The 117892-nt window shown below is 46.8% G+C and overlaps 3 protein-coding genes across 6 annotated transcripts; 1 reads left to right on the forward strand and 2 right to left on the reverse strand.

The window, feature by feature from the left end:
* The first annotated feature begins 15775 nt into the window (after window positions 1-15775).
* Window positions 15776-38948, forward strand: RAC1 (Rac family small GTPase 1). 2 transcript variants are annotated; one of them, XM_049638937.1, is made up of 7 exons: window positions 15776-16026; window positions 25835-25906; window positions 28579-28696; window positions 34943-34999; window positions 36407-36469; window positions 37207-37366; window positions 37620-38948. In XM_049638937.1, the coding sequence occupies exons 1-7, from the start codon at window positions 15992-15994 to the stop codon at window positions 37748-37750; spliced, it is 636 nt and encodes a 211-aa protein (XP_049494894.1). In that variant the 5' UTR covers window positions 15776-15991; the 3' UTR covers window positions 37751-38948. The 2 variants fall into 2 exon arrangements, with proteins under 2 accessions (XP_049494894.1, XP_049494895.1); XM_049638938.1 differs by lacking the exon at window positions 34943-34999 and having other exon boundaries at window positions 15780-16026.
* On the reverse strand, window positions 38556-77446 carry DAGLB (diacylglycerol lipase beta). Its single transcript, XM_049638930.1, has 16 exons — window positions 77191-77446; window positions 75311-75462; window positions 66899-67070; window positions 65419-65677; window positions 63653-63773; window positions 62945-63074; window positions 61350-61476; window positions 60495-60578; window positions 58968-59045; window positions 56284-56364; window positions 56066-56193; window positions 45166-45234; window positions 45011-45083; window positions 42885-43135; window positions 42604-42795; window positions 38556-39506 (listed from the first exon to the last, which is right to left on the reverse strand). Exons 1-16 carry the CDS (start codon window positions 77283-77285, stop codon window positions 39416-39418), a joined length of 2103 nt encoding a protein of 700 aa, XP_049494887.1. The 5' UTR covers window positions 77286-77446; the 3' UTR covers window positions 38556-39415.
* Window positions 77447-81858: 4412 nt separating this feature from the next.
* KDELR2 (KDEL endoplasmic reticulum protein retention receptor 2) lies at window positions 81859-99894 on the reverse strand. 3 transcript variants are annotated; one of them, XM_049638935.1, is made up of 5 exons: window positions 99685-99894; window positions 90066-90166; window positions 86392-86550; window positions 85065-85317; window positions 81859-83887 (listed from the first exon to the last, which is right to left on the reverse strand). In XM_049638935.1, exons 1-5 carry the CDS (start codon window positions 99773-99775, stop codon window positions 83853-83855), a joined length of 639 nt encoding a protein of 212 aa, XP_049494892.1. In that variant the 5' UTR covers window positions 99776-99894; the 3' UTR covers window positions 81859-83852. The 3 variants fall into 3 exon arrangements, with proteins under 3 accessions (XP_049494892.1, XP_049494891.1, XP_049494893.1); XM_049638934.1 differs by having other exon boundaries at window positions 83804-85317; XM_049638936.1 differs by lacking the exon at window positions 90066-90166 and adding an exon at window positions 89940-90019 and having other exon boundaries at window positions 83804-85317; window positions 99685-99759.
* Between the last annotated feature and the right edge of the window lie 17998 nt (window positions 99895-117892).

The raw sequence follows: 117892 nt of genomic DNA on the forward strand, positions 1-117892 counted from the left end.
CAGCTCAGGTCACGATCTTGCAGTTCATGGGATGGAGCCCTGCTTCAGGCTCCGTGCTGACAGCACAGAGCCTGCTTGGGACTCTGTCTCTTCATCTCTGCCCCTCACCCACTTGAGCTCTCTCTCTCTCTCTCAAATAAATACATTAATTAAAAAAATATAGCCAAACTCCTAAGAGAGCAGAATGGTGGCTGCCAAGAGATGGGGAAAAGGGGAGGTGTTAGAGTACAAAATGTCAGTTGCACAAGTTGAGTAATCCTAGAGATTTATGCACAGCATAGCCTCTATATTAACAATATTGACTGTATAATTAAACATTTGCCAAGAGCGCAAGTCTTATGTTTTCCTATAACAACGATAATAGCAAGTTAAGGAGGCGGGAGGTAAGTTTTGGAGGTGATACATGTTTATGGCATAGATTGTGGTAATTATTAATAGTTAAAAAAATATATATAGCTTTTTGTCAATCATGCTTCAATAAACTGGTTTTAAAAAAAAAGAGTTGTAGGGGTGCCTGGTTGGCTCTGTAGAGCATGCAACTTTTTTTTTTTTTTTTTTTGAGTGTGCAACTCTTGATCTTAGGGTTGTGAGTTTGAGCCCCATGTTGGATGTACAGATTACTTAAAAAAAAAAAAAAAAAAAAAAGAGTTGATGAGGACAAAGTCCAAGATGAGTGAGCAGGGTTTCCCTGCCTTCTCCTCATGGAAGCCAGGCACACCCCCCCAGCACTTTGACCTGTTCACTGACCGGAAGCTCCTCCAGTCTCATTATTTCAGGGTTTTCTTATGGGATCTCATTACGCAGGCACGATTAATTAAGTTACTGGCCACAAGATTGAACTCAATCTTCAGTCCTTTCTCTGGGGGTTCAGGGAAGCGGGGGTTTGGGGGGAGTGCTGAAGGGGCCAACCTTCCCATCACGTGATTGGTGTTTCTGGCCCTCAGTCCCCACCCTGGGGCTATCTAAAGGCCCAGCCATGAGTCACCTTATTAGCATACTCAGATATGGTTGAAAAGGTCTCCTTATGAGTAACAAAGGGCAATGCTATTGCTCAGGGAATTCCAATAGTTTTAAGAGCTCTACACCAAACACTGGGGACAGAGACCAAGTATATATATATTTTTTATAATTTCTTAAGTTTATTTATTTATTTTGTGTGTGAGAGAGAGAAAGTGCAGGAGGGACAGAGGGAGAGGGAGAATCCCAAGCAGGCTCCACACTTGTCAGTGCAGAGCCTGACGCGGGGTTTGAACTCACAAACTGTGAGATCGTGACCTGAGTCAAAACCAAGAGTCCAATGCTTAGCCAGCTGAGCCACCCAGGTGCCTCTAAGTATATTTATTATCGTATTGCACTTACTCGCTCAAGAATCTGGTGCTGGCCGTGGCTAGGTCCTCAGAAGAGGCTGGCAGTTGGAACACCTGTATGTGGCCTTTTCACGTGGCCTGAGCTTCCCTACACTATGATGATGGGGTTCCAAGAGCAAGCTTGCTGGCCATCCCAGACAGACCCCTGTTTCCACTTCTCCTTAGGCCGTGAGGGAAAGGAACATAGATCTCATTTCTCAGCTTCTCAGCGGGAGGAGTGTCAGTGTCACGGTGTAGGAGGGCGTAGAGGACAGGAGATCTTCTGGGGTCAACTTGGAGAATACAACGTGCTACAAATATGGAAACCCAACCAATACTTGGCCTTTCAGATCCATATCTTCATCCTACAGTCTTGTCTGCATCATCTCCTTGCCCTCACTTCTATCTTCCAAACGAAAAATGGTTTCCTTCTGCGGCAGGGCTCGTGGCCTTATTATATGGGAAGATCCTTGAGGACAGGGACCAGCTCTTAAAATTTGTAACCAAAGAATAAATACATGAAGTAGCTTAGTGTAGTGACTGAGAGAGCAGATCCTGACATTAGCTCAAAGTGCCATTTGTGGGGCGCGTGGCCGGCTCAGTCAGTAGAGTGTGTGACTTTTGATCTTGGGGTTGTGAGTTTGAGCCCCAGATTGGGAGTAGAGATTATTTAAAAATAGAATCTTAAAATAAAAAAAGTTTCAAAATACCATTTCCCAGAAACCTGATCTTGAGCAAGTTAACAAATGTCAATCTGCCTTAATTTCCTCATTTGCGAAATGGGTATTTTAGAACTACCTTACCCTTAGAGTTGTTTTGAGAATTAAATATAATACAAGAAAAACATAAACATAATACAAGAAAGGCATATACAGTGCTTGGTAGTTAGTATGTTAGTTGGGTTTTGTTCCTGTTATTAATTATTCATTACTATTGTTAATTATGACCATAACGCATCCCCCTCAACACCCATAATAATGTGATGGTTAATTTTATGTGTGAACTTGACCAGGCCATAGAGTGCCCAGTTAGCTGGTTAAACATTATCCTGGGTGTGTCTGCGAAGGTGTTTCCGGATGAGATTAACATTTGAAGCAGTAGATTGAGTAGGGCAGATGGCCTTCCCCAATGTGGAAGGCTTAAATAGAACAAGAGGTGGGGTTAGGCAGAATTTCCTGTTTTTAAACTGGGAAATTGGTCTTCTGCTTTCAGATTGGAACTTACACCATCAACTCTCTTGGTCCTCAGACCTTTAGCCTTGGCCTAGAACTACGGGCTCTCCCAGGTCCCCACCTTGTAGCAGATGGTAGGTCATTGTCAGCCTCCACAATCACATAGGCCAATTGCTCATGATAAATCTCCCTCCCACCTTTCCTCCCTTTCTGTCTTTCTCTTTCTCTCTCAACAAGAGAAACATACATATTTCTTCTGCTGGTTCTGTGTCTCTGAAAAAACGCCAACTAATACAATTAAGTGTTACTGCATTTTTATTTGTACCATTTATCAGTGTATCTGAAATTATATATTTAATAACAAATACAGGGGCCCCTGGCTGGCTCAGTCAGTGTGGCATGTGACTTTTTTTTTTTTTAATTATTTTTTTAAGTTTATTTATTTTGGGAGACAGAGTGGAGGAGGGGCAGAGAGAGGGAGAGAGAGAATCCCAGGCAGTCTCCGTGTTGTCAGCGAGCGCAGAGCCTAATGCGGGGCTCAAACCCATGAACCGTGAAATCGTGACCTGAGCAGAAACCAAGAGTTGGACGCTTAACCGACTGAGCCACCCAGGTGCCCCTTAAGAAAAGCTTTCAACTGTACGAAGAACTGAAAGGTGGTCCTCATAAAGGTGATGTAGTGGGAAAGATGATCAATAACATCCTCGTGAAAAAAAGCCAAACAGAAGGACCTTTAGACATTTGTGATAGTTTCTCCCAAGCAGGGGCCTCCATAGCAGTAGCATTATCATCCATTAAACCTGAATTGTCCTGTGCAGTAGACACGTGACTTTTCAGCTTTTGAAATTTACTTCAATTTAAAGATTTTTTTTAAATGTTTATTTTTGAGATACAGACAGTGTGAGCGGGCAAGAGGTAGAGAGAGGAGACACAGAATCAGAAGCAGGCTCCAGGCTCCGGGCTGTTAGCACAGAGCCCGACGTGGGACTTGAACTCACGAACTGTGAAATCATGACCCAAAGTCGAACACTTAACCGACTGAGCCACCCAGGCACCCCTGAAATATACTTCAATTTAAATGGAAAAACTGGGGCACTTGGCTGGCTCAGTCGGTAGAGCATGCTACTCTTGATCTCGGGGTCGTGAGTTCGACCCGCCCCATATGGCGGGTAGAGGTTCCTTAAAAAAATTAAAAACTAGTAAATAAATTTAAAAACTGATTCAGTTATTGGAAAACTTTTAAGTATGTCTACATTAACCTGAGTATCGGGATTCTACCTTTTGAACAGTAAATTTTACAAAATCTAAATACAGATCAAATATTTCTAACGAACACTAAAGCATCTGAATCTAAATATGATACAAGTGTAAAATACATCAGATTTCAAAAACTAGTACCAAAAAAGACTGTCAAATATCTTCACAATTTTGGGGGCACCTGGTTGGTTCAGTCAGTAAAGCATCCGACTCTTGATTTCAGCTTAAGTCATGATCTCACTGTTTATGAGTTCAAGTCCCACATCGGGCTCTGCAGTGACAATGCAGAGCCTGCTTGGAATCCTCTCTCTCCTCTCTCTCTGCCCCTCCCCCACTCACTCTCTGTCTCTCTCAAAATAAATAAACTTAAAAATTTTTAAATCGCCACAATTTTAATATCGATTACATATTGAAATAATATTTTAGTCCTGAGTCAAATAAAGCATGTGATTAAAATTAGTTGCATTATTCCAAACTCATCAAGTTGTGTACATTAAATATGTACAGCTTTCGTCTGTCAATCGCACCTCCATAAAGTGGCTTAAAAATTAGTTGCAGTGTGGGGCGCCTGGGTGGCTCAGTCAGTTAAGCGTCTGACTTCAGCTGAGGTCATGATCTCACGGTTCCAGAGATCAATCATTGGTTTCTGAGTTCGAGCCTCATGTTGGGCTCTGTGCTGACAGCTCAGAGCCTGGAGCCTGCTGTGGATTCTGTGTCTCCTCTCTTCGCCCCTCTCCCATTTGCACATGTGCTCTTTCTCTCTCTCTCTCTCAAAAATAAACATTTGGGGCATCTGGGTGGCTCAGTCGGTTGAGCGTCCAACTTCAGCTCAGGTCATGATCTCACAGTCGGTGAGTTCGAGCCCCACGTCGGGCTCTGTGCTGACAGCTCAGAGCCTGGACCCTGCTTCGGAATCTGTGTCTCCCCCTCTCTCTGCCCCTCCCCTGCTCGTGCTCTGTCTCTCTGTCTCAAAAAAAAAAAAAATTAAAAAAACATTTTTTAAAAAAGGAAAAAAATTAGTTGCAGGGCACATGGCTGACCCGGTGGAGCGTGCAACTCTTAGTCTCAGGGTTATGAGTTAGAGCCCCATGTTGGTCAGGGAGCCTACTTAAAAAAAAATCAAACTAAAAAAATTAGTGCTTTTGCCCTCCCCTCCCCGCTAGAGCCTAAGCACCTTCAGTTTTAAGAAGAGCTGCGTGCTCCCTCTGGTTCTGGAAACCCCGCTCATAGCCGGCAAAAATGGCCTTGGACCACAGCCTTCCAGACATAGTTGTCATTTCAGGAGTCCTGTTCCAACAGGCCTTCACAGGCTCTAAGGTGGCATAAACAGAAAGGCCTCCTTTTGCTCTTTTTAATGTGGCCACTAGAACATTCTTATGTAATTTGTGTTATATTTTTGTCGGCCATTTCTAGGGAGATAAGCTGGGGTGACACATCACACCTAGGAATCTTAGCAAACACAGGAGCAAGCAGCGACCAGCTTGGAGTCTGAAGGGGTGTGAGATAGTTTTTAAAAAATGTTTATTTATTGATTTTGAGAAACAGAGAGAGAAAGTGCAGGAGGGGCAGAGAGAGAGGAGAGAGGGAATCCTAAGCCTGACAGCACAGAGCCTGATGCAGGGCTCAATCTCACATTAATTTTAACATCTTTCCCATGCAAATTCTGGACAGGACTGTGCCCTTCAGGCCTCTACCTGTCCTGACTTCAAGGACAAAATGGATGAATCTACAATAAGTATGAGTAAGTGCCCTTGGGTCAGAGGCACAAGCCTGTTGCCATAGGCTGCGTGGTCACTCTCGAACTGCCCAGGCCTTCCTGGTCCAGGTGAGCCTCTGGAGCTTCCTCATTTTACCTGGGAGGATCCAGAGACAGTAAGAAGAGCAAAGAAGAGAGGGACAGTATCTTCTTTAAAGTTTCAACAGTACCTACGAAAAGAACTAAAATAGCAAAATATACATTAAGGGGGGAATGGTAGCATCAGTGAGCCAAATCTGCATGTATCACAGCAGAAATGTAATATTGACAGTTGATCAAGCGAGAAATAGTGGTATCAGTTTGTTCTTTGGAGATTCGGAGGAAATCACTGCAAGAAGACAAATAGAATTAAACATGGTTGCTCCTAACTGTACATTTAGTTTCATGCCTTCTTGTTTTGGTTTTTTATGTTTATTTATTTTTGACAAGCAGAGAGACAGAGCACGAGTGGGGGAGGGGCAAAGAGAGAGGGAGACACAGAATCCGAAGCAGGCACCAGGCTCCGAGCTGTCAGCACAAAGCCCGACACAGGGCTCAAACTCACAAACCGTGAGATCATGACCTGAGCCTAAGTCGGATGCTTAACGACTGACCCACCCAGGTGCTCCCATGCCTTCTTCTTTAATTTGTTGTATTTCACAATTTGGGGGGCAAAGCTTTTATTTTTAAGTAATCAATGTGGGGTTTGAACTTACAACCCTGAGATCAAGAGTTGCATGCTCTACCAACTGAACCAGCCAGGTACCCCGATTTCACAAATTTTTTTAAAAATGTTTACTTATTTATTTTGAGAGAGAGAGAGAGCAGGAGAGAGGCAGAGAAAGAGGGAGAGAATCTGAAGCAGTCTCCATTCTCAGCGAGGACCTGATGTGGGGCTCGATCTCACAACCATGAGATCATGATGTGAGCTGAAATCAAGAGTCGAACACTTAACCAATGGAACCACCCAGGCGCCCCTACGATTTTTTTTAAAGAAAGGGGTGGCCCCTTGGGGGCCGACTTGGGAGTGAGGAGACCCAAGGAGAGGCTGGGCCGGGGACCATGATCTTTAGTATAAGCTGGGCTGTACCAGTTGTTATTTTAACAATATGCATGCATGTCTTTATTTACAAAAAATTCCAATAACAAAGTAATGAGTTGGTACAGCTTATTTCTCCTCGTGTTTACAGTCTTTGCTGGACTTGTGGAACACAAAACTGAGAGCACAAGCTTCATGTCATTGTGCAGATGAGCAGAGAAGTTTGGTGACTTAGCAAATCCATAGCCCATTGGTGACAAAGCAGGGGCATTCCTGGGCTCCTACGCTAGAGTTCCTTCCCCTGCCACACTTCCGGCATAAGATGGAAGCGAGGCTAACATGATTAAGACAAGTTGTCTGTTGGAGCGCCTGGGTGGCTCAGTCGGTTGAGTGTCCGGCCTTTGGCTCAGGTCATGATCTCACGGTTTGTGGGTTCGAGCCCCATGTTGGACTTTGCACTGACAGCACAGAGCCTGCTTCAGATTATCTGTCTTCCCCCCTTCTCTCTGCCCCTCCCCTACTCTCTTTCTCTCTAAAATAAATAAACATTAAAAAAAAAGACACCCTTATTAGCAGAGATATGGAATTTATCTTTAGTTTAGTTTTTTTTTTTTTTTTTTTTTTAAGTAGGCACTACACCCAGCATGGAGCCCAACACAGGGCTTGAACTCAGGACCCTGAGATCAAGACCTGCCCTGAGATCAAGAGTGGAATGCTTAGGGGCGCCTGGGTGGCGCAGTCGGTTAAGCGTCCGACTTCAGCCAGGTCACGATCTCGCGGTCCGTGAGTTCGAGCCCCGCGTCAGGCTCTGGGCTGATGGCTCGGAGCCTGGAGCCTATTTCCGATTCTCTGTCTCCCTCTTTCTCTGCCCCTCCCCCGTTCATGCTCTGTCTCTCTCTGTCCCAAAAATAAATAAAAAACGTTAAAAAAAAAAAAAAAAAAAGAGTGGAATGCTTAATCACTGAGCCAGGCTCTCCAAGAGATAATGGATTTTAAACCAGACAGAGCTGTAGAAACAACCCTTGTTAGTTTTTTTCTATCTACTACCTTAGCTTAGAATTCCCTATTTACTAGGGAATTATTATAATTATTAATTCATTAACAATTGTCTCTGTCTAAAATGTATAAAAACTGTCTGCCCTGGTCATTTCATTTGGTCTTTATTTCAGTATTAGGCCTCCGTGCACATGCACATGTAATAAAACAATGTTTATTTTTTTTTTCTCCTGTTTACTTGTCTCATGTAAATTTAATTCTTTTTTTTTTAATTTTTTTAAACATTTTTTATTTATTTTTGAGACAGGGAGAGACAGAGCATGAACAGGGGAGGGTCAGAGAGAGGGAGACACAGAATCCGAAACAGGCTCCAGGCTCTGAGCTGTCAGCACAGAGCCCGACGCGGGGCTCGAACTCATGGACCGCGAGATCATGACCTGAGCCGAAGTCGGCCACTTAACTGACTGAGCCACCCAGGTGCCCCAATGTAAATTTAATTTTGAGTCAGCTGGAAGACCCTGAGGGGTAGAGGGAGAATTTTTTCCTTCCCTACTGAGCAGGGGAACAGAACATGTCCCTCATACTCCTTTCCCAGGTACCCAGGCCCCTCCCCAAAGTCAGCACTGTTCCCAGTTGCTGTGTCCTCCTGCAGAGAATGTCAATGCATCGATAAGCATGTATATATAATAATTTTTCTTATTTGGAAGGATCTGTGTTTTTGTCTGCAGTGTAGCCCAGGGCTATTAGAAGACTCTTGCACATTGTTAGTTCAAAGAGGGCCTGGTGGAAAGCCCACACACAAAAGTGGGCTATACCAACAGCTACCAGGGAAATGCACATTAGAGAGATCACTAGAAATCCACCAGAATGACTAAACTCTAAAAGACTGATTAGATAGGGGTGCGTGGGTGGCTCGGTCCGTTAAGCTTCTGACTTCAACTCATGATCTCACAGTTTGTGAGTTTGAGCCCTGTGTGTTGGGCCCTGTGCTGACAGCTCAGAGCCTGGAGTCTGCTTCGGAGTCTGTGTCTCCCTCTCTCTCTGCCCCTCCCCCCGCTTGCTCTCTCTCTCTCTCTCTCTCTGTCTCTCTCTCTCAAAAATAAATAAAGGTTAAAAATAAATAAATAAAAGACTGATTAGATGTAAAGACTGATAACACTATGTGTTCATGGGGATACAGCGTGATGGGAATGTGAAATGGAACCATGAGTTTGGAATAAAGTCTCAGTTTCTAATAAAATGAAACACATCTACTCTATTGACCTGGCAATTACACTTTTGGGTACTTACACTCAAACAAGTGAAAATGCATGTCTAAAAAGATCTGTACAAGAATGTTCTTCTCAGCTTTATTTTAAATGTTCTTCGCAGAGAGTGAGGGGGACGGAGGAGCTGAAGCAGGCTCCACACTGACAGCAATGAGCCTGATGCGGGGCTCGAACTTATGAACTGTGAGATCATGACCTGAGTGAAGTGGGATGCTTAACCAACTCAGCCACCCAGCTGCCGCAAGGTTTTCGGTCTTGATGGGGTTTTGCATTACAGCTGCGTAGATTTGTCAAAAGTCAGTGAATGGTAAACGTAAGGTTTGTGCATTTTATTGTATATAGTTTTACCTTAAAAAAAGATAATTACAGGGGCGCCTGGGTGGCGCAGTCGGTTAAGCATCCGACTTCAGCCAGGTCACGATCTCGCGGTCCGTGAGTTCGAGCCCCGCGTCAGGCTCTGGGCCGATGGCTCGGAGCCTGGAGCCTGTTTCCGATTCTGTGTCTCCCTCTCTCTCTGCCCCTCCCCCGTTCATGCTCGGTCTCTCTCTGTCCCAAAAAAAAAAAAAAAAAGATAATTACATGTGTGCTAAAGTGTTTAAAGTGAAAAGTATTGATTTCTCTAACTTCTTTTGAAATGCGGCCAAAAATTGATGAATTGATTGTTTTAAAGTTTATCCATTTATTTTGAGAGATAGAGAGAAAGCAGGGTGGGGGGCAGAGAGAGAGAGGAAGACAGAGAGAATCCCAAGCAGGCCCCGCACTGTCAGTGCAGAGCACAATGCTGGGCTCGAACTTGCCAACTGTGAGAACATCAGCTGAGCTGAAGTCAAGAGTCGAACACTTAACCAACTGAGCCACCCGGGCGCCTCTTGATGAATTGTTAAACGGATAAATAGATATCTGATAAAGCATAAATAGGAAAATGCTAATTGGAGAATTTAGATGGATATGTGGACATTCACTGTACATTCCTTTCAACTTTTCTGTGTCAAAATTTGTATAATAAAATGTAGGGGGAAAGCAAAGAGAAAAAGAGAAGTACAGGGGTAGTGTGACCATTCACATCAAGAACTACTTCTCTATTGTCTCCTCGTTACTTTTTCAGTGTTGTCACATCCTCGTTCTGTCACCAGAGCCCAGCTGGTCGACAACAGTGCTGGTTTGTCTTTCACTATCCCTGGCTGTCCACGCTGGGGGAAGTAGGAGGAAGTGGCCAGGCATACAGACAGCATGTGGTTTATGGCCACAAAATTTCCCCGCTCCCAAGTGGGCCGGTCATAAAACAGTCACCATCCCCAGGGTGGGGGTGGGGGCCCTTCTCCCCTCTGCTGTGTTGCATCTCTGGCTTCTGCGCTCCAGCTTCTTTTGGTTTATTTCCTCCTCGGGGAGGAACACATGTTCCAGAAGCTTCCTGGGATATGGTGTGTGGGAGATAAAACTTTTTTAAGAACTGACTTGTCTGAAAATGTTCTCATTTCACCCACCCACTTGATCGATAGTTTGGCCGTGAATAGAATTCTCAGTAAAAAATCATCTTTCTTCAGCATCTGGAAGGCATACTGCTCCATCAGGGCAACTGTTGGGAAATCTGAAGCCATTCTATTTCCTGTTTCCTTGTGTTTTCTCTTTGGAAACTTGTAGAATCTTATCTGTTCCCATTGTTCTCAAGTTTTCACAATGATGAACTCAAGGGCGGGTCTATTTTTTATTCACGGGGCTGGCACTTTCTGTCTCTGAACTCAAGTCTGGGAAATTTCCCTGAATATTTTCGTGGATATTTTCCTCCTTTGCTTTTTCTTTGTTCTTTGTTTTCTATTACAGGATATTATTAGGATGACAGTTGGACCTCATCAGCTAGTTCCCTAATGTTCTCACCGTTTCCTATTTTCTATCTCTCCATGTCTTCTGGGTCCTCTGAGAGATTTTCTCATCTTTCTGTTGTTTTTCCTGCTAGTTTTTTTTTTTTTGGGGGGGGGGGTTATTTTTCTAAAGTCTTTTTTTTTTTTTTTTTTTTTTTTTTTTTAATACCACTTCCGGGGCTCCTGGATGGCTCAGTTGGTTGAGTGTCCAACTTTGGCTCAGGTCATGATCTTGCAGCTGGTGGGTTTGAGCCCCATGTCGGGCTCTGTGCTGACAGCTCAGAGCCTGGAGCCTGCTTCAGATTCTGTGTCTCCCTCTCTCTCTGCCCCTCCCCTGCTTGTACTCTCTCTGTCAAAAATAAATAAACATTAAAAAAAAAAAAAGAACTTAAAAAAAATAAAAAAGATTCAGCCTAGGCTACTAGATCCCTTTGTTTTTGTTTTGTTTTCCCAGGCACTGTGCCTGGACTCCCTGCCTATCCCCCCCAACCCGCCCCAAACCACCCCCCAATCCAAATACTCTCAGTTTACGCTCTCTGGAGGGGAACCTCGTCTTTTGTAGGGGAGGAAGAGGGCAGCCACCTTGCCCAGTGGAAGATGGGAAGGGATGTAGATGGCCTGTTGCTGCGTATCAGCTTTTGTGCCATTTCCGTGCCCCGCTCTCCCTCTACCCCAGTTCTGTAGGTGCCTGCTGCTGTCAGTTCCCAGCTCTTTGGTGATCCTCTGGTGTTGATCTGGTGTCCCTTAGCTTTTCCCACTGCTAGTCTAGGAGACTAAATCAGTTACAAGCAGTCTGTCTCCTCATCCCAATCTGTTCTAAGATTATGTCTTTTTTTTAAATCCCTTTTCCGAAGTTCTAGTGGGGTTTTGGGTAGAAATTAAATTAGATACTTGTATTAACCCATCATGTTAATCTGGAAATGAATACTATATGTTCATTTGCTTACTAAGCATCTCTCCTACTAGGATGTAGGTTTCCTGATGCCAAGAATCTGTTTTGCTCATTTCACACTTCCAACACCTTGACAGTAACTGGAACAGGATAACTGATTGACCTTGAATGAAGGACCTCAGTAGGAGATATGATTGTGTTAACCTTAAACATAAAACTGCCAGGAGGGCACCTGGCTGGCTCAGTCAGTGGAGCATGTGACTCATGAGCTCAGGGTTGTGAGTTTAAGCCCCATGGTGGGTGTAGAAGTTACTTAAAAACAAAATCTTTAAAAAAATTTTTTTAAACATTTATTTTTGAGAGAGACAGAGCATGAGCAGGGGACGGGCAGAGAGATAGAGGGAGACATAAAATCTGAAGCAGGCTCCAGGCTCTGAGCTGTCAGCACAGGGTCTGATCCAGGGCTCCAACCCACTAACTGAGAGATCATGACCTGAGCCCAAGTCGGTCGCCCTACCGACTGAACCACCCAGGTGCCCCTAAAAACCATATCTTTAAAACACACACAATAAAACTGCCAGTCACTTTACCTGTAAAAATGAGTTTATTTGGGAATAGCAGAGAATTGCAATTGAGGACAAGGAGGCTACAGCAAAACCACAGGACAGTCTGATAAACAAAGGAGAGGAACATTATTTTATGGGGAAGGAGGAAGTTGGGAGGTTTTTGTTTTTTTTTTTTTGAGAGAGAGAGAGAGAGCACACACCTGCACTTGGGGGTGAGGCAAAGAGAAGGAAGGGTACAGAGGATCGAGGATCCAAAGCAGGCTCTGGGCTGACAACAGTTAGCCTGGAACTCAGGAACTGTGAGATCGTGACCTGAGCTAAAGTCGATGCTCAACCAACTGAGCCACCCAGGTTCTCCAGGGAGAGGTTGTTTTGAATAAAAGCCCACTGGAGAGAAGCAAGAGTTGCCAGTGATGACGATTTCCCATTGGCTGAGTGGCAGGGGTGGTTGATGTCTTATAGGAGATGCAATGTATGTGTCTCCCCATTGGGCCCTGTAATGAGTGGTTCTTTTCTGTTGAGACTCTTCTGTTAGGTGTCTCTAATTGACCATTTTTCCTATAATTGCCATTCAGTGCTGGGGTTCCCTCTGCCAGCCTCCCCTTCTAGCATCTTTTTTTTTTTAAGTCTTTAAAATGTTTATTTATTTTTGAGAAAAAAAGGGGGAACAGGGGAGGGGCAGAGAGAGAGGGAGACAGAGAATCTGAAGCAGGCTCTGCACTGACAACAGAGAGCCTGATGTAGGGCTCGAACTCACAAACTGGAAGATCATGACCTGAGCCAAAGTCAGACGTTCAACTGATTGAGCCACCCAGGTGTCACTAGTTTTAATTTTAATTTTTTTTTTTTTGGCCCATTTGTTGCCATGGAGAACATTACTCAAGGTCAAACGTGGAGAAGTTTTAAATTAAGTTTTATTATTTTTTTTTAAAGTTTATTAAATTCAGTTTTATTTATTTATTTATTTAGAGAGAATAAGCAGAGGAGGGGCAGAGAGAGACAGGGACAGAGGATCCAAAGCAGCTCTGAGCCAACAGACAGAAGAGAGCCTGATGCAGGGCTTGATCTCATCAACTGTGAGATCATGATCTGAGCTGAAGTCAGACGCTTAACCGACTGAGCCACCCAGGCGCCCCTTAAACTTTTAAATAAACTCAGTTTTGAATCAGTGTATTTTCATATGTGAGTTGTACGCTGATTTTGTTATTGTATAGACACAGTCAAACCTCTTGGACAGTGGACTCTCACTTTACCAATCTAGAGAAATCATGATCTGAATGTGGGCTGTGTTGCCTGTTGGCTCAGAAACACATGTATCAGAATCAAGTCCGTCCTCAAGGCAGCCTTTGATGACCTCTCTGGATTCCAGACCCCAACCAGCTCAAAGGCGTGGCTCCCTTGGAGTCACATGTGAGGATGGCTTCTAATGCCCAGGCCTTTGTTCTCACTATGGAAAATTCTTCTTATTCCATCAAGACCCACCAGAAATCCTACCCAGTGCCTCCTTTCCACTCTTATCTTTTTGATGAAAGCCCTTTTTATTAGTGTGAATACAGTTTTTGGTCCCTGATGTCAGCACTATGTTTATACTCCACTTAACAGGGAGAAGAGTGGGCCCGGTATCCTGGCAACTATGTTTCATTTACTATCAGTCCATTAGGCAAGTGCAGCCCTCCACTATTTGTTCAATTGAAGTAAATTATTGACCTGAGGCCCCACCCTTTTATTTGCTCCTGTATTTAGACTGCGTAGTTTACCTTGGTCGTAGATTCCCTGGATATTTTTGGGGCACCTGGGTGGTTCAGTCGGCTGAGCGTCCAACTTCAGCTCAGGCCATGATCTTGCAGTCTGTGAGCTCCAGCCCTGTGTCAGGCTCTGTGCTGACAGCTCAGAGCCTGGAGTCTGCTTCGGATTCTGTGTCTCCCTCTCCCCCTGCCCCTCCCCTACTCACGCTCTGTCTCTCTGTCAAAAACAAACATTTAAAAAAAAATTTTTTTTAAAGATTCCCTGGATATTTTTACCAGCAAAGAGGACACTGTTGCTCTAGTACCCTTAAAATTTTGACTCCTCTTTAAGGGAGAGCTTTAGGAACAGCGAAAAGGAGATGTCCTTTGCCCCAGGACCATGTTTGTTTTGAAATAACTGCAAGACAAAGATGCTTTAAAAAAAAGAAAAGAAAAAACCCATGTAGAGAAGGTCTGATTTCAGAACACTGTTACTTCAACAGAGTGAATTCTAGAAGAAGACCTCCAGGTAAAAATGTCATTGGAAATCAGCTCCCCTGGAGGGTCTGTTCTCAAACAGAGCTGATGGGAGGTGAACCAGTTACCACTTTGCAGGAGGGCAATGCAACAACAGGTATGGAAGTTTTTAAAACTCCATTTTGGGGCGTGTAGTCTAAAGAAATCAAACTGTGAAGATTCTGGCACAAACATGCCCAGCTCAGCACTGTTTCTCAAATAGGGACAATTCCACTGTCCAGTGATACGTGAATTGGTTAAGGGACATGTGCATAATGGGACTGAATAGCAACGGGCCATTGAAAATGTCCCAACGGTTCAGTGTTTCTACATTCTGTTTAAAACATGTTGTTACAGGGGTGCCTGGGTGGCTGGTCGGTTAAGCGGCCGACTTCGGCTCAGGTCATGATCTCGCAGTCCTTGGGTTTGAGCCCCGCGTCGGGCTCTGTGCTGACAGCTCAGAGCCTGGAGCCTGTTTCAGATTCTGTGTCTCCCTCTCTCTGACCCTCCCCCATTCATGCTCTGTCTCTCTCTGTCTCAAAAATAAATAAACGTTAAAAAATAAATAAATAAATAAATAAATAAACGTTAAAAAAAAAATTTAAAAAATAAATAAAACATGTCGTTACAGGTGCGCCCGGCTCTCTCAGCTGGAGGAGCGTACAACTCTTGATCATGGAATTTTGAGTTCGAGCTCCACCTTAGGTGTAGATTACATACATACATGCATACATACATACATACATACGTACAACATGCTGTTGCATACATAAGTAACCAAGAGGGACTCCTGGCTGGCTCAGTTGGTAGAGCAGGCGACTCTTGATCTCAGGGTCATGAGTTCAAGCCCCACGGTGGACATGGAGCCTGCAAAAGGAAGGAAGGAAGGGAGAACTGAAAGCAAATATCCCAAATATTGGCACCTTAATGGTCTGCCTACAGAACATTATCTCCAGAACTCGTACAAAGCATAGGGCATAGTAAACGCTCAACATGCTGGAAACAAAATGCATACGTGAGCGAACAAATTTCAACATATTTTTGACCTAATGAACAGGAGTTTTCTTTGAAGAATGGTAGTGTGGTATTTCCTTCTTTAGAGTTTCAGGTTCCGAATTTTCCGGAGGAACCTCCTCCTCTCCTAAGTTAAGGCTATCACAGAAGAAGGCTACACTTAGGCCACTCATCAGGCGGCACGAAGATGGCGGCCGGCCGGCCCCGCGCCCCGCCCCCGAACCGAGCGCGCTCGAATTGAGCCGAGCGCTCCCGAGCGTCTCCCGAGCATCCCCGAAGCCGGCAGGAAGCTCGGGAGGCGCGCGGGCAGGAGCGACCCCGCCCCGGAGCCTGGGAGCGGTGCGCCCGCGCGGGGGGGGTGGGGAGGGGAGACCGGATGTGAGTGGAGCGGCCATTTCCTGTTTCTCCGCAGTTTTCCCCAGCTTTGGGTGGTGGCCGCTGCTGGGCTCCGGGTTCCCGTTGGCGGAGGGCGAGGCGGCGTGGACAGCGGCCCCGGCACTCCGCGCCCCGCCGCCCGCAGCCGCGCGCCCGCCCGCCCGCCGCGCCCCGAGTGCGCCGCTTCTCGCCTCAGCGCCCGGCCGCCGCCGCGGCCCAGCGAGCGGCCCAGATGCAGGCCATCAAGTGTGTGGTGGTGGGAGACGGGTGAGTGCGCGGGCCGGGGCCGGGCGGGCTCGCCCGGGGTCGGAGCCGGCCTCTCTGCCGCGCGTGGCGTGGGTCGCGGGCCGCCACTCACTACCCCCGGGACCGGACGGCACGGGCCTGGTTCCGGCTCCCCCCCCCTTTTTTTTTTTTTTTTTTTTTTGGTGGGGGAGGGGGTCGCCGACCCGCGGCCGGAGGGAAAAGTGAACTCCACCCTCCCGCCTTCTGTCGGGCCCGCCGTTCTCCGGGTGGGACCCCCCAGCCGCGCCGCCACCCTCCCTCGTCCGCCTGGACACCGGTGGGCTTGGAGTTGCCTTTCTCAGAAAACGACCCTTTCTGGGCTTTTACATCAACCTCTCGAGCCCGGTTGAGAGCTTCCGTGTGTCCCGGCGGTCAAGTCGATAATACCGGACGAATGTTTGCCTGGGCGGGTTTGGTGGCCCTAAACTGATTTACCACGGGCTATCTTCCGCTTGCACTTGGCCACTTGTTAAGATTTTTTTTTTTTTTTTAGGTAATTATTTTTGCTCTTAACGTGGAGAAACTTCTGAGATTCTAGCTGCGAGGAGTCGGGTGTGATTAAGACTGTTCTTTTCTCTGAACGTGGTGTGGTCATAAAAAAAAAAAAAAAATTGGCTTTCGCTTCTTGCATTAGGTATGGGATGTAGCAGAACAGGCTCCCTGAGCGGAGCTGCCCTGTGACTCAAGGCATTTCTTTTCATCACTGTCTGTGGTGGTTACAGGCCCTAGAGGAAGACAAGACTTGGCTTATGCAGTTTTTTTTTTTTTCCTCCCATAGAAACAAGAATCTCAGTGTAATCCGAGCAAAATTGTGTGTCTCAGCAGGGCTAGAGTAGTTGAGTGTTAACAAGGAAGCTCCAAGAATTACTACCAGTTTCATGAAATTCAGAAGGCAGTGGGTGCATTTTTCAAGTTTTGTAAAGTCTAAGGAAGCGTTCTGGCATCGCTCTATCTTTTGATTAATATTCCCCAAATCAGTCATTAGGACTGATGTGGCTTTTATGCCTCTCCAGTTGTGAATTGGCTTTGTTTAGATTGTTGCAAATTAGACATTCGAAATTGTTTCCACAGCTAATTCAGATGTGGGTACAGTTGAACTGATTTTTAAAAGATGCCCATCTGGGATTTGTCAGAGTCAACATGCGAAACATTAACACTTCATGGTTCTATGTATATAGCCAACAATTACACCTCCCACCTATTTGGGAATATGTATGGTACCTTTTTTTTTTTTTTTTTTTTAAACCCTTCAGAAGAAAGTTTTATTTTCATCAGGGTGGGGGGGAATGTTCAGTTACTTAATAGGGAAGTCAGTAAACTGTTTAAGTGAAGTTTAAATTTAAACGTTTATCAAGTTGTCTTAACGCTTTAAGTGAATTTCTCTTAACAATTACAAATGTCGGGACGTCTGGGTGGCTCAGTTGGTTGAGCGTCCAACTTCAGCTCAGGTCATGATCTCGTGGTTCATGAGTTCAAGCCCCTCGTCAGGCTCTGTGCTGACAGCTCAGAGCCTGGATCTTGCTTCAGATTCTGTCCCTCTCTCTGCCCCTCCCCCTGCTCATGTTCTGTCTCTCAAAAATGAATAAACGTTAAAAAAAATACCAGAAAATATTAAAAATTAAAAATGTTCAATCAGTAATGCTTAGAATATGAAATAATGCTAGTTTTTAAAAACGCCAAATTGCTGATAATTCAATAACCCTGGTAATATCCTATGTAATATCCTTAATTGAAAATTTCTGGAACTAAAACAAGCACAGCAGATATATTTAACGCCTACAGATTATGGACCTCTGCTGTTTGTATTGGCTTGTTTATCTAGTCGCATACTTGTTGAACGCCTACTGTGGGATCTGGATCCTTCCTTCAAGTCTCTACCCCGCTGCTTAGGGGGAAACCCTGGGCATATCAGTCATCCCCCACAAGACAGGTGCCTCAAGTTGAATTCGTGAGGATTAAACCAGATCCTGGATACGAAGTGCCTCCCAGGTGTCTGCCCTGTGTGGAGTACGTGCTGTTTCTCTTACTCCGAGGCACTGAGGGACTCTGTGAGGGGAGTGGTAGGCATAAGACAGTTCTTGGCTTGGCTTAAAGTTTTCAGTTAGTTTTTTTCGTATTTGACATTGATGTAGACTGGGGGGCTAAGAATCCTGTTAGAAGTGGATTAAAAAAATGTAAGGTATTTATTTATTTTTAAAGATTTATTCATTTAGGTAATCTCTACACCCAGTGTGGAGCTCGAACTCACGACCCCATGATCAAGAGTCGCATGCTCTGCCAACTGAGCCAGCCATGTGCTCCCTCTATTACTTTAAGGGACGGCATATAGCAAACGTTACTTCAGTGAAAAATTTAGACACATAATTTTCCATACCAAAAATATTTTCTGCTTTTACCCAAACAAAACATCAGCCTGATGATATGGTTGGAATGTTCTTTCAAAAGTTGTTAAAGCTGTAAATGTAGGTCTACATTTTGTGGGGCAGAGAACTCCATGGTGGGGAATCTGAGGCAATTAAGGGCAGTTTAAGCAGTAAAGGCAAATTGAAATTGCACAAATTGCAAGCTTCCTTATTTAAAAAAATATTCTTGGGAACTACAGTTAGAAGCTATGTCATAATCCTATTATAACTAGGATCAATTAGCCTATATTCTTCTTATGGATTATTTTCTATATAGCAATTCAGTTGGCATTGAGTACAAAATGTGAGTTGAAATTTTGACACTTTTTATGCTATTAATCCTTCTCTTGGTCCTAATTCTGTTAGTCCTTCTTGAACACGGGGTCTGTCATTCTTATTTGATGGACATGTGACCCCAAGATTCTCTCAGTTTTACTTAGGTAAGACAGCATCTCACATTCAGATATTGCTAAGCCATTCAAAAAAATTTTTAATGTTTTTAAATTTTATTTTGAGAGAGAGAATCCCAATCAGGCTCTGCACTGTTAGCACAGAGGCTGATGTGGGGCTTGAACCCACGAACCATGAGATCATGACCTGAGTTAAATCAAGAGTTGGGAGGCTTAACTGACTGAGTCCCCCAGGTGTCTCTCCCTAAACCATTTTTTTAAATGTTTATTTTATTTATTTTGAGAGAGAAGGCATGAGTGAGCAGGGGAGGGACAGAGAGAGAGAGGGAGAGAGGATCCTAAGAGGCTCTACACTATCCAGAGCCTGACATGGGGCTCAAACTCATGAACCGAGAGATCACCACCTGAGCCAAAATCAAGATTTGGATGCCACCCAGGCACCCCTAAACCATTTTTAATAGTGTTGTTTTGGCTTTGGTTGACCAGGAGGCTGCGAGTGAATGAAGCCCCTCTTAGTTCACTCCAGATTGGGCTAGTAGTCTCTCCAGCCCAGTGTCTAATTTAGGCATTGCTGTCCAAGAATGTTTTTAGTTGAGCATAAAAAATACCTTCCATGATGATGTCATCTTTTTAGGAATGCACCAGTTCCTCTCTACTTGTTTCCATTGAACAATCACTGATGGTCCGATCCATGAATTTAAGTGCTTTGTGAATTGTCTGTGTGTTTTGCCTTCAGCATGGAGTTCCATATGTTTGTGTTTGACCTGTTGTAAAGGTGTTTGAATTCTGCACTGGCTTCTAAGTTTAGATTTGTTTAAAATAATTCTTTTTTTTAATATTTATTTATTTTTGAGAGAGTGTGAGCAGGGGAGGGGCAGAGAGGGAGGGCTACACAGAATCCAAAGCAGGTTCCAGGCTCTGAGCTGTCAGCACAGAGCTTGATGTGGGGCTAGAACTCATGATCTGTGAGATCATGACCTGAGCCACCCAGGCGCCCCTAAGTTTAGATTTGTTGTTTGACTCCGATCTTGGTGGTTAAAATTATACTATGCCTTTTTTTTTTTTTCTTAACTTTCAAATGATAATCCCAGTAAAAGTTTGGGGTTGGATTCATTAGAGGAGTATCAGGAATCCATTTTTAGAGAACTTAAAGCCACTTTTTATGATGTTCTTTCTTTTGCATTAATCATCTAATGTATTAGTGCCTCCTACTTTTTCACCTCTGTATCACCAGGTAGTTCTTGTAATTTTTAGTCTTCCTAAAAAGGAGATGTTTTATCAGGAATCCTGCTCCCGGGGCAATTACCGCATGTCATCAGAGGAATATTTTTCCTTCCACATCTAAATATGAAAAACTTCAGAGATACAGGAAAGTTGAAAGAATTGTGTAGTGAACACCTGCCACTTAGATTTTGTAATCAATATTTTGCTATATTGATATTGACCTATCTTCCCATTATCAGGGCATATTTTAAGAGGATTTGATTTTGAAGAAGAATGAGGCTGATATGCAGTTAGATAAAAAGTCTTTTTTGAACTTTTTTGTATCTTCCGCAGATCCAGATAATAACTATTCTAGGGTTAGGTTTGGTGTTTCTAGAAGGGGAGGGGTTCCTCTGTAGCTTAAAGGCTACTTCAGAATTGGACTCTCTTAGGGGTAGCATCTTCAGCATTGAGGGTTCTAGAAGCTACACAGTTTTTGAATTTTTTGAAGCCTCCAATGGTGATAATGGCTGGTTTTCCTAAGTTGGTTGTGATGTCCCTGTTAGTGACAATATCAAAATTTCACATTAGGTTTTGTGTTTTTGTGCGCTAAACTACTCTATTCATGTATTTCCTGAATTTAGTCTTTGCATGGTTATGCATTTACTGAAGGCCTACAATTGGAGCGTTTCCAAACCCCATTTCACAGGGTAAATTGAGGACTTTCATTCAGGGTCTTTCATTGATGCAACAAATATGAATATATATTTAATACTTTCACATTCCACTATGTTCTGTTAATATATCGTTAAGAACTAGGTACCTTTTTAAATTTTTATTGTTTTTTAAAGTTTATTAGAAAGTGTGTGCAAGTGGTGGGAGTTGCGGGAAGGGTTGGGGGGGAGACCATCCCAACCATCAGGCCCCATGCTGTGGGCGCAGAGCCTGATGCGGGGCTTGCACTCCTGAGCATGAGATCATGACCTGAGCTGAATTCCGCCGCTTAACTGAGCCACCCAGGTGCCCCAGGATCTAGGTACTTTTAGACGGTAATACAGGCTCCTTATTTTCTCATTGAAGAAATCTGATCTTTGAGTCCTAAGATCAGGGTATCTTTTTTTTTTTTTTTTTTAAACGTTTATTGATTTTTGAGAGAGTGCGAGTGGGGGAGGAGCAGGGAGAGAGGGATATAGGATCCGAAGCGGGGCTCTGCACTGACAGCAGCAAGCCTGATGTGGGAGAACTCATGAACCATGAAATCATGAGCTGAGTCAAACTCAGAGACACTCAGCCTATTGAGCCACCCAATAGGTAGGCGCCCCTACCCTCCAAATTTTAAACGTTTCCTTGAAGTTCTCCTAATGGGAAAATGAAGAACATAATAGGAACATGAGTTACTGGCTTTAATCTTTGTAATTTCTACTAGAGCAGGAGAGGCACAGATAGGCTTAAAAAAATGTTACTCACATGAACTTTCTTTCAGTAGATTCATGTTCATTTTCTACAGTTGTGGCAGCTTTCAAGGATTAAAAAGAGGTTGAACTCAGTGGTAGCATATATAAAAGTGGAAATTCCAAACCGGATAGTAACTTTCAGAGGTTCTTGGCCGCATCAGTCAAGGTTGTGACCAAATGCAGCTTCCATTTGTCATGTGGGAGCTGTGTTGACTTTGGCCTCTAGAGTTTATTTGTGGAGTGTTTTTAAAAGGAGTGGACAGATAACACTAATGGGAGGTAAATCACCATTATTTTTTTCTTTTTATCTGTTTTTTTAAAACTAAGTAAATATTTAAATCAGCGTTTGGACATGTACTTAATTAAGTCGGAATTTTATAATTTAATAATTTCTTACAGATTAGTTTATAGCTGTAATGGTTGGTAATAAAATTTCAGCCTATCAGGGTATGCCAATACCTTGAATTCCTTTGCAGTTAAACCTTTCAAAAGATGATGCCTCGGCTAAAGGTGAAGTTTCAGGAAAAGAGATCTTAGAGCTTTTGGTTTATTATTATTATTATTATTATTATTATCATTATTAAAAACTGGTTGAGTTTTGGGGCGCCCGATGGCACCATCCGTTAGGCATCCACCTCTTTTTAAAAAAAAAATTTTTTTTAACGTTTATTTATTTTTGAGACAGAGAGAGACAGAGCATGAACAGGGGAGGGTCAGAGAGGGAGACACAGAATCCAAAACAGGCTCCAGGCTCTGAGCTGTCAGCACAGAGCCTGACGTGGGGCTCGAACTCACGGACCGTGAGATCATGACCTGAGCCGAAGTTGGACGCTTAACCAACTGAGCCACCCAGGCGCCCCAAGATCTTAGAGCTTTTGAAACAGAGTGGGTCATATTTATAGTAATGGCTTTGTTCCTATACACATGGAAGAGATTTGAAACAGTACTGTTAAAGGAAGTACTACCATGACGTTTTATCATAACCGTTAAAACCTTTATAGCCTCTTATCCTTGATATTAAGAGGCAGTAACTATTACATTTTTACACATTTGTAATTTTGAAAAGAGGCTCAGCAATGATGGCCTTAGACTCCATTCTCTTCCTCAGCTACCACATCCAGCCCATGGCTGGGCCATCTTGTTCTGCCGCACGCCTAGGAAGCTCTAGAAATGGCCCACTTCTTTTTACCCTGAATCTCCCTCGTTGGTTCAAACCACTCTCGTTTTTCTGTCTCCAGTCCCAGCTTCCTTCCTCAGTCCTCCATTCCACACTGCAGTTGGAGGCTGCTTCTGAAAATGCAAATTTAATGGTTTCTTGGCAACTAAAAACTTTCTGGGACTTCCCGAGTAGGATCAAGTCCCATGTCCTTAACAAGAAGAGATGACAGCCTCCTCAGAGTTTCCTTTGCTGCTTCCCCCTTAGTTCTTGGTTCTTCAGTTGTGCTGGGCTTCTGGGCCTCCCCATCAATGCTGCTGTTTTTGCCTAGAATGTTCCTCCTGTCATGTCCCCATTCCTCCTAGGTTTCAGCGTACATTGCGACCTCTATCAGCTCCAAGACTAGGTTAGATCCCTTTGCTGTACATTTCCAGAGCATCTTAAAAATTTTTTCTTTTAATGTTTATGTTTGAGAGAGAGACAGAGTACGAGCAGGGGAGGGGCAGAGAAAGAGGGCGACACAGAATCCAAAGCAAGCTCCAGGCTCTGAGCTGTTAGCACAAAACCCGACGTGGGGCTTGAGCTCACGAGCTGTGAGATCATGATCTGAGCTGAAGTCGGATGCTGAACCAACTGAGCCACCCAGGGCCCCAAAAAGAAACCCTTTTTTTTTTTTTTTTTTTAAAGTAGGCTCTACACCCAACGTGGGGCTCAAACTCAGGACCCTGAGATCAAGAGCTAGAGGCTTTAGGGACTGAGCCAGCCAGGCACCCCCCAGACCATCTTTAGTAACACTTGTCACACCTATAATTTTATGTAATGACTGCACTCTTCATTTTTTCTTCCAGTTTTTTAAAAATGTTTACTTATTTTTGAGAGAGAGCGTGGGGGTGGGGGAACAAAGAAAGAGGGAGACATAGAATCTGAAGCAGGCTCCAGTCTCAGAGCCGTCAACACAGAGCCTGACACAGGGGTTGAACTCACAAACCGTGAGATCATGACCTGAGCTGAAGTTGGATGCTTAACCGACTGAGCCACCCAGACGCCCCTATTTCTTTTTTTTTAAGTTTTATTTATTTATTTTGAGAGAGAGTGTGAGTGGGGCAGAGAGAGGGAGAGGGAGAATCCCAATCAGGCTCTGTGCTGTCAATGTAGGGCTTGGTCCCTCGAACCGTGAGATCTTGACCTGAGCCAAGATCAATAGTCTCATGCTTAACAGACCGAGCCACCCAGGTGCCCCATGCACTCTTCATTTTTTTACTTTAATAACTGCACAAATGGGGCACCTGGGTGGCTCAGTCTGTTGGGCATCTGACCTCGACTCAGGTCATGATCTTGCATCCGTGAGTTCTAGCCCTGTGTCAGGCTCTGTGCTGTCAGCTCAGAGCCTGGGGAGCCTGCTTCAGTTTCTGGGTCTCCCTCTCTCTCTGTCCCTCCTCCGCTCACACTCTGTCTCACTCTCTCTCAAAAAATGAACAAACATTAAAAAAAAATAACTGCACAAATTCCATGAAGTTTCGTTCCTTGGAATATCTTCAGTACCTGGTATACTTCCTTGCATAGCACATACTTTGTTGGTATAGATTGAAATAGAATTCATGCTTTCAGTAGTTTTGTGATGGAGTTGGTAGTTTTGCATCCATTTTATAGTTGAAAAAACTGAGGCATAAGGGAGTTGAAACTTACAAAAAAGTCCAGCCTAGTAAGTGATACAGAGGTGGTCCCGGGTCTCAAATCTAGGCTAATGACTATGCATCTCCACCTCCTGCTTATATAGGTTTGACATTGTAAGCTTTTCACAAAATGTATGGTCAATGAGTCATTTTTGTTGAGAAAGCCTTTAGGAGTTGGGAGCTACTTCCTGATGATGTAATGTAATGTTTGAGTCTGTGAGGTCTTCAGGGTGGGGGAGTTCTAATTTTTAAGCCCTTAATAATGTTATGAGTAAAACAAGTATTGGCAAACCGGATGGGCCTGTAATCTGTCTTTGCAGAGAGGTTTTTGCCTTAAGCTAAGAGTGCTAAGAAAATAGAAAAGCACTTAACTTCTTTATAGTGAATCCTAATTCATAGTAGTTGCGATTGGACAACAAATTCTTACAGCTCAGAGCTTCATTGTGTGAGGAGAGCATTTATATCGCTTCTCAGCCTTCTGGCTAAGATCAAGGGTAGTAAGGAGAGCATTTAGTGAAAACTTAGGCCGGGGACCCAGGCTCTCAGAAGCCCCTGAAGTCACCCTGAGAATGTCACATTTGGAACTCATTTTTTGGCTAAGGGCACAGTGAGCTTAATTTGTAGGTGATACATTCTCATGAAAATTTCAAGTGGTTGGAAGACTCCAAGCCACCAGTCTGACCTCTGCCCCGTGGTACACTGTATCCCCCACTAGTGGTGCGGGAGGGCCTTCTGTCTCTGGAGAATTTCTACACGATTCTTTTTTACTTTCTCCTCTTTGCAGCTTTGCGAAGTTTATGCCAGCGTCCCTGAGCCGTTAGTTAATATGTCTGGAATATATTGTGTTAGCCGCTCTAAAGGCTTATGGTGATGTGTGAGGATGGGGGTTGCGGAGTGGCAAATGAATACAGATGAGTTAAAGTGAGTTCTGTATGGCTCTTTGTGGCTCACAGTTCTGTGTGCGGTGGTTAGTGACTAAGCACTCTGTTAAGAGAACAGTCCTTACTGGTGCCAGAGGGAAGGCTTTAAAAGGTGGTGGGTTTGAGCTACCACTCTGAGGCTGCAAAATGTATTACTTAGCAGCCAAGTGGAAGTTGCAGAGGAAGGCTGTGTTTGCATATTAGGATGCATCAAAGTGATTTGAGGATAGAACTGAAGATGCTCAGATGAGAGACTCCTACACATAGTCGCAGAAGAGACTTTCCATTTTAAACTATCGTTCCTCTTCAACCTGTGCTTAATTAACAGCTGGTTCTGTGAATGCTAATTCCTAAGCAGAGCAGGAAGAAGGCTCCTTTTTGAGAAATTCGAGTTTGTTTACTTTAAATTTCAGGATAGAAAATGTGTAGGCTTCAGTAGAAGGTTACAGAAACTGTTTAATGCTAAGTACTTGGTGTATACTTCTTGATTTTTTCCTGTAAGTTTAACAGAATAATGAAAGAATTACATGCATGTTGACTAAGCAACTTATGTCGTTTTTCTCTTTCCTTAGAGCCGTAGGTAAAACGTGCCTACTGATCAGTTACACAACCAATGCGTTTCCTGGAGAATATATCCCCACTGTGTAAGTATCTGGAGTTAAATAAGCAATTTACTTGTGATGTGTTTTTTTAATTCTTTTGACCTTTGTTTTGCTGTAAAGGCATTCTTAATTCTTACGTGAACAGATCTGATTAGTTTTCCACTTAAACGTGAACATTGACCAAAGTCTGATTAATAAGAGAATCGGGCTTTTAAAAAATACTTAATCTGATGTAAAGTTTCTGCGTTGTGATGAAACACACAGCTTTCCTAATTGGTTTTTAGACATTCAGGAAACAAAGTTAACAAACCGAAGTGTGAAGACTGGATACAGTAAGAGTTTCATATAAATTTGGCACTTGAGCATCTGTGTGTGAAGGAGCAAGGAGCCAGAACATGAAATAGTCTGTTCTATTGTGATTGGCCTTTTCTGGCAAGTGATCCCAGTGGTTCCATGTCAATGTTGAGTTATCAGGCTGTGGAACGGAAACAGGGTGGTGCTGGGGGCGGTTACCGGAGGACGGAATTGGCCACCGAGCTCTTTATTCCCTTTCCGCAGCAGAATTGGGTGGAGATGGAAGTGTTTTTCCGATGATAGGATTACTAGGGAGCCCCGTGTAGCACGTCACCCTGCTCTGTCCTCACAGCTGCCATCCTAGTAGAGGAAGCACCTCAAGTCCCACCCATGCTGACCTTGTCGAGCACAACATGTGCGCTGCAGTGTTGCCCAAAGTTTTGCAGAAGTGGGATCATACTGTCCGTGTTGTTCTGGTTTTATGGTGGGGACTTTCCTTTTCTACACATGTAGGTAGAACTAAATCATGATCACTGTAGGTGACTTTGAACTACTGTAGCTGATACAGTACACTGGTCATGGGTTTGTTTGGGTTTTTTTTGCCGTGTTGAACATCATTGCACGCGTCTTTGTGCACACGTGATAGATGATGACAAGTGGAGGTGTGCCAAATCCAGAGGGAATGGATATTTCGATTTCTGATAGGGTAACTACCCATGTGCTGCCCAAAGGCTGTACTTGGACCAGCTGGGACTGAAGCCGGCTCCTCTGGTTGGACTGTGGGTGACAGGAGTTGAAAAAGTTACTTTCTCATTTGCATTTCTGATCCCCGGTGGGGTTGAAATCCCTCAAATGTTCACCGGCCATTTGTAGTCTCGTGTGGATGGACTGTTGAAATCCTTTGCTTATTTTTTTTTTTTGAGATTTTTTTCTTACTGATGGAACTTCTGTGTACAAGAAATATCAATTCCTCTGTCTCTCCTTTGTCCTCTGTCTTTTTGAACTTCATTATGAGGTCTTCTGCCGTAAAGAAGTTTGACTTTTTTTTGTCTTAAAATTTTTTTTTAGTATTTATTTTCGAGAACAAGCATGAGCAGGGGAGGGGCAGAGAGAGCGGGAGGGACAGAGGATCCGAAGCAGGCTCCGCACTGGTAGCACAGAGCCCGATGCAGGACTTGAACCCGTGAACTGTGAGATCATGACCTGAACCAAAGTCGGACGCTCAACGGACTAAGCCCCCCCAGGCGCCCTAAGAAGTTTGATGTGTTTATGTAAATATGCCACTCTACCTGCATGGAGTTTTATGTCCTGCTTAGGAAGACCATTCCTACTTCAGTGATGCAAAAGTATGTTTTCTAGATTTTTGTGGCTAACGCTTTAATCTTTAATTCATTTAGAATTTATTTTTTGGTACAGTAGGCGGGCACGTGATTCTTTTTCCCAGATAAAAAAAAGTCATGATCTTGTTCATTTGAATAACCTGTCCTTTTCTCACAGAAGCGGAATTAGGATACCCCAGACCTTGTCTTCATGGGAGCTAGTGTGGTCGTTACGTTCGTTAAGCCACATCGGAGCCTTACTCAGACTTCGGCTTTGCCGTCGCAGTTTAGGAAGTCCCTGAGTTTCAGTGTCGAGAGTGTGTGAAGGTGGCTTCCGAAATTGTATCTTACAGGCTGCTGTATTGGGTCCTGTTTGGTACTTGCGCTGGTTTGAATGGCAATGCCAGGTTTTCTTTTTAATGAAGTACTTGGTGGTACTTGTGGTTTGCTTTGGTTTTGTGGAAGTCCACCTTACTTTCTGCCTGTCAGCCAGGCTTTCCTGGGCCTCTGCTTATCGTTAAGTAATCACTGGGGTGACTTGGTATGCATGTAACCCAGTACACTCACTCTGAAACGGTCCACGACAGCCTCTCACATCAGGTTCATTTCGTGTTCCCTTCGCGCTTGGGTCGCAGGCCTGGCTGGATGACCACGACCTGACTAATTGTTGCCCTGACTCAGTGCGGTGGCCGTGCCGCGCCACCTTGCTGAAGATGAGCCACATGTGGATGTGAAAAATCTCAGCAAGTGGGATTTGAAAGAGAGGGACTGATTTTATACTCTGTTTCTCTGGGGCAGAAGAATCTTAATGTCCTGTTGAAGAGGCAGAGGTTCCTGTTGCTGCCACTGCTTTGTTTCGGGTACATTGAGGAGCTTGTCCTTTGTTTCTTGGGCGAGTTTCTCCAGGTGTTGGTTTGTTTCCCTTACATTCGTCCCAGTTTCCCTCCAACATTAGCTCCGCCTGCTGGCCCGGCAGCCCCCAGACCGCACCTGGCCTTGGTGCATCTCCTCTGGGGCCCTCCCTGGGACAGTCACTCGAGTCCCTGATCTGTGCCCAATGCTCCATGGCTAAAGACTAACCGTTTTTACTCCATTCTGCAGCTTTGACAACTACTCTGCCAATGTTATGGTGGATGGAAAACCGGTGAATCTGGGCTTATGGGATACAGCTGGACAAGAAGATTATGACAGATTACGTCCCTTATCCTATCCGCAAACAGTAAGGATCGTGACTGATTTTTAATGTGTCCTTTAGAATATGATTTCTGAATATGAAATTGCACATCACCTGTGGGTTTGCTTGCACAGTTGGCCCGTGAACAACACATTTGAACTCCACATGTCTGCTTAGATAAGGCCTGTTGGTACATTTCAGTGAGTATGTTTCTTCCTCCAGATCTGAGGGAAATTTTTTCCCTGGCTTACTTTAGTGTAAGAGCGCAGTACCTAATGCACTTAACATACGACTGTTGATGTTACTGGTAAGGCTTCCAGTCAGTAGCAGGCCATTAAATTTGGGGGAACTTTTGATTGCATGGGGGGGGGTCAGCACCCCTCACGCTCCCCCCCCCCCCATGTTGTTCAGGGGTCTGCTGTATTGCCATTTTTGGGGCATCCTGAGTAGCAGCAAGCTCATGTTAGTTCAGTAGCGTGTGTCCCCTACATGGGAACCCAGAGTTGGCTTGTTCTCATTTCTCTGGTCTTACCTGGTATAGAATATGGTGCTGTGCAGTTTACATGCTTCCATTGTTGCAATTTGTTTATTTATTTATGTATGTATTTATTAGAATTTTTTTAATGTTTATTTTTTGAGAGCTAGAGTGTGAGCAGGGGAGGGGCAGAGAGAGAGGGAGACACAGAATCCCAAGCAGGCTCCAGGCTCTGAGCTGTCAGCAACAGAGCCTGATGCGGGGCTTGAACTCGTGAACCATGAGATCATGACCTGAGCCAAAGTCAGACTCTTAACCGACTGAGCCACCCAGGTGCCCCCCCCCTCTTTTTAAATATTTATTTTGAGAGTGAGAGTGTGTACAGGGGAGGGGCAGAGAGAATTCCAAGCAGGGTCTGCTCTCTCAGCGCAGAGCCCAGCGAGGGGCTCGACCTCCTGAACTGGGAGATCATGACCTGAGCCAAAATCAAGAGTCGGATGCTTAACTGACTGAACCACCCAGGTGCCCTGTTAGGATTAAGGTTTTTGAAAATCAAGTTAGTGACTTGTCTTTTGGGTTTAATATTATTTTTCTTTCTTTTTATTTTTTTAATTTTATTTGGACTCCATGCTCATGAATCTGAGATCGAGAGCCATACGTTCCACCGACTGACCCAGCCAGATGCTCTTTAATATTATTTTTCTATGTTACTCATGCTCCTTTTTCTATGGCTTTATTATTATCATTTGTTTTAATGTTTATTTTTGCGAGCGTGGGTGGGGGGCGGCAGATGCAAGGGCAGAGAGAGAAGGGAGACCAAGGATTTGAAGCAGGTTCTGTGCTGACAGAGCCACATGCAGGGCTCGAACTCACGAACCATGAGATCATGGTCTGAGCCGAAGTCAGACGCTTAACCATCTGAGCCACCTTTGGCTTTAGCACTTACATCTTCTCAGTGTAGAGTCAGGTTTCGGTTTTGTAGAATTATGTCCACAGTGTCCAGTCAGAAAAACTTCTAGATTGTTTTGCTTCCATTTCAGACGATTAAATGATCCGTGTACCAAAAGCTAATGAGAGTTGGTGGAAATATGCTTAGAGGCCACTTTTCTTTAAATTAGGAATTGTCTTATTTGCATCGTGTGCTTCTCTCATTACACATTTGTTCTTCGTCTTGAAAGTATTTGAAAATAACTCTGGAGACTCAAGTGGCTAACCAGCCAAAGGAATACGCACTAGCACAGACTCCTTAGGTTTCCACCCTGCGCCCTTGCTTCCCAGCTCTGTGACCCTGGCAGATTTCCCCAGGGCTCTCGTCGTCACCTGTCTCGTCATAGGATGAGACGAGCAGTACGTATAAAGCTACCGGAAGGGTCCGGGTACGTCACAGACACTCCAGTGTTGCTGTGGTGAAGACGCACATCTGGAGAGCTCTTCACATCCCAGCTGGCTGGGCCCGAATGACTAGAAGCTGCTGTGCGTGCTCTCAGCAAGCCCGGATGACCAGAGGGGTCAGGGTCAAGGAGACACCCTGGAGAAGGCAGGTGTCAACCCTTGGATGGACCTGACCGTCACCGTCTTGGGGGCGTAGTGTGGGTGAACATAACCGTAGTTCTAGTCTTCCCAAATCTTGTGTTTTTAAATTTAACTTCCTGTTTTTAGTAATGATAGTTTTTTATACTTTTGAGTACAGTTTTAGAATGCAACAGTCATTGTCTTCTGTATTTATTTTCTCCTGGAGGAATTGCCAAATCCAGTTGCTTTGAGCTGTAGATTTTTGCTGATTGTCCTTCAGTTGAATTGTAACCAGAACTATAAAATGGGAGGTTTGAATGAGTGATTGCTCAGTTAACCTCCAGCTAAAAATTAACTGATTAAGGTTTGAAAATCAGTTCATAATCACCAAATGGTTTGAGTTCTTCAACATGTTTAGGAAACTCTTCTGTCCCCAATGGGTGCTTGATAATTCCAGATTTTAAATGGATTTGCTAACCTATTGACAGAGTAGGAGTCTTTAACCCACTGGATCCATCTGGAAGGGTGGGGTGTCACTTCTGAGAAGTGAGAGCCACCTCCTGTGACTCACGGGTCCGGGCAGGGTGTGGCCTTTCTCTCTGAGGGAGTGGCTCACAGTAAGTCAAAGGTGACTTGGCAAGGCCCCTGCTCTGTATGCCAGAACACACGCAGGTAAAGTGACAGATTGAATCAAGCCGCAGGGTGTTGTCCTTCTGGGGCAGGACTTAAACTTTCTGTGTCCCTTCTGTGTAAGGTGCTCTTTTCCTGCCAGACACTTGAACAGCTAAGGGGGTGAGGCACGACTCTAGCCCTCAGATGGCTCACACGTGCTGTGTGACACATCACGCGCCAGCAGACGGGTGTCCTGGGCACTTCGAACAGAGAGGAGAGCGGCTGTGTAGCAGTTAAAGATGCGCCCGCTGGCCTCCTGCGGATGAGGACGTTTCATTGGCTCCCGGGGGGGCGGCCCCAAATGCGGAGATTGGTTGCCTGGAAGGTCTCCTTCCTTTGGGCCACACTGTCCCCGCAGGGGGAGCAGGCCCGGTGGCTGCCGGCTGGCACCTTGGCAGCGGGGGTGCCTCTGGACTTTGTACTGACTGGAACGTGGTCTCTGGTTGTTGGCTCTACAAGACCTGTTTATGTGGCTTGTCCGTGACCGTGCTCAGACCTCCCCTGAAGGGCCGGTAGACGATTTTGTATCCACATGTCACCCTTAGGGCTTGGTGACTCCCCAAAATAGATGTCATGTTTCCTGTGGGCATTTAATGCTGCTGTCCCCTGTTGGGCAGCTTGGGTGGCGAAGTTAGGTCTGTTTGAGGGCATTCGTTTCTGCGTTCTCCAGAAGATGGCAAGCAGGTAGTCCTGTTCAGTAGAGATTGCCCTTGAAAGTTTCATTTTCCTAAATTAAGTAATCCTTAGGGCTTTCCTGTCCTTTAATAAGTCTTAATCTTTATATTCTCTTTTTAAAAACGTGCCGTAATAGGGGCTCATGATGGTTTGGTGGGATAAATGTTGGGCTCTTGATCTCAGCTCAGGCCTTGATCTCATGGTTGGGAGTTTGAGCCCTGCATTTGAAGTAGGCCCGACGTGGAGCCCGCTCTCCTGCACGTTCTGTGTGTGTGTCTTGAGTTGACTTGTCACCGTGGCAGCGTGACCCGTGTAGTGCTCGGGCCCAGCGTCGTGCGTCGTGTCCAGCCAGCTGCATTTGCCTTTTTGTCCAGGACGTGGTGTGAGTGGGAACCTGTGTGCCTCGCTGGGGTGACGAGGCCTGAGCTCCGTGTGGGTCCGGAGAGGCCTGCGCTGCCCGAGGTGCCGGGCCTCTTGTGTCCGGGCCTGCGGGGACCTGCGGGGTGTGTGCACTCAGCTCGGGAGTGCCGGGTGGTGGCGCGGAGGCAAGGAGAATGGCTGTGTTTGGCTTGGCCGTTTGGATTTTCGCCTGGCTTTTTCTGCTTTGTTCAGGTGGCCGCCTCTACCTGTGTCCTCCGGCCACAGGTCACTAAGAACACACCTGTGGCTTGAACAAAGTCGGGTTTGTTCCTGTGCCCCAAACGAGACCTGCACCTCGGGGACTGCGGGGTGTGTGATTTGGGTGAGGGCTTGCTCTGGATTGGGTGCCGGCAGGAAGCAGGGTAGTCCTGGGGCCAAATCTGTGACTGGTGCAGACACCGTCACACAGTCTCGTTGGCTGCGAGAGGGGGGCGTTCGGGGTTTCTGTAGTTTGCACGGTGACCTTGTGTTTGTGGTTAGACAAGATTGTTAAGTGGTCTTCTATTCGTTTCTTTACTTTTGGTCTCGTGTCAGCATGGTTGCGTGGTCTGACGTGGGCGCTCTGGGAGATGGTCACATTCGGTGGGAACCCGCCGTAGCCTGGCTCCTGGGGTTCGGGGCTGTCCTGCTCTTTCTCCTGAGCAGCTTCCCGTGGATGCCACACACACAGCATCTTTGCTCTGTCCTGTTTGCGCCCTGGTCCTTTGCCCGGTTCCTAGAATGTCTGTAGGAAGAACTATTCCAGGCCTGGAAGTAAAAGCCGGGCGGAAGGCCTTAAGAAGAGAAGGAAATGAGAGGGAGAGACAGAGTGCGCACGTGCACGAGCAGCGCTAGGGTGTTTGGAGTTGGGAGATCCCAGCCACCCCCGAGTCCCCTCCCGTTCTGCCAGGAACCTCTCTGTGGTGCCCTCCGCATGCCTGGTGGCGGCGGTGGACCTGGCCAGTGAGGGAGCGGTGTTTGCGACCCGGAGCAGTTGCTGAAGGCCTGGCGGGAGCCTGTATGGTCGGGAGTCGGCTGCCGGTGTGAGGACAGCGTCCGGGCCAGAGGGAAGGGGAGCCCGTGGCCTGGGGAGGCCCGGGCAGAATAAAGAGGCTCCAGGACACACTGGGAGGAAGGCTGGGCCAGTCCTGCTGCAGGCGGCCCTGCCATGGAGCTCCGGCCTCCGGGCACCCCCGTGGACATTGAGACACCTGCCAAGGTCGAGCAGCAGGAGTCTGTGCGGGTGTCTGGTTGGGAGGCCAGGGCTGCAGTGAATCCCTCCTGGAAGAGCGAAGTGTCAGAAGGACTAGACGTTTTATGATTTCCATGTTATTGTTTTAGAAGAATTACCACGTTATTCTTTATACCTTTTTAAAGCCTTATTTAGGCTGGGGGAAGAAGAAGAAGGGAACGGGCAGATGGTGGAATGTTAATGTAGGATGGAAAAGCATGTTTTTTGATCAAAAAATATGTTTTAAAAATTGAAAAAGGTAGAACAGATGTGGTTGGAGGATATTTTGGAGCTGCGTTTCTGTGGCCAATCCCCAGGGGTCCCTGTGTCACCATAAAGAGTCGGGAGCACAAATCTTCAAAAGTAGCCCATAGATGAAAGTGGCAACTTTAATCTCAGAATCGTGGGTCAGAGAAGCTGGAGAGAGAGGAAATTAAAATAATTCTCTTGTTCATCTGTTAAAAGACGTGTGGGGTTCTGTGTTGCTTGAAGAGCAAGTCTTTCTTTCGATTTTTGCTGCAACAGGGGCGAATTGAAAGCCCTGTGGTGGCCGCTGGAGATGCCATCCCCTCTGGGTGGCCGTCCCGTCCAGAGCTGCTGGGGGGGGGGGGGGGCAGCGGCGCAGTTCAAGGTCTCAGTGCATTGACACCGTTCACTCAGGTCCTCTAGCTCCCTGAGTTCGATCCGCACTTGCAGAATTTGGGGGGAGAGTGAGCGCCAGCCTTGTCACCGTCACAGCGCAGACCCAGCAGTGCTTCTTGGGGCCTTTTCCTCCCAGAGGCCCGGTCCTACGGACAGGTGTGCCTCCCGTTGGTGGCTGCTGCCACTGGACCCGTGTCTCAGAACATGGACAGAGATCTTTGACCCGTGTGTCTCTTGCTAATGGACGCACGGACACGCCTTTGCTAAGGAGGAACGCACGCTTTCTGCACGTTTCCTGAGTGGACAGAGCCCGTGCGCTTCCTCGGGCGGGCGGGCATTTGTGTCATCAGGCACGGTGGCGCTGCTGCCGGAACAACAGGAACCTTCTGTGTGCTCCTGTGGGTAGCGCCCCCCCCCCCCCGCCAGAGTGTGCCTGACCTCTGTCTTCATCATGGCCTTCACAGGTGTGATGGAGTTTCGCCTGACCTCTGTCTTCATCATGGCCTTCACAGGTGTGATGGAGTTTCGGTGGGGTTTGGCGTCACAGATGCTAGACAGTCCTCTGCTTTTGGATCCTTTGGGAGGGTTGAGACAGAATTCTGATGAAGAAGAAATAATGGATTGTGTTGACTTTTACTTTCCTCAGTTTTTACTAAACTCAAACACAGTTCTCATGCATTACTAGGTTGGAGAAACGTATGGTAAGGATATAACCTCCAGGGGCAAAGACAAGCCGATTGCCGTATGTAAAACTTTCAGTCGACTTCAGTTTCAAGCTTTATCTGTTCTCTCGTTTCACTTAGTTCCCCAGGATTTCCTCTCGAGCCCCACGTTCCTTGAGTGCTTTGTATTCACTTCACTCGAGGTTGGGTTTTGCTTGATGAAATGTGCTTTCAGTGGAGCGAGACAGTTTACCTACTAGCTCGAATTAAAGCGGTTTGTGAACTGCTTGCTTCCCTCCTCCCGCGTGGAAGGAGGGACCTTCGTGAGGGGCCTCCCAGGCCGTCGAGGTTCCACGTGACGCCCACCCACCGTGGAGCGGGACTGAGCATGGCTGCGGGCGCCTCCTCCTCCGCTTTGGTGTCCCCTGGTGTCTCTGGTGTCCGGGGCGCGGCTCTGCGGCTGAGCTAACCTCCCCCTGCTTCCAAATGATGTAACCCAGTGCCGACCTGCCGCGGTGATTCTCCGACGAGCCTGTGCATGCGCTAGCGTTGGTTAAATGTCATTTATAAAAAGCTGTTGTGTGGGATGTTTCTTTCCCTTTCCAGGTACAAGGGATCAGCCGGATGATTGAAAGTGCTAGCTTGGGAATTGTGTTAGCTTGGGAGATACATTTCACAAAGTAGCAGAATTGCCTTTCTCTAGGAAAGGGATTTATAAACCTAGCATTTTAGAAACTCTTAGGCATTTTTAATACAGCTAAATATTTAAGTTTGACTCTTGACACAATAGAGTGGGGCGGAGGTTTTACGTTTAGTCGGAAATGCTTCCAGGTATTTATTCTGCACGGACTTTTCCTCTGAATCTTTATTTCGGCTACGACTGCCCAGCGTCGAGTCCTCCAGAGCTCTGCTCGGGGCTGAGAACCGACAGCCGGACCCCACTCTGTGCCGGGGACCCCGGTGGCAGTTCTTAAAGCAGTTTAATTGCAACCCAGCGGTCAACTGAAAGTGTACTTAATGTGCACCCGGGGAGCTTAATGAAAAGCATACCGTTTGTACATGTTTTTTAAAATCGACTCTGCTTTTGAAAAACAGACCACGTTTTACAGAAATGAGTGGCACCTTGACCCTGGTTTGGTCCCTGTATATAAATAAGAGCATTAAAGTTGCCAGTGGGAGTTGGGAGTGTGAAGGAAGAAGCCTCCTGGGGGTCTGATTGGAGGCCTCTTCAGCCTCTAGGAAACGCTAGCACATTCTAGTAAATCCTCTCCCCTCTTCTCATAAGTAGCTGGCTGCTTCATGTGCTGGTTCTGGTCTGGGAGCTTCAGACAGAACTGAAGGGTTGTAACCAGGGAGTGAGCTTTAGACACGGACTGCTGGTGCATAACATGCACTTCGTCTCGTGAATCGTCCCCACAGCGTTTACGAAGCAAAGCGCGCTCGTCACCGTGAGATCATTTCTAAATGCCTCTCTTTCCTCTTTATAGGATGTATTCTTAATTTGCTTTTCTCTTGTGAGTCCTGCGTCATTTGAAAATGTTCGAGCAAAGGTAAGCGGGGATGTTTTAGACCAATGTTTTGTTACATAGTGTCATCTTTGGGAGGTAAAACTACCATTTAGTGATAGAAGTTTTAATGATTTTGTAATTCTACTTTAGGTAGATCAATTTTTGAAATCATTGACTTTATTATGTAGAATTCTAAAGTTCAAGGTCTGATTCAGAAACGCTGCGTCCCTTGTTAAAATAACACTTTCGAGTCCGTCTGATGGAGTCATCTGCTAAAACAGCGGCCATGACTTTCCACTCCTGCGTCTTTCACACACTTCCAGTGAAAAGTGCCATGCGCGGGATGTTCTGTTGTGATCAGGGATGTGTCCAGTGAGAGTAGTGGTGGCAGGGCTGAGACCTCAGTCCACGTAATTCATGCTCACTGTTGAATATATGTAGGTAGGATTCTCAGAGTTCATGTAAGAGCTTGACCCATTTTACCAAAAGATAGTTTTTTGGGGAAGGAAGACTTTCCCTTCCTACCCCCCCCCCCCCACAAGTAGAGCCTGTTCTGTTGGGTCTTTAGTCTTGGAATCCTGGTTTGCTGATCAAACACCCACAGGTAGGCAGGCCTGTGGTTCTTGAAAGTATTGGCGGTGGGGTGGTTCCTGCCAAGAGCGCTGAGGGACTAAGGTGGGGTGGTGGGGTCAGTTGGGCACCCAGATGGGTATCGTTTAGGCAAAGAAAGTTCATGAGGGAGGGGAACGTGTCATGACTTTGTTCTCTCTTGCATCTAGTGGTACCCTGAAGTGCGACACCACTGTCCCAACACCCCCATCATCTTAGTGGGAACTAAACTTGACCTCAGGGACGACAAAGACACGATTGAGAAACTGAAGGAGAAAAAGCTGACTCCCATCACCTACCCGCAGGGTTTGGCCATGGCAAAGGAGATCGGTAGGAAATCCTTGCATTTTCACGTCTGCTTTCTTTGCACGGGATTTATTTTCTTGACAGACTGGACTCCAGTCTGGGGAAGTAGAGAGCGTGTTTTCCGACTCGGGGTCGTGATGACGCTCACCAGGTGGGTGCAGGGTCGGGGCTGCTCCGCTGGGCCACACGTGCCGGCAGGTGGCGGGGCCCGGGGAGCTGCTTCTTCGTCCTTGTCCGGGTGAGAAGAGCGGGGCTGAAAGAGGCTGTCTCCCGGCAGGTGCTGTAAAATACCTGGAGTGCTCGGCGCTCACGCAGCGAGGCCTCAAGACAGTGTTTGATGAAGCTATTCGAGCGGTTCTCTGCCCCCCTCCCGTCAAGAAGAGGAAGAGAAAATGCCTGCTGTTGTAAATGTCCGGGCCCCTCTCCTGCCCTGCCCCCCTCAGAACCTTTGTACGCTTTGCTCAAAAATGGTGGAGCCTTCGCACTCAATGCCAAGTTTTTGTTACAGATTAGTTTTTCCATAAAACCATTTTGAACCAATCAGTAATTTTTAGGTTTTGTTTGTTTAAAGTGTAAGACTTCAAACTTTCACATTATATTAAAATTTAGCCCTAAAATGGCAAGCTTTTTTAAAGCCTTATTTTTCAGAAGCCCCTATTCTTGCTCAGATTAAGAGTTGCCAAAATACCTTGTGAACTAAATTGCATTGTTGTGCTGAGAACACTAAGCACTAAACCGTTTAAGACCTTTGTCTTCAGAAGAGACCGCAGCCAGCCTCTCAAGTTCGGACGCACAGACCCCTGCTGGCTGGTCTCTGCCGGGAGAGCCCCCAGCCTCCTTCCGGAGACTGGCCGCCTGGAGCAGCCCGGCCGCCCCCAGCACCGAGCTGTGTGTCCTCCTGGAACGAGCGTAATGACTCGGCTCTCTGATCAATCTTTTTGATTTTGTAGTGAGATTTTTTTTTTTTTAAAGTAGTGTATTCGCTTTTGCTGAGATTTGGAACCGCCCTCTGGCTCCCGCCCCTGTGATGAAAGGGTCCGCTGTGGCCGTGGGCACCTGGGGCGGGTGTGCGGGCCACGGGACGCGATCAGAGGACGAAGACAGTATTCTGACAAAACACTACACTGTGCACGTCATTACTAAACTGAAAGTGTCACGGGTAAAATCTTAAAAGGTTAATTTCTGTCAGATGCAGTAAATGATGAAAGGTCGGTATCATCACTAAGTGTTTTAAGCTTTTTTTCTTAGACTCCATCCCTCCTGAGATCGGGCATTTAATTCATCTTTGAACTGGTCGTTCCCATAGTTGCTGACTTAGTGCTTTTCTTATAGAACCCCTTCTTAATGAGCAATATGCCTCCTCGTATTATAAAATCTTTCTGATAATGCATTAGACCTTTTTTTTTGTAGATTAGTGAAAGTGCATTCCTGTTTCCTTGTTACTTTATTCAGAGCTAATAAGTGCTTTCCTTAGTTTTCTAGTAACTAGGTGTAAAAATCATGTGTTGCAGCTTTACAGTTTTTGAAATATTTTAGATATTCCTAAACTATGAACTTTCGTAACATCACTGTCTTGCCAGATCACCAGTACTGTACCTTGACTAATGCTGACCCTTCTCCTCGCCGCCTTCCCCCGGACACACGCTTCCTGTCGCTCTGCCTAATCAACCACGTTCCTTTGGGTCTGTGAGGTTCTGTAAGCCCGTGCTCGTGCTAACCAAGTTCTGTACAACTTACCCGCTGGCAAGAATACAAGGTTGGACCTTTCAACCACTAGAACAAAGTTTTTTAAATTGACCGTTGCAGACTTGTGGAGTGTTTTTACATTGATCTTTTGCTAATGCAATTAGCAGTTATGTTTTGCATGTGTGACTTAATAAATCCTTGAATCATATGACTGTAATACTTGAATTCTTGAGAGCTCGAACAGCCTCCTGGGGTGTGTGTTCGTTTGCCTCACCTGAAAATCCTAGGCGCTTGGAAACACATTTCCAGTGCAGGTTTTCATGCTGGGGGACGGGGAGGGGCCCCTCCAGGGGAGAAGCTGAAGAGTCAGCAGGGACCGGTGGGGAGTCAGGCTGGGTTTGGGACCTTCGGATGCGGGTGGGACGTCCACACGGGTGCCCGAGCAACTGGGGCCAGAGCTCTGGGCTGAAGCTGGTGGCTGTTGGGAGCCCGAAAAGGGGGGGAAGGAGGCCGATTATGACTTTAAGCCTGAAACTGTACTTCAATGAACAGGTCATGTCAGAATCCCATCTTCTAAATCCTTTATATCATTCTGAAGATTGCTTTATTTTTGAGTATTTTTTAAAGATGTTTTTAAAAGGCAGTTTCGGGGCGCCTGGGTGGCGCAGTCGGTTAAGCGTCCGACTTCAGCCAGGTCACGATCTCGCGGTCCGTGAGTTCGAGCCCCGCGTCAGGCTCTGGGCTGATGGCTCGGAGCCTGGAGCCTGTTTCCGATTCTGTGTCTCCCTCTCTCTCTGCCCCTCCCCCGTTCATGCTCTGTCTCTCTCTGTCCCAAAAATAAATAAAAAACGTTGAAAAAAAAAATTTTTAAAAGGCAGTTTCAAGACCATGTAGTTCTGACAGTTTGCTACAAAAACCGCTGTCTCCCATCACACCCTCCCCCAAGGCAACCAGTTTGATTTCTTTTAACCTTTGTTAGTTATCTCCATATGGCTAAGTGATGTAGCTTTTTACCGCCCAGTTTTTATCACCAGTTGCTTAGCAAAGAGAGATGCGTAGGGCCGGGTGTGGGGGAGAACACGGAGCCCCCACGCGGTTCCCAGCTCCCTCCCCACCCCAAATCTCCCCGTGTTCACCCATCCAGACCGCCAGCTCTCTGGACCAGTCCCGCTGGGTGTCTGGTGGAGGCTTCGTCAGAGAGGCGTGTGTGCCTGATGCGACCGCCGGCTCTTTGCTTCACCCTCCGGCCCCTCTCCCCTCCGTGGGGGTCTGGCGAAGTCACAGGACCTTGGTGCTGGCAACTGCAGTTTTCAGATTCAGCCGTTACCACTGGTCCCAGTGGTCCTCCCGGGAGCCCCGGCTCTTTCCCAGTGGCACCCCGCCCCCGGCATACCTTTCCTTCCCGATCCTGGTTGGTGTTCGCTATTTAGCATCCGTGTTACTGTGCAGATGCGCCTGGCTGAGCCACTGAGGAGCAGGACTGTGCTGCACAACTACTCGTTTCTTTGAGGATAATTAAGACTATTTGCTCTTCTGTGTGCTTCACGATTTAACTGCAGACTTCCAGCCGATACCGAAATTCCTCAGGATGTTTGCTGAGTTTCAGCAATTTGCATTTTCCTAGTCTCATCCTCTGGCCACCACTTTTCTTACGTGTCAATGTTGAGTTTATTTTTTTGTAATCTCTACCTCCAACGTGGGGCTCAGACTCCGACCCCAAGATCAGGAGGCACTGCTCTACCTACCGAGCCAGCCGGTGCCCCCGGCTCCTTGTCTCTTAACTTGCTTCCTCTTGCTGAACACATTCTCCGGGTGTTTCCTGAGAAAGAAGCGTGTGGGGAACCCGTGCTCTCACGCCTTGGCCACTGCAGTTGTGTGGGATGTCTTCCCGCCTTGCACACCCCGTGCGGCTGCTGTCCCTTGTACTTCCCCCTCTGTCCTGCCTGCCCTTCTGCAGGTGGCTGCCGCCCGGCTGCTTTGGAGTTCATCTTTCTTGCTTTTAACTTTCAGGTGTTCTCATTCTCTGCCACTTTTTCAGTCTCCGGATCTGTCTTCTCTGTCCGCAAGCTGTGGTGGGGGTAGCTGGAAGTTTCTCCCGGTCGCTTGTCGCTCACGTGCCTGGTGGTCCTTGGCCCCGGGCTTAAAGGTCGACAGCCTTTACAAAACAGATTGGAAACCAGCCCACAGGTGGCGTCCACGGGCATCTCAGATCTGTCAGCTTTCTGCCCCGAGTGTACAGGAACTGTGTCTAGAACCCAAACTCACAGCAACTGGACATTACCGTGGCATCTCAACTGGAGTTTTCTAAATGGGCCTTTGCAGGTTTGCGGAACCTAAGGCGTTAATGGCTGTGACAGCTCAGAGGCCCTGAGGGAAGGGTCTCCAGAGGTCAGATAACTTGGAGAATCTTCATGAAGGTTCTGGCAGCCAAGGGTGAGAAGCTGAGAGACCTCATCCCCTTGCCTTCAAGTGCACTGCTGTCCGGGGGCCCCCTCCACCCCAGAGCGAACCAAGGGCCAGATTTCTTCCAGCTTTCTGGCAAACCAGCTCACCTGACTAGTCCTGTGCCACCCTCTGTCCCAGGTGCCTGGGGAATCTGAGCTATAAACCAGGGCGGTTCTGGTCTTTCCTCCTCCACGTAAGATCCTGTTTCCTCCAGTCAACCATTTGTTCCTTCTCTTCTTTCCCCATCCTGGTGTATTTATGCTTTTTAAAGAGACCAATTTACCGTCATTTCCTAGCGCTTCGGTGGGGGTTAAATCAGATGCCTCTGCAATCTCAGTCTTTAGCCCGAGCTCCAAGAAAAAAACTATCCAAGAAGACTTCATTTTTGTTCAGACAGAAAGCTTTTCAAACGCGATTGCTGTAAAACTACCCAGTAAAACAGGCCTTCCCGCAAACATCCAGTGGAAGAGTACGTCACTGTACAGACACGAACGACACGTGTAAGTGCTTTATTATAAACTCCCTCGGAATTCACTGGCTGACGTCCAAAAGCCAAAGTAATAGGTGAAAATAAAGCAGCTTGATGTTGAGCTGGAGCGCCAAGGAGCAGTGGCCCCAGTTCCCAGCCTGACCTCGGGGCTGACCCTTAGCGCCACCCAGGAGAAGACCCATCCGTACCCTTACAGTGACGCACTAAGACTGTGTAGCCAGGAAAATCCAGTCTGCCGGGTTCAGACTCCTAAACAGTGGTAAGACGAGACCCTGTCAGTGAAAAGGTGGGACGGGGGGTGAGAGTCCACAGATCCGTCAGGTCCTTAAACCTGGCCGTGGATCCCAACTTGTGCCGGGACGGTTCTGAGATCATCAGGGAATTGCCCTGGAGCTTCCCGAAGCTTCCTACACGAGTCCCGTCATCTCCGTGTTCTCTCCTGACACCCGATCTTGCTAACGCTGCGACCAAAATGACTTCCCAAATCGTTCCGTGATTCAGAAGACCACCAAATCTAGTACCTGTCGGGTTCCTATCGACGGACATCCACCGGCATCACGGACGTCACTCTGCTACTGTCCACGTAAGAACAAAAGCGTGAGTCTGCCGTCCTCGAGCGGCTTAGAGTAGCTCTACTTACACCACGTCCACGTTGGAGCCACCTCCGGGGGGACAGAAAACGTAGGCGGCCCTGTCGGACACCACGCTGTCCAAGGCTTTCATCAGGACGTCGGGCATGTGGTCCGTTAACATCTTCGGGCCGATGAGTATTTTGCTGAACTGTGATTCGTGTGCCCACCTCGCACTATACCGAGCGGCGGCGCGGCAAAACCTGAGACAGACAGAAGCTGAACTCGCGGAGCGCCCCCCTTGGCTGGAAGCGCGCGTCAAGGGGGACCGAGCCACGCCGCCCGCACTCACCTCCCCGAGGTGCCTTCTTCCTCCAGGTGGATGATCCTGCCGGGAGGGTAGAGATGGGGGTACTTGGCGGGGGACTCCAGGGGGGAGTCGCTGGAGAAGCTGTATGTCGGGGACCCGTGCGTCAGCAGGCTCTGCTCCCCCAGAAGCGGCTGCGTCAGGTGTCCCTGGGCGCCCCCGTCCAGCTCTGTTGGAAGGTTGTCAGGGTCGCCTCCGAACAGCTCATACCAGCACCCGCGCAGCAGGATCTTGTACTGAGGAGAGAGTGAGAAGGCAAGTGCCTGTCACCCAGTCCTTTCCGGGCCACACAGACCTCGGACCACAGCACTTGCTGCGGGATGGTGACCTCAGAGCTCAGATACCTCCCTGGTTTGTTTAAACCACAGGTCTTAGGAGCGTGGACCTCGGTGGCCCGAACTCCTGTATCTCTTGCACAACGAAGCCACATCAAACTTGAAGCATCAGTAAAAACCACATCATGCAGATTTTGAGAAAAAGTTACCCTTAATTCTTTTTAGGCAGTTCTGCCAACCAGCTTCATTCTTTCCCTTAAGCACATTACTTTTTAAAAATTTGAGGAGTGGGGGGTAGTTGGTAAGGAGAAAGCTTATTAAAAGAATTTTTTTGAAAGTCAGAAAACTTTGTTTTCATAGTAAATTAAATCATCAAAAACTCTACATCCTTGGGGCGCCTGGGTGGCTCGGTCGGTTAAGCGTCCGACTTCGGCTCAGGTCATGATCTCACAGTCCGTGGGTTCGAGCCCCGCGTCGGGCTCTGTGCTGACAGCTCAGAGCCTGGAGCCTGTTTCAGATTCTGTGTCTCCCTCTCTCTGTGACCCTCCCCCGTTCATGCTCTGTCTCTCTCTGTCTCAAAAATAAATAAACGTTAAAAAAAAAAATTAAAAAAAAAGAAAACAAAAAAACTCTACATCCTTGTTACCACCTATCATCCGCTGCCTTGAAACATACCTCTAAGAATCATGTTTATATTACTTCTTTAAATGTTCATTTATTTTGAGAGAGAGAGAGAGAGAGAGAGACTGTGAGCCAGGGAGAAGGGCAAGAGAGAATCCCAAGCAGGCTCTATGATGTCGACACCTGACACGGGGCTTGATCTCCTGCACCGTGAGATCATGACCTGAGCCAAAATCAAGAGCCAGATGCTTAGTCGACTGAGCCACCCAGGTGCCCCTGAGAATCCTTTAAAAAATAATAATAATAAATAAATTATATATATATATGTGTGTGTGTGTGTGTGTGTGTGTGTGTGTGTATCTTTTGAGAGAGTGAGCTCAATTGGGGGAGGGGCAGAGAGGCGAACAGAGGTTTGGAAGCAGGCTCTGAGCTGTCAGCCTGGTGCGGGGCTTGAACCCACGAACTGAGAGATCATGACCTGAGCTGAAGTGGATCATTTTTAAATCTGCCCTTAAAAAAAAAAAAAAAAAGTTTTTTTTTCTCAGTACATCGTGGATATCTTTCTCTGTTGGTAAATGTAAATTTATGTCACCATTTCTTTTTTTTTTTTAATTTTTTTTTTTTTCAACGTTTTTTATTTATTTTTGGGACAGAGAGAGACAGAGCATGAACGGACGAGGGGCAGAGAGAAAGGGAGACACAGAATCGGAAACAGGCTCCAGGCTCCGAGCCATCGGCCCAGAGCCTGACGCGGGGCTCGAACTCACGGACCGCGAGATCGTGACCTGGCTGAAGTCGGACGCTTAACCGACTGCGCCGTCCAGGCGCCCCATATGTCACCATTTCTAAGGACTACAACATTCCATGGTATACTAATAATTCTTAAACTCTATTTGGCAGCCTTATTTTCTAAGCTTTGGGACCAAAAGCATCAGAATACTGTTGGTCACAAGACAGGGCAAAGAAAGCGCATCACTGAAGTGGAACAGGGAAGGTTCTACCGCAGTCTCTAACCGTGGCATTTCAGGACCGAGCCGTGTGCTTTCCTTGGCATCGGCCCCGAGCCCCAGATGGAAGCTGTACCCCGGGGAGAGAGAGCCTCAGGCAACGGCATCGAGTGCGCTGGGCTAAGAGCCTCTGAATTGAGAAACTTCCTCTCGGGGCACACGCGGCCTCCAGCTCCTGCAGACCCTCTTCCGGGCACCCCCAGGTTACCTTGGGCTTGTCACAGTGCGCGATCACTCGCAAGATTCTCTTCTTCAGATCTCCCAAGTTGGTCACACTTAACCTGTTTAGCAGAAGACCAGATTGAAGCTCGAAGTCCGGTCTTTCAGCTGCCCCGAGCCCCGAGGAAGCGCCGGCAGACTCACCTGGGGATGATATCCTTGCCTAGCACAAGCGACACGGTGAAGTTCTTGGAGTGTTCATAAAGGGATTTGCTGAAATTTCAGAAAGATAAACATTCGTCAGGTTTCAGGATCATATTGCCCGCAAAGAGCTCCAAAGAGAAACCAAGCAACTTTGCCAGGTGACGAGGTCAGTTTTCAGAGACTTGGGCTGTTCTCTACCCTTTAAAAAAGGGGAAGAGAAAGTAGAGAGCATCCAATCGGAGCGACTCCTTCCCCGGATTCTAGTAAAGCCACAACAGCCGTCAGCCGGATCGAGACGGCAGACCACGCGCGTGCTTGTACCCTTCGCCCCCGCAGCCCCGCTTGGAGGGACCTAACAGACACTCTTGCCGGGCTCCCGGGGGGCTCAGTTGCTTAAGTGTCCGACTCCATTTCGGCTCAGGTCATGATCTCACAGTTTGTGGGATCCAGCCCCAAGTCGGGCCCTGCAAAGACAGCGGGAGCCTGCCTGGGAATCAATCTCTCTCCTCCTCTGCCCCTCCCCGGCTCGTGCAGGGGTGTGCGCGCTCTCTCAAAATAAATACACTCCAAAGAAAAAACACCAGCTGGCAAAAACGGAGAAGGACAGATACAAAAGGCTATCACTGCTTATAATAGCAGAGGCTGGAAACCCCAAGGTCCACCCCTGGAGAGCTGTTCAATTCATAAACCACAGCACGTCCAGGGAGTACCGAGTCCTCAGCAGCAGGAGAGTGAGGGTGGCCTGTGCTGCTGTGGGGTGGTCTCAGGACACACGGTCAAGTTACAAGTTACAACAACACCCACGGCAGCATGAAGACTTAGCTACCTTTTATCGAAGAGGAGGAGGAATGCAAAGTTGTATCCGTATTTGCTTTTATATGTAAATAGGTGAGAATTATGGAAAAGCGAAGTTAAAAACTAATGGTGACCTCAGGGAAGAAGGATGGAAAGGAGATTTCTCTGAGTGTCTCTTGCTCTGTAGAGTTGTCTTTGGAACCATGTCAGTGTTTTACATAATCATAAAAATTAAAAGAAGGAAAGCACTTCCTAGCATCGAGAGTGAAAGAAATGAACCTAGCGGTGTATTAGCCAAACGGAAGGATTATTTCAGGTGACCTTCCAACAACAGAAGTTGGCTGTCCATCCCTGGGGGGGATATTACATAAGAACAAAACCAAGTGTAAAAAAACCCAAACCGCCTGCAGCAACCCTCCCACTATCAGCATTCCGAAAGTGGTCAGTCTGTGTGGCCTCTGCACACATACATAGGTGCGCACACGGCTCTGCGGACCTACTAAAAACTGGGGCTCAAGGAAACCAAGATTTTTAGCATAAGAGAAAGAAAGATACAATTTCGGTAAAAATCCCGATCTTTAAGTTGAAAGTGTCAATATGAAGTAAGGATACATTTTCTCTTTGGCGTGACAACAGCATTTCCTACCTCTTAGCACTGAAAAGGCCTAGAAACCGTGACCCCGCCTGGCAGGAATGGGGCACCCGGTGCCCGGGTGACAGTCTCTAATACCATTTCCTACTCAAAAACAACACAGTACTCCATGGAGAGACGGTTGCTGCTTCCAGATGGCAGGACCGGGCAAGAAACCTGAGAACGTTTTGCGGTGCCAGAAAGGAGACACCTGTCCGGACACCCGGGGCCGTGGCAGGGTGAGAAGTCTGGTTTGAAGGGACTCTGCTGACCAAAAGGGGACCGTGGGAACATCAGCAACTCTGCTGCAATGGGCTGAGATAGTTTCAAAGAATTAAGGTCCACCTCTGGAGAATGCTAGAATACCGATTCAGCACTCGGCACACAGCTAAGGACAGGGAAGGATTCAAGCATTCATGCATCTGTTCTGCTTAAACTGTGAGAAGCTTATACCTCAGATAACCAAGTACTTGGAAGAAAAGTTTTTTGTTTTTTTGTTTTAATTTTTGGCTAATAACTGTAGAAGGAATGCCAGAATATCAACATCTTGCAATCTCTAATAAAATATGTACATATCAGTTATCAGCTGCCAACGTCACAGAGCCCAGCAGACCGGTGCCTCCTGAGGTGATCCAATAGGAATCACGTACCATTCCCACCACGCATTACTGTCAAAAAAAACCCCGAGTCTGTCAAGTTTCTAGACATAATTACCATCTTCTAGGACACACAGCCAGCGGTACGCAGGAACGTGTTACGTGACATGGTGAATATACGAGAAAGGAAATCCAGAATGTGGATTCTCCACAACAAGTAACCTTGTTTCGGAAATAAAGAGGGAAATGAGAAATCTATACATTAAGAGAGTTCACAGAATTTCTGTTGTCTGGATTGCCTGCATGTACACTACTAAATGTGATTAAAAACTAACAAAAAAAAAAACAACACAGTTACAAGACAAATCCACTATATCCAATGTGAGAATCTTGTTTGGAATTTATAACTTTTATGAGATCATTGGGAGAACGTGATCAGTTAGTTACCGGTACGAAGAAATTATTAACTTTTTAAAAAAGTGCTCTACGCTATAGAGATCAGCATATTTACAGATAAAATGATAGGTCTCAGATTTGCATCAAAGTAATCTTGCCATGGGATCTGTGGGAAGCAGGGGGTACCTGAAGATTCGTCGTGTTAATAAACTACTGAAGCTGATTAAATGGTGGCTTCTGCTCTTTTGACCTTGGTTTGAATTTGTAATTTCTGTATGAAAATTCCATTTAAAAAAATTTTTTTTTTTTTAACGTTTATTTATTTTTGAGACAGAGAGAGACAGCATGAATGGGGGAGGGGCAGAGAGAGGGAGACACAGAATCGGAAGCAGGCTCCAGGCTCTGAGCCATCAGCCCAGAGCCCGACGCGGGGCTCGAACTCACGGACCGCGAGATTGTGACCTGAGCTGAAGTCGGACGCTTAACCGACTGAGCCACCCAGGCGCCCCTGAAAATTCCATTTTAAGATGATCATAAGCACTGAAGAGAGCATTAGTGATCTCGTAAAGAAATCCGAAGAACTATCCAGAAGGTAGCACTAGAAACAAAGAAACAAGGTACGAGAGACAAGTTCACAACGTGCAGTAAGAGCAAGGCAGTAATGCCTGTCTGATGGGAGGCCCCCAAGGATTGGGAGACCGCAGAGGCAGCCATCTGCCACATGTGACTAGGCCTTCACAGATTGGGGGATCTAAACCTTTCAAGCAAGATACATTAAAAGGAGATTCTACAAGCACTTAGGAAAAAAGCAAACACCCATGTAACCTGGATGCACCTTACTGAGTAAAAGAAATGCAACACAAAAGACAGCGTATTGTAGGATTCCATTTATGACATGCTAGAGAAGAGAAAACTACAGTGACAAAAAGATCCTTGGATACCTGGGGGGTGGGTGGAAGGGACTGACTGACTGCAAAAGGACACAGGACATTTTAATGGTGATCAGCCCCGAAAGGAAAAAAAAAAGAGAAAACTGTCATTTGTGAAGTTATTATATATAAAAAAAAAAAAAAAAACTGCAGAGGAATTCTAATTAATAGGGAAATTTAACAAGGCTGTTGGATACAAGAGGAAAGACAAATTTCTATGAGCTTGATCTACGTCAGCCAAAGGAGAAAATGATAAAATTTAATTGGAAGACATTAAAGGGTCCCGGAATATTTGAAAAGCGACTTTATGTTCAAAGGCTGGAAGGCTCAGTAATGTGTTAGTTACCTCCAGAGTGAACTAGAAAGTAAAGGCAGCTGAAATAAGAACTAAGCTTTTTGTTTACGGAACTTGCAAAGTTGATCCCAAAATTGATATGAGGTGCAAAGGGCTAAGAACAGCCACGAAGCTCTTGCAAAAGCAAAAGGCACGGGGATTTGCACCACTAGAGGCCAACACTTTGTGTTGGCAGCAGGGGAAGGGCTACGATGTCGCGCTGTGTGAGGGGGAAATGACTGGATCCCAGACTCACACCGCACACAAAAACGCAATTAAACACAGACTAAAGATCTACCTAAAGGTGAAAGGCCAGACTAAGAGCTGTTGGAATAAAGATGAGCTTCGAATCCTTACGATAGAAAAAGATTTCTTTAAAAAAATTTTTTTTTTTACATTTATTTATTTTTGAGAAACAGAGTGAGACAAAGCGTGAGCGGGGGAAGGGCAGAGAGAGAAGGAGACACAGAATCTGAAACAGGCTCCAGGCTCTGAGCAAACGGTCAGCACAGAGCGTGATGTGGGGCTCAAATCCACAAACTATGAGATCATGACCTGAGCCAAAGTCAGACGCTCAACCGACTGAGCCACCCAGGTGCCCTGAAAAAGATTTCTTAAATAAGAAACAAAAATCCTAAATGAAAAGGCTGACAAATGAAGGTTAAAATCAAGAACGCAAGGAAGTGAAGACAGGACTCAATGCAAGTACAGAGCACATTGAGGACCAGGAGAGCATATTCACGACACTTACTTGCAGCTGCAAAAGAACGGACTACATAATATACGTGTTTGCAGATCGAGAAAGCAAAAGACGACCTGACAGAAAAATGGGCAAAAGGAACACCACCAAAGTGGAAACTCAACAGACAAGGAATCCAGTTCTATAAATTCTGAAACCACACAAATCCAAACTGCTATGTGGAGACCTGAATATAAGCAGTAAAACTACTTTTTAAAGCAAAGGAAGAGGGGCGCCTGGGTGGCTCAGTCGGTTAAGCGTCCGACTTCGGCTCAGGTCATGATCTCGCGGTCCGCGGGTTCGAGCCCCGCGTTGGGCTCTGGGCTGATGGCTCAGAGCCTGGAGCCTGCTTCCGATTCTGTGTTTCCCTCTCTCTCTGCCCCTCCCCTGTTCATGCTGTGTCTCTCTCTGTTTGAAAAATAATAAATGTTAAAAAAAAAAAATTAAAAAAAAAAAAAAGCAAAGGAAGAATTTTCACAAAGGTCAAGACGGGGAGTATCTGCAGGGAAGGAGAGGACGCACAGGGAATTCTAAGTCACTGAACACTTGGTTTCTCAACGTGGGTACAGAGCGCTGTATTTTTAAATCTACTTTGTTGAGGTGGACACAGCAAAATCACCCAGTGTGAGTGGACAAGTCCTGACAAATGCTGTAACTGCTTAACTGCCACCACCATCACAATAAAGAACGTTTCCAGCACCCCCAAGAGCCCCCCTGTGTCCTCTGGCCATCAATCCCACCCCCACCCCAGGAGGTGAGATAACTGGAATCCTACAATAGGTCTTGTGTGTAGACTTTTCTTCACATGGCAAAATGCATCCACATTGTAAAGATGTTTGCTTATCCTTCTCAGAAAATGTAAATTTTGTATTAAATGTTTCACAATCTAAAAATTCAGTTAAAAAAGTCATTCCTGGGGCACCTGGGTGGCTCAGTCGGTTGGGCGTCTGGCTTCGGCTTAGGTCATGATCTCACAGTCTATGAGTTCGAGCCCCGCATCGGGCTCTGTGTCTCTGAGAGACAGCTTGGAGCCTGAAGCCTGCTTTGGATTCTGTGTCTCCCTCTCTCTCTGCCCCTTCCCTGATCACACTCTGTCTCTCAAAATAAAATAAAAACATAAAAAAAAAAAAAAAAATTAAAAAAAAGTCATTCCTGTTGGGGCTCCTGGGTGGCTCAGTCAGTTAAATGTCCAACTTTGGCTCAGGTCATGATCTCGCAGTTTGTGGGTTTGAGCCCAACATCAGGCTCTGTGCCGTCAGCTCAGAGACTGGAGCCTGCTTCGGGTTCTGTGTCTCCCTCTCTCCCTGCCCTCGCCGGCTTCCTCTCTGTCTCTCTCTCAAAAATAAATATTAAAAAAAAATTTTTAGAAGTCATTCATGTCTTTTGATATGTATAAATGTATATTTTAACATAAAAAGAGCTTTAAGGGGCACCTGGGTGGCTTAGTGGGTTAAGCTCAGGTCATAATCCCACAGTTGGTGAGTTCGTGTCCCGCATCTGGCTCTGTGCTGAGAGCTCAGAGCCTGGAGTCTGCTTCAGATTCTGTGTCTCCCTCTCTCTGCCCCTCTCCTGCTCACATTCTGTCTCTCTCTCAAAAGTAATAAACGTTAAAAAAAAAAAAAAAAAAAAAAAGGTTTAAAAATTGGAAAGGTGTACAAATATTTATATATAAATATAATGGATGGAATTATAATTACTAAATATAATTATAATTACCAATAGTACCACAAAATGTAAATTTCCATCCATAGAATAAATATGGCATAACCAGATAATAGAATACTCAGCAGCTACATAAAAAACATGCTCTCAAACAATATTTAAGGATATCATGTATACAAAATATTATGTCCGGGTGACTGGCTGGCTCAGTTGATTGGGCCAACTCTTGATTTTTAGCTCAGGTCATGATCCCAGGGCTGTGGGATCCAGCCCTGTGTTGTCAGACTTGACGCGGAGCATGGAACCAGCTTAAGATTGTGTCTTTCTCTCTCTCTTTTTTTTTTTAATTTATTTTTGGGACAGAGAGAGACAGAGCATGAACGGGGGAGGGGCAGAGAGAGAGGGAAACACAGAATCGGAAACAGGCTCCAGGCTCCGAGCCATCGGCCCAGAGCCTGACGCGGGGCTCGAACTCACGGACCGCGAGATCGTGACCTGGCTGAAGTCGGACGCTTAACCGACTGCGCCACCCAGGCGCCCCGTGTCTTTCTCTCTTTCTGCCCCTCTCCAGCTTCTGCTCTCTCTCTCAAGTAAGTAAAAAATGTTAATATGTAAAACATAGCCACACACAAGCAGCTAGAAGTAAACAAACCTAAATAGTTACAATGTGATTTCTGGGTAGAAAATCTCTGATCTTTCCACTTTTTTACATTTTCCAAAACTTCCATGATGGATACAAATTTCTTTGTTCCTCCCCTTTTTCCTTCTTTTTAAATTATAGCACAAACTTCTTTTATCATTAGGAGAAAAAATTATGTAGGATTAAGTATGTTAAGTAAGAAAAGAAAAATATACTTTTGAACTTAAAAAAATAATCAGGAAACAAATTCAGGAGAGTTGTAGGCTACAGGACGACTCCGGACATAACACGGGGCACAGTATTACGCAGGTTCGGTTGCAGTAAAGCAAATACTGCGGTACAGCGACTAACGTGAATCGTTTGGTTTCCCAGCGCAGAGAAGTTCTGTTTACACGCGTTGCAGTCTATTAAGTGTGCAACGTCTATTTAACTTTTTTTAACGTTTCTTTATATTCGAGAGAGAGACAGAGCTCAAGCGGGGGAGGGGCAGAGAGAGAATGAGACACAGAATCTGAAGCAGGCTCCAGGCTCTGAGCTGTCAGCAGAGTCTGAGGCGGTGTTCAAACTCATGAGCTGCGAGATCATGACCTGAACCAAAGTCAGACGCTTAACCCACTGAGCCACCCAGGCGCCCCAAGTGTGCAATGTCTATTTAAAGTGTGCAATGATGTGTCTACAAAAACAATGTACACACTGTAATTAAAAAATACTTTATTGTGGGCGCCTGGGTGGCTCAGTCGTTTAGGCGTTCGACTTCGACTCAGGTCATGATCTCACAGTTTGTGAGTTCGAGCCCTGCCTCAGGCTCTGTGCTGACAGCTCCGAGCCTGGAGCCTGCTTTGGATTCTGTGTCTCCCTCTCTCTCTGCCCCTACCCTGCTTGTGCTCTGTCTCTGTCTCTCAAAAATAAATAAACGTAAAAAAAAAATTTTTTTTTAAATACTTTATTGCTAAAAAATGCTAACCACCATCAGAGCTTTCAGTGAGTCATAACCACCCATCACACGTCAACATAACAAAATAATGAAAAAAATTGAAATACTGCAAGAACCTTTAAAATGTGACAAAGACATAAAGTGAGCTGATGCTGTTTGAAAAGTGGTCCCAACAAACTTGCTTAAGGCAGGGCTGCCACAAACCTTTATTTATTTAAAAAAAATTTAAAAAGTGAAGCAGTACCTGCGAAGCACAATAACACAAGGTATGTACTTGTATACAGGAATCCGTTGTTGGCATAAGCTAATGAGCTATCGGAAAGAAAAATAAGAAAGCAATCCGACTTACAGTTGCACCCCAAAAACACGAAGGAATCAGTTTAACCAAGGAGGGGCAAGACGTGTGCACTGGAAACCCTAAGACCTGATGAAAGAACTGAAGACAAGAATAAATGGGAAGCTTTCCATGCTCGCGGACTGGGAGAATTAATACTGTCAAAACATCCACACTACCCAAAGCAATCTAGAGTCAGCTCAATCCCTATCTAAATTCCAATGGCATTTTTCACAGAAATAGACAAAATAATCCTAAAATTTATGCGGAACCACAAAAGACCCCAAATCGCCAAAGCAATCTTGAGAACGAAGAGCAAAGCTGGAGGCATCATGCTCCCGGATTCCAAACGATATTATAAAGCTACAGTAATCAAAATAGTATGGTATTGGCATAAAAACAGACACACACCCCAGAAATAAAGCCAACTAATTTACAACATAGCAGCAAGAATATGCGAGGCGGCCAGAACAGTCTCTTCAAGCAATGGTGCTGGGAGAACCGAAGCCACGTGCAGAAGAATGAGCCTGGACCCCTATCTTACACCACAACACGACCCAACTCAAAATGATGAAAGACTTAGATATAAGACCTGAAACCATAAAACTCTCAGAAGAAAACAGGCAGTGAGCTCCCAGACATTGGTCTCAATGATGACTTTTTGGATCTGACCCCAAAAGCAAAGGCAACAAAAGCAAAACTAAACAGGGAGGGACCACATCCAACCGAAAAGCTTCTGCACAGAGGGAACGACCGACAAAACGAAAAGGCGATCTGCAGAATGGGAGAAAACATTTGCAAATCATACCTCTGACAAGGCGTTGATACCCAAAATATATAAAGAATTCACACAACCCACTAGCAGAAAAACAGTAAGATTTAAAAATGGGCAGAGGAGCAGAACAGACATTCTTTTTTTTAAGCAATACTTTGTGGTTTTTTTGTTTTTGTTGTTGAGAGAGAGGACACCAGTGAGTGAGGGGCACAGAGAGGGAGGGAGAGGGAGAAAGGGAGAGAAAGAGAGAGAGAGGGAGAGGGAGGGGGGAGAGAGAGACAGAGAGAGAAGCAGGGCTCACCCAAAGTGGGACTCGAACTCACAAACTGTTAGATCACGACCTGAGCTGAAGTTAGATGCTTCACTGACTGAGCCACTCAGGCGTCCAATACCTTTTTTTTTTTTAAAGTTTATTTTTGAGAGATAGTGCACATGCGTACAAGCAGGGGAGAGGCAGAGAGAGAGAGAAGGAGGGAGGGAGGGAGAGAGAGAATCCCAAGCAGGCTCCATGCTATCAGTGCAGAGCCCCACATGGGGCCTGATCTTGTGAACCATGAAATCACGACCTGAGCTTAACTCAAGAGTCAAGACGCTTAACCGACCTAGTCACCCAGGTGGCCCTAAACATTTTCTTTTTAAGTAGACTCCACACCCAGTGTGGAGCCCAACACGGGGCCCAAACTCACGACCCTGAGATCAAGACTCGAGCCAAGATCAAGAGTCGGATGCCTGACAGCCACCCAGGCACCCCGAATGGACTTTTTTCCAAAAAAAGACATGCACATGACCCACAGGTACGTGAAAATGCTCAACATCACTACTTCTCAGGGAAATGCAAATCCAAACCACGACGAGATATCACCTGACACTTGTCCGAATGGCTAGTAAAACAACAAAGGTCCCCAAACAAGAAATAACGAGTGCTGGCGAGGATGTGGAGAAAAGGCAACCCCGGTGTCCTGCTGGCGGGAAAGCAAACGGGTGCAGCCGCTGTGGAAAACAGTGTGGAGTCTCCTCAAAAACCTAAACGTGGAACTATCACGTCATCCGGCAATTACACTTCTGGGTACGTGTCCAAAGAAAATGAAGACACTAACTTGAAAAGAGAGCTGTACCCCCACGTTCACTGCAGCATGATTTGCAACGGCCAAGACGTGGGAACTACGTAAGCGTGCATCAGCACACGAATGGAAAAGAAGTGGTGTGTGTGCACGTGCATGTACAATGACCATAAAATACAATGAAATTCTGCGATTTGCAACAACACGGATGGACACTGAGGGCATTATGCTAACTGAAATCAGTCAGGTAGACTTATTTACTTTTATAAATACTGTATGATCTCACTTATATGTGGAATCTAAAAAAAAAAAAATCCCCCAAAGCCAAGCTCACAGACACGGAGAATACAGGCTGGTGGCTGCCAGAGGCGAGGGCTGCAGGGCAGGTGGACTGGGTGAACGGAGCCCAAGGGCGCAAAGCCCGAATTATAAATAAGTGACGGGGACCGATGGGGATGGAAGTACAGCATGGTGATGAGTTACTAACACCAGATGGCACATCTGAAAGCTCCTAAGAGAGGGGCGCCTGGGGGGGCTCAGTCGGGTGAGCGTCCGACTTCAGCTCAGGTCATGATCTCATGGCTTGTAGGTTTGAGCCCCGCGTCGGGCTCTGCGCTGACAGCTCGGAGCCCGGAGCCTGCTTCGGATTCTGTGTCTCCCTCTCTCTCTGCTCTTCCCCCACTTGCGCTCTGTCTCTCTGTCTCTCTGTCTCTCTCTCTCTCAAAAATAAACAAACACTGAAAGTTGCTAAATGAATCTTAAAAGTTCTTATCCCAAGGAAAGAAATTCTGTCGTGTAAGGAGACAGAGGTTGCCTAGACTTCTTGTGACCATTTCACAACGTATTCTGTGGGACATCTGATGTGAGCCGTCCCTCCGTGTAGAGAGTCTCCGCTCTGTGCCCTTTTGGAGAGCAGAGCTGTGCTCACGCAGGCCTGTGAAAGGCTGTTCGGTGTCCCTGCAACTGTGCAGTGCTTGAAGCAAACGGGCTGAGCACGAGAGATCACGAGATCACAGCTCCGAGACCGGTCTGGAGCACGCGGCACCCCGTCACACGCCTGCCAGAAACAAGTACCTCAGCAACCCCCGGGGCGGGGAGAAGGCGTAGCACCGGAGTTGAGGGTACGAGCTCCTGAGCATGATGGCCAGCAGGGCCGCGGCGCCGGCCCCCAGGCTGTGTCCCACGACCACTAGCCTGTATTCCTGCGGGACAAAAGCAGAACGTGTCGTGGTTAAAACGAAGCAGACGGCAGATGACAACGACGGGAAGGAAAAGAAAAATGAAAACCTCACGGGAGCAATGCTGAACGCTTGGCTCAAGATCCCATCGTTGATGAGGCGCTGGTACACATATCTGGCGGCTTGAGAAATCCCCTAAAAATGCAGACGAGAGAAGGTGACTTTTGACCATCAGACGAAATGAGTTCCGTTATGACAAGTGACAGGCTTACACCGTGCACACTCATTTGTGACGGTCTCCCCAAGGCGGAGACCGGCACCTGGGGATCAGCGGCCACAGCTACCACTCGCCCTTGTGTTCCTGGTTCCTGATGCAGAGTTCGGCCTGGAGAGGGGGCTCCATGGCTGTTTTCATGAACCAGTGAATGGGTAACATCGGGAACACACGTGCATGGCAAGGGGTCTTTCTATGGCTTATTCTGAAGCTATACGATATTTTGCTGTATACACATACCACGGTTTACTTCAGCCAAGTCCTGACGGATTGTCAGGTTTAGATTTTAAGTGGCTGATCTTCTAACATTAGAACATAAAACATTAAAACATAAAGTTCCGAGTAAGTGATATTCGTCAAGCATTCAGTTTTGGCAAAGGCAAAACTAAGACCATCGGAAATGAGTTCTAGGGAGGTCAGATTTTAGTTCCATTTCAGAGAAGAAATGAAATGTAAAACCTCCTAACAAATACAGCTGTCCTAAGAAACAGGCTTCTTGAAAAATGAAGCAGTTTCAATGGAGGACGAGACAAGGCCGGCGTGGCCCCTGTCCTCGTGCGGCTGCTCTCCTAACAAGACCGAAGGGGAGAAATCCTGTGTTCAGATGCGAGACGCGGGAGAGCCTCCCGAGCTACTGCAAATCCCTGAGTGGGTAACGACTGAATTCTGTGGGAGGCGGCGGGACCTGGCCTCACACGAGAGAGGCCCGGTTCCGGACAGACAGAGCCAAAAGTGACCTGGACACCACTGCAGCTGGCCGAGTCCCTGGCCCGTGTCACACACGCAGGCCAAGACTGTGCTCGCTTGCACGGTCGTGAACTCCAACGACTCCGGCCAGTATCGGGGCCAAAACGTGTAGGAGTGAAGCCAGAGGCGGAGAGCAGCAGTACAGGCCCTTAGGCCTGGAGCTCCAGCAGCCACCTTCCTGGCCCGAGGGAGGAGCTGCTTCTGGAGGGACGGGGACCAGGCTCAGAGCGCATCTTGTGGTCGCACAAAGCCTGCGGCTAGATTCTAAGACCAGAGCCACTACCCAGCCCACGGAACCGCATCCTGTGGTTGGCTAGTGGCTGTGTCTCGGTAAGAAAGTCGAACATTCTCACGTGTCCGACAGTTAAACTGGATTCCTGTGTGACTCGACGCACAAAGAGACAGCTAGGGGTTGCGGGGGAACATTCACTTCTGAGGACTGTCAAGCTTCTAACGGGGGGCAGAACGAAGCCTCCAGTCTGGCCCCGCACTGCGAACTATCCAGGCGGGACACTGGCTCAATCAGCTCCACTCCGGCTCTGACACGTTTATATAAAAACTAAGCATTTTGCTTAAAAAACGATTACTAGAGAAGGGATACGGGTTTTGGTTGAAAAACCCCCAAGTGCATAAAAACAGCACAGGCCCACCGCCCTCCACCCCGACAGCCCTGGCCCCGGAAGCAGCCGCCATGATCTGTGGGACCGGACATTCCCCCAAACGTTAAAACAGCCTGCTCGCGACCGCATCAGTCATCAGGGAAACGTGAGCCCAGACCGCAGCGAGACACCGCTTCGCACCCCGGGATGGCTGTCATCGAAGCCACGGAAGATACGTGTGAACGAGAACGTGGAGAACGGGAGCCCTCACACGCTGCAAGTGAAGACGGTTCGGCGGCTCCTCCCCGACTGAAACCCAGCTAACACCCCGAGACGCGGCGGCCCCGCTCCCGGGTGGAGTCCCCACAGAGCGCAAAGGAAGGGCTGCAGCAGTGGCCGGCGGGCCCTCCAGTGGACAAACGGACAAGCCAAAGTGGTCTGTGCACACAGCAGAACGTCTCTCAGCAGCTGCCGAGAGGGGACTGCTGAAGGGACAGTTTGTTCGGGACGATGAGAAAGTCTGGGCACAGACGGTGGTCACGGGGACGGGCATTTGGAATCTATCTACCGCCAGCAACCCGTACGCTTACAAGTGGTTAATGTGACACGTCACATTATGTCATGTCATCGAAACCGTTTAAAAAAACCACCTCTGCTCTAGGCCCTTTGTGTTCCTGGAGGAGGAGCCCGCAGCCCCACGCCACCGGCACAGAACCAACAAGGCGAGAACTCGTGTGTTGTGTCCTCTGCACAGGAAACCCTCGGGTGACAGGACAGGGCCGCGGGGCCCCTCGGGGCTCCTGGGCGGGAGACTCATGTGTGCTGGACGCTCCTTGGACCTCGACTTCCCCACGACAATGTGTGACTTTCATCAAGGGAAGAGCATTCGACTGGGGGGTCAAATGCCGAGTGACACTTATCCTAACAACTGTGTGGCCTCTGGTAAGTCCCTCGATGGCTCAGAACCTGCTCCTTCCTCTTAAAGAAACAAAAAGCAACCTGGTGGGACTGTCGTGGGAATCTGTGCTAAAAGGGAAGAGAGCACTCGCTCGGCACTGGCTATCTGCTGTACGGTTAGCAGGTTAGCATTCACGGGACAGTCAGACTTGGAAAAACCCTGGCCCCTCTGAGCTTCTCTTGGACGGAACATTCCCGAACACAAAACCCAGGGCTCGTACCTTGTGCGCCGAACAGTCTTGCACCCCACAGTCCAAGTTCAGGTCCTCGCTCTCCGCCGACAGGTCCGTGAGGATGTCCTGCAAAGAGCGCATTGGAAGAGGCCGCCGGGATGAGCTGAGAGCAGACACTGCGCGGCGGGTCCCTCTGAAGGACAGTCTCCTGGGTCAGACTGAGGACTGAACCTCACACCCAAACTCAGGAGGGAAACCCAGGTGGCCAGGAAGCCTGAGGGACCCGTGGCAGGGAGGGGGCTGGGGGACGCGTCTAAGACACGCCTTCTGCCTAAGTACTCTGTACACCCCTCTTCTAAGTACCACAGAGCAGAGCCCTGTACCTGGGTTTTGAACAAAGCATGGTTCCTATCCTCAAGGGGCTATCAACGGCTCACAGAAACCTAAGGGAGGGTAAGAAATGCATTGGGGTGGGGGTGCTTCCTGGAGGAGGTGACGCCAGAGACTAAAGGAAAAACTTACTTTCAGGAAACAGAGAGGTGGGCAACCCCAGGTGAAGGGGCAGCAGGCCCCAGCTTGGCTAACCCACCAGGGATGGGACTCCGGAACATGTGGAGTGCCTGGTGGGAAGTGGCAAGGCAGGGGGGCTCAGGTCACAAAGCTCCGATAGAGCCATGATAAGAGACATGAATTCTGTGTTAAAAAGCAACGGGGAAGGGGGTGCGGTGAGGGAGGTCCTGAGGAGTGGGAAGATCGGACCCACATTCTGGAAAGAGTCTCTGTGGACGGTATGAGGACTGACTGGGAAAATGAAAGACCAGGGACAGGGACCCGGGTAGAAAACTGCTTCCCTGGCCTGGAAAAGGGGACGGGGGCACAATCAGGGCTACGGCACTGTGCACAGAGAGATGGCCAGAGAGAGCCGGGCAGGAAGGCAGGACAGACACCGAGGACGGCTTCACCCTTTCTATAGGGGACAGCTGGGGGCTGCTGCAGAATTACCAGAAATCGGGGCCCAGACAGCGGGTCTGGAGGAGGCGAGGTGCCTGTGGTGTCCGGCCAGCACCCCCAGGTGCACCCCCTCCCTGTAGAGGGTCAAGGTCTCTCTACACTTGCTGGGGCGGCAGCAAAGTGGGAATCAGGAAATGAGATTGAGGAACGGCTAAGAACAGACCGAAAAGCACGTCACGGAAACAGGGAGAAAAAAGCCACCCAGCATCTCCCCAGGGCAGGACGGGAGAGGTCTCGGGCTGGGGACAGATAAGTGGCAGTCCTCGAGGCGTCCGCATGTGAGCACCAGGAGGGGACTTGGCAGGCGCCTCTGTAGCAACTTCTTGAAGGGAAGCCCCCCATCTCCCCAACCCCACCAGTCTGTTTCTGATGCTTCTCAGTGAAAAGGAAAACGACTTCCTGGGTTTTTCCAAAGGGAGTGTCTCACAACCGGGGTCTGCTTCAGCAGCTCCTGTCCCAGTGTTCCCCCCAACGCCTGCTGCCCTGCCTGATGCCGCCTTGATCCTCAGCTCCTGGCGCCCGCGGCTGGCCGTTCGCCCCACCCCTCGTCCCTGGGCTCCCTACCTGGAGAGACATGGTTCCTCTCACTGCCACCACGACGGACTCCTTCCTGTGGTCCAGAGCCACTAAAAAGGGAAGCTCGTAGACCTGAAGGTGAGGGAAAGAGGCAGGAGGTCCCGAGGGTAAGAACGTGTGGCTGCGGATACAGAGTTAGGCCGGCCCCCGTTGCTAACGGTTCCGCAGCCACGACTGCCAAGTGCAGCTCCCTGTCCTTCAACAGGAGGCGGGCTACGTGCAGACACGGTGCAGGGGCATCCGGGGGGGCTCAGTCGGTTAAGTGACTGACTCTTAGTTTCAGCTCAGGTCATGATCTCACAGTTCGGGAGTTTAAGCCCCTGCTTGGGACTCTTCCTCTCTCTCTGTCCCCGCCCTGCTTACTAGCAAACTGTCTCCCAAAATAAATAAATAAACTTAAAACAAAGCCAAACCATAAACACAGTACAGTATCTCTATGAAGACTTCTGGATCCATCTACGTTAAGCCGAAACAGTATGCAAAGTGTGTGTGTGTTTGTGTGTGTGTGTGTGTGTCTCCCCAAGTACATTTTTCTGGGGAAAATAATCTGTAGGGGCGCCTGAGGGGCTCGGTCGGTTAAGCATCCCACTTCCGCTCAGGTCATGATCTCGCGGTTTGTGGGTTCCAGCCCCGCGTCGGGTTCTGTGCTGAGAGCTCGGAGCCTGGACAGCCTGCTTTGGACTCTGTGTCTCCCTCTCTCTCTGCCCCTCCCCCGTTCCCACTCTGTCTCTCTCTCTCTTCTCAAAAGTAAATAAACATAAAAAAAAAAAAATCTGTAACTTCTGTCAGAATCTCAAGGGACTCCAGGACCCCAAAGAAGTTCAGAAGCGCCGTTACACCTACCTTGTCATGAAAGCTTATGTGAATGAAGTCCCTGTACTGTAGCCCTGTCGTCTGCAGGATGGAGCCAAAATGGCAGCTGAGCTGATCGCCTCCAACCAAGTCATATTCTGCTGTCCTGGTTCTACAACTAAAAACACAGGCAAGGTTGGTACTCTGCCAACCTGAGCCACTTACCAAGGAACATCGATCCCCACTGTTCTGTCTTCCCCAAATCACGAGGACCCAAGTTTACAATTTTCAGGCCTTACTCTGGCGAACATATAATGGCTTTTAAAAGACCATTACATTCCTGTGCATACTTCTTACTACAGCTTTCATCTCTGGAGTTGTGTCAATGTTTTACATATACAAAAAAATCAATATTAAGAATGGGAGATACTTGGGGCACCTGGGTGGCTCAGTCAGTTAAGCATCCGACTTCGGCTCAGGTCATGATCTCACAGCTTGTGAGCTCGAGCCCCACGTCGGGCTCTGTGCTGATAGCTCAGAGCCTGGAGCCTGTTTCACATTCTGTGTCTCCCTCTCTCTCTCTCCCTCCCCCACTCATGCTCTGTCTCAAAAATAAATAAACATTAAAAAAATTTAAAAAAAGGAGCGCCTGGGTGGCTCAGTTGGTTGAGCATCTGACTTCAGCTCAGGACATGATCTCACGGTCCGTGAGTTCGAGCCCCGCGTCGGGCTCTGCGCTGACAGCTCAGAGCCTGGAGCCTGCTTCGGATTCTGCGTCTCCCTCTTGCTCTGCCCCTAACCCACTCGCATTCTGTCTCTGTCTCTCTCAAAAATAAATAAAGCATTAAAAAAAAAGAATGGGAGAGACTCTAAAACTCTAGTAACGGGACAAACTGACCTCTTGCGTTTGCTGATATGATGTAATTCTAAGAAGGGCGCAATACCCCTCATGGGACATTCCTGCCAAAAATGTGCATCTGGACTCTCATCAGGAAGAAACCATCTGACAAATGCAAGTTGAGGGCCATTCTACAAAATACCTACACTGTCCTTTCCAAAATGTCAAGATCATGAAAGACGAAAAATGACTGAGGAATAGTTCCAAAATAGAAAAAAACTAGGGATGCACGTCAACTAAGTGCAATGCGTAATCTTGACCTGGAGGAAAAACTGTTACAAAGGATACTATCGTGGCAACTGGAAAACTGTGAATACAGAATATAAATGAGTTATTGCTTAATGGTAATTTTCTCTCTCTCTCTGCCCCTCACCCCACTTGTACTTTGGCTCTCTCAAATTAAAAATAAAGAAAGGGGAGGGAGGGAGGGAGGGAGGGAGGGAGGGAACAGAAATACAGGCTGAAGTAACCGCAGAGAAGGGGCATGCTGATTGCATCACACTTCCAGTGGTTCAGGAAGAAGCTATGTATTTATAGTAACACAGTACATGTGACCAAACTGAGTCACAACTGGTGGCCCCATATAAAGGATATATGGGAGTTCTCAGTACTGATCTTGCAGTTTTGAAATATCTCAAAACAAAGTGTTTTGAAAGGGGAAACCGGATCATTTTTAGGAAATAAAGGACACACTGCGTAGCAAGTGACAACCAGAAGGAAGACGGAGGCCTCAAACGCATCCACCTACCAGTCCCCACCGATCTTGCACAGCCCTGTGAAGGGGTTCCGATAAATGTACAGGGGCCACCCGTAGGCGGCTGCTGCAAACTGCATGTAATGATGGCAATTTTCTAACTCTGCATCTAAATCAGCTTCCTGTAAGAGAAGGAAAAAAAGCTTTTTGTATCAGGGAGCCCCTTACGGACAAGACCAACTCACCAAGGTCATAAACCTGAACCCAAACTCCGGAGTCTCCCCTTCCTGCAACAAGTGAGCCGCGAAGACCTGGATGGCGGGATGGGGTGCAGAGAAACGTATACTCCTACGTGCCACCTTCTCTTTCAGAAGCATAAACACCCGTGGCAGGAAAACTCATCAAGCAAAGCTGACCCGTTTCCGCTCCCCAGGTGCAGAGCACAAACACACCCAGGGAGATCCAAGCCCGGTCCCTGAGTTTCTGCCACTCAGACTGCAACAGCCAAGTTCCTAAGAGAGAATGCTTTCAAGATACATGGATGTGAAGCAGCCAGGAACGGGCTCCGCTCCCTGAACTCCGGGTGAGCAAACGCCTTACCTGACGGGCGAAAAACCACAACAGCAGAAGCCACAACTCACGTTCCAAGCCAGCTGCTCCTGAAATTGGTGCTGGCCAGGTTTTTCTGTTCTTTGTTTTTTGAAGATACATAAATAGGTATAAATGTCAAAACTCTACAACCCAACAGAACGGGCTTACCTGGGGGGGGGCCTGGGGAATGGCTGATGACCTCATCAGGCTCCTGGCTGTTCCTGATGTTGTCCTGTTGCTGATGGAGAAGGGTGAGGCCCGCCGCAATGTCGCTGGGGACCAGATCTGTGTCCTGGGTGAAAACGGCGGCTTGTCATAAAACTTAGCAGGGACTGCCCGAGTTCCTCAAAACCCAGTTTTATACAGTTCACATGCACACACAGTTATGTGTAAAGGGGTATCTTAAAAAGTATTTTCCTTTCAAGACTTCTGCATGTGAGCTTAATGTTTTTTCCTATCCTGCCCTCAGACAAATCCACTGGAGAACAAAAAAATGTGGCCGAGCTCTTATTTCAACTTTCACTTTAAGTAACTGAACCACTTAATGGACTTCACTTCTTTTGTAAAGCTGGGGAGCAAATGGATAAGTAAATTCACCATCTTTGCTAGTAACAGCCGGTTTTAGCCCAGACTTAGATGCTTGCTCAAGATGCTGTGGTTTTGTGGCAAGAGTCCCTGGGGCAGAGATTCAACACGGAACTTAAATACACCAGCTACTGCAAGCCTCCGGGAGAAGCCCACTCCAGGACAGCAACAGAGCAAGCCGCCTGCCCCTGACTTTCCCCTCCTTTCTCCGGGTGGGGTATGGAGCAGGCAGGAATGCTCAGCTGCCTCCAGGCACTTCCAGTCCAGAAGGAGCAGGTACTGGCCACTCAGCCCGAGTCATCAGCTCTACCTGTGATGCAGGTGAAGACACCTGCTGAGAACACTCAGATGCTCTTCTTCCTTCTTCCAAACTTTAAAAAAAAAAAAAATTTAATGTCTATCTTCAAGAGAGATTGAGAGAGTAAGTGCATGCACGCATGGGAGAAAGGGAGAGAGAGGGAGACAGAGGATCCGAACCAGGCTCTGCACTGACAGTAGAGCCCCACGCAGGGCTCAAACTCACGGATCATGACCTGAGCCAAAGTCGGATGCTCAACCGACTGAGCCACCCAGGCACCCCCGCTTCTTCCAAATATCTTAAGACTAGGCAGAAGCACTCCTGGGGATTAGTTTAGGGAGACCCTTGTCCACTGTCTACACAGAGGCTGCTGCTACCCGCCTGGTGTCAGCCTACGGGGCCAGCCCTGGACACTGCTGACTCGGACGCCGCAGGAAAGGGACCAGCAGTCACTCAGGATGGCAAGAGAACTCCTGTCCCTTACTTGGTCTCAATACTGAACACGATAGTTTACTAGAGGATGTTACACGAAAGCACTCGATGTGAAAGAAAACCAAGTTTTTCTAAATCACTGAAGAAACTGCTCTAGAGTGAGGACACCTTCCTGCGCTGCAAGGACACATCCCATCGTGCCGTAATGTGGCACACGAGGTCTGACACCACCCCGGATGCAGGACACTGCTTACACCTGCCTGCACCTGCAGCACACCGGCCGGAGGACAGAGGATCCAGGTGACTGGCAAATTACCCGCGAAACACACAGGTTCCATTATTCGCCTCCTTAAAAACTAACTAACACCCTTCACGGTGCAAAGAACCAGCAGCAACGCAGGACACACTGACCGGAGACACGGCGTCCGAAGCGCAGGGCCCCGGCTTAACGCTCCGGAGCCCACGTCCCGTGAGCATCTCCCCTGCTCTGCCATGCACAGACCACACATCTGCAAGAGCTGTTTTATGTCAACGGGGGCGCGGCTCAAAACACAGAGGGCTCATCTTCACGGAGGAGACATTTACTCAGGAGAAGAGACGAAAGCAGACCCCTTCGGCTTACTGAAAAGTAGGTTGAGAAAAGCTCTGCCGTACTCGAAAAAGCAACTCGAGTATGGTCATCTTTCCCGACGCAGCAGCACAGTAACTTGATCCTGGTCTCCCACACGCTGGTAGCTGCTGTCTTGAGGCCGCTAAGTAGCTGGCTCGATTCATGACTGTCCAGGTGGTTGGGGCCAGCAGAGGAATATGGAGCCATCTTCCCCCCCAGTGGGTCAAAGACGACGATGATGGTAACCACAGTGGAGACGATGATAATCCAGCTGCAAAACAGAGAGAGGAGAAGGCGCGATGACCGTGGGTCCCACGTCCACATGCATGAGCCAGGGCTCCCTCCTCAGGGTTCAGTTTTTACATCTGTACAGCCGTGGCTCTAGTTACTGAGGAAGATGTGGATTTCCCAGAACCACGCTGAGGTGAGCGACTTGTTTTTTCTAGAAAGTTCTTTATGCATCCACGGCTGACCCAGGCCTCACAAAAATCATAGCCTTAAAAGTAAAGACCACAAAAGGGGCACCTGGGTGGCTCAGTCGGTTGAGTGTCCGACTCCTGATTTGAGCTCAGGTAATGATCTCACAGTTCATGACATCCAACGCTGTGTTGGGCGTGGAGCCTACCTGAGAGTCTCTCTCCTTCTGGCCCTCCCTGGCTTGTAGCTCATGCATGCATGCGTGCCCTCCTTCCCTCCCTCTCTCTCTCTCTCTCTCTCGCTCTCTCTCTCAAAAAAAAAAAAAAAAAAAAAAAGTAAAGGCCACAAAAAAGACGTCTAGTAGGTAGAGTTGCAGCCTGTGCGTGGAAGCAGCTGGAACCTGCTCTCCACGGGCCACCAGCACGACCCAGACTCCTCCGTGCCTCAGGGTTCTTCCCGGCAAAACCAGGAGAACTTTGCCACACTGTGGAAGAGTCCAAGAGGTCTTTCATTCATATGTGTGAGTGTGTCCAGACAGCGCACAACGTGCCAGGCACTGTGGCTCAGGGAAACGCGTGCCAGCGGAAGACGCGCCCCCGTGAGGGGATTCTGCCACCGCTGCCTGGGCGGCTCGGGAAGCCCCCCTTTCCTTCTCTGTAACAGGACGGGAATTAACTTGATCAGTTCTAGGACCATTAGCCTGGAAAACGTGAAAGCCTGACTCCCAGGCAGCAGCCCCCGTCACAATTCCTGGCACTGCGTTTCTACTCCTCTTGCCTTTAGTTTTTGCCCTTGGTTTGGTATCTGGGTTTTCTTCCTTCTCATAACACAAGGGACGAAATGCAGAAAAATGAGAACCAGTGAGAAAGAAAATGACATCAATACATGCATAACGAAAGATGAATTATTTCCATATATGAACAAGCGTCTCCCAATGACCTACTCAAAGAGCTCCAATTCCTAACGATTTCAGGAAGCCCCTGTGCCATTGGGCTATCCGCAGTTACCCAGAAAGTTCTGTTGACTTCCATCTCACCCGAGACAAGAAGCTGAGAGAGAAGACGGAAGGCCTCACCTGACAACGACAGTGGCAATGATGCCATTCACAACCGTCTTGTCACACTGAATGTCGTCTGCTATCCAGGCGGCCCCCAGAGAAGCCCAGCCCATCTCTGGCAGAAAGAGCGCCAGGCGGATGTAAAGCAGCTTAGCCATGGATTTCCGCGGTCCAGGGTTACAAATGGTTCCTGAAACACAGAAGATGTTCAAACTGGCCACCTGCTTCCTCAGACACTTCCTTCCCCCAGAAACAGCAGAGCACCTATTAGCACGGTACCCACCTGGCTCCGTCTACTTGTAACTGGTACTCAAGGCCTAAGACTGACCGTCAGTGACCGATGAGGGGTGGGAACATGACAGAAAGCCTCCGGGTTACTTCCGAGACTTAACTAGGGTTTAAAGATACTTCAGGGTTCTACCTGGGGCGACCATATAATCATTGGCCAAACTGGGACATCTCTGAGAGAGGAAGGAGGGGCTGTTCATAATTATGCTGGAACGGCTGGCACCAAACAGGGCCGTCCCAGGCCAACAGACCTACACAGTCACCAAGTTCAAGCAGCCACAAGAATGACTCCACCACCTACTCGAGACCTATGGCGTTCAGGCACCATCTGAAACACCTCACGTCTATTATTCTGTAATCCTCATGACTGTGAAAACAGTTACCATCCCTTTTTTTTTTTTTTTTAATCTTTTGAGAGAGAGAGAGAGACACGGAGCACGAGTGGGGGAGGGCCAGACAGAGAGGGAGACACAGAATCCCAAGCAGGCTCCAGGCTCCGACCTGTCAGCACAGAGCCCGACGCGGGGCTCGAACTCATGAACCATGAGATCATGACCTGAGCCGAAGTCAGATGCTCAACCGACTGAGCCACCCAGGTGCCCCCACCATCCCATTTTACAAATGAAGAAACTAAGGCTGGGAGAGCTTGGTAACTACTTTCTACAACATAATCCAGGTCTGTGTGGTCCCGGCTCTGTCTCACCAACGAACTCACTTTTGGGAAGTGAACAATTCTGATGCACAAGATCACATGAAGAGGCCTATTCAGACACGGACTTTTTAAATTTTTTTTAAACGTTTATTTATTTTTTGAGAGACAGAGAGACAGAATGTGAACGGGGGAGGAACATGGAGAGAGGGAGTCAAAGAATCTGAAGCAGGCTCCAGGGTCTGAGCTGTCAGCACAGAGCCGTATGCGGGGCTCGAACCCATGAACTGGGAGATCACGACCTGAGCCGAAGTCGGATGCTTAACCGAGTGAGCCACCAAGGCGCCCCCAGACATGGCCTTTTTACTCTGCATACAAAACAAATCCAAGTATCAAGAGAGAGGCCTGGGTGCTTCAATTCCTGATGTTAAACATCAACTCTCTCCCTTTGGGAAAAAGTTGTGATAAAATACTGATTTAGACAACATAAAAATGCCATGATTAAAACAAAACAGTGAAGGAAAAAAGCCCCCAGAGCAATGATTGAAAACAAGATCCAAAGAATGATTTGGTGAGGAAATAGCTTTTAGGTTCCAAAAATGACCTCAGAGTCACATTTTAAAATGTTAGACACCATTGGGCCCCATTTTTGGCACAAAGACAAAACAGAAGGTAACCAAAACAACACCGTCTCTCTCTGAGGGACAAAGTGCAGGCATATGAAAACCCAGTGCTCCATTTGGAGCCCGCTACTAACAATAGGCGATCACCCGCAAAACAGGAAACAGTATCTGGGCTCACCCACGGGGCGCACCGGAAGGCAGTAGCTCCGAATAAGGGAATGAATTCCCCAACAGCACCTGGGCCCGAAACTCCCAACGTCCTGATACTATGCGAATGAAATAAATATATAAATAGGGAAGCAGAAAATGGAGTTCTGATTAGGACTCCAAAGAGAAATAAAGACGCTGAAAAAAATCTCCTTTATATAGTCATTCCTATGAAAACGTTTTTATTTACATATAGATCTTCCTCTCAAGGCAAGGGGTCGCCAGGGCGGACTCGGCTGCTGCAGTGCGCGAGGCTGCTGCTGCTGCTGCCTCATCATGAGCGAGCATAACTTCATCCTTGAATGGAATGTCCTCGGCACAGCCTTGGTCTTCATCAGGCATAGCCATTTATGTAAAAACCACAAAAGGCAGGCCCGTGTCACAGAATCTTTGGCTCAACACCTCCAGACACTGCCGTAATCTCCTCCAGCACGAAATGAGTGCGAGCTCGCATATAAATGCAGAGGAGATGCAAGGAAATGTCCCACAATCAGGGGCAAACACAGTGAACGGCAGACCCTGGAGGGTGAGGGTGTTCTTCCAAAATGTGGCTGTCACGAGGCTGGACCTTCCCTAATCAAACCTCCTACATGGGACCAACAGCAGGATTTCATCAGAACCTCAGAACCTCAGAGAGGTTCTCAAATCAAAACTGGAAACTACCACAATATCAAGATTCTTCCCAACTACGCTACACAGATGACCAGGAAAAAGAGGACAGGTAGATACACAGGCATCAGTCTTCTGGGCAAAGATGAGCTCCACTGGTTCCAAATGCGTCCTCTGCAACCGGGGGTGTTTCCTTTACAGAGTAATGTCAGCCAAAAGCTACATAAACACTGTCTTTCAGTACAAGTGACAGGTTAATTACCGAGATGCCTCCCGGAACAGAAGGGGCAAAAGAAATTATCCGTGTATCAAGAATAAAATTAACCAATGTGCTATTACAAAATATAACTAAGGTGTGCCCGGGTGGCTAAGTCAGTTAAGGCGCCTGACTCTTGATCTCAGCACAGGTCTTGGTCTAAGGGTCATGAGTTCAGGCCCCGCACTGGGCTCTATGCTGGGTGTGACACCTGCTTAAGAAAATAAAAATAGGGGCGCCCGGATGGCTCAATTAAGCGTCCGACTTCGGCTCGGGTCATGATTCCGCGGTCTGTGGGTTCGAACCCTGCAACAGGCTCTGGGCTGACAGCTCAAAGCCTGGAGCCTGTTTCGGATTCAGTGTCTCCCTCTCTCCCTGCCCCTCCCCTGCTTGCGCGCTCTCTCTCTCTCTCAAAAAATGAATAAACGTTTTTTAAAAATTAAAAAATAACAATTTACATACATATACAAAACTTACAATTTACAGAAAACTCATCAATTTTGTGCAGGTAATGCATGTAAAAGGAAAAAAGTTCAAACAGTTCAAGTAGGTACATAGTATTAAGCGTCTGTACCCCAGTCTTTCGGTTGTCTTCTCTTCAGGAAAAGGTAGCAAACTACACACAAGGTCCTATACCTCAGTGTATTGGAAATCACTCCTTACCTGTCCACAAAGCAGTCCTCATTCTTCGTAAACGTGCAAAGACCCAACCCATGGCCTAGTGACAGGAATGGGGTTTGTTCTGACCTTTCATACCTACAAATAGCACTGCAATGAACATCCCTACGAGGACATCTCCCCTCCCCCCCCCATTTTTTATTTACATTCTAGCCAGTTAACATACAGTGCAATATCGGTTCAGGAGTAGAATTTAGTGATTCGCCACCCACACGTAACACCCACTGCTCATCACAAGGGCCCTCCTTAGTACCAACCTCTTGCCTCCCTCCATCAACGCTGTCTGTCCTCTATTGTTAAGAGTCTCTTAACATTTGTTTTTCTTCCCTTCCTATATATTCATCTCTTTTGTTTCTTCACCTACAAGGACTTGTCTGCACACGTGCAAATCTATACGAAAATACTGCCTAATACACAGTGTACTTCCCAAATCTGGCTTCCAACGTTTACTTACAAACAAAACGAGCTGCTTATTTCCGCACAGCCTTGCCAACTCCAGGTATTATGTGGGTGACTTTTTGTTATGGCGACTGAGGCTGAACATTTTAGTACATGTAAAAGTCACTTATATTTATTTTACTGTTTATGACCTTTGCCCATTTTTCTACTGACGATCAGTCTTTTTCTTATCTATTGTAGTAGGACCCCTAATACATGAAGAAGATTGGCTTTAAGTCTCATAGTCTCATGCGTTACAATATTGTTTTCATTTTGCTTTTTTCAACCTTATGATATTTTTTCTGAAATTTACACTATATATTTTTTAATGTTTATTTATATATTTTGAGAAAGAGAGAGAAGGTACGTGCCCACACGCACGCAGGTACAAGAGGGGCATAGGGAGAAAGAGAATCCCAGGCAGGCTCCTCACTGTCAGCACAGAGCCCTATGTGGGGCTCAATCCTTCGAACCGTGAGATCATGACCTAAGCCAAAATCAAGAGTTGAACACTTAACTGAGCCACCGAGGTGCCCTTAATAAGGCATACAATATTATTTGTAACACATTGGCAATTAAACTAACATGCTTTGTAAAGTACTGTTTTTAGTTCGGTTGTGGTATCTCCAGCCACAAGTAACAAAAGGTTTAAGAACAGGAAGGACCTGTTCTGACTTCAGGGACTGCAAGTGCAGAGCCAAGACAGGTGTCACGGGCATTCTTGCTTCTCACGGCTCTGCCCTCCTTTGTGTGTCAGCTCATCCTAGGCTGTGAGTAGAGATACAGCAGGAATTCAGCAGCTTATCCATACACAGAATCACCCAGGGCAAAAACTGTGTTCCTTCTGGATCTTTCTTACAGGAGCAAGGAATTGGGTCACATGTCCACTGGCTCATCCATGAGAATCATTCCTGAGCTGGGTGGAGGGTCAGCTTCTCTGACACACACACTTCCTATGTGAGCGAGGGGGGGAGGAGGGGTGTCCTGAGTAAAACTGGAAGAGGCTGCTGGACGGGCAACCTCCCTATAACACACATACAACCAGCACATAATGCTTAACATGTACACCGACATGTTAAAAAAAAAAAATTTTTTTTTAATATTTATTTTTAAGAGAGAGAGAGAGAGAGAGAGAGAGAGAGAGAATAGGAGTGGGGGAGGGGCAGAGAGAGACCGGGAGACTCAGATCAGAAGTAGGCTCCAGGTTCTGAGCTGTCAGCACAGAGCCCAACACGGGGCTCGAACCCACAAACTGTGAGGTCATGCATGACCTGAGCTGAAGTCAGACGCTCAAACAACTGAGCCACCCAGGCGCCTCAACCCGTTATATATTTTCTGAGCCCTGACCATGAATGTGAGACGGTGCAGGCATTGAGCAAAGGCTCAGGAGGAAGAGCCTCAGTGAACATGGCCATCCATCACAGGGTGTGAAAGTGCCCTGACACCACCAAAAATATCAGGAAAAAAATATTTAAGGGGGAAAAAAAGCTACATTACTGCTTTAAATCTGAACCTCCTGATAGCTGTACACTTGGTCTCCTAACCAGAATATGACATGAACAAAAGGGCAAATAAATGAGATGATGCTACGGGCACCTGGGTGGCTCAGTTGGTTGAGTTTCCGACTTAGGCTCAGGTCATGATCTCACAGTTCATGGGTTTGAGCTCCACATCGGGCTCTGTGCTGACAGCTCAGAGCTTGGAGCCTGCTTTGGATTCTGTGTCTCCCTCCCTCTGTCTGTCTGTCTGTCTGTCTCTCTCTCTCTCTCTCTCTCTCTCTGCCCCTTCCCGACTCATGCTTGGTCTTTCTCTCTCTCAAAAATAAACATTTAAAAAAATTTTTAATAATTTAAAAAACTAAAAAAAATAAAATAAATGAACAATAATAAATAATAAAATAAATGAGACGATGCCATAGCTGAAATGACGCCAATCTAACCACTTCATCTTTCAGAAATTCAGACTTCATTAAAAAACTCTTTAGTGCTGGGGTACCTGGCTGGCTCAGTCAGTAAAGCATGCAACTGCTGACTGCTGAGCTAAGGGTCGATTCAAGATCTACGGTGGGGGGTAGAGTTTATTTCAAACAAAAACAAAAACACAAAGGTACCTCTCCCAATGGGGAATTACACAGATCACAAAACTGGGACGTTCTTCATGCATTCACGTTTCCAGGGCCATGCTGAAATACCCAGAGCTCTCTTTCCTATACATTTCTCTAGGAAGTGGGCACAAGCCACGCTCCTTGGTCATCCAAAACCCTATGGTCTTTCTCATGAAACACTTGGCCACTGAGCGACCACCAGCTCTTAAGTTTCAGTTGGTCATTCCAAACCATCAAGATCGTGATCCTGCCACCCAGTTTTACCATCTTCATTTTGAGTGTGTAAGCATGCCTCCTGCAGCCCCATTCAAGCAACGACGAAATGCACTGGAGAGCGGCACACCATACATCCTTGCCTTTGATACTTCCTAATGCGCCACACTGCTTGGCTCATCCTGTGAGCCTAAGCAATCATATAGGGAAAGTTCCCAACATTTTGGGTGAAGTGACTAGTAAAAACCCTAACACACAGAAAAGAATTATCACTTAAACAAAATTTTTGTTAATCTTTATTTATTTTTGAGAGAGAGAGAGAGAGAGAGAGAGAGAGAGAGAGAGAGAATGAATCTGAAGCAGGCTCCAGGCTCTGAGCTGTCAGCACAGAGCCCGACGTGGGACTTGAACCCACAGATTGTGAGGTCATGACCTGAGCCAAAGTCAGACACTTAACCGGCTGAGCCACCCAGGTGCCCCAGAAAGAATTATCATTAAGAATAGACAGGACTAGGGGCGCCTGGGTGGCGCAGTCGGTTGAGCGTCCGACTTCAGCCAGGTCACGATCTCGCGGTCCGTGAGTTCGAGCCCCGCGTCGGGCTCTGGGCTGATGGCTCGGAGCCTGGAGCCTGTTTCCGATTCTGTGTCTCCCTCTCTCTCTGCCCCTCCCCCGTTCATGCTCTGTCTCTCTCTGTCCCAAAAATAAATAAAAAACGTTGAAAAAAAAAAATTAAAAAAAAAAAAAAAAAAAAGAATAGACAGGACTCCTGGGGCACCTGGGTGGCTCAGGTGGTTGAGCGTCCGACTTTGACTCAGGTCATGATCTCGTGGTTTGTGAGTTCAAGCCTTGCGTCGGGCTCTATGCTGACAGCTCAGAGCCTGGAGTCTGCTTCAGATTCTGTCTCCTCCTCTTTCTGCCCCTCCCCTGCTCATGCTCTGTCTCTCTCCATCTCTCAATAATAAATAAACGTTAAAAAAAAAAAAAAAAAGAAAAAAAGAATAGACAGGACTCTTGGAGTGCCTGGGTAGTTCAGTCGGTTAAGCAGCCGACTTCAGCTCAGATCATGATCTCACAGTCTCTGAGTTCAAGCCCCGCATTGGGCTCTGTGCTGACAGCTCAGAGCCTGGAGCCTGCTTCGGATTCTGTGTCTCCCTCTCTCTCTCTGCCCCTCCCCCACTCATGCTCTGTTTCTCTCGCTCTCAAAAATAAATGAACATAAAAAAATAGAATTCTTATAACTCACTAATAAAAATGACAAATAACCCCACTTGAAACTGGGCAAAGGATCTGAGTAGACACATCTCCAAAGATGATATACAAATGGCCACTAAGCATATGGGAGGATGCTCAATACCATTAGTCCTCAAGGAAATGCAAATCAGGGCGCCTGGGTGGCTCAGCTGGTTAAATGTCTAACTTTGGCTCAGGTCATGATCTTGCGGTTCATGAGATTCAGCCCCGTGTCGGGCTCTGTGCTGACAGCTCAGAGCCTGGAGCCTGCTTCGGATTCTGTGTCTCCCTCTCTCTCTGCCCTTCCTCTGCTCCTGTTCGTGCGTCCCACCCCCCCCTCAAAATAAATAAACCTTAACAAAAAATTTAAAAAAAAAAGGAACTGCAAATCAAAACCACAATGAAGTGCACTAGGATGGCTATGCTCAAAAAGGCAGACAATGAGAAGTGTTGGTGAGGATGTAGAGAAATGGAAACGCTTCATAAACTGAAAGAAACATGGTACAGCTGCTTGGAAAACAGTCTGGCAGCTCCTCAGAAGGTTAAACACAGGGTGACCACATGATCTAACAATTCCACCCTAGGTACGTCCGAGAGACACGAAAACTTCTAGGTACACAAAAACATGGATCTGAATGTTCATAGCGGCATTATTTATAATAGCCCAAAAGTGTAAAATAACTCCAAATCCCCACCAACTGGCAAACGGATAAGTAAAATGCGGCATATACATTCAATGTAATTAACATTACTCAACCATAAGAAGAATGAAGTACTGATACGCTAAACATGAATCAACCTTGAAAACATGCTAAGTTTGGAGCCAGACCCAACGGCCACATGGTGGATGATTCTACCTATATGATCCAGAAGGGCCAAACCTACAGACGGAAAGCAGATACATGGATGGCTAGAGCTGAGGAAATCCAGAAAAATGAGGAATGATTGCTAATGGGTATAGGATTTCTTTGGGGGATGATGAAAATGTTCTAAAACCGTGGTGGGGGCTGGACAGCTCTGTGAACAGACTAAAAATCTTTGACCTGCACACTTTAAATGGGAGAATTGTACAGTATGTGAATTATATCTCAATCAAGCTGTTAAAGAACAGGCAGCAAATAGAAAAGGCTTTACCTTTCATGCTCACACATACGATGGCTGTCAGGGTACATATTATAACTGCTAGGAGGACAATAAGAACAATCAAGTAACTGCTGAGGAGGACACCGCCAGCACAGTCCAGCTTGCTTCTGTGCAGGAGGTACAAAGTCAAAATGCCAATCCACCTGCCAAGAGATAGGGAGAGTCAGAAATGGAATCCAAGGAACTACTTTGCAAAACATAACAGAAAGAAATAAAAGGAGTTAACATTTCTAATTTTTTTTTTTTAATATTTAAAAATAAAAATTTTAAAGGAGTTAACATTTCCCCAAACAAGGTGAAATTTACTTTGGACTAAAATTTTCTTCGATAAAAGATCTAAAAAAAATAAAAAATCTACTAAGTCAATTAAAAAGTATGACTTTAAAAAAATTAGCTTTATGCTTTCTGTGCCTACATGACTGCCCTTATTCTATGCCTGCTGTAATTCATAAGAGGTATTTAACGCCATACGCAAACATACTATGAACTGCTGAAAAACAGCAACCCCATAATGACTCAGAAAGATGCAACCGTAGGAGCACCTGGGTGGCTCAGTCGGTTGAACATCTGTCTCTTGGTTTCAGCTGATACCATGATCTCGTGGTTCATGAGTTCAAGCCCCGAGCTGGCAGTGCACAGAGCCCGCTTGGGATTCATTCATTCATATTCTCTCTCTCGACCTCTGCCCCTCTCCCACTCAGGTTCCTCCCCCCCGCCCCCCCCGCCCCCAAATAAATTAATGAAAAAAAGAAATAGGCAACTGTAAATCAACAAAGTACAGGCTTGCTAAATTATTAACAAGATAGTTTACTCCTGTGTATTAATGAGAAATTGACACATTGTAATCTGCTGTGTGATACAAACGCAGCAGGCAAGAAGTTATCCAAAGACCATGGATAGTGAACACTGATAAGCGTGAAAGGCCAAGTATTGCGACTTCGAGATTTCAGTGCAGAATAACAACAAAGACAACCCCAAACAAGGCAAAGTAATAGCGACCGGTCCCCAGAGGTATTTCAGCAAAGGGCAGAGCACCCCTGGCAAGAACGTTGTATTAAGGATTCAAGCCCAGAGGTGGAACTGGACTAGATAACATCTTATGCTTTTGTCAGTTTTGTGTTATTATGACTTTGGGTCTGGAAATAATATTGGGAAATGATTTCAGAGGCTCGGCTCTGGAAATTACCAAACTACTGAGAAGCCACTTCCAATATCTCGTGTTTTTGTATTCCTTTCCCCTCAAGAATGTGTTTTTAAAAAATTACAGTGGTGCTGTTTTATTCCCTGCTCAGACCGGTTGGGAACAGACCTCAGGAGCCCAATTCCAGTTCCCATGGGTTCCACACTTGGAAAGACGAGAGGGTACATATTTCCCGAGCCTGAGCCTGACTGCTCCTCATGCATGGAACTCGGCCACAACCGGCTCGGGAACGGCAGCCAGGCTATTATGTTCCATCTTTCCTCTGGCGGACAAAAGATGCCCTGCGTTTCCAGGCCGAGCGCCGTCATCATGCAAGGGCTGCTCCCCGGCTCCAGGAAGCGGAACCGGAGGTCACGGCCTTTGGTCGGCAACGACGTTCCGGAGGCTCCCAGGACCAGGCCTAGGCGCCGCACGCGACGGGCGCCGGTGCCACGGGACCCACCTGGGTGCCCCCGGGCCTGGCCGACCCGCTCCGGCCTCAGTGAGCCCTGCGTGAAATGAGTAGAGCGGCAGCACCCAGGTCCTCGGCGGTGGGGAGGCCCCGATGCGGGAACGTGGGGGCCGAGTCGGCGCGCACAAACCCGGCGACACGGACGCTCCTCCCGGACCCGCTCCCTGCGCACCCCGGCCAGCCGGCCGGCCGCCAGCCCGCACAGCCCGCCGCCCTTACCACACCACTCGCAGGGACAGCTCGAAGAACCCCGGGAAGACCAGGTCGTCACTGGCGATGGCCCAGCGCCGACCGAAGAGCACCATCCCGGGCATGGCGGAGGCCCCGCTGCCCGGCCTCGGGCCAGCCTGCCGCGCGCCGGCGGCCACTCGAAGCCCCGTGCCCTCCGGGAACCAACGCCAAACTGACTGCGACTCCGCGCAGGCGCACGCTAGGGCCCGGTCCTGCGCACGCGCACTGAGCCCCCTCGCAGCAGCGAGACGCTCCGCGCCTGCGCAGATACGCTGACCCGGAGGACTCTGGTTGGCTTGATAGCTGTTTTTGCACGGGAGTGAAGTCCGTTCTGACAATATTCCCATTTTGTAGGTAAGGACTCTTCAGGCCCTGAGAAATTGCCCTCCCCACCGAGATCCACGGCTGTTAATGGCGGATCTGAGGCTCATCCCAGGTCTGTGGGCTTCGAGGCGTGTGACCATCGATGCTCCCTGCGGTCAGGAGTGCCGCGTTAGGACGCCTCTGAGTTCCGAGTCTGAAACCACCTGGCGGCTCGGGGCTGGGGCGTGGGGGTGACAGCCTGATCCGCGCCCCTTCCCCGCGAGCAGGCGGTCGCCTAGTGGCGTGGTTTCTGAGCACTTAGCACCTCCACTCTCCTCCACCCTCGTCCCAGCCCCCTTTGCCTTATGCCTGGTCCGATCTCATTGTGCCCCCTCATTCTGCTGTTACTCCCCTCGCCCCCGCCAAGGTATTTCCCCTGAATACACTTTGTGCGTAACATTGACCCCAACCCCCCACCCCCACTCCGGAAAGGTTTTTCCCTGGTAGTCACACATCAAGTCTGTCAGTGCGTGATTGTATGTCTCCCTGGGTTTGGGTTACCATTCTCTCTCTCCGTCACCCCGCTGCCTGCCGCCTTCCCCAACCCCCAACCCCCAAATACAGCAAGTTCATTGTCGCCCCAGGGCTTTTACATTTTCTGTGTCCTCTGCCAGGGCTGCTCCTCCCCAGGCAGTTCCATGTCTCTCTCTGTTCATTCAGGCCTCAGCTCCAGTGTCCGGGTCTCAAAGACGCCTTCTCTGGCCACCTTATCTAAACAGTTGTACACCCACCTGTTTCCATTCCCTTACCCTACTTTAGTTTTTCTCATAATAATTACTCGGTGACACTGCACCATGTTTGTTATACCTCTCCCACCTTAGGGTGTAAATTGCATGAGCAATTTACCCTGTCCATCTTGTTGACTGCTGTGCACGTGATAGAGCACATTTCAGGCACTTACTAAATAGTTGATGAATGAATAAATAAATTCATTAAATGTCAAGATTTTCTAAGTCTGAAGTTCCTTCTAAAGGGCAAAATTTCAGGGTTAAATATAAAATTGAAATTGTATTGATGGTTGTGGAAATCATGCAGAGATTGTAAATGGGGATGTTACAAGGTTTCTATAGAAAAGAGAACTATTCATTATAAAATAAGCACTTGAGTACTTGGTGTGGCCAGTGACTTAATCAGAGAGGTCAGGGAGGACTTCCCTGAAAAAGATACTAAAACGAGATTGGAGGAAGAGTAGGAAAAGAGGGTGATTCTGAAGTTAGAGAGGCCTGTGTCTATGATCCGAATATTCTCAAATGTAATACTTCCCTTTTGAAAACAGGATTTGTAAGGCTTAGGAGTAAGAAAATTCTTCTATATAAACTTTTGTTAGTAAAGATAAGCTGTCAACTTAATGTTAAGAACAATAACAACCCACAAAACTATCATTTCAAAGAGGTAGTGTGCATATTAAAAAACGGCTCATTTGGTTGAGCATCCGACTTTGGCTCAGATCATGATCTCACAGTCCGTGAGTTTGAGCCCCGCATCAGGCTCTGTGCTGACAGCTCGGAGCCTGGAACCTGCTTCGGATTCTGTGTCTCCCTCTCTCTCTGCCCCTCCCCCGCTCATTCTCTCTCTCTCTCTCTCTCTCTCTCTCCCAAAAATAAAAAAAATTAAAAAATAAAAATAAAAAACGTATTTTGAATAGTTCTAATCTCTGCAAGTATGTCCTGCTATTTCCGTATAACATTCCATTGGTTGAATTAGAACTATTTTATTTTTTAAAGTTTATTTTGAGAGAGACAGAAAGCACGAGCAGAAGAGGGGCAGAGAGAGAGGGGGAGAGAGAGAATCCCAAGTAGGTTCCATGTGGTCAGTGCACAGAGTCTGCTGCGGGGCTCTAATTCACAAACTGAGATCATGACTTGAGCCAAAGTCAGACACTTCACTTACTGAGCCACCCAGGTGCCCCAAATTAGAGCTATTTAAAAACATTAACTTGGAGAAACAGTGATCTTTACTTTCACTTTTCCAAATCAACTGATTCATTTCTTCCACTATTCCTTTAGGACTTAATTTTCTTTCATATGAGTAAATCCCTGTCCTGAGTAAAATTAATACCCTTGCATTTAGACTCTGTCAGATGGGTGTCGGGCAATGTTAGCTAGGTGATCTTTCAGGAATTTGGACAGTTGTTTTTCTAAGGCCTTCTTGATAGCCCTGAGATCTTCAATTCTCAGAATTTCAAGTAAACTTAAGTGACTTTTTTAGTTTCGGGGCACACCAGTTTCCCTATTACACAACCATTAATTGTCTTAGAACCCTTATTAGAGGAATAAATACATTGTGTATTTCCATTCTGTTTTGGTAATAGAGTCAAGTGTAGTGTAACATTTGCCTTGAGACTTTCACCTTTAAAGTGCTCAAGGCGATCAGAGCGCCTGGGTGACTCAGTTGGTTGAGCATCCAATTGATTCAGGTCATGATCTCACGGGTCGTGAGTTCAAGCCCCGTGTCGGTCTCCGCACTGGCAGCCTGGAGCCTGCTTTGGATTCTGTGTCTCCCGCCCTCTCTGCGCCTTCTCCACTCATGCTCTGTGTCTCTCTCAAAAATAAATATTAAGAAAAAAAATTTTTTTAAATTAAGTGCTTGAGGTGAAACTAGGAGTGGAGACCTGGAATATTCTAATGTTGTAAAAAAGTGTCCCTTTTTAAAAGATTAGTGCTATATTATGCTGCAACTTTCTTTAAAATCCAATGCTAAGAGGGAATTGTTTCAGAATCAGTAGGAGAAATACCCACAGCACCTACACAAGATGCCGCCACACTACAAAGGCTAACTCAGAGGGGCGAAGGGAGTGTCCCCTGTACTGAGCAGGGCGCGTTTCTTGCTAATTCCACATTCAGTCACTAGAGGGCGAAGGACACAGGAGAAAAAAAAAAAGCCCACGTGGAGCCCCAATTCAATCAGCCCTCATTAGATGGCACTCAGGTGGTTTGGGGAAGGTACTTAAGAGTCAAGGTCTGCAGATGCATTGCTCTCCCAACAAGGGCAAAATTGACCAATGTTCTCAAATAGGCCCCAGGAACTCCTGCCAGAAGTGGTTTCCAGCCAGCTTGCAAGGCAGCTGTCCCCAAACTAAGCACAATGGGAGGGGAGCAGGGGGTCACAGAGGTGCTGAGCACTTAATGTGTGTGCCTCAAGTTCTATTTTGAGCTTCACAGACATGGGCTCATTCACACCTCACAAAAATCCTACAGCAAGAGTCTGCAGGTAACAGAGGGAAGAGACTCGTTAATCCAGGGTCACAGAGCTAGAGTGTGAGGAGCTGAGACTCCTACAACAAGGCTGATCCCAAAGCTTGTGATTTTCTTTTTTTTTTTTTTTTTAATTTTTTTTTTTTCAACGTTTATTGATTTTTGGGACAGAGAGAGACAGAGCATGAACGGGGGAGGGACAGAGTCTAGAGAGGGAGACACAGAATCGGAAACAGGCTCCAGGCTCTGAGCCATCAGCCCAGAGCCTGACGCGGGGCTCGAACTCACGGACCATGAGATCGTGAAAGCTTGTGATTTTCTTACTCAGGGTTACCACTAACCACTTAGGATTTTTTTTTTTTTTAAGTTTATTTATTTGGGGGGGTGGGGGAGAGGGAGAGAATCCCAAATCCCAAGCAGGCTTCACGCGATCAGCACAGAGCCCAACTAGAGGCTCAATCTCACAAACCATAAGATATGACCTGAGCCAAAATCGAGTTGGACGCTTAACCGACTGAGCCACCTAAGCGCCCTTAACCACTTTTTTAAAGTTTATTTATTTATTTTGAGAGAAAGCAGGAGAGCACAGTAGGGGCAGAGAGAGGGAGAGAGAATCCCAAGCAGACTCTGCATCGCCAGCATGGAGCCCGAGCTAGAGCTCGAACCCACTAGCCTCGAGGTCATGACCTGAGCCAAAGTCGGAAGCTTAACCGATTGAGCCGCCCAGGCGCCCCTCACTTGTGATTTCTATTGAAAGGAAATCTTTGCTTGACCTTTCCAGGGAGTCATCCAACCTAGTGGCATCTTGGGAAAAACTGGACTGGATCTTCTCCCAAGGGTTTCCACCTGCAACCTTCCCCTCCCCCCCCCCCCAACCTTTTCTCTACCTACTTACTCCCCTCGTGACCAGACTGCAAGGAAGCAGGACACGTTACTCTGACAGCAGCTAAACTGGACCAGGGAACGGATTTGCGCCTGTAAACAGCCAGCAGCTTTTCACAGACTGATCACTCAGTGGACAAACTGGTTAACTTTGCTGGATTTCTCATGCTTTCACTTTTAAAACAAATTCACACAAATAAAACACCTGGATAAAAAATATAATTACCTGATAACCTTTATTGGAGACGTGAAAGGGACTCTGAAACAGTGCTTTATAAAGCGCATCATACAAGGCCTTCGTTTCCTATGTGTGCGGAGACGTGGCCCCAGTCCCGCACTCCCACTCAGCCACCCTATTTATGAAGATGTCATCCTAGTTGGCCACAAAATGGTGGTCCCATCTTGGCCGGCTTTATTTTTACGTGGGCACAGTGACTAGAGAAGGCGTTGATACTTCCCAAGCCAGGCGGCCTGCTGAGGTCCCAGATCTTGTCGTCTGCACTATGCTCTCCCCCAAGTGGTCCCAGCTCGTGTTTGATTTACATGCACAAAAACAGTGTGAGCCTCCCACCCACCCCCAGTGTGGGCAGCAAGCAGTCTGCTCCACTTCTGTGGCGGTTTCCCACCCTTCCTCTGTGCTCTCAGAATCTTCCAGGGAGGATGAAAACAAACTAAACCAAGACTAGAACGCTAGAAACATACGGATACACCAAAGCAAAACCATGAGGCATGGAGTGCAGGGAGCAAGATGAGAGAGAAAGACAAGAGGTTAAACTATGCAGTTACACTGCCAGTTCAGAAAGAGGGTAAGAGACACACTAGATAAAAATAAAACCCATCTAGCTCCCTTCTTCCACAAACTATTTTAATACAGCAAGCAAAAATACTACATCCTGTAGTAAGCACTGTTAGTATTCAACACTTCAACATTTTATGGTGCATCACATAAAAACAAAGTCATATGCTTTTGCATAAAATCAAAAAAATGTAGCAGATCAATAAAACAGCAAAATCAGGAGGAAAAACTCCAATTTTTCCTCAAAATACAGATAGTTTTAGATTCATTAGTGGACAGTAAATGTTTATGGCCCTATATTGAGCTTTTGTAGCCAATCAAAAAATGAAAAAAGTCATCCTGACATAGAAGACAATTTGTTCTATGTTTAATAACATGTTTATTTAGGATGGTAACAAGATAAATCATGCAAGAGCTCAGTAAAAACAAAACAAAAACAAAAAAAATCTAAAGAGTATAAGGAATGGCAATTGGTGCTGCCAGTTAAGAAAAAAACGTAAATCAATTTACTACCCAAAAGTGATACGAAAAACTGTGTGAATCTGAGCATGGACATGGTTGTAGTAATCTTTTGAAAGTGAAAATAAAGGTGACAGGTGACTGCTTGGGTTCCGTTCCTCAGAGGACATAATCAACGTCCCTCACATCCCACACCTGGGTGGCAAGCGGCCTAGAACCCCCGTCCACCAAGTTCTTCGACATCCTCGGGACAGTCTCACACTGACTCTTCTTAGCAGGAGAAGAGGGCGGGCACCACTGGGGACTCAAACCTGACTCCTTCTACGTTCAGAATCTTAAAATTTTGGTAATGAAAACCAGAAGACTTGCAAGCCATCCTTACCGGCCTTACGTGTAGTGTTGTCATGTCCGAGGAACGATGTCCACGTTAGGTGGGAAGAAATTTGAACAGATATACCAAATTCAACATAGTGTCTCAGATTTCAAACAAATATAACTCATCTTTTGGCAAAAAATAAATATAGTGGAATGCAAGTTTGATAGATGGAAGAATATATAGTCTACCAACTGTCAAGGGAGTACAATTTCATTGCAGACACAAAGAATCAACAATTTCAAAGAATTAAAAAAAAAAAAAAAGGTTGCACTTATTCCTCACAAAATCTTCACTTTTGGAACTACCCCAATTGAAACTACACACTGAATTTATTAATACAGCATTAAGTTCCTTTGTGTAAAAAAATCTTTGTACATAGTAATAAAAAAAGATAAGGCAAGATGCATTAAACAGAAACCTTCTGGCTCTTTTCCTCGGGGTTCCTACAGAGCCACTGATGACTATCTGAACAAAAGAGTTAAGTTTCTGATTTTCCGTATCAAGCATCTTGTGCCTTTGCTGTGGTAAGAACTCTGTCCGAGCACCCTGAGGGACAGATGCTGGTGGTGGTCTTTGGCACTTACGCTGGCAGACTGAGCTTCTTTCCCTTGAGTACTAGGATTTTAAAGAGAGGAAGAGAAAACAAAAGGTTACTGCTATTGATAAGCTTAAAGTTTCCTTTTTCCCGTTCCCAGAGGCCTGTCACACTCAAGACACTACAGAATAAGGTCCAAGGAGACAAGCTTTTGGCGCCAACAACCACTTGATTTTGGTGTCAATAAACAGAACCCTCTGAGCTATGAATACGTCATGCACACATACACTCGAAATTTCTTCATGTACCTCAATGCCACAGCAAGTGAATTTAAGAAACACACATTCGATTGAAATTGTCACCAAATTCACAGCAGCGTTTTATGACTTTCTCCCCTGATTCAACATATATTAAAATGTAACTGTTACTATGTATAAAAGTCTATGAAATATTGGAGGTTAAAAAAGAGAGCAGATCTATGTGCTCTTATATCTAGCCATTAGGAATCATACCGTATAGCTGTTTAGCAAGGGTTCTTAGCCTGGGTCAGTGGCTGCGTTTCAGGGGTTCCTGAATCCCCTAAAACTGTATGCTTACATCTGTGTGCACATGCATAAATATGTCTTTCCCCCCCCCCCATCAGATTATTGTGACATTTGCATGTCCTATATTCACATAAATGGGACAATGTATATATACAAAGATACCGATTAAGCACTGGATTTTAATAGCAGCTAATGAGTAACAGCCTGAATACCCACGAACAGGGGGCTGAGTAAGTAAATTATGGTAATACACATAACGAAATAGTCTATGGCTACTGAAAACTACGTAGATTTCTATCTACTGACTTGAAAAAATGTAAGTGGGGAAGGAAACCCAGATTACAGAATAGCACGTATATTGTAAAAATCCGCCATCTGTGTATACACATAGACACATCAGGAATTACATTTCCCGAAACATTAACAGCAACTATCTCTGAGTGCTAGGGTTTCAGGTGACTGCTTTCAGAATGATGAAAGCTAATTAAATTTTTTACAATAAAAACATGCTGTCACAGAAAAACAATAAAGCTCGGAAAAGCAAAAAGGCTGAAAACCTTGATCCAGAATTTTATTGGATGGTCGTTAAAATGTTTTTCTGAAACGAGCTGTGCTTTTGGAGCGAGTGCCATATTAGGAGCGTGCTGGACCAGGTCGCTCCTGAAAACACGCGGCGGGAGGAACAGGGCGGGGAGCACGTAGGCCGAGGTACCTTTTGTGATGTACAAGTAGAAGAAGTCGCAGTACAGAATGGTCTGGACGACGCCGGCCACCACAGCAATGAGGTCAAAGAAGCCCTCGAAGTAGAAGCGCCAGATCCAGTTGACGAGATAGAGCGCGCGGTAGAGGCCCAGGAAGAACAGGTAGTGGGTGGTGATGGTCTCCGCCTCCCCTGTCTTGCTGATCATGAAGAGCTGGGGAAGGATAGCCACGGATTCCAGGTAGATGGAGAAGGTCCACAAAATCTGTAAGAGAAACCGCAAGCTTCGGTCAGTACCCACCGTGAGCTCACGGGAAATACGCTTGCTTTATCGTGGAGCAGCTCAAACAGCAGTCTGGGCATCTGAGCACAAACGGAGTAGCTTAGCAGGTGATAAATCACAGAAACTTTAGCTACATTTAAGAGGCACGACACTCCCAATGACAGGCTGGGTAACTGGACGCCTCGGCCGGTGTGAATTTTCATGACCTCGTCTCTCCAACATCTCCTTCCCTGTACAATTTTCTGTGAATCTACAGACACGTTTCTCCCGGATAAGCCTGACCCACTGCGAATCTAGGCTCCCGAGTGAACGCTGCTCTCTGCCGGGGCGCACGACGCTGACAGCCGGGGCCACCCCTTTCCCACTGCTGGTCTGCCTCACCAGCTGGTCTCCTTCCCAGAGGATCTCAAGATTCTCACCATCTTTCTTATTCTTTAGGCTTTTTCGGTGTGGCTAAATCAAAGGGGCAAGTAATGGGAATTGTAATTATGCAAACTCTCTGTCCCACACGGCACTTTATTCATGCCGACGACAGAAGGCCTCGCGGGGAGCCCTGAGTGTCTGAATCCATGAGCGGCAGTTTCCCCAAGACACGAAGGGAAGGGCGAGGCACCTAGGAGCAGGCACGGCTCTGTGCAGCGCAGGGCGCCATGCCAACCACTCCCCCTAAACGCCAGAGCGCAGCAAGGCTGCCGAGGGGATTCGCACATGGTATCCATGCACGACACCCTTACGTGAAGAGGAAACAAAAGCTGGGTCAGAGTGGAGAGAAGATCACGTTCTTCCAGCACTCGGATAGGCAAGGCACTGCGCTCACTACTGCAGACGCCTACTTTATGTTCTAGGGGAGAATCTGGCAATAATCCATCAGCAGACACCCAAATACCTGGGGGCTTTATTCCCGTCTGTTGACTTATTTACACCAAATAGTATATGCTGCCCCAGAAGCTTGCCAAACAGAAGACACAAGCGAAACAGAACCGTCCCACGTTATCTGCAAACACAGCTATTTCCCTGGGGAAGGAGATATGCCCACTAACTAGCCCCCTGACTCACCTCAAGAGGAGAGAAATCATGATTGACTAGAAAGGAGAGACCTCCCACGGGGACCACCAGGAACTCCACTCGGAAGGTATCGTGGTTTCCGTCATAGGTCGCCTTGAATTTCATGTAGATCAGGTACACCGTGGCGTAGGAGCAGGCGATATAGATGAGCTAAGAACGAGAAAAGCACCAGGTCACGGATACTTCACGGCGGTTCCAACTCCCTTGGCTTCCTTCTACATCATTCGTATGCTCAGAAAGGCAAGATTTACTTCTTTAGCTTTTTTATTTTGAGGCTTAAAGACAATAAACTTCATTTTTTGGGGGTGTATACTTCTGAGTCATATAACCACCACCACGATCAAGACACAGAGTAGTTCTATCTTGTGACCCCCCAAAACCCCCTCATGCCGCGCCTTTGGAGTCAAGCCCTCCCCCCTCAGGCCCAACCTCTGGCGATAACTGATCTGTTCTTTCTTTATTTTTTTTATAACTGATCTATTCTTGGTTTCCACAGTTTTTGCCTTTTCCAGAATGCCACATAAATGGAATCGTATGGTATGTCTCCGCTTCTTTCACGCAGCTAATGCATTCTTGATCCAACCATGCCGCCGCGTGTAGTAACCACGGCTCTCTTCTGCTGCCCAGGAGCGGCTCACTGCGTGCGTGTTACCACAGTCTGTCCGTCCATGCACGAGTTACAGGACAGGTGGGTCGTGTCCAGCTTGATGGACGGGAGATACAGTTGCTAGGGACATGTACGTACAGGCATCTGTATGAAACTAAGTTTTCATTACTCTTGGGTAAATACCTAGGAATGGGATTGCTGATCTTATGTTAAAAGTATACATTTAACTTTGTAAGAAACCGCCAAAGCGTGTATTTTTAATCTCACTTCAAACTATTAGCAGCTTAAGAAAAAAAAACGAACACAAAGTTCACTCAATGCAGTTCAAAACGAGCACACGCCCCCTCCGCTAGTGCTTGTGTAAAGATAAGATACCATGTAACTCACATTTGACTTTACAATGACCATTTTTGCTGACAGTGTGTTACTTTAACACAGAAAAGTCAGATCATTTCTATGAAATTTTGTCTGGTAACATAACAAAAGCAAAACCAAAAGCTGCCTGCGCAAGGGAGCTCCCATAGAGGTACAGCTGTTCAAAGGCTTACAACCCAGTTATGTTCTTCCACGTTCAAAAGGCCAAACACCATATATTCATCCAACCCAAAGGAAAAGTCTGATATTTTGAAATTATAGCAATTTTCGGGATGTGGAACTTTAGGCCCAAGAACCAGGGCAGGTTTAGCTTATGGATAGGAACGACTGGGGTATCAGCTACACTGCCTGGGACTCCTTATCCCTGGGAAAACCACCTGGTGAAACCTAATGAGGAAACATCTGGGCAAAGGACTTAACAGGAAAAGGAGAGCAATCATCAAACCCTGTCATATGCTTAACAACGAAACAAAGACACTAAACTGTCCCCAGCACCTCATCATGAAATTATATTTGCAAATAGCCAACAAGGTATTAAAATTGGTCATACCCATATACCAAACTACCAAAAAAAAAAAAAAAATCAAGGAAGATTAATATCTTACTTATATTGTGAGGAGTTCTCTCCACATACAAATATGTGTGTGTGTGTATATATGAATAAAATAACATATCATCTACATGTATCAACAAAATATATATACATTTATACACAGAGTCCCCTCCAGCAGAACATCCAACCAAGTCATGTCAAGGTCCCTCCTCAGCACCCGGCCTTCCGCCAGCCAAGATCATGTCCGCAAAGGCTTCGCTGGCCACCAGGGAAAGCAGCTGTTGTCTCCTCTCACCAATGCTTGGCTTTTAAAGTGAAAGCAATGAGGGGCGCCCGGGCAGCTCAGTCGGTTAAGCGTCGGATTCCTGATTTCGCCTCAGGTCATGATCTCACGGTCATGGGATCGAGCCCTGCATCAGGCTCCATGCTGACAGCTCAAAGCCTGCTTAGGATTCTCTTTCCCCCCCTCCCTCTCTCTGCCCCACTCCTGTGCTCTCTCTCAAAATAAATATAAATAAAGTCAAAGCCATGAGAACATAAAACTTGGCCCTCACATCTCTGATTTTCAGGACATGCCTGGAAACTAGAATCAAACAAGAAGGAGCCCTCTAAAGCTACGTATCCTGAGGAGAATGGAGGAAAATTCTTGCTCACACGCTTCTAATACCTGCAGCTTTAACTTGCCTGGACGACAGGCAGGGACCTAGCCATTTTAAGTAAGCAAACTATTTCCTGATGACGAGGCTCCCATCACCTAGTAATGAAGAATGGAATGATTACAGGTAACTCAAATTTGCTTTTTAGTAAAGACCTCAGGTCCAAATACATTCTTTGTCTCCCCTACGTGTGTTTACAAAAAATGCTTTTCAAGTGCCACAACAGGCTTCAGCTTAAACGCTACTTCCTCGGGTGTGCCGACAAGCGCCGACAACAGGGCCCCGCACACAGGTGCTCAGTAAGCTACGCAGAACGAATGAGGGAAGAAATGAGACTCCTCCTGCACAAGGTGAGAGCCCCATACTTCTCCTTCCCAGTACCCATCCCAAACTGCGGTCATTCATTTGGTGCTGGGATGATCGGTCTACCCTTGCCAACCAGACAGTAGGCCTTCCTTCTTAGCTTCTGCCCTGTCCTCAGCGCTAGGGGAGGGCCAGTGCTGTGGGTGTTCAGGAAGTGTAAGTTTCACGGCTGTGTGGAACCGAGGCCTCTGCAAGTGAAACACGTGCACCCCCAAAGGTCCACAAACATTCTGCATTTTAATTTTTTTTTTTTAATGTTTATTTATTTTTGAGACAGAGAGACAGAGCATGAACAGGGGAGGGTCAGAGAGAGAGGGGGAGACACAGAATCTGAAGCAGGATTCAGGCTATGAGCCGTCAGCACAGAGCCCGACGCGGGGCTCGAACTCACGGACCGTGAGATCATGACCTGAGCCTAAGTCGGACGTTTAACCGACTGAGCCACCCAGGCGCCCCAACATTCTGCATTTTAATAACTACACATTTTTTTTCATGTGGATAACGACACTAACGCCATGGATACTAATGCTTAGGACAAGGTAAAAGGTTTTAAGAACACACTAAGTAAATGATGGTACGGATGTTATTTAGGCATGGCAAAAGCAATAAAGATGGCCCATAAAGTTTATAAAACATGGATTTAACAGGAAAAAAAAAAGGAGAAGCCTGCACATAATCCCTCGCGCAACAGCAAAACAGGCACTGCAGCGAGGAGCGCTGGTGGCTTTCATTTCTAGCTCTGAACCAACCTGCTGGGTTTCCCAGGGAGTCTGTAATTTCCCACTGCTTGAAAACATAATAGTCACCCCTCTTTCTCACAGGTTATCAAGAGCTTTAGAAGTTTATCATACTCAAGGAATTTAAGATTAAAAAATCTCTAAGTGCAAAGCACTTCAATTAAATAGATTCTGCTTTGAAACAGAAAATATGCTTGGTGATAACACTATTCCCACTTCTACATACAAGGTGGTCTGAAAGTGCTTACGTTGAGAACAGCATGTTTAGACATCCCTCTAGAAGACGTTTAAGCACGCCACTGGCCCAAACTTCATAGCTTCCATCAGCCTGTGAACCATGGATAAAATGCATTCTGTTGGCTGTCATACCATACCTTCATAGATGTATTATATAATGAAATAAATGAAGTAAAAAGATCCAGGTAACGAGTTGTGAAGACCAGTGCAAAGAGAAGCTGGCTTTTTCCAGAAATACCTGAAGAAACAAAAGGAGAGTGTTAGCAAAGTGTCTGTGAGAGGAGCTGGCAGTTTCCTGTGGAGAACACTGCAGAAAGGGCACACGTGGGGAGTGGGCACCAGGGTCAGTGGCTCACGTCTGGGAGGACTCCGTAAACGAGAGCTGCTGTACTCTTCCTTTCACTTAACATTCTTTTTGTTTTCTTTCCCAGTTAACATTTTTGAACACGCTCCTCCGGGGAGGTTCTAACCACTGTGCAGTCTTATCATGCCAGGTAACTACGAAAGTGCCTTAATTATGCCAGCACCAATATACCAGGATGTGTACTGTTCAAATGAACATTATATTTCTCAAAGACTTTAGATAGGAATAATTTCCCTAATTCCGCTGTTAGTGTTGTAACTGGTCTGCTACCTTTAGCATCTTTCTTTCCACTTTAAAACAATGTATCTCATGGTGACAAATCCTTCAGGGGATGGTGTTGGAATCTAACCCGATTAAGCAGATGAGGAACCCAGTTAGGTGCACTGCTTCAGGTAACAGTCTGAGCAGTAACCCCCGGGGGCAGTGGAAGGGCCTCCCAAGGTGGCTTACTTTGCGAGGGCAGCATTTCTTGGACATGGTAACATTTAAAAAAATTCCACCTCTTAGATTCGTCATACAACCATAAAAATGTTGCTGTGGATGCCGGATGCAACGACAGAAGGGTGGGAACCTGCCACTACAGCCAGTCCTCAAAAGCAGCACTTTAAAAAAAGTTTGGGGGCACCTGACTTTGGCTCAGGTCATGATCTCACAGTTTGTGAATTTGAGACCCGCATCAGGCTCTGTCCTGACAGCTCGGAGCCTGGAGCCTGGTTCAGATTCTGTGTCTCCCTCTCTCTCTCTGCCCCTCCCCTGCTCACATTCTGTCTCTCTCAAAAATAATAAATAAATAAATAAATAAATAAATAAATAAATAAAATCTTTGAATCTGTTTCCACCTCCAACAACCAGGCCACCTCCAGAGTGCTCTTGCGGCACGTGGAGACTCAGCTGGGGGAAGTACCGAAGGTCACATAGCATGTGCACTAAGCTTTTCTGACATCTGTATGTGGCCAGGTATTTATGTGACAAAGGATGTGAACTATGGGTTTCAGATGAAGATTGAGCGAATTCATGAAGAAAACTGAATCTTTCCAGGTCAGAACCCACCCACCCTCCTCTACGTTGCAAACTTCACCCCATTAGACATTGTTTTAAAAAAATTTTTTAAGGTTTATTCATTTTTCAGAGACAGAGAGACAGAGCATGAGCGGGGGAGGGGCAGAGAGACAGACACACACAGAATCCGAAGCAGGCTCTAGGCTCTGAGCTGTCAGCATAGAGCCCAACGCGGGGCCCAAACTCACGGACGGAGAGATCATGACTTGAGCCGAAGTCGAATGCCCAACTGACTGAGCCACCCAGGCGTCCCACCCCATTAGACATTTAAGTAAGCATGTATTTAGTGGAAATGTCGCTGCACGTAATTATCGGCAATACTCCTATGGATGTGAAAGTCACATTGTTTTTATTTTTTTAAATAATTTTAAATTTATTTTTGAGAGAGAGAAAGAGGGAGACAGAGAACCCAAAGTAGTCTCCCCACTGTCAGTGCAGAGCCCAACACGGGGCTCAAACTTATGAACCATGAGATCATGCCTGAGCAGAAGTTGGATGCTTAACCGACTGAGCCACCCAGGTGCCCCCAAATCACATTGTTTTTAAATGATATTTTATGAAACACTTTTGCCCATTGTTGAAACTCAAAGCCTGGATACAAGAATGTTACTTACTACCTATGAACATTTGTAGTTTGAGTCTATTTACAAAACACCCAAACAGAAACTGAAGAAAAAGTTGACTCTCTTCCTTCTAGATCAACAGTAACCAATTTCAAGGGTCAAAGGTGGAGATGCAGACATTCTGCTCCTTTTAGTCTTCCCCAGTAATGGGGAGCTGCTTTTTCTTATCAAAGATCAATGTTCCAAAGGAGAATAATGAAGCTGTCATTCACAAAGAGACATGGGACAGAGAGAAGAGAAGGGCGGGGAAAGGAAAGGGAACATGCAGTTCACATTTGAGATCCGTTGAGGCTTTGAGAGAGAAATTCCCAGTTCACTTCCTATATGGTTCTCTCCAACATTTTAAATAAAAAATTATAGGGTACATACAGGCAAGTTTATTATAAAGGATTTATTCTAACGGAATTTTGGAAGCCAGATACATTTGAGATTTTGTCCCCATTTTCAGCATTCCGATAGCAAAAATCCAGGACTCTCATATCGTTTCTACCACTCCCTTTTGAGACCCAATTCACATATCACTTCCCCTGGCAAGCTGTCTTTGAAGACACCTCCCTTGGTGCTGTTTATTCATTCAGCAAGTACATAATGGGAACCCCTTCCCAGCAGCTGCTGCCCTAGCTCCTATTAACGGTCTTATAAAATACACTGTGATTATCTGGTTGCCCGTCTTCCCTCTTTCCCCACAGACACGGAGATCTCCAAAGGTTGGGGTCATGTCTTTTCTGTTTTGTATTCTCTGTGCTCAGCAATGGGCTTGACACACAGCAGGGCTAAGAAAATACCTGCTGAATGAATGAACAAATGGTCAAAAAAAAAAAAAAAAAAAAAAAACCTCGTTTTATTTTCATGTCATGGGGTAAATTCTCATTTTGGAATAACACTTGCAAAGCGTTTCCAAGTCATACCATCTCTATGACTGTAAATAGGCAATGTTCTTTGGGCTCTGCCCTAATTTACTGCCAACCAGAGGGTAGGAGAGCCCCCTGCGCAGGAGAGAAGAGAGACAGGCGGCGTGTGGCCTGCAGCTTGTCTCGTGGTGCAGAATCCACGCAGGAACTGCTGTGCTGGAAACCTGAATGTACTTGTGCACTTCTATCCCATTCGTCCTGGTCTGGGGTCCTCATTAACAAGCTGCAGCTTTCCCTTTAAAACAGAAAAACAGTCCTGTCTTCACAAGATGGCAGGGATCCCAGCTGAAGACAGAGGGGGCAGGGGCAGGAATCTCCTTGTGGGTGGGAACCTCTTGCAAAGCCTGAGGGGCTCCCTCAGTCACTTTCTCCCTGTTTTGAGACCAAAGCATGTGAATACTAGCAGGTCAAGCTCTCAATACTCACTCTAAATGTTTCTGAAACAGCCATCCCAATACCAAATGCACCAAATATCCGTATTAAGGAGTAGAACTTGTTATGTTGAAATCAGTCGTTAAACCTAACACCATTTCTGTCTTTTCCCATTGGGCCAAGTTAAGTTTCATAAAATCCTACGACTATATACTACAGTGTACATTACTTTAAATTGTGCTGCAGGTTAAAAGTTGACTCTCTTATATTCCCACTGGTTTATAGAACAGAACCCTCAGCCAAACAGAAAAGCTTCCCAAGAATTATTTCTGTCCTGGTAACAGCTGAGCTGCGACCAAGCCCCACAGGTCAAAGCACCAGGACAGTTTGCAGGGCAGCATTCAACAAGGGCCCCTGGCACCCCACTCTGGACCCACTGTCTCTAAAGAAGTCGATCCTCTCCTATCTCCTAAAGGCCATGAACCTTCCCTGGAACAGCAGGCTAATAGTCAGGAAATGATGCATAACACAACTCTTGTGACTTAGGGAAAAAGAGGCTCTGGAGCCAAATGGACTCTGTTCAAACTCAACCCCTGAACACACAGGATAAGCCTGGGCCCATTACCTACATCGCCCCCCCCACCTCACTTTCTGCATCTGTCAAATGGGGACAAATCTTAACAACTCGATGGGACTGTTGGAGAAAAAGTGTTTTATATTATACCTGCCACACTGCAAATGCTTGATAAATGACAGCTCTTACTACGTACTGTTTTGTCGTTTTTCTCGTTTTCAAAGAAATACATGCTATTTAATTAAAAATTTCAACTGGGTTAAAATATATGTAATAAAAAGCAAAAGGACCTTTTAACATCCCTCCCACCTCTACTTTAAATGCAACTTTCCAGGCTTTTTAAAAGCCCCTTTCTATACATGTGCTTGTATACGTACCTGCATATATGTTTGCCCCTTAATATGGGTCCATACAATCTTTTGCTCTGCAACTTTTTTAAAGGTTTTTTTTTTTGTTTTTTTTTTTTTAAGATTTTATTTTTATGTAATCTCCACATACAACGTGGGGCTTCAATTTACAATCCTGAGATAAAGAGTCACATGCTCCTCCAACTAAGCCAGCCAGGGGTTCCTACAATTTGCTTTTTTAACTTAACATCTCAGATTTACCTTCTGGGTTTTTTTCTATACTTTACTTTTTTTTTTTAATTAAGCTCTTATCTTCCCCTGTTAATACTTCTAGCTCATTCTTGTTAGTGGCTGCATAATGTTCCATAGTGTGAATGTGCCAACATTTGAGCAACCACTCCATTAACGGACATTTGGGTTGTTGATGATTTTTGTTCTTATGAGTACTGCACAAACATCTTTTTTATCTATAAACAGTGTTCTGTACATACTTAGGTACAAGGAACATCTTCACACCTATAGTTTGTGCACATAGGTTTCTGTAGTTCAGCTTCTTAAGAACTGCTGGGATAAAATATACAAACGTCAACTTTAAGTTTTGCTGATTTCCCCTAGGAAGGCTATGCCAATTTTCATACTCAAGAACACCAGATGAGAATGCCCTTCTGCACCTTTGCATATATTAGATGTTTTGAATGTCTTTTCCCACCCAGCAGGCAAATGATGGTATGCATTGCTGTTTTACTGTCCAAGTTTCTATTAGTGAGGCTGGGCATTCTTTCATGATTAACGGGCCTTCTGTTATTCTTCTGTGAACTGCCAACTTTGCCTATTTTTCTATCCGTTTTTTTTTTTGTTTTTTTGTTTTTTTTTTTTTGTAGGAATGTTTAGGGGCGCCTGGGTGGCGCAGTCAGTTGGGCGTCCGACTTCAGCCAGGTCACGATCTCGCGGTCCGTGAGTTCGAGCCCCGCGTCAGGCTCTGGGCTGATGGCTCAGAGCCTGGAGCCTGTTTCCGATTCTGTGTCTCCCTCTCTCTCTGCCCCTCCCCCGTTCATGCTCTGTCTCTCTCTGTCCCAAAAATAAATAAACGTTGAAAAAAATATATATATATATATATATGTATTTGTAGGAATGTTTCATTATGTATATTAACTTTTTGTCACTTAGATATATTGCAGATTATTTCTCTCAGTTTACTGTCTTTTAACTTTGATGATATTCTGAATCAGTAAATTAATTTGGGAAGATGAATCATCTTGCTTCGTTATCAGCCTGCCTGGTCCTATCCAGGACCACAGTATGAACATACACTCAGGTCATCTTCTGTGTCCACCAGGAAAGTTTCATATTTTTCTTCACATAGGTCTTACATACTCCTTGCCAGGAAGTCAAGGGTCCTTTCTCTGGGATCCTTCTAGCCATTTCACACCTATTGGATTTACTGTCTACATGGTTTATTTTTATTTTTAATGTTTATTTATTTATTGAGAGAGACACAGAGCAAGAGAGCGTGCAAGAGAGAGAGCAGGGAAGGGGCAGAGAGAGGAGGAGACAGAGAATCCCAAGCAGGCTCCAGGCCATCAGTGCAGAGCCCGACTCAGGGCTTGATCTCATGAATGGTGAGATCATGACCTGAGCCAAGATCAAGAGTCAGATTCTTAACCGACTGAACCACCCACGCACCCTTAATGTCTACACAGTTTAATATTTAATACCCTTTATTTTTATCTTTTTATATGTGTCTCATTTCAACTCCATTGCAACTTTCTCGACAGCAGAGACTTTGATAGCTGCTCTGAATTGTGTCCCCAGTGCCTTGCAATCAGTGGGTGGTCAACAGATGTTTGAGAGCAATGATTAGCCAACAGACTGGCACTCAAAAGAAGAGAGGTGACAGCTGCTACAAAGAGGGAGCTAGGCATGTAATACAAAAGCTTCGTGAAGTACACCATGACCACAATAAAAGATGAGATTCTGTACTTCAAAATTATAAGCTATCCAATCATGAGAAATGCAGGGACACTGTATGTTCCTGTCATGTTAGTATGATAAAAGTCTATAAGACAACCTACATAACCACAGCTAACAACAATCAAAGCAGTAGATGCGGGGGAGGGGAGAGACTAGGAGAGGGTTGCTGGGAGTCATGGATCTGAGAAGGACCCCACTAGTAATTTAAGCACAACAGATAGAGCGCTATTAATAACTATCAGCCAGCCTACAGGAAAATGTTGCTAGGAAGTTCTTCATCTACAATCCAAGGCTTGTTCTCCCAAGGCTATCCAGGTCAGCGTTTAGGACACGGATAGTGATAACTTCAACATACTGTGGATCCGGTTGCAACGAAGGTTCAAGCATATGAGAAAAGTCACATTTCATTCGGGCACCCCTGTATAATGACAATGGCAGACAAAGGCACAGGAGACTGCCAATTCAACACAGCTATGCTGAGATCAGCTCTCCTGTCCCTACTTTAAAACAGGCCCTTTAAGGTGCTCATTCTCAAATTAGATGCTCAGGAAAACAGAATCTCCAGCTTCCTCACTAACCCATCTCAGCCCTTACTCTAAGGGAAAAAGCCCCATGGTTCTGGCTACAGGCATGTTCAGAACAGGTGCCAAAATCCTAAAAATGAACCCCAATACCAGTATTTTCAAAGCGAGAAACACAACCTGAATGTACATGTCTCTTATTCCAGTTATTTGAGAAACTCCTATCAAATTCTTACTCGTTCAAAAGCCTCTAAACAACTTTCATAATTTAGAATGGAAAAACAAAGCAGCTAGTCAAATTTAGCATTTAACTCTGAATAAATCATCTTGGTGATTCTGATTTTTAAAAGGCCAGGAATCTCATGTATAAGAACTAAAATGATCCTAAGTCCAACAAAGAGAAGCTTAATAATACCCTATAACTAGAGCATTAAATTGTAGGAATACTTGACAAACACCCATGAACTTAACTATTTATCTTCTTTATTATTTTGGCAGAAATATTTTCAGTTTTCCTAAATGCTCCTACATTTCCCAAATGAAAATAGTGAATATTAAAAAATGAACAAAATAGCAAACCCTCTCACTTTCTCTATATAACTCAAGGTTTCCTTAAGAATTCTATACCTGGGGGCCTGGGTGGCTCATTCGGTTAAGTGTCCGACTCTTGATTTCAGCTCAGGTCATGATCTCACGGTTCGTGAGTTCGAGCCCCACAGCTGGCTCTGTGCTGACAGTGTGGAGCCTGTTTGGGATTCTCTCCCTTTCTCTCTCTGCCCCTCCCCTGCTCACACTCTCCCTCTCAAAAAATAAACATAAAAAAAAAAAATTCTACACCTGGAGGTGCAGTAGCTTCTCCCCAACATCTTAGTTTAGATACATATTTAAGAGACAACATGCTTCTGCACTTAAGGACTTGATAGAGAACAGGTTTCTGAGAAATATGTGAAAGATGAAGGGACTCATACAAAAATTTTGGAGCAAAAATCAAGATTAAAAGTAGTATTTTCAGGCTGAGGGGTGGATGAAATGGGTACAGGTGACTGAAAGGTACAAACTTCCAGTTATAAAATGAGACCTGGGGATGAAGGTATAGCACAATGACTACAGTTAACAACACTGTATTGTATATTTGAAAGTTCACAGGAGAGTAGACCTTAAAAGTTCTGATCACGAGAAAAAAAATGGTTATGTGTGGTGACGGATGTTAATTAACTAAGCTTGTTGTGACCATTTCACAATATATACATACATCAAATCGCTGTTGCACACCCAAAACTAGTACAATGTTCTGTGTCAACCATATTTCACTAAAGCAGGAGAAAAAAATTTCCTGAACGCAACAAAAACATGACCTAAACTACCGGTCTGCATCAAACGTTTGAACTAACATTACTTAGGCCAAAATGGACATTGATTCAAAAGCCTTCACTGTGAGCTACGCTGCTTGTGTTTCAATCCTGGCTCTGCCACCAATTTCCTCATCTCCCTTAAGACTCAGTTCCCTCCTCCACAGAACGGGGACAACAGCACTTGGCTCTAGGATTAAAGACTAGGTGGGATAAGCTAGATCAAGCAGTTAGCGTCCTACCTAACGCACAGCAAGTGCTTCGGTGCCAGCTATCACAACTGCTGCAATTACTTTGCTTTAACTGGAAATCATACAGCTGAACCTCTCAGAACAGGTACGAAACGCGAGATCACCTCCAGGCCAGACAACACCGGTTTCGGTACATGGACTTTGTAATATCCATTTTGATCGCTCAAAGGTCTCTTTTGCTTTTGCTTACTTCCTCCATCTCGGGTATGTTCTGGGGAGATAGGTGACTCCTGAAGACAGCAAAGATGCAGGGTGTTACTCTAGATGGGGCAATTTCAGAAATCAATCAGGTAAACGGGATCTCTGCCACCCAGGTCCTTTAGGACTCCCCGTCTCTTACGGCCTCTGCAAACATTTAGCTCTTGCACTCAACTTATTTCACTGAGGCCATGGCATCAAAAACACGTTTAAAGGCCACACTGCATTTTAAGACATCCTTGAAAACTTCGCCGCTCTTACGCTTCCAGGGTTAATGCGATGTAAAACTTCACAGCTATGATCTGGGAAAGATTTGTCTCGCTGCCTCCCGGCAATGCATGCATGAAATGTGTACTCCAGAGGAGGGAGTCGCCAGCTCACTGGTGACGTGGAGTGAGAATTACAGGAGACCACATGAGACCTCGGCGGTACCCGGCGCCGCAGGCTTAAGAGAACCCGTTATTAGATGGAGGCACTCGGAGTTCGACAAACTAGTTCGTTTCTCAAAGCAGCACTGACGGTCCCCAAGAAATTCACTTACGAGACCTCCTCACACCCCCCTCCCGTGGCGGGCGTGATCCTGGACCCCAGAGCTGGGGTGAAGCCCACGGCACTCTAGGGACAGGCCTGACCCGACACCCTAACCTAAAGGCCAGTCGTCGAAGGGGCAAGGGTGGGGAGCGGGGTGACCTCCCCGCGCCCGCTCCACCTCCCGGGCTGGCCTGGCTGCCACGTCAGGCCGAGCGGGCCGCGGTCCTGCCCATCCTCCTCCCTCCCGTCCCATTGATTCGCGGGCTCCCCGCACCTCCGGCCCCTCCCGCCCCCTCCTCCCCCCTCCCCGGCGCGGTGCTGCACCCATTAAAGTCGCGGGCGGGGGGTGGGGGCGCGCCAGCCGGACTCCCCCGGCCCCCGCCCCATCCAAACTTTTCCGACAGAATGGGGCCCAGCGCAGTCCGGCTGGCTCCTCCTCCGCCCCGACCGCTCAAGTTCGGGAGTCGACCCCGCGCCGCGCGGGGCCCAGCACGGCGACACCCCGCCCGGCCTGAACGCCACGCAATGTTCCCTCCCGCCCCGGGTCCGGGCGCCCGCCGGGCCGGTCGAGGGGGGTGTGTCGGGCGCCGCAGGCCCGCGAGCCGCGGGGCGGCCGAGGTCTGCGGGTCCTCAGAGCGACCCGGCCTGGCGCCCGAGCCTCTCCGGGACGTCGCCCGCCGCTCACCGGCGCAGGAGCGCGTCTTCCAGATCTTCAGCAGCAGGATGACAATGGCCGCCAGGTGGGACAGGTCCCCGGTCAGCCGAAAGATGTTCATGGCGGCGGCGGTCGGCGCGGCGGCCCCGGGGCTCGGCGGCTCAGGCGGCAGCGGCGGCCCCTGAGAGGAAGCGGCGAAGATGGCGAGAGCGGGCGCGACGTGGCCAGGGACGTGGCCAAACTGCCGGCGCGCGCGGGGCAGTCTGGGAGGGCGGGCCGCAGCCAGGCCCCGCCCCGGACCCGCCCCTTAAAGGAGACGCGTCCAAGCTCAGGCCGGGCCCGAAGCGCCTGCTCAGGGGCTCCCTCCCCAGGACCCGGACCCCTCGCCGACTTCCCCCTGTCGGTTTCCGGCTCCCCCTCTGGTGCCAGCGATTTCCTTTAATTTTTGAAATGACACTCCCTTGCAAGGGATTCCCCCCCCCCCCCCCCCCCCCATTGATCTTAAGAGCTCTGCAGGATTACTGGACGAAAAAGTGTAAGAGGAAAATAAACATTAATCCGCGATGGATTCGCTCAAGATAAAGTCGATATTGGGGGTGCTGCGGAGGATGCGGCTTATGCGGGAGGTGATTGAAGCTTTTACCATTCTGGGGAGTTTCTTTGAGGAACAGTGCAAAATTAGGTGGAAAAGTGAACATTTCTGTAGGGTGAGAAAATGAACCACAGGAAATTACAAACAGAACAAAACTGACAAGCTGGATCCGCTGCATAATTTGCGGAACCCAGTGCGAACTGAAAACGTGGGGTTCCCGGTTCAAAGGCAGGAAAAGAAAATGCTGTTTCAAGGAAGCAAAATATAAAGCTTTTCCCTTTCTTTTGCAGTCTCTCTTGGGGTGTTTCCTGTTTGCTATTTAATGTTCTGAAGAAGAAAAAGCCTTCAGTCGTGATCATGAGTTTTACAGATTGTCTTTACATCGGACCATGTCAGTTTTGAATGGAAATACCATAAGACTTAATTCCAATGCTCAGTGGCCAAAAGAACACAATTGCTGTTTCACGACTTGTCCCAGAGCCGGCCAGAGAGATGAACACAGGCCAGACCCAGGAAGGTTGGAAGGATGAAGGGGGGTCCCCAAGGCACAGAGCAGGCCAGGGAGGGCATCTTTGGGCATGGAATTACTGGAGGGGCCAGTGCCACCACTCATGTGAGGCAGGGCCCGTCCTGGACTCCAGTGGTGTGTGCGCCTGGGCCTGATGACTGGCTGCTGGTTCCCTCCTCAGCCAGCTGACATTCCTGGGGCAGGGAGGGCAAGCCAGGCAGCTCCCCTTTCCATGCTCAACCCACAGGCAGAGGGCAACCCTCCAGGGTATCGCAACCTCAGTACTAGGACACACAAAGTGCCTGGATCAGGGCAAGGTGACAGGCTTGCCCCTTATGGGTTGGCCACCAAATGGTTGGATGGCCACCTGCCGTACTCTGCTCAGAGAGGCTACAGGGCACATCAGTTCAACCAGACCCACGCTGACCCAGCCGGACCCACCCTGTACCTGCACCACTTCCTAAGTGGAGGGTGCCAGGGCACAGGGGAGCAGGCAGTTTAGAACCCATCCTGGGGAGGTAAAAAGGCAGCAAGACTAGAGCAAGGCAGGAATCGAGGTTCCAAGTCTCTGCTGTGTATCCCATTGTGCCACAGGACCTCACCTGCAAAACACCAATTCAAAGATAAAATTATTAAGATTTTGAAGACGGTGACTGCAGAGCATCAGGCTTGACTGAAGGGCCCTTCTGTCCCCTGAAACTGCATTGGTTGCTCACCCATGATGTCAGCACAGAATCCTGAAAATACTACAATATTTTTATTAATTAACAACCTTGCACACTTCTGTAATACTCCTACGTCTTTTTTTCACTGTATACTCTTCGGTCACCTCTATGACTATGATTTTGTGTGTGTCCAGGTGTTGGGAATAAAACTTGAACAGTGCAGGGGCGCCTGGGCGGCTCAGTCTGTTAAGCATCTAACTCTTGATTTTGGCACAGGTCATGATCTCACAGTTCCTGGATCGAGCCCCGAGTGGGGCTCTATGCAGAGCCTGCTTGGAATTCTCTCTCTCCCTCTCTCTCTCTGCCCCTCGCCTGCTTGTGCTCTCTCTCTGTCTCAAAAATAAATAAACATTGGGGCGCCTGGGTGGCGCAGTCGGTTAAGCGTCCGACTTCAGCCAGGTCACGATCTCGCGGTCCGTGAGTTCGAGCCCCGCGTCGGGCTCTGGGCTGATGGCTCAGAGCCTGGAGCCTGTTTCCGATTCTGTGTCTCCCTCTCTCTCTGCCCCTCCCCCGTTCGTGCTCTGTCTCTCTCTGTCCCAAAAATAAATTAAAAAACGTTGAAAAAAAATTAAAAAAAATAAATAAATAAACATTAAAAAAATTTAAAAGGGCGCCTGGGTGGCTCAGTGAGTTGAGTGTCTAACTTTGGCTCAAGTCATGATCTTGCAGTCTTTGAGTTCAAGCCCTCGTTGGGCTCTGTGCTGACAGCTCAGAGCCTGGAGCCTATTTCAGATTCTGTCTCCCTCGCTCTCTGCCCCTCCCCTGCTCATGCTCTGTCTCTCTCTCTCTCTCTCTCTCTGTCAAAAATAAATAAACATAAAAAAATTTTTAAAAAAATTACAAAAAACTTTAATAGTGCAGAACACTGTGATTTTTTTTCTATTTTTGTATAAGATATAATTGACATAACATTATATTAGTTTTAGGTTGAATATTCATGATTCAATATTCATATACATTATGAAATGATCACCACAATAAATCTAGTTAACATCCATAACCACACAGAGTTACAATTTTCTTCTCATGGTGAGGACTTTTTTTTAGTGTATTTATTATTTTTGAGAGAGGGAGAGAGAGAAAGTGGGGGAGGGGAAGAGAGAGAGAGGGAAACAGAGAATCCCAAGCAGGCTCCACACCATCCGTGCAGAACCCGACTTGGGACTCAAACTCATGAACCCTGAGATCATTACCTGAGCTGAAAATAGGAGTTGGAGGCTAAACTGACTGAGCCACCCAGGTACCCCTTATGATGAGAACTTTTAAGATCTACTATAAGCAACTTGAAAAAATATAATACAGTATTGTTAACTATAGTCAACATGCTTTAAATATCATTCCCAGAACTTATTTATTTTATTATTAGCAATTTGTACCTTTGACCACTTATGCCCATTTCTCCCACACCAAGCCCTACAATAATTTCAAAATATTCTCTATAGAGAGAACAGACAAATGACCTTTTCTCCAGCATGATTGATTGAAAAATAGTTCAATCCATCAGAAATAGTTCAAATGCTAGCTTGGAAATGTTTCTTTCATCTTCCCAAGTTGTCATCAGTTACACCATGGAAATTTGTAGCACTGTTGTCACATTTGGGAAAACCTCAAGTTACTTCATATAAAAGCTGCAAGATTTCAGGACAATTCTAGTTTTCTTGTGCAGAGATTTACATGAGCCTTTTTGAATTGGTGACACTAATTCACCAGCTTGTTGGCATGTCTTGTTATATTTCATGATTTTGAAATATGTCCATAAATTACTTGATCCTTCCCTTAAGAGGGGGACTTAAGGGGCACTTGGGTGGCTCAGTCGGTTAAGCATCTGACTTTGGTTTAAGATATCTCTCTCTCTTTGTCCCTCCCCACATGCACTTTCTCTCTCTCAAAACAAACTTTTTTTTTTTTTTTAAAGAGAGGGGCTTAATCCCTCTTCCCTTGAATGAGGACTGGATTTAGTGACTTGTTTCCACCAATAAATAGAATATGGCAGAAGTAGGGCACCTGGGTGGCTCAGCTGGGTGAGCGTTTGATTTCCACTCAGGTCATAATCTCATGGTTTGTGGGTTCGAGCCCCGCGTCAGGCTATGTGCTGACCCCTCAGAGCCTAGAGCCTGCTACGGAGTCTGTGTCTCCCTCTCTCTCTCTCTCTCTGCCCCTCCCTCCCCAAAAATAAATAAAACATTAAAGCTTAAAAAAAAATATGGCAGCAATGATGTCATTTCCCTTCCAAGACTAGGTCCTAAAGGCATTCTTTTATCCTCCTTATTCTCTCAGATCACTCACTCTGGGAGAAGCCAGCTGTTGACAACAAGAACATCAAAGTTGCTCTTATGGAGAGGGTCACCTGGTAGGAAACTGAGTCTTCCTACGAACAGCCAGCAAGGACATGGGGCCTTCTGCCAACAGCCTTATGAGCGGACTATCAGGGAAGCAGCATCCCAGCCCCTGCCCAACCTTCGGATGAATGCAACCTCAGCTGATGTATCTTAACTGCAACTGCCAGGGAGATGGAATTCAAAATAAAATCTCCTGCCAACCCAGTAAAACTTCTGCTCAAAACGTAGGGGAGAGTGAAGCAGTTCTCTTCTTACACTAAGTTTCTATTGTTTTTATTTTATGTTATTTTTTTTTTCGAGAAAGAGAGAGAGAGGGAGAGAGAATGTGCTGGAGGGAGGGCAGAGAGAGAGGGAGAGAGAGAGAATCCCAAGCAGGCTCAGCACGGTCAGTGCAGAGTCCAATGCGAGGCTATATCCCACAAACCGTGAGATAATAACCTGAGCCAAAATCAAGAGTCTGACGCTTTTAACCAACTGAGACCCCGGGCTCCCCGAAGTAGTTTTATTATTGAATAAGCATCAAAGCAGACTGTGATGTGGCTCACAGGTAATCTGCTTAGGAAATTTCAAAGACAGAAAAACCTCACCCTTTGGTACAGCCGGGTAGATACAACCCATTTACACATGTAAGTTGTCTTTGTCCAAATGAAAAAAAGAAAAGTTGTCATATCTTTTCAACAAGCGGAAAGTTAGAACATGAAGCCAGGCACATAAACTCGACTCCCACAGAGACAGGGAGACAAGGTGCCATCCTCCTTGGTGTTCACATTTCAAAGACATGGTTTCACAGCCCCCAAGAAAAGACTGTCCTGGGATGCACAACTGGCAAGGGGCTGGTTTCCCTTTAAGATGATTTATATACATTTGAAAGAGTCAGAAAAGGTTTGAGATTACAGGTTTTCTAAAGGAAATGCTGAAAGAAAATGTACGGGCGGGGGACAGGGTGCAGGACTGTCTTTTCCCTTTTGACACCAGGGAAACTTTAATTTTTTTAGATTTTTATTTACCCAAACTCATGATATTTCCTGAGCCAGAGGCAGCCAGCTAAGTCAACCCCAAATTCCTGGCTGTCCAAAACGGTGAGATAATGTATATTTGCTGTTTTGGGATGCTGAGTTTGGGGGTAATTTGTTACCCGGCCACAGATAACCAAGACAGCAGCGATGCATAAAACATGCATCTCAAGACGCAAGTGATGGGGGCCCCTGGGTGGCTCAGTCGGTTAAGCTCAGGTCATGATCTCGCGGTTCTGGATTTCAAGCCCCCCACGGGGTGCTGTGCCGACGGCTCAGAGCCTGGATCCTGCTTGGGATTCCGTGTCTCCCTGTCTCTCTGCTCCTCCCCAACTCGTGCTCTGTCTCTCCAAAATAAATAAACAAAAAATTAAAAAAATAATAAAGACACATGTGATGTCTCACACAGAAGTACAGAGGAATTGTGATCATTCTATTTCCCTGGACTCCCATAAAAACCAACACGAATCATGTGTCCGCAATTGCATAAGCTGGATCTTTGAGTCTATTCACCCAGGAGAGAATTTCCATGGTGATGCAGACATACAGAACACTCAGCCCTCTGCTTACCATTTTACATTCTTACTGCTTGGAAGGATTAAAAAAGAATTTTTTAATGTTTATTTTATTTTTGAGAGAGACAGAGAGACAGAGCACAAGTGGAGGGGCAGAGAGAGAAGGAGACACAGAATCGGAAGCAGGGTCCAGGCTCTGAGCTGTCAGCACAGAACCTGATGCGGGGCTCAAACCCACCAACCGTGGGATCATGACCTGAGCCCAAGTCAGACACTTAACCGACTGAGCCACCCAGGCACCCCTAAACAGCTTAAAGAGTTCCACAAGTTTCCAAGGATAAGAGTTCTCAATAAAATGTTTCAAAAGCAAACAAACAGCAAAAAAACACACACAAGGAGAAAGCCACTGTGAGATAGAAATAGCAGAATCAAGAAGCTGCAAAACCAGACTTGAAGACATTTCAGTTATTAGAATTAGCAGGTTTTAATGTGTTAACACATTAAATGTGTTTAACACATTTCTATAGATAAAAGAAAAAATATGAATGGGAAGCAAGAGACTATCAAAAATGATCAGGCACCCTTGAAAAATAACCAAATAGAACTTTTGGGGGAGGGACGCCTGGATGGCTCGGTTGATTACTCTTGATTTCAGCCCAGATTGTGATCTCACAGAGTTCATGAAATCAAGTGCTGACAGCAAGGAGCCTACTTAAGATTCTCTTTTCCTCTATGGGGCGCCTGGGTGGCTCAGTTGGTTAGGCGGCCCACTTCGGCTCAGGTCATGATCTCGTGGTCCGTGAGTTCGAGCCCCGTGTCAGGCTCTGTGCTGACAGCTCAGAGGCTGGAGCCTGTTTCGGATTCTGTGTCTCCCTCTCTCTCTCTCCCCTCCTCCCCCGCTCATGCTCTGTCTCTTTCTGTCTCAAAAATAAATAAATGTTAAAAAAAATCTTTTTTAAAAAGACTCTCTCTCTGCCCCTCCCCCCTCAAAATAAATGAATACACCTTTAAAAATAAAATAAGTTTTTAAAAAAGGTTTTATTTGAAAGCAGTATACACTCAACATGGAGCTCGAAACTCCCAACCTTGAGATCAGGAGTCACACACTCCACTGACAGAGCCAGCCAGGCACCCCCCAAACAGAACATTTCTATGTAAAAGACATAATAATTGATATTAGAAACTCACCAGGTGAATCAAACAGAGATTAAACACACCTAAATAGAGAATTAATAAACTAGAAGTTAGATATGAAGAAATTAAAGAGAATTTATGGGGCAAATAGATGGAAAACACAAAAAAGAGGGTTTGAAAGAGACATAGAGGATAGAGGAAGAAAGAAACAAAGTATCTAACTGGCGTTTCAGAAGGAAGAAAAAAATGGAAAGAAGGAGAGAGAAGCAATATTCAGAAAGATAATTACTGAGAATTTTCCAAAACAGAGGAAATATCCCACTTCTTGGATTTAGGAATCCCAATGAAGCCCAAGTGAGATAAAGTAAAAAATTAAAAAAAAATTTTTGAAATGTTTATTTTTGAGAGAGAGACAGACAGACAAAGCAGCGTGAGAGGAGGAGGGGCAGAGAGAGGAGGAGACGCAGAATCCGAAGCAGGCTCCAGGCTCTGAGCTGTCAGCACAGAGTCCAACGCGGGGGTCGAACTCACAAACCGTGAGATCATGATCTGAGCCCGTCAGACACTCAACCAACTGAACCACCCAGGCTCCCCTAAAGAAAGTAAAATCTTGGGGCACCTGGCTGGCTCAGTCTGTGGAGCACATGACTCTTGATCTCCAGGTTGTGAGTTTGAGCCCCACATTGGGTGTGGAGATTACCTAAAAATAAAATCCTTAAAAAAAAAGAAAAGAAAATATCTTTCTAGACACAGAAGAAGGCCAAGAGGAAGGAGAAAACTTTGAAATTAATCACATAGGAAATACATACAACCTACTGTGCGGGGTTGAATAGTGTTCCCTCGCCCCTCACAAATTCATGTCCACCGGGAAACTCAGAATGTGACCTTATTTGAAAATAGGATCTTTGCAAATGTAGTTAGTTAAGATGAGATCATATTGGATTAGAATGGGTCCTAATCCAATGACTGGGGTCCTTTTAGGAGACAACTGAGATGCAGACACACACACACACACACACACACACACACTCCTTATGAAGACACAGACACACACAGAAAACACCATGTGATGGTGGGGCACATCTATACGCCAAAATGGCGCCAAAGGTTGTTGGTAACCACTAAAAGGGAGGGGAGACACATGAAACAGATTGTTCCTCAGAGCCTCCAAAAGGAACGAGCCTGGCCAACACCCTTGATTTTAGGTTTCTGGTCTTCCAAACTGTGAGAAAATACATTTCTGTGATATTAAGTCACCCAGTTCGTGGTAATTTGTTTACAGCAGCCCTAGGAAACAAATACACCTACCTTTTACAACAAAATAATTATTAGACGGACAGCTAACTTCTCAAGACCGAAAATGGAAGTAAGCAGTAGAATGGTCTAGCTTCAAATTGATGAGAAAATATAACTGTCGGCCTAGAACCATATACCTACTAAAACCATCTTTCAAGAATATGGGTGATAGAAAGACATTTTCAGATACAAAAACCGACAGAATTTACTACCAATAGGCTGTCATTACAAAAAGTCCTAGGGGCACCTGGGTGGCTCCGTAGGTTGGGCATCTGACTTCGGCTTAGGTCATGATCTAGTTCATTCATGGGTTCAAGCCCCACATTGGGCTCTCTGCTGTCAGCAACAGAGCCTGCTTTGGATCCTCTGTCTGTCTGTCTGTCTCTCTCTCTGTCCCTCCCCCCTCCTCTCAAAAATAAAGAAACATTAAAAAAAAAAAGTTCTAAAGTAGGGGTGCCTGGCTGGCTCCATCAGAGGGGCATACAACTCTTGATCTTGGCATTGTGAGTTTCGAGCTCTATGTTGTGTGTGAAGATTAAATACAAGCATACTTTTATAAATAAATAAATAGTTTTAAAAAGTTGCAAAGTAAAATATGTACTTTAGAAGAGTGAACATGATCCCAAAAGGTTCAAGAAGCAAGAAGGGATGACAATTGAGAAGGATGTGACGGTGAGAATTCTTGAGAGGCGGAAACTGGGAGCCGGAGAACAACACCAGAGCTCAGCGGCCAGGATTTCATTAGGCGAAAACTCTGCATCTGGAAGACAATGGGCCCGATTGTTTCCCAGGATGGAGTTTTCCACTTAGCCAAAAAAACAAAAAACTCGCAAACTAAGAAATATCTCGGAGACCGGTGAACCCCCGTGACTCAGCAGCTCAGCTCCTGAATCAGCGTTTTAGTCATTAGTGTCCGTTTCCACAGCCTCTTTCAGAAATACTGGTTGGTACTTAGTGTGAGGAAGGGCTGATCAAGGTTTGGGGATGAATTTCTTGAGCACATGAGAATTGGCTCTACCCTCTTGATACAGGTGCAAAGACTCTCATTTATTTCGGGAACTTTAGATAGTTTTTGGTAACCATGTAATGTGTCTTCTGCACATATTATGTATTTCAAGTACTTTTACCAACTGGTAAGCACAAATCTGAGATCACGCTTAATACTTTGGGTCACTCGTTGGCAAACATAATTTTTTCACTGACCCTCTATTTTTGGACATCCTGGCTGCTTCTGATTTGACCTACTCCTTGGAAAGCGTCACAAAACAGATGGAAGCTGCTGCCAATTATATAAATATTTACACGCAGCCTACGCCTGTATATTTCAGCAGTGGCACAGGGTCCTATCACCTATTCCACTTTTCATTCACAGGCATGGGCAGATTCAACAGCTTCCCATCAGAGCAATACAAAGTTAAACACGGAAAGTATTTAAATACTTTGAAAAAGCTGTCCTCTGCTAATCTCTCCCTCTATTTGAGGTACAGTGTGTATGCCTTTCTTGGTATAGAGTAAGCTTTGGCACCCTTTCTAAAATAATTTTATTTATTTTGAGAGAGAGAGAGAGAGAGGCAGAGAAAGAGGGAGAGAGAGAGAGAGAGAGAATCCCAAGCAAACTCTGTGCTGTCAGTGCGGAGCCCAACGCAGGGCTCGAACCCGCAAACCGAACTGTGAGATCGTGACCTGAGCCGAAATCAGGAGTTTGTTTCTCCACCAACTGAGCCACCTAGGCGCTACACCCTTCTTTTGTGTATAAAATTCTAGCACCTAAGCTCATATTGACAGTAGCTCCTAAGAGATTTATCATTTTTTTTCACTCTTTTGTAGAGCTTATGAGATAAAGCTTCAGCTTTAAGTAAGCATCATCAAAACTTTCCGCACACATTTCAGTTTGTTACTGAATGCAGCGATATAACATCGTACCTCATTTTCTCTTCTCATTTCTCTTTTGCGTGTAATTTGCTGCGGAGATGCACGTCTCTGAACGTGAATGAGGTTATATCTGAGATTTATTTCTGCCTATTGTATATCTGGGCCCATGCTGACTTCAGAAGAACGATGAATTGCTTTCTACGTGTGTATACACATATACATACATAGATATGCCTCAACACACACATGCATGCACATGCTTTTGAATAATATGAAATTGTTTGAGGACAACTCTCTGCAGATTCCTTGACCAGTGAGGATGAAATCAGTGTGTTTAAAGGCCCTTGGCAATCAAGGATAATTTCTCATGGATTAGATTTAATGGCGGAGAACACTTAGAGATGGCAAAACGGAGGGGCACCTGGGTGGCTCAGTCGGTTGAGCGTCTGACTTCAGCGAAGGTCTTGATCTGGTGGTTTGTGAGTTCGAGCCCCGCGTCGGGCTCTGTGCTGACAGCTCAGAGCCTGGAGCCTGCTTCGGATTCTGCGTCTCCTCCTCTCTCTGCCCCTCCCATACTCACGCTCTGTCACTCAATAATGAATAAATGTTAAAAATTTTTTTAAAAAGAAATGGCAAAACATTAAATTGCATGCACCTTGCTCTTCTCTCTTCCTCTGCAGACCGGTCTCTGCATCTCTGCCCCACCTGGCAAGTTGACATCTCTCCTGTTCTGGAGAGCAGCCGTAATGAGCCTGAAATCTCTGTATTTATTTAAAAATCTCCTTGGGTGGGGTTCTGATTGGCTTAGCTTAGGCCAGGCATCCCTCAAAGTCCAACAAACCAGCCAAGTGGGCAAAGACGCATTGTGGAAAATGGCTGCCGAGGGTCCGTTGGGTTTATTGGGTTTATTGGGACACCCAGGGGCACTGGGTGGGGTCCACACAGACAACCAACGGAGCTGCCCACCACATGCCGCGGGTTGAGGGCAGGCTCCCCGCCTCCTCTGAAAATATTCCAGGCGTCTTCTGGCTTCAGAATTCAAGCAGAAAGAATGGTCGTCTTCAGCCCAGCATCGGGCTTGCTCTGATTCATTTCGGGGCCCAAGACTCACCTTTTCAAGGATGACCAATAGTACGATTTACCTTTCCATCAGGAGAAGACTCATCTCCCAGAAAGGCGATCCCATGGAAGTTAGCATCAGGCGTCCCCCAGTGTGCACGTTGTTCAGTACTGAGCAGCGGTGCCACAGACACGGACGACCCAGTCCAACCTGATACCCGCCCACGCTTCTCCTTCTCCTCCCCTCATCGAGACTTCAAAAAACTCATTTCAGGGGTGCCTGGGTGACTCAGACGGTTAAGCGTCCTACTCTTGATTTCGGCTCAGGTCATGATCTTGCAGTTCGTGGGTTCAAGCCCCACGTCGGGCACTGCTCTGACAGTGCGGAGCCTGCTTGGGATTCTCTCTCTCCCCCCTCTCTCGCGCTGCCTGACCCTGCTTGCTCTCTCTCTCAAAGTAAATAAACTTAGAAAAAAAAAAAAACAACGCCTCATTTCAGCCAAGGTCATCTTGTTACATCCAATTTTGTATATTTTGTACTTATTATATCATAAGCATTCTCCCGTGACTTAACTCTTCAACATTTTAATTGCTACGTTTTATTCCAACATGGGACTGTCATATATTTTATTTCACAAATCCTTTTTGTTTCTGGACATCCTTGTCGCTTCAGATCAGCTCCGCAAACAAACAAACAACCGTGTGTCTCCATGTCTGTTTGCGTTTCTGACTGTTTCCATGGGGTCAGTTTCCTAGTAACTGATACGACCCATTTCACCAGACCGGGGCATGTGGTGACTCCACATGGGTTCCTTCTGTAGAAAGCACACTATCCCCACACGGTCCAAGAACACACAGTCGGGAATCCATCAAACTCTTTTTAGAGAAAATATTTTCCCTCCCTTTCAGGATGCTGTCAAGGTAAAGATCTAGCTGATTTGCACAGCTCAACAGACCCTGTACCTTTTGGTCTGCGGAACGGCATTTGGTTTCATGGTAACTCACAGTTTCCCGCCTCTCCCCTCCCAACACCGTGTGGGGCCCACCTTCCTGTGACTGAACGGTCCACGGAGTGAATTTGCTCAAACAAGGGCATCTTCAAAAGAAGGCAATCAGCATCTTTCCATCCGGAAACTGGAACCGCCAACGAGCCCCAAACGCAGTTCCCTTGTTAAAATTTAAAAACGGATCAAGTCCTTTTGTATGGGGTACCCCACTGTACCCCAGGGTGGCACGAATGTGTCAGCTGGTAACAGATGCTTTATTTCGGGGGTTGCAGATTCACAGCTGGGCTCCATCTGGCTCACAGAAATGTTTCCTCCGGCTCATAATTGATCATCTCCATTACAGTTTTGAACTGGCTGCGAACATTTCACCAGGGCATTTTCAAATTAAAAAAAAATCTGGATTTCTAGCTTCCTTTGAGAAAGCCTGCCGGTCAGGCGTCACGAGGCTTGCCTCCCCACCTGGAAGTTCCACAGGCTGGAGCGGAGCGGAGGGTCCCCCTGCAGACAGGGCATCTGCTCTCCAGCAAACCCCCCCCCCCACCCCGCCACGGTCTCTACTGTTCTTCTGTGTCAACCACCCTTCTCTCCTGGCCTCCTGTGGATTTCCTGCACCTGCCCACTTCGTATGTGTGGACTGTTACTTTGCAACACTTGTTTAAGCCTTTCAGATACACGTGGCCAGAGTACCTTACAGAGAGACGTGGGTTAGTCCCTTGAGCAGCTTAGTGGCCCCGTGTCCGTGTGCGGATGTTACTTCAGTTTGATTGAATGGGTAGTTATGGAGCCCTCGCTGTGTGCAAAGGCTAGAAGCGGCTGGGCCAGTGGGAAATCAAGCTGATGACGGGGTTATCGGTGCATAGACGCCTGGTAGCCGAAGCCTGGGTGTGCGAGAATTTGCCAAGGGAGGGTAAACAGCGCCCAGGGTTGCTTCAATAAAGGCCAGTTAAGATAAGAACGGCAAGCGACAAGCGTGCCCTGTGGCTTCCTGTCGGGGAGATAGCAGGTTGAGGGGGACGATGGGAGAGAAAGCCAGGTGGCCAAGTGCTGAGAGGTGAGTGGATGGTGGGGACAGAGGCAGGGACGGTGGACAACAGTTCAGAAAGATGGGCTCTGAGGGGGCACTGACCAGACATCAAGCACTGGGGTCTAGACTGTTCTGGGAGGGCTGCAAGGGGAGCGGGAGGGGTATTTACAGGAGACTGGGAAGGAGCCTGTGGAGAGTGATTGGTGTTCACAGAGCGCCCTGGGAGACTGGGGACATAGGAATGTAGCACAGACGGAGAATTCACTCCGAGTTGGAACTGAGAGCAAGGCCTGAACACGGGATGAAGAGAGCGAAGGTGGGAACATCCCTCTCAGAAGCCTCTTTTTTTTTTTAATGTTTATTTATTTTTGAGAGAAAGAGAGACAGAGCATGAGCGGGGGAGGGGCAGAGAGAGGGAGACACAGAATCTGAAGCAACTCCAGGCTCTGAGCTGTCAAGACAGAGCCCGAAGTGGGGCTCCAACCCACGAACGATTATGACCTGAGCTGAAGTCAGATGCGTAACGGACTGAGCCACCCGGGCTCCCCAGAAGACTTTCTCTTTGGAGCATCAGATCAGTCCAGAGATTTTTGAGGCCTCCTTGGGATCCGATAAGGGACCTCAGAACGTGAATGCATTTGGACATGGGGTCTTTATTTTTCTTAAAATTTTTTTTTGTTGTTTTTAATGGCATTTGTTCGTCATGTCTGAGCGGAGACAAGACCTGTTTTATTTTCTAAATTTTTTTAATGTTTATTGTTATTTTTGAGAGAGAGACAGAGAGACAGAATGCAAGCAGGGGAGGGGCAGAGAGAGAGGGAGACACAGAATCTGAAGCAGGATCCAGGCTCTGAGCCGTCAGCACAGAGCCCGACACGGGGCGCGAACTCACGAACTGTGAGATCATGACCTGAGCCGAACACTTAACAGACTGAGCCACCCAGGTGCCCCTGGAGATGGGGTCTTTAAAGAGATACCTCAGGTTAAATGAGGTCATAAGGGTGGGACTCTATAAACCCAGAGGACCAGGGTCCTTAAAAGAAGAGGAAAAGACATTAGGAATGTGCACACACACACAGAAGGGGCCATCTGTAAGCTGAAGAGAGCAGCTCAGGAGAAACCAGACCTGCTGACATCTTGATCTCGGACTCTCAGCCTCCAGACTGTGAGGCAGAAAACTCCTGTGGTCTAAGCAACTTTGTGGTATTTGTTGTGGCAGCCGGAGCAGACTAAAGCAGGAAAAACAGGAGAAGCGAGAAAAGAGCTATGGGCTTTATGTTGAAGTCACCAGCATCTGTGGCCCTGGAAAGACTAATATATATATATATATATATATATTCATATATATATATATACATATATATGTTTGTGTATGTATATATATATTAATATTTTAAAATTTATTTTTGAGAGACAGACAGAGCATGAGTGGGGGAGGGGCAGAGAGAGGGGGAGACACAGAATTTGAAGCAGGCTCCAGGCTCTGAGCTGTCAGCACACAGCCTGATGCGGGGCTTGAACTCACGAACCAAAAGATCATGACCTGAGCTGAAGTTGGATGCTTCACTGACTAAGCCACCCAGGTGTCCCTATATGTATTTTAATTGTGTTGAGGGATGCCTGGGTGGCTCAGTCGGTTGAGCATCTGACCCCTGATTTCAGCTCTGGTCATGACCCAGGGTCATGGGATTGAACCCCTCATCCGGCTCTGCACTGACAGCGTGGAGCCTGCTTGGGATTCTCTCCCCCTCTCACTGCCTCCCCCCACTTCCGCCATGCTCTCTCTCTCTCTCTCTCTCTCTCTCTCAAATAAATACGTAGGGGTGCCTGGGTGGCTCAGTCGTTTAAGCGTCTGACTTTGGCTCAGGTCATGATTTTACAGTTTGTGAGTTTGAGCCCCGCCTCGGGCTCTGTGGTGACAGCTTAGAGTCTGGAGCCTGCTTCGAATTCTGTGTCTCCCTCTCTCTCTGCTCCTCCCCCGCTCATGCTCTGTCTGTCTGTCTTTCTCCTTCAAAAATAAATAAAGACACTTAAAAATTTTTTTTAAATAAGTAAACATTTTATTTTTTATTATTAAAAATGTTTTATGTATTTATTTTTGAGAGAGAGAGAGAGCACGAGCAGGGGAAGGGCAGAGAGCGAGGGAGACACAGAATCTGAAGCAGAGCCCAATGCAGGACTCGAACTCACAAACCGTGGGATCATGACCTGAGCTGAAGTCGGATGCCTAACTGACTGAGCCACCCATGAGCCCCAATAAATGACATTTAACAGAATTGTGTTGAGCAAGACAAAGAAGATATTTCCACGCAGAGGATGGCCTTTCATGTAGACAGAGCTGAGTGTTTGATCCAGCAAGTCACAAACCTGAGTTTCACTTTTTATTTGTAAAAAGGAGATCACAAAACCCACCAAGGAGGGTCATTGTGAACTTAAAATGAGCTGAAATATGTAAAACGTTGGGCACACTACCTATAAACATTTGTTATTAGGAAAGGTGGCATGTAATTAGGCTATGTTATTTTGTTAGTATTACTGAGAAATAAATAAATTCCTGGGGTATAAATGCTTGCATTCACATCTTGACACTTGGTAAGGAGTTGGCGGGGGGTGTGGGGGTGGGTATGGCGCACATATTGGCTCACATATAGGGCTTTGTACTGACTCGGGTGTAGAATCACCATGAAGTATAATCCCAGAAAACCAAACTCAGAAAGGCTGACCCATAAAGATGTCTGCACTCAGCATGGTGTCTGGCACATAGTAGGCAGTCAAAAAGTATTGGCGAATGCATTTATGAATGAAGAGCTCTTGCTGAGAATGGTAAAAGACTGAACACCTATAACCATCTGTGGATGGGTGTATTATTCAACCCTCTTAGTGTTGCAAGTGACAGAAACGCATTCAAACCAGCCTAAGCCAAAAACTTAAAATAAATTTTAAAAGTTTACAAATGGAGGGGGAGAATTTGTTGGCTCAGAAACTGACAAGTCCAGAAGTCTGCTTCAGGCATGGTTGGATCCAGGGACAAAAGAGTTGTATTGAGTAGTCTGCTCTCCTCTTCTTCCCTGTATTAGCTCCATACCCAGGCAGGTGTTCTCCATGTGGTGGTCCTGAGAGCCCCCTCCGGGCTTCTACCCTCTACGTATCCAACAATTCACCCAGAAAAGAGGGAGCTCCCTTTCCAAACAGTGCTAACATGAGTCTTAACTGGACTCTAAGTCAGCCAGCCAGAGTCACGGGATCATCCTTGTTCAGTCAGCACTGCTCAGGGCCTGTGAGTAGGGGAGAGATAATTTCCCAAAGGAAAAACAGGGTGCTGTTCCCAGCAGAAGGGAGACTGGTTGCTAGGCAGGCACAGACCATTGCTGCCCCCTGGACCCAGTGGAGTCAGGTGACTGGGTGAGAGAGAAGGAAGCAATGCCACCTGGAGGACATAAGGAGGTGGCTACCCAGAGCTGTGCTGGGTCCAGGCAGGACCGAGGCCACTGAGGATTTAAGGAGGCTGGGATCTGTACCAAGATGTCAGGCCAAGCGGCCAGGTGGTAGACTGATTCAGAAAATGGCCCTGCTTCTCCACCTGTCCTGAATCCACACCCTCTGCAATGTGACTTAGCATCATCTCTCGTCAAGAGTGGAGCCTATTTTCCCTCCCTAGAATGTGGGCTGGCCTTTGTCACTTGACATAGACTGTGGGGGGGTGGGGTGGCAGTTCTGAGCTTAGGCCTCAAGGGGCCTTCTGTGACTCTGGTTCCCTTGGACCCCTGCCTCCACCACGTGAACGGTCCTGGCTATTTAGCTGGGGGATGAGAGGCCATGCGAAGCTGTTCCAGCTGTCCCAGCCACAGCCCCAGACACAGGAGAGGGCCCTGCATGGCTAGTAAAGCTGTCTAGCTGACTCACAGATGACCGTCCACACATGAGTGAGTCCGCTGAGCCCAGCTCAGGTCAGAACTGCCCAGGTGACCCGCAGAGTCATGAGCAGTAGATGGCTGCTGTTTTAAGCCACTGAGATCTGGGACTGTTTGTTACACGGCATTGTGTGGCAAAGTAGGTTCCTGATACAAGGCATTTAGAGAGAAAACAGAGCTAGTGCTTGGCTTGCCAACCTGTGCCCCCCGGCACGGGGCTGGATTTACTTTGGGGATCACGTCTGCTTACAGCCTGGTGGAGTCTATCATGTCTGTGGATCTCACACAGGGATTTTAACTGTCCGACATGTTTCTCAGAGACGTGGGCCTTGGTAATTCCTGAAATTATCTAGCTTGAGCTGCTGGGGACCAACGTGCACCACTAGCCACATCCGAACCTCTCTCCCTACCCCCGCTGAATTGCACGCTTCGATGTAGCCATTTTTACACGGTGGCTGTGCGTGGAGAACAAGCACAGAACATACATGGCTTCAAAGAGCAGTCTGTGGGAGACTGGGAGGAACTGAATGGGTCCCAAATCCCATCCGAGAGAAACATCAGGCATTTGGTTGTAGGGAGAGAAAAAGAATGCAAGAGACAGGTTTAAAGTGCATTTCGGACTTCTCTGGAAGAAAGTTAAGGAAAGAGGAATCTGTCTGATGCCGGAAACTGCCCACTGGAGCAAGGACAGGATGAAAGAAGTTAACACATCTTCCCCACCCACAGCATCCCTGTCCCTAGGATCCAGGTAACTGTCTCCTCTCCTCCCGTCCTCACGAGGGCCTCCAGGCACACACGGGAAACAGCCTCTGGGGGCCCCAGCATGTCCCACTGTGTCGTCCGCCGCTACACCTGCTCTGCTCATGTGACCTCTTCCAGGGAACGTCACTGCCACCCAGCTAGGCAATCGGCCACCAAATCCTGCTCACCCAGAACCGAAACATCTCTCTGTCCTCCCCGCCCCCACCTTGGCCACGCCATCCCATTCTCAGACGCCCCACTTCAAACTCGCCACTTCCAAACTGGACTTAAATTTGTCTGCAGGATAAAAACCCTCAATTCTACCATCTGACGAGGCGTGCCTTCCTAACCCAGTTCTCCCCCTTATCCCTGCCCAGCATCTCTCCTGCCTGCCCTGCTGGGCTGCCGTCAACTGCAGTTCTTCCAGCTTCCGAGACCCAGGCTCCCAGGTCCCTGCACCTGGGGGTGTCTTTCCTCCCTGCCTTCTTCCAAGCAGTCCCAG

The sequence above is a fragment of the Panthera uncia genome, chromosome E3 (genome assembly GCF_023721935.1).
Source record: "Panthera uncia isolate 11264 chromosome E3, Puncia_PCG_1.0, whole genome shotgun sequence".
Taxonomy (NCBI): Eukaryota; Metazoa; Chordata; class Mammalia; order Carnivora; family Felidae; genus Panthera; species Panthera uncia.

Excerpts from the sequence above, each read along its gene's own strand:
- KDELR2 (XM_049638934.1), bottom strand. The coding sequence starts at position 99,775 with ATGAACATCTTTCGGCTGACCGGGGACCTGTCCCACCTGGCGGCCATT. Across the intron at positions 86,551-90,065 it reads TATATAATACATCTATGAAG|CTCATCTATATCGCCTGCTC; the intron begins GTATGGTATGAC and ends TCTCGTTCTTAG. Across the intron at positions 85,318-86,391 it reads ATGATTTCTCTCCTCTTGAG|ATTTTGTGGACCTTCTCCAT; the intron begins GTGAGTCAGGGG and ends TTTCTCTTACAG.
- RAC1 (XM_049638937.1), top strand. The coding sequence starts at position 15,992 with ATGCAGGCCATCAAGTGTGTGGTGGTGGGAGACGG. Across the intron at positions 25,907-28,578 it reads GGAGAATATATCCCCACTGT|CTTTGACAACTACTCTGCCA; the intron begins GTAAGTATCTGG and ends TCCATTCTGCAG. Across the intron at positions 36,470-37,206 it reads TTGAAAATGTTCGAGCAAAG|TGGTACCCTGAAGTGCGACA; the intron begins GTAAGCGGGGAT and ends TCTTGCATCTAG.
- DAGLB (XM_049638930.1), bottom strand. The coding sequence starts at position 77,285 with ATGCCCGGGATGGTGCTCTTCGGTCGGCGCTGGGCCATCGCCAGTGAC. Across the intron at positions 67,071-75,310 it reads CGTATGTGTGAGCATGAAAG|GAACCATTTGTAACCCTGGA; the intron begins GTAAAGCCTTTT and ends TCTGTGTTTCAG. Across the intron at positions 65,678-66,898 it reads ATTGCCACTGTCGTTGTCAG|CTGGATTATCATCGTCTCCA; the intron begins GTGAGGCCTTCC and ends TCTGTTTTGCAG.